Source organism: Zosterops lateralis, assembly GCF_965231275.1.
Source record: "Zosterops lateralis genome assembly, chromosome: 6".
Taxonomy (NCBI): Eukaryota; Metazoa; Chordata; class Aves; order Passeriformes; family Zosteropidae; genus Zosterops; species Zosterops lateralis.
In genome coordinates, this window is record NC_139761.1 from 3,810,304 (window position 1) to 3,953,411 (window position 143,108).

The 143,108-nt window shown below is 45.2% G+C and overlaps 1 protein-coding gene across 3 annotated transcripts; it reads left to right on the top strand.

Moving 5' to 3' along the window:
- The first annotated feature begins 25,764 nt into the window (after window positions 1-25,764).
- PELI2 (pellino E3 ubiquitin protein ligase family member 2) lies at window positions 25,765-90,578 on the top strand. 3 transcript variants are annotated; one of them, XM_083863727.1, is made up of 8 exons: window positions 25,765-25,897; window positions 48,952-49,081; window positions 62,180-62,242; window positions 67,239-67,316; window positions 79,242-79,343; window positions 84,266-84,463; window positions 84,761-84,949; window positions 87,768-90,578. In XM_083863727.1, exons 1-8 carry the CDS (start codon window positions 25,821-25,823, stop codon window positions 88,332-88,334), a joined length of 1,404 nt encoding a protein of 467 aa, XP_083719853.1. In that variant the 5' UTR covers window positions 25,765-25,820; the 3' UTR covers window positions 88,335-90,578. The 3 variants fall into 3 exon arrangements, with proteins under 3 accessions (XP_083719853.1, XP_083719854.1, XP_083719855.1); XM_083863728.1 differs by lacking the exon at window positions 62,180-62,242; XM_083863729.1 differs by lacking the exons at window positions 62,180-62,242; window positions 67,239-67,316 and having other exon boundaries at window positions 87,768-90,577.
- The last annotated feature ends 52,530 nt before the right edge of the window (window positions 90,579-143,108 follow it).

A 143,108-nucleotide genomic window follows, 5' to 3' on the forward strand; every position in this document is an offset into this window, starting at 1 on the left:
AGCTGTTGCTTTTGAGGGCTGAGCGTGGGGATTTGCTCTTCTCGTGGTGGCAGGGGATCAATCCTGATCCCAGAGCTGGCAGGGAGGGTCTGGATGCTGCTGCTCCCTCCCAGTGCATAACAAGGAGCCCAGGTAAGCTCGTTACAGGGGCTTATTCAGCAGATGGACGAGCTGTTGCCAGGTAGATCTTATTGCTCATTAATATGCCATTGGCCTCTTTTGTGTGCCCTGCTCACCTCTGGCTGTATCCTCGTCTGGTGCAGGGATTGTGTTTCCAGGCCAGGCTGTCCCTGGCATCCTGTTTCCATTGTTCCTTACCTTCACAGATGGAAATAACAGGTGAGGGACCTGCATATGGCCATACCCATTCCTGGGGCTTGAGAGATGTCCCGAATGCGGCACTGGGTCACAGTCCCAAGGCTATGGAGAAATGTTGCCCAAACCCTGGAAGTGTCCAAGGCCAGGTTGGATGGAGCTTGGAGCAGCCTGGGATAGTGGAAGGTGTCCCTGCCCATGACAGGGGGTGAAATGAGATCAGCTTTAAGGTCCCTTCCAATCCAAATCATTCTGTGAACTTATGATTTGACTGCAAGAGATAGCAAAGGTTTCTGTGTCTTCTCCAGCTGTGCTCTCCCAGTGTTACAAAAACCCCTGGGGAGGGTGTTTTTGAGCATGTTGGCATGAGGGACAGGTGGATGACACAAAACACCTCATCCTGCAGCCCAGCAGGGAGAGATTTGGGGCTGGGAACCTGCTGCATCCACTTGTGGCATCTATCAAAACTCCCCTTGAAAACCAAATCCTGGCAAAATCCCTCCTCCTGTGCCATTCTTTCCTAAGTGTTTGCCATCAGTACATTTGGTTCCTCATTTTCCCTGGTACTGAAATGAGAGATTTCATAATGATTCACACTGTGTTCTGCTGAGCAGCTTCAAGCAGCAACTGGGGAGTCTGTTAAACAGGCATCCAGCCCGGAATATTTTGTACACTATCTAAATGCAGTGCTGTAATTAAAAGACATGCTTGAAATAAATGACAGAGGGCTTAGGGTTTGTGGGGTTTTTTTCCCTTCCTTTTTTTTTTTTTCCCTTTCCCCAAGGGAGATAGGAAGGCGGGTGGAAGTTGCACTGAAGTAGCAAAAGGCACAACAAGCACATTTGAACAAATAATATCCAACAGCACGGGTCGACAGGATTTGCTTTCAAATGCTGCGTGTTCTGTTATCACCCAGGGAACTTTCTGTCTGATTAAAAATAATTATTGCTGGCATTAAATCTGCTCAGAATTACTCAGCGCAATCCGTCTCCTACCGCACGCCGCTACCATATGCCCGGTCTGTTGAGTGAAAAATGTCTCTTTTATTCGGGTAAATAATGCTTTGTAAATATTTAGAGACGAATGTTCTGGATCAGCGAGCGGCTATTTTTTTTTCCTTGATGATAAATATGTGCAAATGCGCTTGTTTTTTGGTGGAGGCTCTGTTTGAGGCAGGCATTATATGGGGTCAGATTAATCCCCATGTGGGTGGGCAGGGGTTGTGCCAGGATGATTTACCATGGGGGCAGCAGAAGGGTCACAGAGTCATGGAAGAGTTTGGGTTAAAGGCCATTTCCTTCCAAAATTACTGCAATGAGCAGAGTTACTTTCCCCTAGATGAGGTTGTTCCAAGCCGTGTTCAACCTGGCCTTGGACACTTCCAGGGATCCAGCACAGCCACAGCTTCTCTGAGTAACCTGTGCCAGGGCCTCACCACCCTCACAGCCAAGAATTCCTTCCTGATATCCCATCCATCTCTGCCCTCTGGTAGTTTGAAGCCATTCTCTGTATTCTGTTTCTCCATCTCTTGTCCCCAGTCCTTTTTCAGCTCTCCTGGAGCCCCTTTAGGCCCTGCAAGGGGCTCTGAGCTCTCCCTGGAGCCCTCCCTTCTCCATGTGAACACCCAGACTCTCCCAGCCTGGCCCCAGAGCAGAGGGGCACCAGCCCTTTGCCCTTCATGGCCTCCTCTGGATTGGCTCCAACAAGTCCATATCCTACTGTTGGGGGTCCCAGATCTGGATGCAGCACTGCAGGTGGTGTCTCATGAGAATGAAATAGAGGGGGAAGAATCCCCTCCCTCGCCTGCTGCCTGAGCTGCTTTAGATGCAGGCCAGGACACGTTTGGCTTTCTGGGCTGCCAGTGCACATTGCCAGGTGATGTCCAGCCTTTCCTCCACCAGCACCCCAAATCTTTCTTGGCACAGCTGCTTTCAATCCCTTCAATCCCCAGCTTGTAACACTAAGGGTTGCCTCAATCCAGGTGTGAAACCTTGTGCTTGGTCATTTCTGCTGCTGAGCCAGTGGGAAGAAAACTTTAAAAGATTTAAAAATCTATTAAGATATCTGCAATGCCTTCCAGCCAAACATAGTTGCAGGTACCTGGATTTTGGGCAAATGCCATGGATTTCCGTCCTTCCTGCTGCTGAAGTCCCAGGAGGATCCATGGGACATGGGCAAAGATACAAGAGCTGGATCCCACATTGTGTCTGGATCTGACCCTGCTCCCCAATATGCCTGGAAGAAGGGTTTTTTTAAGAAATGGGACACATGAACCTCTTGGCATGCCCAGACTCCTGCCTGGTGCTGACACAGGCTCGTGGGACTGGATGGGATCATGGGTTATAGCTCCTGGAGCCGTGTGATGGCAGTGGAGCTGACACTTTGCATCTTTCCCCTTTTACACTTCAAAAGTGCTGCAGGGAAAATGCTCATCTCAGTGCCAAAAAACGTATTTGCTGAGCACATACAACCTCCAGGACAGCTGCTCTAGCTGGGTCCTGGTGATTCATGGAAAGGGAACACGGCTATTGGAGGGTGCAGGAATATTTAAAGCAATGCAATTTTCACATGTTTTGTCCAGAGGCGTTAAACGAGATGAAATCTCTCCCACAGGTGAGATAACGGGCTCTGTGAGAGGTGAGAGTTCAGCCAGACACATCCTTCCACTCCCAAAACGCCTCCCAGGGAGTGGAGGTGTTGGAAGGGCACTTCAGAAGATGAATTTCTTTCCCTCAGGATATGCACAGGAAGAGGGATGCAAATCCCAGGCCTCTAAGTCTGCCACCTCTGTCACCTCTTTGTCACCTCTTTCTCCCAGGCAAATTCCAAGTGGCCGGAGGAGATCCTGGCTCCTGCTGCTGGCCTCAGTGAACACCCTCTGGATGTATTTGCTCTGTATCCCATTAAAACAAGGAGGCAAACAACGGGCACTAATGAATTCCTTCGTTTATGATGACAATACGTTTTTGAGCCCTTCTATTGATTTGCCGAGCAAGCTGATAAAAAGAGCAAACCTTGCAGTATTTACCGCCCTGAGCCCAAGTGTGATGTCTGAATCAACAGAGCCTGTTTGCTTTTCAAAATTCAAATGAGGGCAAAAAATAATCTCCTTTTCAGGAGGCCGGCGCGCCCCTGCAGGAGGAGGTTTTGCCAAACTCACTCAAAGAGATGTCACAGCTTGAGGGCAGCCTGAAGGGCCTGGTTGGTGTAAGTGGGATTTCCCTGATCTTTGGGGTCTGTGCTGATGAACACAGGGGCAGATGCTGGGTCAGGCTGTGCAAACTGGAAACCAGAGCAAAAAAAGCTTTTGACAGTCAGCTGAGTCATCAGCTCCACGTGGTTAATTAGGCATAGTTCCTAATCAAAGTCATTATTTACCTTGGAAAGCAGGAGAGTGGGCTGCTCCAGCCTTTGCTGAGAGCAGGGCTGGGCTTTGATGTGTTTTCTGGGGAGGACAGTGGGAAATGGAGGCACATGGCTCCTTTAGGTGTATGAAGACAAGAAAAAAAAACATGAAATGAAGAAATTGGAGTGACTCAGTGTTGCCTCTGGTGCTCTGGGTTTCTTCCACTTCTCCCGTGTTCAGTGGGAGCTGCAGGATGGAGAGGGATGAGCAGTGTGAGCCCAGCTGACCATAGGCTGGACCAAAACCACCCTGCTCAGATTAACTACAAAAGAAAAACAAACAAAAAAATCCCAAACAGGACTGAAGAATTTCCTTTCTCTCTCTGGAATACTGGAGACCACAGGCCATGCTTCTGCCCCTGTGCTCACCCTGAGAGCAGATGGAGCAAACCCATCCTCTGCTTTCCACACCAAAATGCAGCAGCATGCTCGAGCCTTGACCAAAGAGACCATTACAAAGGCAAGTCAAAGCCTTGATTTAAACCAGCTTGTTCAAATATTTTCATGCTCCCTGTGGTTGGATTCCAGACTTTTACTCCCTTATTACTTTAGCCTGGAAAAAAAAGGGAGAAAAGAAAAGCCTGATTCAGTGACGAGGGCACGGAGCTGCTGAGCACAGGGTGCTACAGTTTCCCCAGGAATTCTTGCAGGTCTCAGAATGCCCTGCAGTAAATACAAACAACCAAAGATTGCTAAAGATTGAGGGCAATAGTTTTGTCCATCTTAACAAGTTATGGGAGAGTGAAGTTTGGGAGATGTTCCATGGACACTATTAACTGTTGTGGTTATTAATGAATATCCTGGGCTTTAGGCAGCATCAAATTGGTTTTGTTCAGGATCCTGAAGGGACTTTGGGTTTCCTGGACACCCCATGGATAGGGGCTGTGAGGACTCTTCCCGTGTTTTTTGTTCCTGTGAAGTGGCAGCTGTGGGAGGGCAGGGAAGGCTCTGGGGCTGTGCTGGCTCCATCAGTGACTCCAGCTTCACTCACAAATTATTTATGGTCATTACTGACTTCCCATTTTTGATGTCATGGAGATGCTCCACAAGCAAAATCTTCCCAGTGAGCTCATCTTGATGTCCAGTCTCATATATATATATATATATATATATATATATATATATATATATATATATATATTTTTTTTTTTTTTTTTTTTTTTTTTTTTTTTTTTTTGCAAGCAGGAATGTGCTTGCAGGATCCCCTTCAGAAGCCACAAACTTTGACATCCAGGGGGGGCACTAGAAGGTCTCCCCCATACCCTACATGTGACAGAAACCTCTGTCCTTGTTCCCTTTGTTGGAGAGTTTAGGCCTGGGAAGCCCCTCATGGCCACAAATCATCTCTCCAAGGCCATAGAGTAGGCACAGGGTCCACAGGTTTTTGTTTTTGTTTTTGTTTTTTTTTCAGAAGACAATTTTTAGGAGGAAGGAAGCAGCTGATGGTGGCGTGTGCTCTTCCCAAACAAAGATAAAGAAGGGTGCTCCAAATAACTCTGTTCATGCTGGCAGGGGGTATTTTTAACCAGCAACATGACACAAAAATAACACAGACGGCTGGAAAAAAAAAAAAAAAAAAAAAAAAAAAAAGGAAGGGCTGCTTTGCTGGGAGAGGAGTTTGTTCTGTTTGATGGGGAAGGCAAGAAATATTTATTTTACAGCTCTCTCCCAGCTCCCCATCAGCCGTGCCATTCCATTCCCAGGAGGTGTTACCCATGGTGTTTGCATGGACATGGGGGATGATTTTAAATGGCTGCTATAAAGTAATAAAGGTTGAAAGGCCAGGCTTGGGTATAAACAGCCCCCAGGAGGCTGTTCTTACACCCTGGCCATGCCCTGAACCAAGAAAGAACCAGTCAACTTTATGGGCTCCTTTCCTCCAGAGACACTCTGGCCATCTGGGTGTTCTGGTTAACTCTGTCAAAAGGCAGAAAATACAGCTCTGACTCAGTGCCTAACCAAGAAATGACCTTTTCCCAACACTCCTGCCTGCAGCCTTCCTTCCCCACTGTGCTGCAGAGCCAAGGCTCCCCTGGACCGTGCTGGGAGCAGGGCTGAGCCTGCCCATGGCAGGAGGAGAGCTCTGGCATGTCCTTTAAGGTGTCTGGGGTTTTCTAGCTCTGATAAGAGCCTCCAATGGCTTTGGGGCAATTTTTGTACATGCTTGACAGCTTTTGTGTTTTTGGTATTTTTTTTTTTCCCTTAGTAAAGAGCAGGAAATGAGCTGGGGTAAGGATGGGATGTGCAGGGTGTGGGGGAAGTTTTGGAAAGAGGTTCAGACCCCAGGGCTATGAGAGACATACCGAGACTGCCGGGGATGTTGATATCCAGGTGGGAAGAGCGGGACTATCCCCTTGCAGGTACACGCCCACACACGCAGAGGGGAAATTAAGGTTCTCTGGTGCTTGTCAGAGCATCGTTTGGGGAGAGCCGGCAGGACAAGGAGCGGCTGTGGAGGAAAATCACACTCTGTGCTCAAGGAGCAGCCCCAAGGCTCCGGTGCCTCCAGCTCCTCTCTCCGCAGTGCCTGATGTGAGTCAGTCCTTCCCCTCCGGGATGAGTAATGGAGCCGGGATAACCTTTAACGTGTCCTGGGGACTCTCCCAGCTCCTCGTTTTATTAGCAGGGATCAGGATGGAGTAAAAGCACAGGGCTGTGAAATGTGGAGGTGTCTGCTGGGGGTTCCAAGGAGAAGAGCCCCCAAGAAATGCACTCAGTTCCTACAGCAGCATCCACATTTTCTGGGGAGGGAGCCCTGTAACTCACCTTTCCCCAAACTGCAGCAACCCCCAGTAAATCTCATTTGTGTTTTAAGGCTTAAAAGCCCCAGTGGCTCCAGCTGCAGCACCTGGAGGGAGCCTCTGCCCAGCTGATCCTTGTGGTGCCGGGGCTGTGCCTGGAATGGGGTGTCTGGCCCTGGAGCAACCCAAAGGCAGCAGAAATTCAGTCAGAGTGAGGACCAAAAGGCTCCTTTCTGGCTCAAAACTGGCCCCTTCCTTTTCTCAGTGCTTTGCAGGACAAGGTGATTGCATAGAAACACAGAATCATTTAGGTTGGAAAAGACCCTTAAGGTCAATCCATCCAATTGTTCACCCAGCCCTGCCAATCCCACCACTCACCCATGACCCCAAGTGCCACGTTTCTGCCTCCATTTATTTGTACAATGGCTTGGAGAGGTGAGTCCTGGCCAATGAATGGGATATTTTTTTACCTTCTGGGGTGCAAATAATGACCTCAAGCATGATGGGCTGAGTCTGGTGGGTGCTGAAATTTCCATAAATAAGTCCTTTACTGTGGGAGAGGGGAGTGTCATACCAAGCCCTCTCCTCTTCAGGCTTCCAACTAAATTTTGATTTTTAGGGTTGTCCTGTGCCAGGAGCTGGACTTGATGATCCTTATGAGTCCCTTCCAGCTGAGGATATTCTGGGGATTCTGTGATAAAGAATCTCTTCCCCATAACCAGTGTGCCAGAATTGCACTCGGGTCGGTGAATCAGAGGCGAGCAATTTATGTCAAGATTTCCTCTCTCTTGCAAATTATAAGGTACTATATTGTCATTATAGGATTATGATTATGTCTAATAAGCAGGAATTTGGGGTGCTGGCAGCTCTTTAGACTTCACTGCAGTGATTTCTTTGCCTGTCCCGAGGCAAAGGCAGGCGGCAGAGTCACGTGGATGGGGAGGGCTCTGTGGTGGCCCAAAATGAGGTGGGGTTTGGGAGGTCAGGATGAAAGGGACCATTGTGGGGTCCTGTCTCCTGCCCAGCACATGAAGAGCCTGGTGTTCAGCAGGGCTCATCATGTGTCAGCCCTGAGCACAGTCGCTGACCTTTGATTTTGGGACTGAGGGGTTTGTTTGATCCTGGGGGTGATGCTCAGCCCATCGAACAGCCCAGGGATGCTTCAGGCTTTTGAAGTCGTGGAGTTTGGGAGAAGTGTGTGACCATCAAGGCAGCACAAGGCCCGAGTCAGGGGAGGTTTAGGTTGGAAATGAGGAAAAGATTCTTCATCCAGAGTGTGGTTGAAAACAAGAACAGGCTCCCCATGGCAGAGGTTTTGGCATGAAGCCTTTCAGAGTTCTAGAAGTGTTTGGACACTTCTCTCAGACACACGGTGTGACTTTTCGGATTATCCTGTGCACACCCAGCAGCTGGACTTGGTGATCCTTGTGGGTCCTTTCCAACTCAGGATATTCCATGATTCTATGATTCTGTATGTTAGAGAAGCCTTTTGGGCACCTGAGCTAATTCAGTTCCTCCACTACCTGCAAAATAGTCCTGCATGGGGTATTTAATTGTATTATTAATTTCTCATAGGTACTGAGCAGTTTCAAAAGAGGAAGTCTCAAAACACCAATGTCAAATTAAAAAAAAAAAAAGTAAAAAGTTGAATGCTTTCTGTGATTTGCTGATCTTTCCAGTGTCAGCCTTAAGATTTTGGGGGCCTTGGCGTAGACTTTAATAATTGCAGTGGGTAAGACTGGATTTAAAGGGCTATTATTGGTATATTAAATCTCTGGTATTTAGTTATGTGTCATTTGTATGAAAATTGAAGCCACCTTCTCCCTCAGATCTCCTGCTAATAGTGTTGTTTTAATTTAGGCTTGTTAATGGGCCGTGTAATTTAAGGACAAACCCCTGTCTTTGAAGCATTCCCAATCACTTCAAGTCCCTCATCAGCACTCAGGACCTTCCTGCCTTTGCAGAAGGAGGCAGATGGAAAACACAGGGGCCTCCAGAGGCAAACTACAGGTGGATATCTCCACCTCCAGGAAAGGGTTTTATGCACATGTATGTGTGAGTACCCAGGATAGCAGAGATCTGTTCTTGCCCCATCCCTGGAAGTGTCCGAGGCCAGGTTGGACAGGGCTTGGAGCAACCTGGGCTAGTAGAAGGTGTCCCTGCTCTTGGCAGGAGGTTGGAATGAGATAGGCTTTAAATTCCCTTCCAATCCAAACCACCCTGTGATCCTATGAAGACACAGAATGTCTTTGGGAAGGTCTGTGCTCTTGTTGGAACAGCTCCCAAACCCCACAGTGCTGGGATGAATTGTTGGGGCAAAGGATCCAGGTAGTCATGCCCAGCTCAGCAGCTGATGCTCCAGCTGGGAATTCTTCTCCAAGATTTCATCTCCTGGGCTTTTCCTTTCACTGCCTCCCTGGGAGTCTGCTAGACTTCTTCAGCACCAGGAGGAGGAGATGGAGGAAGGCTGTCACACACCACTTGCTCTTCTGAGGATTTTACCCATGTCTTCTCCTGATCTTCTCACCACATCCTTCTCCTCTGCAGAAGGGTCTCATGTTCCGTGCTGCTGTCTGATCCCATTTCCCCACCACAGCCCCTGAAAAGGAGGCTCCACATCTCCTGTGGCTTTAATTCATCCTCTTCTCACCGTGCGAGACACGAGAGCACCATTAAACACATGAACATATGTCTGATAATTTAGGGTCCAGCTTGGGAACTCCTTGCCTTCTGGATGCTGCTAAGTGGTTCTGCAAGTGAAATAAATATCATCCCTTCAGGATTCCAGCTGATGGCTTTATTTGAGATGTATTTCCCAAAGGGAAAACGTAGAATCTACACTTTAATTCATCGCTGGTACCTGTTCCTCCTGAAAAATGTTGCTGGACTGAGTCACGAGGAGAAGGAATGTGTCTAGGTGCAGAGTCAGTTGCCACCACCTGGGATTTATGCCATGGAAAACACCATTCCATCAGGATGTAGCTGCCATGGGCACCTCATCAGCATGATGGGAAGTTCCATTTATCCTGTTGTGTGGATGCAGAATGGGCACCTCCTCGATAAATCCAGTGCCAATGCCTCACTGGAGAATTTCCTGCCTGTGGTGGTAGGAGGAATCTCATTAACACCAACTTCAGATGGGCCCAGCCCTGCCAGCCAGAAGACAAATGCAGCAGTGCCATCATCATCTATCAAATGGAGAATGACCTTTGCTATCCATTAGGATGAAATGAAAAGCTTTGGGCTTTAACTTGGTTAAAATGCACATGGCTGTCTTTTTAGATCCTGGAGCCCAGCACATTGCTGAGATTAATCAAATTGTGCATTTTGCAAGTGCTTAAGCAGTATTGTTATGTAACTCCATCTCTGTGTGGCTTCAAGACAGAAAGCAGAATAATTACACTGAGCCTGGCTGTGGAAACATCCTGCTGTGGTCAACAGCTGAGGAGGAAGGAGGGGGTTTGGAGCCAAGTGCCAACCTCATGTTCTTAAATGTTGAATTCAGCTTTTCTTCTGGTCACAATTAAATATGTGGACCTGTAAGGCTGTGTGTGTGCCCAGCAGGGCTCAGCTAAGGGACATGGGTGCATCTTATGGTCTATCCTAAATTTCCCCACAGAAAGTGGGTGTAGGAGTGGGTTTTTCTGGTATTTCACTTTGAAAAATGCTGATGAGCCAAGGAAATGTAACCTCGCTGAAAAGAGGGAGAAGAGAGCATTACTCTGCTGGCATTGGCCATCAGAGAGGGACCTCCCTATGTGTGTCTTCCCTTCCCTTTCTCCCCTCAAGCTCTTTCCTGCTTTTCTCCTGGTCACAATGAAGCCCATCTCCATCCTGGTGCTGCGTGGACTGATAATTTGGGACCATCTGTGGCATGGGCAACTCCTGGTGCTCCCATAGCAAAGATGAATCTATTTTTCTGTATAACCTCTTGAGTATTTCTATTTTCTTGGCAACTCTTGGCATAAGGTGCAGACAATTCTGCCAAGCCATGCAGGCAAGGCAGTCAGAGGGTGACTGATACCTTCTTGTCTTCACCTGAGAGCTGCACCCAACTCTGCATCCCTGGATTTTCAACCATTGCTGTTCCATGGGAGGTCTCATCCTGCTGTACAGCCAAATCCCACTCCCTGCTGACTTGAGCAAAAGCAGGAAACGCTTGGAGCAAACAAAACAAACCCCAAAAGTCTGTGCAGCTGTGTGAATTAGGTTGGATGGAATTAGTCTGAGGTGTCACTTTACAGTCCCTGGTTAGAAAAAACTGCTGTGTTTATAGGTTGTAACCCCACCTGTATTTATTTCAGTGTCAGTCTAAGCAGATGCTTTATTTAAGCCTATAAATTTTTTTTTTTTTTTTTGCCTGCTTAAAGTATCTGCTTATTTACAAACAGAAATAAAATCCAGTTTAGAGGATATGATGTAACAGGGTCTTAAATTGAAATAACGACAAGCTTTGAGTTCCAGCTGGTGTAGCTCAGTTGGCAGATAAGACCATAATACTACTGCATATAGACAAGCCTGGAAGCAAACTACATATTCTTGTAGCTTCAGTGCAAAAGGCAAGAAAAAATGATGATGAGGAGAGCTGGAGTCTTGTAAATCACTGAAGCACCATCGGCTGATCTGACAGGAGCTGATACCTCAGTGGAAATCAATCCCTTAATGGACAGTTTCCCTTGTCTGTTCCTGGAGTTGATGCAAGTCTCTGGGAGGATCTAAAATGATTAGCTGGAAATAGCTCCTTGTTTGAGCAGGGTGTTTGGGAAGTGTCTCTTTAACTCAAGTTGTGTGAACTTTCAGCCTGATGGTGACATCAGGTAAATCACATCTAATGTGGGCTCCATCCTGGATTTCTGTTATACCAAATCTGGAGGAATTTCCTCATGGAATGGGTTATTAAACATTGGAATGGAGTGCCTGGGGCAGTGGTGGAGATGTCCAAGGAACTCCTGGACATGGCACTCAGTGCTCTGGTCTGGGTGACAAGGTGGTGACAGTCACAGCTTGGACTCGATGACTTCAGAGGTCTTTTCCAACCTAAACATTTCTGTGATATAGGATGTGCTATTTATGTCTGAGTGCTGGTAATAAACAAGTTTGCATCACTCAGTCACAAACCCATATGCAAAAGCCATTTCCAGTGTGGCCTGTGAATACCTGGAGGAGCTGCGTGGCACCGGATCCACGTCCTGCTCGGACCCTGCTCTCCCCTGGGAATGCCTCTGCTCTGAGAAACTGAGCTAGGAGCCTTGAATGGGAACCAGTGACTAAATATTAACACAGAAAAAAACAAAGACCCCATTTAGATGTAAATAGAATTGAGGGGGGGAAGTGGGGCAGAAGAAGGAAGGAAACAGAAATACATAAAATAGGAGTTACAAGCAGAATTATTTCTTTGCAGATTCCGTTTTCCAGACTTCCCTTGCTGAGTTGTCAGCAACACTCCACATATTTGTGCAGCCCAATAGCTGCGAGGCACGAGCACATTCTCCAGGAATGGGGGGTGGAATTGGATGATCCTTAAGGTCTCTTCCAACCCAAACCATTCCATAATCACAGATCTGAGCATGGACATCAGCACTGGGCTGCTCCTGAGTTAGAGCAACAGGAAGATGTAGCAGGAAAACCCTGCAAATCGAACAGAGTGGTTTCCTCTCTGCCAGTAACACAAGATGCACCTTGCTGGGAAGTGTCAACACTTCAGCTTTTCCAAAACAGGGTCTGTCAGACCTCTCTGCACGAACGCTAATTGCTTTTAGTGCTGTGGCTGCTCAGCTCAGCAGACAGACCCAGGTGCCTCTGGCCCTGTCTCAGCTGCTCTGTGATCAGCCTGTCCTTGAAAAGCAGGTTGTCCATTGGTGCCACCCATCTGCCTTCCTTTGGGTGGGGAGCTGTCACCCCTGGGTTGGCAGAGTTTGCAGAGCTCCAGGAAAGGCTGCAGCAAGCTGGAGATCAGATCTGAAAAGGCAGAGCTCATTTGTCTCCCTGAGCAGCAGAATGAGTGCTCAGGGTGTGCAAAATGAGGTTAAAACAATGTAATATATATTGTTCCAGCTTTTTTTCCCCTCTCTTCTGTTGGTGTCACTGGCAGTAACTGACCAAGATGGAGAGGAGATCTGGGAGAGAAGAGAATTTGTGTGCTGAAGGTCAACGTTTTTTCTGACCTCCAATGGGAAAATAAAGAGCAAAAATTCAAACCTCTGCCACAAAACCCCAAGCCCACTAAATTTACACCTCTAAAAGGGGTTTCTCCACTGCTGCTCACATCAGTCCAAGTGTTGGCATCACACCTGTGCTTGCCCAGCTGGCTTGGCTGCAGGTGTGAGGAGTTATCTGTGTCCTACCCTTGACAGGCAGAAACACCCCCTTTTTCTACCTTATTTTTTCCACTTACTGGGAAAATGGGGGCAAATCCAAGAGTCTGTCATCCAGGTGCATGGGATTCAGCAGCTGCTCCACACTGGGGGCACCAACAAAGGATGTTCAAGAGCTCTGCCAAAGGACCCTGCTCTGTCAGGGCTCCCAGCAAACCTTGTTTATTCCCAATGTGAATTTTTCCTGCGGATGAAGAGCACATTATCCTTGGAGACACAACCCAGAGCTGTGCTTGCAAATTGAAATCCTGGGCCCTGCATGTTTCCTGGGAAGCATCAGATCAGTGGTGAACACTCACAGCACGCTGCCCTTCACAGGGCCACGTCTGCAGGGGCTTTGCTGCTTGCAAGGGTCTCCTGCTCCACAGTGGGGGAAAGCGTGGTTTTCCTCTGTTGGTTTGTTTTTTTTTTTTGGTGTGTTTTTTTTTTTTTTTTTTTTTGGTTTTTTTTTTTTTTTTTTTTTTTGGGGTGAAAAGCTTTACAGGCTGGGATTTGGAAGCATTCCCAGTTTTTGCAAATAAAACTGTGAGTCTGTCTGAGAGCGTTGGAAGAGGAATCTCAGGAACGTGGGAGCGTTCTCCCTGGAGCCGCTCTGGAGTTTCTCCTCCTGTTGCTTCAAAATATTCCTAAGGCGGTGGTTGTTCTGCACATCTCCAGGTGCTGGAAACAAAGGAGAAGTGAGACCTTACAGCAAGTTTGTTTGGCAAAAAATACAGATCAAAATTAAAAGCAGGATTTTCCCCTGCAGTTACAGAACCAAAAGAAGGAAATATCAAACTCCGATTGTGCATGAGTGAGGACGATGATGGAACAAATTCCCTGGAGAAACCGTGAATGCTTCAACTTTGGAAGTGTTCCAGGCCAGGTTGGAAGGGGTTTGGAGTGACCTGGGATAGCAGAAGGTGTCCCTGCCCATGGCAGGGGGTGGAATGAGCTGATCTTTAATGTCCTTTCCAGCACAAACCATTCTGTGACTGACAAAATATCAGCAGTGGTCCCTGCGTCGGTGACTGCACTTTGTGAAAGACCCTCAGCACATCATTTTATCCCACTTTTCGTGTCCCCACACAATGTCAGGACAGCTAAACAGCTTCCAGACTTGGATGGGACTTGAGGAAGCCAAGAGACATCCAAGGGGCTGAGATAAAAGGCTGCAGTTGTCTCTTAAGTTGTATTAAAACAAGAGACATTCTTTGCTTGTTGTTCCCCATCCGCACAAAGGATATGATGACTAAACATAAAATTTTATGGAACAAAAGCTCACGGGCATTTTATTCGCTTTTCTGTGACTTAGGAGTCATGGACAGTTCAGGAATGTGATGAACCCTGAGAAGAAGTTTTATCTTCTTAAACCAAGGACTGGAGCCGCGCAGCACCACCGACGGGATAATCTATTTCCTCCAGGCTGCTGCCTTAAAAATGTCAAAAAGTTAAAGGGATTTGAGTAAAAATAGAAAACGACATCCTGGATGATGGGGGAAGGCTTTGTGTCTGATGGGAAGCCAGGGAAGGCAGGAAGTCACCAGGCAAAGCCCAGCATTATCAGAGAGGGTGGCTTGCAGGGGGACCCGCGGCTTGGGATGGGAGGAGGGAGAACAAACCTCGTGGGAAGTTAAAAATCCAACCTGGGGAGGAAATGTTGGGGTTTCTGCTTGTTCTTGCTCCCCTGCCATGTGCATGGGGCCAAAATGAGACAGGTGATAGGGCTGGGTTGGCTCTTGGGGGGATGAAATATCTTCTGCTTCCCACGGCAGCATCAGCGTGAATAGAAAACTCTGGGATTTATTGCCCAAAGGCCATCCCAGCAAACAGGAGCCCTTGGAATTTCCATTAGAGCAGCAATGGATGGGCAATGCCAGTGATCCTGGGATGGAGATGTGGAGTCATGGAGAGCTGAGGGGGTGGCCTGTTTCCAGGGCTTGGTGCTGAAATGTCATCTTGGTATAATTGAGTGAAGAAGACTCAGCCTGTCCTCTAACAGCAAATTAAACACAACTTTGTGGGTTTGGTGGTTTGCTGCCAAGTGCCAATACAGCTCCATGTTAATGGCTTATGACAGGATTATTCTTCCTGTTTTTGGCAGGAAGCAGCTCTTTGGCCTTAATCCTGCTTGTGGCTGAGGGAAGAAACCCAGTGTATCCCACATATTTACCAATGGTGTAACTCCCAAATACTGCTTAAATCCCAAATTTTCAGAGAGAAGCGGAGCAGAATGACGCTGCATCAATCCAAAAGTGCTGCCAGGAGGCAGGGAGAGGTGAGAACCCTTCATGCATATCCCAGGGTGAAGCTCAGTCTACCCCATGAACAGGAATTGCCCTGTGCAACTGTGAACATCCATCCTCTCTCTATAAATATAATGTATAAACATCACAATAAATATAAAAAGATACAATATTTTATATAGATATAAAAATATGATATGTAAAAATACATGTGTGAGGTTGTTAGATCAACCACTTCTAAAAAGTGTTTAATACCAGTAGTGAGCTCAAGATTTAAATGCCTGGAATGGGGTAAAACCCCCAAACAATAGGGTTGGAAATGGGAAAGCAAAACGGATTTGCAGCGGTAGGTTTAGGAGGGCAAAGTACTCAGCACACAACCAGGTCAAAACCTCTTTGGAGGGCATCTGGATGAAGGCTCCCACAGCATTAATCCTTTTTAAAATTCACAGACTCCAGCCAGTGACCTCAGTGGTCAAAGAGAATCTATTTAAGTGAAAATCTCCAAATTACACACCCAGCATCCCACCCTTCCCTGTGCTTGCAGTGATGAGAGACCAGAGAGGCTTCAAGGGATTTGATTTTGGGAAAAGCTGAGTTGTCAGCACAGGCAGCTGAGCTTCACAGAACTGAACTGGCAGCATCACTGGAAATAAAAGCAGAGGGTTTTTTGGTTGTTGTTCTTTTTTTTTCTTTTCCTCCAAGAGAGAATTTTCAAAATTTCTCTGTGATTGTTAAAGTTTTGGCTGGGTCAGTGAGGATTTGCTGGTGTGGGCAGCAGGGCTGGGCTGCACTGGAGGCTGCTGGACTGGTCAGTGCTGGGGCTGGGCCTGGGGGCAGGACAAAGATATGTGTGTGCAAACCACCAAAACCTCCAGGAAAAACGAGGACAGGCTTAGAATTTTTATAAGGAGGTCAGCACAGCCGTGGCTTTGTGCTTCCCACAGACCTGCAGACAATGTCCCTTCTCACTGTTACACATTTGCAAAGAGGAGGAGGGGAAAGAATAAAAGTCAAACTTTGTCTCCTTGGCCTTGCCCGTGCCAGCCGTGCCCTGTGGGCACAGGGGAGGTGACAGGGTGGCTGGGGTGGAGGTGACACCGAGCTGCCATCGCTGCATCCCATCAGCAAGGCACAGAGATTATGCAAATTTTGGGAGGTAGGAATGTTTATCTTCACACTGGAAACTGTGTGGAGTAACCAGGAGTCAAAGCAGGAATAGCTAACTACAGGGGGAGAAAAAAAAACAAAACAAAACAAACAAAACGAACAAAAAATCAAACCAGAAAAACCCCAACAAAACAAACAACAATAAAACACAAAAAAAGGAAACAACAACAACAAAAAAGCAAACCAAAAAAAGAACCCCAGGACACTTCAGTCTGCTTCAAAGTTCTCATGTAGCAGAAAACAGAGACATCTGCACTTTTTCTGTGCTTCCTTATCTTCCCCAAAACAGAGGAGCATTTACCCACACGCACACAACATTTGTGAGAGGATCCAGGCTCAGACACGCTGAAATATTTAAATGTAGCACCATGCTCAGGCAGTGACCTTTGCATAATTAGCAGCTCTTTCTCTTTCTGATCATGGAAATGGCCTGTGACTTCTGCCTTTGTGTCGCCTGCTATAGTCTCCATATGCTCCATTTGCATCCCGGAATTATCGATCTCGCTGCGTCTCAAATGTAAAGATTTATAAGCAGCCGTGGCAGGGTTGGGGATCCCAGGTGGGGAGGTCGAGGTCACCGAGGCTTTGGCTGCTGCAGATGGGATGAGCAGAGGGTTTGGCTCTCTAAGGCCTCTCTAATGAGTTGCAGGTTGGGTCAGTCCTTGGATGAGGAGGTTTCCTATGGCTCTGTTCCCACCTCTTCCCCAAAATCAGGCGAACAAAACACGAAATAAATAAAATGGTGCATAAAATGAATCTCGTGAAATGGAAACTTTTGGGGCAAGGCCAGGTTGGACAGGGCTTGGAGCAACCTGGTCTAGTGGAAGGTGTCCCTGCTCATGGCACAAGATGGGCTTTAAGGTCCCTTCCAACTCAAGCCATTCCACAACCCTGTGATTCTCCCACCACCAGATTTGGATTTATAAGGTTGCTTTTGCTTTCTTGGATTTCACTGAAACATCTGACCCGAGGACTCCTTCCCTCCAGAAGGCAGATGGTGATTTTTATTAGCAAGTGGTTTCCTGTTCTTTTGATTCCTTCCATAATGTATTTTCTGTTGCTGGGGTTGGATGTACTCTCTGTATATGATTGCTAACCCTCAGCAATGAATTCATGTTGATTTTCTTTCAGCTCAAAGACTTTCCTCATTCATCTTCCATCTCTTAATGGCAACAGCAGGTATGTGTGCGCTCTTTTTGTACCAAAAAAAAAATGTATCACACACTTTTCACAGATTATTCTGGGGTTTCCATAAAAAAAATCTTCCACTCTTTAACAGAGCTGGTAAATCTCAGCCACGCGAGTGCCAAAAGTCGAGGAGCTCTCAGCTTCTCCCATGATAACTCAGCTCCATTGTTAAGGAAAGGCATTATCTGATGAGATATGAGGCACCTCCATCTCCTAACGATCCCAGGAGTGATCAGGAGCCCACCAGGATTGTGTTTCTCAGCCATTACCCGACGGCTGTGCAGCACCGGTCCCAGCCATCCATCTCCTAAAGAGCCCATGGTGAAGACAACTCCGCCAGAATCCCTGACAGCAGCGAGCCTTTCAGCTTGTAAAGATAATGACTTACTAATTACCCGGACGGAGGAGATGTGACCATCTATAACCTCGCAATGCAAGCTCCTGCAGGATTTTGGGGAGCTGTGGCCACACGTTGATTTCACAGGATGCTGCAGGATCCCACCGCTCCCACCGCATCCTCCCGACATCTGCACGGGTGGTGGTCGCTGCTCTTCGGTGCTGCGTTTATTATTTTTTTTTCTTCCTGTTTTCCATCCCCTCTTGCTCAGGTTTCAAGGATTTTGGGGAGCTGCAGCAGCCTTTTTTTTCCCTTTTTTTTTTTTTTTTTTCCCTCCTTCCTGAGTTTATGCACTGGCTGGCTGAAGGCAGCCTGGAAGGCTGCCAGGGGCACCTGGCAATGCACTCACAGTAAATTACAGCAGTGAAAAGAATGTCAGCTGCTGAGAGGGAGTTATGAGGCTTCGCTGGTGTGTACACTGTGGAGGCCAAATGCTGCTTTTATGACATATTCAGGGATGACCTGGCATCTCTTTATCCTAACGAGATGTAGAGGAGGAAATGATGAATTGCCAGGTCTTGCTGCCCACGAAGACAGAACTCCCCAGTTGTTGTTAACCACAGAATGGATTGGAAGGGACCATTAAAACTCATTTTATCTAAGCCACCTGTGGTAAGGAGTGACATCTTCAACAGGAGCTGAGAGCCCTGTCCAGCCTCTGCCTTGAATGTTTTCAGTGGTGGTCACCCACCACCTCTTTGGTCAACATATTCATCATAAAACCTTCCTCAAAGAACACAAGGTCCTACAGCCCTTTCTGTCCCACCAAGTCCCAGAGTGTTTTCCTTCTCTTACAAAATCAGTGCAGCAAAGATTGCCAAAGATTGCAGTGATGAGGAATTTGGGGAGACAAAGGGATGGGCTCCCATGGCCTCAGTGCTTTTGGCTGAATCTTGCTTGGGAACAGCCTGGGCTGGATCACCCTGGAGATGTGGAGGAGGTTTCTGTAACCTGCTGATTATCTTCTGGCTGAATGGGAGCCAGGGGAATGTTTCTAATATGCAATAATTTCTAAAATGCATTTCATTTTCCATAGCAGAAAAATGTGAAAGTGATGTTTGATTTTAAAGTGTCTTTGTGGGTGTTCACGCCTTGCTGGTGGGTGAGGTATTTTGGCACCTGCAGACTGGAGAAGTTTTGGGTCTGAGGTTCATGGTGCTGGTACTGATGGCTCCCATCATCCCAAAACTCCTCGAGCATCCCCTGAAAAGTGGATTTATTGCCTGATGAAAATTGGTGGTGTGATACCAGCAGCTAGAAGGGGTTTTCAGTGCAACTGGATGACAAACCCTGACCAAGGCAGCCTTTCACACCAGGGCCAGGCTGAGACCACAGATCTGTGCTTTGCCAGAGCTCCTCTCCTACCTCATATCCTGCAGTGATTTGGGTGTTCTCATTATATCTGACTGGGGGAAGCCTGGCTGATTTATGGGATGGCTGAATTTCTCTTTGTGGATGGGGACTCAGCCATCTGCTTGGAACCTGCTCCCCTGGGGGATGGGGGCCATCACTGCCAGGGATGGCTCCTGCAGGAGGACGATGAAATCTAAGCCCAGGGATCCAAATTCACCAGCTTTGTGTGCTGGGATAAAGACCAGAGTAGAAGAATTTCTCCTAAATTAGGTACAAGTAAATTATAGGGAAACTATGCCCATCTTTTGCATCCCACCACTGTGTTTATGTCAGCTTTGCAATGGAGCCAAAATCTAAAAGGAAAAAGGGGTGATACCTTGAAGAGCAAAAGTCCATTCCCAAAACAGCAACTGGGACAGGATAGAGGGATGTGGTGATTGGAGAGGGGATTTGGCTCTGGGCTGCAAGGTCCTCAGCAGGAGTTGGAGCTGTGGCTGGACCTGAATCCTCCTGGGAAAAGTGGTAACACCGAGATTTGGGATGCCAGTGTTCTGATTTCGGCAGACACAGACAAAAAGTGTTTATTTTTATTCCCCCTTAGATAACACAAGTCCTTCAGGAACTGAGCTGCAGAGTGAGAGCACAGTGCTGGTGCTCCAGGAAAGGGGGTGGGCTGTGGGGCACAGGAAAAGGGACTCAGAACATCCCTCTGGAATAACCCACATTGCTGTAAAAGATGTACAGAACCAGCTGGGCACATTTTGTGTTTTAGATTTAGATCATTCTCTTCCAAGAGAAGGACCTGTAACACCTGGAGATGCCTTTCTGGAATGACAATAGCTCAATTACAGCCAGCCATTAGACAGATATGGCTAAGGTCATCTTGTATCTACTTTACTTGGACATTTTCTTGCTGGGTCCTTCTAGAACTCCTTGCAGTCAGCTTAAAATTTTTTTGGCTTGTCAGCAAACTTTCCTATTAGAAGTCAGCAGCCTGGCCAGAGCCCCACGATACCACAAAATCCCAGCAATAACCTCTCCCCACTGTGAAAATGAAAACTGATTTCCAGCCTTTGGTTCCTCTTGTCTCAGCTGCTAATCCATGCAGCCCTTCCTTTATCTCATGCAACTTTTATCTCTTTGACAGCTCTCGTGGTGCCAAAGCTTTGCTGAACCCCAGGTATGTGATACACATGCAATCACCTCCTCCAGGATATTCATTGACTGCTTTAAGGGGTGTGAATGCGTTATAAACTTTGACTTCTTTCTGCAAAAGCTTCCTATTGCCCTTTCCCTGGTGTATCAGATTTTCCCAGTGCATCCCAGGTATCCATATTTACCTGAAATTCATTGTATTTTTATTTGTGTAGTGCAGCTCAGACTTTGACTCTTAAAGTTTAAGTTCTTAAACTTAAAGAACTTGGCAAGTTTGTTATTTCTCATCCTGCAGACTAATTTTTACATTAAGTTTGGGAAATGCTACACTAATTTTGGGACAAACTTGGCAACCACTACACAAGTGAAATCCTTCACAGAACTGAACAAATGCAAATATACAATGATATAGTTATATAGTGTTTTATAGAATATGGTTATGCAAATACAATTATTAATATAATTGTATTTGAGTCTCTTTCCAAGTCTTGGGCTAGTGATGTTTCACTCTGGAAAGTCACTCCTCTGTCAGTTTACCTTTCTATTCCAAAATCTTCTTGGTGACACTTAAATTTAAGAAGCTCATCAGAGCCACTGCAGGAAAGGAGGGTTTCTCTGTGGGAGTCTCATGGGGAGCTCATTTACTCGACCCACCAGTGTTTTATTTCACCCCAAACTTCTCACTTTCCCTGCTCGCTGGTCCCACTGAGTCCCTGGTTGACTTTCTGTCTCTGCTGTGTTTTTATGAGCATTTTTATGCCTCTGGTGAACTGCTTTGAAATATCTTCTCCATTTGCCTCGCTGTGGTTTTATATTTGCTGGTGTTGGTGCTGTATTCCATTTCCCTCATTTCTGACAGCTATCTTTTTTGTTCCTAATAGCCTTCCCCACTCTGTGCTACTTAACCTCTTTGCTTTTAAAAATTCCTTTAGGTCTTTATTAGGGAGTGTTACATATTAAGCTGGAGCCTTTACCATATCTTTAAGCTGCTGCCAGGATATTTGAAAGTGTTTTATCCTTTTAGCTCTTCTATTTATTTTTTAATGCAATTCTCCTCTCTAAATTTTAGTTGGTACTATGAATCAAGACCATTACATGCTGTGGTGGAAAATTAAGACAATAGGAGAGATTCTCAAATGGAGTAAAGAAAAGGAAATCTGTTTCAGCCTGACCTAAGTTAGTCCCTGAAATATGGACTGAGAGGCTCCCCCAAACATGCTTATCTCGGTATTGCATCATTATGAGCAATCACATCTTATTTTTTCCTGTAATTTATTTATCACATCCACTTTTAAAACACCTGCTGCTCTTTCTTCTGCTATTTCTACTTGGTGGCTGTTCAAGAGCCTCACTCACCTGCCAGCTGGAGACTTTCCAGCCTGAAAGGTATCACCCACCCAGGTGATCCTAACCTTAGAGCTGAGAGCGTTTCTCTCCTTTCCTGGAGTTTATTCCCCTCTCTGGAGCACCAAATCCAGGCTGCTGCAACCCCAAAATTTAATTTTCCCAGCCTCAACCATCCCCACTGATGGCTGAACATAAACCTGATCCCAGTCCTGGAAACCTCTTTATGAACAGCAACAATTCAAGATTTGGAATGGAAACCTTTATCCCTATTTATGCTCCAGTCACGAGTGCCATGAGTTCCATGTGCAGAGTGAGCTGCAGGTGTGATTCAGGGGCTATTTAGATTCACAAGATCATGGAATGGTTTGGATTGGAAGGGATCTTAAAGCTCATCCCATTCCAACCCCCTGCCATGGCAGGAACACCTTCCACTATCCCAGGCTGCTCCAACCTGGCCTTGGACACTTCCAGGGATCCAGCACAGCCACAGCTTCTCTGGGCAACCTGTGCCAGGGCCTCCCCACCCTCACAGGGAAGAATTTTTTCCCAATATCCCACCTAAATCTCCCGTCTTTCACTCTAAAAACCTCTTTCAATACTTTTGAAGCCCATTCCCTAAGCCCCGACTCATAAAAGCACTGAAGCACACTCAGAGTCCAGCACATCTGGAAGTACTTTGCCGAATTAGAGCATTATTAATCTTCCTGCATTTAAAACAACTTTTTATTACATTTTAAAAATAAATGGGCATGTACTATTTCTTCATATTTGGGATTTTATTTTTTTTTTTCAAGCAGTGATTTTTTAATGCTCGCCTGGCTTGGCTGGATATTCCTCCATCCAGCCAAGCAGCTGCTCGTGCTAAACCTGGGAGCAAAATCCCTCTTTCAGTGTTGTTGCAGCCTAGAAGGAGCTCCAAGTTATCCGTGACTCCCACTTTCAGTGGAAAACCACCAAACCTCCCTTCAGTGCCCTGAAAAGCCACCCAGAGACATCCCAAATCCAAAAAGGAAGGATGTTTTGAGCTGAAATTAGCAGAGTGCAGCTGTGGGTCTATTTCTCAATTATTTCAATGGGTTTGGGGGAAAATGCCAGCCAAGTGTTGTTTGTCCCAGTTGCAAAAGGAATTTTTTTGGAGCTGGGATTTGGGGTCTGTGTGGGACAGGGAGGTGTGTAAAGTGTGGCAGAGCTGCTGCCTCCTCCTGGCTCTGCTTCATCAGCCAAAAAGTAGAAATTTTAAAAATTAAATAATTCTAAGCAGTTTTCCGGTGCTGGCAGCTATTGGTCTTTGGGAATTGAAATGAAAAAAACCCTAAAATCTGGCAAAAAAAGACTCAGCAGCCTTCAGAACACCTTGTGGGGCTGGGGCTGATTTTCCCTCAGCTTAAAACACCTCGTGGGAAGAATGAAGAGATTGGACATGGACAAATGAAGGGAAAAAAAATGGATCAGCCCAAGCTCAGGGTTTATATCCCAGTCTCTCACCACAGGTACGTGGCAGGTGAGTGCCCCTCACCCCAGCACAGCTCATCCACCTCCTACAAACACCACAGATGTAAATATTCCCCTGATTCCACTGGGATCTTTTGTTTTTCCTGCACATTCGTTTTTCAGCAATGCCAGGAAGAGCATTTTTGTGTCAGTGCAGGCAGGAATGGGATGAGGCTGCCGGGGTAACTCTTCTCCATCTTTGCTTTTTCAGCTCCTAAAAAATCCTTTTTACTTTTAGTGTTTTCCCTACATATTTTTTGTAATTAATATATTTTTTTCAGTAGTGCAAACCAGTCATGGAGTGGGAGTCACTTCTGTGTTTAATGACAGCAAAGTGCTGGGAAAAACACCTGCAGGTTTGGGAAAAGGGTGCAGAGCTGCCCGACTCCCCATTGCTTTCCAAAAAGAGCCGTGTTAGGAAATGAGGAAGAGGAAAAGAGGGGCAAAATCAGACCACCAAGGTCCATCCTCATCCCTCCATCCCCAGGTGGGAGCAGTAAAAGCTGCTCTAAGTCCACACACGACACTGATTGGTGGAAGCCCATCCAAGCTGAGCTGCTGGGGAGCATTTTTTGGAAGAATTTTGGAGTTTGTTAATGCCATGTGAAAGCCAGGCTGCTGCTTTCAGCGGGGGAAATGCAGAAATTGAAGAGGATGCAGCCAGGAGCTTTGTTTTCCACTGTTTTTGGGAATGTATTTGTTCCCTTTGACAGTGACTTACGGCCCGGCTTTCTTTTCTATTTTGTTCGAGCAATAAAGAAGATAAATCTGTAATAATTCAGCTCCCTGTCTTCAATATAAAATCTTGTCTTCTTCACACGGCCCCTGGGAAGATCTCCATTTTGCAGCCCTTCGAGATTGGTTGTGTTTTTCCATCTCACCTCTTCACCAGAACGACAGAAAAATAATATTACCACCTAAAATTAATAGCTAAATACAACTCCTGGCAGAGGGAAAGCTTTGAGCAGGAGGAGCTGGAACCTGAGTGTGACTGTGCCAGTCCCAAGGATGGTCCTCAGGGAAGGTGGATGCTCCCATTTTGTCTTTGATAATGGGCTGGAAGGTTTAAGTATCAGTGTCCTGAGTTGTAGTGTAGGATGTACAAAAAGTGTTTATTCTATCACCATCTTCATGAACTGTTAAACCAGGTGGGGCAGTGTTTTCCCAGGCCCCTCCTTTGGGCTCTTCTGCTCATGGCCCATCAATGCCTTGCCCAGGACTCACAGGGAACTCCCTCCAGGAGTTATCTCTGTTTAATGGGCCATCAAGGAGCCACTGCACGACTCCTCATCCCATTGGGAGATGCTCCCAATGCCCAGGGGGAGGAGCCAAGCATTCCCACCTGGAGAGAATCTGGGATTTGGGACAGGACAAGCAGCCCTGAGCCACTGGATTCCCAGAGGAGCAGAGCTCCCAGACCTTTCTGTGGGATCACTGCTTCAGGAAGAGCCCCTCACCTGGACTGCTTCCACCACCCTGCTCAGGTTGTATTCTGACTCTGTCAGTGCTCTTTTGTGTTATTGCATTTATTTTATTTTATTTTACTTTTTTTACCTTTCTTCTTATTAAATTGTATTTCTGACTTGGAGCCTCTTACTCATTTTGCTTTCAAACCACGACAATCAGCTAATGAGAATTTCTATCCTGAACACGGATTAACATCAAGCCAATCTTTGTTGGCTTTGGGCTTTAGTCAGGTGGGGAGGACAAAGGAGGAGATAAGGGGATGGTGGTGGGGGAGACACCAAGGCAGAAAAAAAAATTCCTTGGAAGTCGTAAATGGATTGAGTTGAGAAGGACCTGAAAGGCCAGTAAAGAACAAAGGGGGTTCGGGAATTTCTGTCCCCTCAGAGGAAGACAGTGGACACAAGAGGCTGGAATTTTGGCTCCACGGCTCCTGCCACCTCCAGGGATGGGAGACAGGCCATGGGACCGGAGAGCACCATGAGGGCACAGACTGATGGTGACCCCATGGAGGGTGCAGGGGGCGGGGGGTGGCCGAGCCCTCCCTGTGGGGCAGGAGGTGACCCGGGGCCTCCCCACAGACCTCCACAGCCCCGGGGAGCTGATCCCGGACCCCCATCCCAGACAAGAGGTGACGTGGCCCTGCAGTGACCCGAACCTGGGGCAGCTGTGGCCCCGTGGATCCGGACACACCCCACAGAGGTGATGTGGAACCCCGGCTGAGGTGACCCACAGCCCCCCGAGGTGACCCACAGCCCCCCGAGGTGACCCCGAGCCGCGGCCGCCAGTGCGCGGCCCCTTTAAGAGCGGCCGGGTCCCCTTTACTCTATGTTTACATAACACGGCCGGGCCGTACCACTGCCGCCCGCGCCGGGGGGGGGGCGCGCCGCGCGGGAATGGGCGGAACCAACCCACGCCCAGCCCCGCCCCGCCCGCCGGCAGTTAATGGGCGCGGGGAGGGCGGGGCCACTCTCAGCCTCGCGGGGGGGGGACAGCGCCGGTTCGCTCCTCCTTCCCCCCCACCGCGGCGGGTTGGTCCGTTCCCCCCCGAGGCTCCGCCCCCCGCCCCCCCCGCGGTGTAGTGGCCGTTGCCGGGGGCCGGCGGCGCAGAGCGGAGCGGAGCCCGCTCGGGACGCGCCCCCGCGGCGGCGGCGGCTGGGACGGGGGCGGCCGGTGCTACCACAGCGGCGGCCTCATGTTTTCCCCTAGCCAGGAGGAGCTGTGCGCGCTGAACAAGGAGCCCGTCAAGTACGGGGAGCTGGTGGTGCTGGGGTAAGCGCTGGGCAGGGGCTCTGGAGAGCGGAGCGGGGCTGGGGAGGGAGAAGCGCAGTGATCCCGGGAGCGGCGGGGGCTGCCCCGCTCGCAGCCTCCAGTTCAGCCTCGGCCCCGTCCCCGCTGTGCTCGGAGGTGGAGGGGGCGCGTGGCGCTTCCCGCCTTCCCGCCGGCCGAGAGCGCGGCGCGGCCGCTGGAGTGGGGGGGATCCCGGTGCCTGAGGGATCCACGGAGGGGAGGGGAGGTCCCGGTGTGCCCGAGAGGAGCAGGGAAGGATGGATGGGATGGAATGGGGGGGTCTCGTTGCCTGAGGGGAGCAGGGCGGGATGGATCGGGGTGGGCAGGAGTGAGCGGGGGAAGGTCCCGGCGCCTGACGGGGCGCGCGGCGCGGCCGTTGCGGGTCCCGGGGCCGGGGGGGGAGCGGGGCGGGAGGGAGCGGGGCCTGCTGCCCCAGAGGAGCCGGGATGGATGGATGGATGGATGGATACATGGATACATGGATGGATGGAGGTCCCGCCGCCGGAGGGGCCCTTGCGGCGCGGCCCTTGCGGGGTCCCGCTGCCGGACGGACAGACGGACAGACAGAGTGGGGTCTGGCCTCTCTCAGGCACGGAGATCGCGGCGGGTCTGGGGAAAAAAACTTCTTTGGGGGCCGGGGGTTACGGGGGGTTATTATGGCACACAACCCCCCCCGGATCCCCGCTGCGGGCCCCGCCGGCTCCGGGAGACGCGTCCTCCTTGCCGATGGCAGGGGGAGAGAGATGCCTTCGGAACGAGGAGGGGGGGTGAAGCACTTATATTCAGATTCGTCCTGGAAATGTTTATTTTCTCGGCTTGATATGGATCTTAAAGTAATCCGCTTGGCATTACGCTGCTGCCCTGCTGTTAAAGCCCGCAGCCGCTCTGCTGAGCGCCGCGGAAACAGAAGAGGGAGAAGCGTCTAAAGCCGCTCTTGCTGAGAGCCCTCGCCGACCTCGGGAGAGATGCTTAATTTCGGTAGTTTAATACCTGGTAACGTGTGGTTAATGGGGTGATTTTTCAGTGCCGAACACAACAGAGTCAGGCGAGAAGCAGCACAGTCACAGCCTCTCCCCCCCGCTCCAGAATCTGGTACATATTTGCTGCAAGGTCGTAGAAAAACCCTGTTGTGGTTTCTTGAAAAAAAAATATTTTTTTTTGGTCCTTTCCTAAAGAGCCGCCTTCACCTTTGCAGAAGAACTGTTTGAACAAGGTGCTCACATCCAATAGTGCATCTTTTTTTTTCCTTAAGGGATGCTCAATGTTTCCTGTCACGAGGCTGGGTCAAGATGCAGTTTTACCGTGGAATAGAACACAGCTGCTTGTCACGAACGTTGTGGCGTAGCTGGCACTTGAAATCCTTGAATTTAAGTCCCTCGATTTGTGAGAAATACCCATAATCACGCTGAATTTAATAAAGAAACATTCTTACTGTTTTCAGGGTGAGCTCAGCCGTGCAACACTGTCTCTGACAATAAAGTCGTAGTATAATGCAGAATCTTTAATTAAATTAGAGTGCATAAATTGATGTTGTGCTGCAGAGGCTCTTTGTGCACAGCTGGAAGCGTTTTCCTTTCTGTTGCTTTACTATTTTTAGCAGCAGTTGAAAGTGCAAGAAGTATGAAATGTTTTGGCTCTGATCTTAACCTGGCAAAGTCTGGTGCGCTTTGCCTTTAATATGGGGACTCATTGATCTCGGCTTATCGGTTCTGCTGGGCTCTTGATCTTCACCGTGTGTGTGTGTTGAAACATGCCAATAAAATCTAAATAAAACGTACACGGCTGAGTTTAGGTCCTGTTTGAGCTTCAGCTGTTCTCTAAAACTCCTGAGGTTGCATCTTAGGTATGAGATGTAGTGGAAATGCCAGGAGATGCTGTCCCTGCAGTGCAGCCAGGGACAAGGAGTCTGAGCACAGGAGCTGAGTGTCTGTGGCTGCTCTCAGACAATGGGGCATTGCCTGTCCCTGCTCACACTGTGTGGTGTAGGGGTAGGTAGGTGTGATGGAAGCAGTCCAAGAAATCTCATGACTTCAGTATCTGTAGTTTTAAATTTTTTAGGCTGATTGTGATTGTTGTTTCAAGACCCATTTGTCACTTCAGGAGTTCGTTGCTGCGTGTCCTGTCAGAGGCGTCTCAAATGTTGTTTGTAATGCCACAAATAATGCAAACGTCCCTCTCTTCTCTTTGGTGACTCAACGTTTGTGACTAGGAACTCTTGGAACAGCTTAAGCTGTTCAATATGCTAAAAAAACCCGCTTAGTACCTGTTTGGTATGAAAATCTTGTAATCTGGAGTTTCATTTAAATAAGACAATGTAAATCTGTTCTCCTCCCTGTAGTGAAACTGAGACCTGGGGAGCAGCAGAAGCGTAGTGTTGCAGCTCCTGTTACAACTGCCTGATTAAAATTGATAGCACAGCCTCGCAGCTAGATTAAAAAAAAAAAAAAAAGGAAGAAAAAGCTGTTTTGAGACACTGTGTGGGTTGTTTTTTTTTTTTTTTTTTTTTTTTTTTTTTTTTTAAAAAAAAGCCTTGATTGTGATGTTGATGAATAACTTGTGTCTTGAACTGTGAGACTTTTAAATTAGGTGGTGAAAAGGATGATGAACAAAGGAATTGGCATACCTGGCAAACTGCTGAGCTCCTGTTTTTTTAAGATGACAAAACTTTCCCTTTATCTTTTTGATTTCACTCTGCCTTAGCATTATTAAAGTGGGGTTGCTGTACCTTGACCTTTAAATCGAGGGAAAGGTGGGGTTTGTTTTTTTTTTTTTTGGCAGGAGGTGGCTCTTCCAGCAGGGCACGTTCCTTTTTTGTGTGGCAATAGTTGTGATTGTTCAGTCTGAGCCTTAAGTGTGTGTGAGCCCCAGTAAATCCCGAGGCGTTTGGTGTCGGTCGGTGCAGCAAACACAATTTCTAATAACACTGTGCAGCGTCTGTGCTGGCAGTGATGTGGCAGCGTGTGTTTGGTTAAGGTTTTGCCGAGGTTTACATAATCAATGTTGTAGTGAATAGAAACAGTTTATGTAAATCGAGCCAGACAGGTCAAGATGGCTGGTAAAGAAGAGATCATCTGCTTTATTGTGGATCTGCTTGTGTACATCTGCTCGTAGCATCATCTGCTCACAAAAGGCTCTGGATTTCTTGGTGAAGCAGAAAACATTCATATTCTAATTCTTTTTGAAGGAAAAAAAAAAAAAAAAAACCAACAAGAAAGCAGCTTTGTTTGAAGTCCTGTCAAAGTAATGGCTCATTATATATTTCTTGGAACTGTGTGGGGCTGGAGGGATTTCAGGAGATGCTGAATGCAGTACCAAGTACCTGAATAGTGTCAGGGTGTTTATTACTGCCTTTGTCAGTAGCTTTTGTTTGACTTACCTGGTGTCTTGTTAATGTTTCGAGGTGCATATCCCAGCCCCTTTGTCCCCTAACTTTGAATTGTGCCCTGAAGACTTTATTCCAGTATAAATTACTCTGCTGGAGGCGTGAAGGAGCTGATCCCTGGGGTGACTGCAGGGGGGGACTGTCACTGAGGGCAGTGTCAGTGGCCTTAAATGTCCTTTGGGACTGCAGGGTGGGGATGGGCAGCTGTGACCTCTCAGGAAAGTCACTTGATTAAAATGTGGTAAATTGAAGGAGGAACAGCAGAGAGACACGAACTGTAGTCAGTGGCTGAGTTGTGGAGCAGTGAAAGATTTGTACCTGACATTAAATGTGGATTTTGGACGTGGTTTCTGGTAGTTGTGTGCGTGTAAATGGAATATTCCTTATTAAGCAAAGGCTTTCTGGGTGTTTGCTATTTCTTAGCAAGGAGGTGCAGCCTGATGCATCCTCAGCTGAGGAAAACTTTGTTGTACAGACTTTGCAGTATCTAATGCATTTATTTAATTTAACCAGGCAAAACTCTAAGGGCTGTCCCTCAGTGTTGTTACAGTAGTCACTTTGAAATTGCTGTCAACATTTTATGGGTAACTTTTCCATAAAAATAATTGAATTGGTTAATTTGGAGGCTTCAGTGCTGAAGGAAGCCACTGTGAGTTGTTATGTGAGCATTGTTTAATGTGGACTCTTGGGTCTCCTTGAATAAACAGGCTGCAGTTTTCCTTAAATTTAACATTTTGAGAAAGTAGAATAAAAGAATAAGGTCTTGGAGTAACCTGGTCTAGTGGAAGATGCCCCTACCCATAGCAGGGGGTTGGAACTGAATGGTCTTTAAGGTCTCTTCCAACCCAAACCATTCCAGGATTCTGCAAAAATTCTCGTGTTTACAGTCATACATTTTCTGGTAATTTTTCAGAAGATCTTCTCGTTGATGGGCCACTTTATACTTGAAGCAAGTTTAGATCTGAAACAGTCTTTTTGTGTTAATCTGAAGGGACATGCATTTTTTAATTCCTATTTTTCATACTAGCTTTTTCTGACTGATCAAAGTTCCCACTGGCACCACCTCCTTGCAGGGTAAATAAAGTTTGAGTGTCTTCTGCTTATAAACACATTTCCATTTTTTAACTTAACCTGTCTGCATTTCTATTTTTTTTTAGCTTACCTGTCTGGCTTTTCACATAACTCTTGTTCATCTCTTGCTGTGCAGTTCAGGAAGAAGCCAGTGCAGGTTCCCAGTGGTGTTGACAAATGCAGATGCAGCGTGAGATCTCTGCTTGTCCTTGAGTTCTGTTTGCTTCTGTGCATGGACTGAAGGAGGAGGGAGAGTCCTCCTGCCTGTGGAATTAAACTGGGGACTTAGTTTGCACATAGATGGATTTGCTGTCTGATACCAGCCTGAGGCTTGGTTTAATGACTTGGTGATTTTCTGCACTATCTGCTGTAGATATATTGGTGGAACTGCTTAGGTGACTCGAGTTCTGCTTTTAAGCCTTATTTGAAAATGTACTTTAGGTTTCATTTAAAGGAGTGACTGTAGCACATAATGGGAGCCAGCAGTTAAATGTGTTCAAGGTCATGATTCTCTGAGAATCATTGGCTCCAGCAGTCATAGCTGCAAGGCTGCTGTTCTGGGGAAACCGATTTTGGGGTGGTTTTTTATATTGCCAGTGGCTTCTTGGAGACCTTTATGTCTTGTGCTGAGTTTATGGTGGATCTTATATGTGCATATTGCAAATGTGATCAGGGTCAGTGACCAGAACTTGCAGTGCAATTAATAAAACACCAGAATTGTGTCTGAATAGAACATTAACTGCAGTGTAGGAAAACAGTGGAAAGGATTATATCTGAGGAAAGGTCTGTGGATTTTTTTTTTTTTTTTTGAAAGCTTGTGTGTGGCTGGAGAGAGCAAACGTTTTGCTTCATTTAAGCTAAGAAAGAAAACATACTTGAGTTGGTTTTGTGCAGTTATCCTATTCCTTGGAGTACTTTTGACTTTCTCAGAGTGCAGATTTGTATCCAGCTGTAGGCTTTATTCACAACATCTCAGTACCAGTGTAAAATCAGAGAGCAGAAACGTCAGACTCTAAAATCTATGTTTATTGAAGCAAATCACAGCATCAAACGTCTGCATGTTTAATGTTTGTTATAAAAAGGAAACTGAGTGCATTCTGGAAGTTAAACTAATCCCCTTGGTGTGTACAGGCAGGAGGTCACACATGGGGAAGTGAAAGACTCAGGATTTTTTCCTTAAAATATGGAAAACAGTCTACTCTGAATAAACAAGTCTGGGAAATGTAGGACTTTGCCTTTGATGCACTTCTTGAGTAGAACCAAGTAGCTGTTCCTCTTCAGTCCTGGCAGAATCAGGGATGAATAGTTTTCCATTTTCAGCTGAAATTTGTAAATGGGTAAATACTGCAGCAGTCCACTTGGTTCTACTTTAAAATATGCATATAAACCAAGAAATTACTTTCTAGGCTGTTAAGGTTTGTTTTTTGTTGCTGAAAGCAGTATCTTTCTTCTGCTATTTCATGTTCCTTCTTAAAAGCAGGCTGTTCTTTGACTGTGATTACATGGTTGCCTGAGAACAGATTTTTCATGAGAAGTCAGGAACTTTTTATTATCCAGTTCAAGCTGAAATTATGGCTGGTTTATACTTAGAGAACTAATGCTGCTCTCTGACTTGCTCAGTAGTGACAGAAGGTATAAACTTGATACTTGAAGATAACAACCTTCTTCTTCTGTACCCTAATGAGGTGTGTGAGCAAGTACTGAGCCTGTGCCTTGCTCTAGGTGGGGTTTGTTGGTTCAGAGTGCCAGCAGAGAAGTTTTACAGCTGTTTGCAAAGTCCTGCAGGAGTGTTGTGTTTCCTGTTGGTATTGTCTGCTCAGCCTTTGGTTCTCAGTTTGTCCTGAGCTTGGGACTGGTGTGGCTGTGGAACCTTCCAAAGATGACTCCTCTGGAGTTAAGTTGCAGTTTTAATGCTTCTTGTGGTGTCACCTCAGCTGTGTCTGGTTATTCTGCACTGTCATACTTGTGGCTTATTTGTCCTGTGGTCAGCAAGGCAAGTGAAGCAGAGGAGGATTTGGTCTAAGCTCCCAGCTTGAAGCAGGATCTCGAGCTGGTTTCCAGTGTACTTTGTGCTCTCAAATCCTTTTTTGCCTTTGCTGTTTGATACCCTAAATCTCATCTGTGTTGAGGATGCTTTTTCTTTTATCAACAGAAATCCTTATGTTTATTCTCGCTCTGTCCCAAGGTCACCACTGGAAGCTTGCATGTGACTTGTCACGAGTTTAGACCTTGAGGGACAGGAATGAGGATGCTGGCATAGAGACTGTGCCTGCTTCCAGAGGCTTCTGAGGCAAAGCTGCTCATTTGGTTTGTTTCATAAAGACATCACCAAATGGTGCCCTTGCATTTTTCACTTCACCTGTGTAGACCAATATGTCGAGGGGGTCCTGCCTTTCCTTTAGAGGGCTTGTTTCCCTCTTGATAAGATGCAGTTCAGAATTTTATGGCTCCATTATCTTTGCATTTTAGTTGTTTTTAGGCGTCTCCTGGTGTAGCTTTATGCAGGTTAGTCCTGGGTCTTGAGTTCACAGTGACATCTCTGTACTTTGGGGGACCAATTTGTGACTTGTCTGACAAACTGTAAGTAACATCTGGGATTAGACTGCTTTAATCCTATTACTTGCTAGCCTGGAATAGTCTTGGTGCTCGTGTTAAGCAAAGAGTACAGTCGAGAGCAGTGGGGGTTCCAAAGCAGAGATTAGTGAGCTCTGAGGGCAGGAGCAGGGCTGTCCCAGCCCCTGGGCTGTGCTGCAGCCCCGAGCACCCTCTGCACCAGCAGCTGTGCCCTCTCTGTGCTCACTGCTCTGTCTGACCTTGTAACGTGACCTCCTGTGCAAATACTCTCCCTGGGTCCCTGCAGTGTTGATGAGTGAATAATGATTTAAAACCAAACAAAGAGCAGGGGAGGACAGCAGGCAGCAAACTGTCTGGAGGGTTTTCTTACAGTCTGAGTAAGGCATCGTGGTGCTGGGAATGCAGCACTAAGAGTAACCTGTCCTTGGTTAGTCTAGGATTAAACATCTCTCCTGCCCTTCCCACAAACAGCACTTGTTGGCTTGAGTTAGAAGATCTTAGGATTCAGGAAGATAGTCCTTGTAGGAAAGCCCTGTACAGTGAAACTTCAGCAGTTTAAAATATTTGGTGTTTGAAGACTTGTCACTGAGGGGCCCTGTGGCAGGAGGATGCAGCATTTTATTGTGATGGGGTTATGAGTGATGTGTGAACAAGGCGACACTGGACTCGCGTTGTCTTCATCAAGACAATGCTTCTGCAGTTACTCGTTGTGATTAGTATAACCTCTGTTCCTAAAAATAGCAAGTATCAGCTGTTTGGCAATGAAGTTTCACTCAGTTCTTCATATTCCAGCCTTGGAAGTCCTCGTGTGAGGTCACTGGGAAGCACAGGCACAGCTGGGCAGTGCAGCAGTTATTGGCTCATGGAGAAGAGAGAGTAATTCAGCTAAAAGCTTTCCTCTGTTTCACAACAGAAATGTCATCTGGAGGGAGCACATTATGGGCAGCAGTTGTGAAAATGGATACAGGCAATGTCTGCAAAGCTGAAGAGTTTGTTGTGTTAAAAGCAAAGTGGTTTGGAGATGAGCTCTGTTTGATGAGGAATGATATGAAGGTGCTGATAAACTGAAGGACCTGTTCAGGCATTCTGCTTTCAACAGCAGTTTCTTTCTGTTCAAAAGAAGGAAAGCAAGCCAACTAGCTATGTTTTGTGCTTCTGGAAGTGATTTACTTCAGGTCATTTAACAGCATAATTTTTAATATTGCACACTGACCTCACTGTAGGTACAACTCGTGTTTCAGGGAGGATGGAGTAGATGTGGGCTGTACCTAATCTGAATAGCACAAGGCTTCCTTTTCTAGGAAATTTACACAAAGGCCACACCTGCCCTCGCTGAATGTCTGTCAATAAAGACCTGGTGTTCTTCTGTCATATTTATTGCTCATATTAACTATGATATAGCTGCATTGCTGTGGAGCAACTAATTGTATTTACCAGAGGTGCTGGCAGGCAGCTGCACAGTGAGTCAAGTGCTGTGTAAAATGTCTAATAAAATGTTCTGCTGCCTCCCCGAAGTAGTGGGGACGGGCAAGAAAAGTTAGGAAGGAGAAGGCCAAGAAGCATTGTAGTCATCTCGTTGAATACTGTAATGTTAACTGACCCCTTTTGTTGCAAAATTTTTTTTCTTTTCTCTTTACATTCAAGGAATCGAGGGCAAAAAGTTATCAGTCCTTCTTTTTGAGGAACGCTTTTAAACTTTTTTTAAGCACTTAGAAATGTAATGATGTGTTTAGTGGGGTTTCAAATTACTCAGAAATGTGTGCTGTCTTTAATTTAGAATCCAGTTCATAAGCTGTTATGAAACAATTTTATTTTTCAAACTGGCTGGCTTTAGTAATGCCTCAACAAACAGGTTGGCTTTACACTTCTAAGGTGTATCCTCTTAAGGCACGGAAATGTCATGGGTGAGGACAGAGTGGGACTGACTGAGAAGACAATTAGTCACTGTATGAAGCTAAACAAATTGAAGTGAATAAAACTTTAAATCTCTGCTTGCCTGTTATAAATAAACTTGAAACCAAATGTGCAAACCCTGGAGCACGTGCCCCTAGGAAGAGTGAAAGAACTGTTTAGTCTGGACACAGAAGTTAATGGGCTGAAACTTTGATATAAGCACAGCTGTATTTCTTCATGTGCAGCAGCATGAATTCATTTTGATTGTTGGTGTCTGATTTAGTGCTGGTGGAGGCACAGCCTTTGAAACAGGAGTAGTGTGTGTGTGTGTGTCCTCCTTTCACAGGAGGGGCTGTGCTGGTGAAAGATAGCGAGGGCTGCGTGGTCCCTGCTGCCCAGCACATCCTGTGCCAGGGTTCAGCACCTCACAGATTGACTGTGTTTTTTATGGAACATTGGCTAATATACCAAAATGTTGCTGTACTTTCAACTTGCCTTTCTCCTAGTGTGTGTTTGACCTCTGAGAGCAAATAGCTGTGCAGCTCAATACTTGGATTCAAAATCATTTCGGTGTTGAAGAAGAATCTTTCAGATTTGATAGGATTCATTACCTTGTGCCTTGTGCCCTAACCTTCCTGCTAACATACCTGCAATACTTGCTTTGAATTGCATTCTGAGTGTTAAAATTTGCTGGAGTAGTTTCTCAGTGCATTAGGGAGTGAGTTTTGATTCATGAGTTTGGTGTGTGGCTTTCTGTGCTGGGCAGTGGGCAGAAGTCCCGTTCCAGAACCTCGTGTGTGATGGGAGAGGTGGCAGTGCCCTGCTGCAGGTCTGCAGTACAGAGAAACTCTTCATAAGTGTTTCCTCATCTGACTCTGCCAGAAGATTTAATTAATTAAAAGTGGGCTGTCAGTACCTTGGTGGCTTTTGCCAAAAAACTACCGGCAAATTAAGCAAATGGAATGATTTGGTGTTGGGGCAGATCTATGAGGAGGCAGGTGTTGGTTCAAATGAGCAGCTGAGTAACTTTTCATCAGAGCAAAAACTGGAGAAGGAAGTTTGGCAACAGCCAAGTGGTCAAACCTTGCGTGGTTTTTTACTCCACCTTTGTTTTAGGCTGGGCTTCACTGGAAGAATGAAAAGAATGAGAGATGCCTCATGACACCTCTGGTGATGCAGCAGCCCTTGGGATGGCGCTGACATTGTGGGAGGTTGTAGGATCTCCCTCCATGGGCAGTGGCCGTGGAAGCTGCAGTGCTTTGGTCTTACTGACTGTGCTCAGATCTGTTCCCCAGGTGAGATGCCTTGTTCAAGGTGCCAGGGTAGAGACTGTAAGCTGCTTGTTTGGTTTTAGGGATGTGCACTGTGAATTTTTTTCCCTGTAATTTCCACAGATGTTTTCTTAATACCCAAATGTTCTTTTCTACCCTTTTTGGTCATGAGTCCCTGGACTCATTTAAAAGACTTTGATGGAGCTTTCCCAAAATCTCTAGATATGTTCCTTTTGCCTATGTAAGATAACTAAGCTGGGTTTTTTCCAGTATTCTCACAGTCTGCTTGCTGTCAGAGCAAAAGGGCTTTAACTTTTGACTTGGGTTTGGTGCCTTTTTCCATGTTTGAGCACAAAGTGCTGGAGCTCCATTGATTGCTTAGCTGTGCCTTATCTCTGGTTGTGCAATCCCCCTTCCAGCTGCAGAACTGGAGTGCCATATATCCAGTTTTATTGCAAGTTTGGAGTTTCCAGCGTGCAGAGACTGGTGTTACCCAGCAAATAGCTGTCCATGTAAGGATGCAGGAGGACTACAGCAAGTACAGTTCCCTCTGTAAGCAAAGCCAGGGTTTAAGTGATTAACTGGGTCTAAGTCAAGCTCTGTGTACCCCCTCCTAGTTTATTATGTGCACTGTGGCTTCAAACTCAGCTCAGGAATTGGCCTCTGATCACATACGGCTGGTTTGCATCTTCAACTCTTTGGAGGAGACTGGTTTATGTTACGGCTTTACCTACTGGAAATCTCTTGGTGTAGAGAGAACAATGGTGAAATGATATTTTGTCAAAGGGTAAGCAGACTCTTGAGGCAAAAGTGATTTGCTCTTTCACCTCTGGGCATTCTGTAGCCAGTGCAGGGTGGGAAGGAAGGAACTGGATTTGGGGTTGGCTGGGGTCCAGTTGCAGACTCTATTCAGATCCAAGCCAGAAGGAGTATGGGCTTATTTGTAAGTTTTGGGCAGAGATGACAGTTGAGAAAAAGCAGCTGTCTCACTTTTGTGAACGGATGAAATTAGTTATGAATGTGTCTGGTGGTAAAAGTGGGATGCTTTGTGCTGTGCAGAGATTGAGAAATGCATTAAAGATCAGTTTGTCATGCCTAAGTCAGGAGACTAAAAGACTTAGCTGAGTTAAACTAAAAGAGATAAGAATGTATAGTGCTCTTTAATATCCAGAAAATAAGTGTATTCATTTGTAAAAACAACTCATTTATTGTATCCACGAGTACAAAGGAATGTTCTCCCACCTCCTGCACATTCTTACTTGTGTATGAACTGAGTGGAGCTTGTGTAAGTGAATGTGAGTCATTTTCTTCCTGCTTCTCTTCCTAGACTTTACTCTGTATTTGGAGAAAGATGGAGTTTATTTGATGTACAAACCTATGCAGTGTGATTTGTCAAAAATTTGTCAAAATTTAAAAAATGTGGTATAGCAAGCAGAATTTGACAGTACCTTTTAGTTTCCTTATTTGTTGTTTGTTTTGGAAGAACAGAACCCAGATGATGACTGTTCAGATGGGCAGTTTGTCTTGGAATAAACAAATCCTGGTTAAAATCTGGAGAAGTTCTAACCAGGTGCTTGTTTCACAGTGATGGTTATAACTGCTTGTAGCCTCTAGAACTGCTGGTGTTTGTGGTGTGGGATAAGCTGTTTAAGGATCTGCTGTTAGGACAGAGCAAACAGTTAGTTTTGAGATGGTGATGATGCCACAGCTGGAGTGAAGCAGTTTTCTTGCAGGAGGACACTGAATCCTCAGCTCTGCTGGCACCACTGGCTCCCTGTCCCAGTCATTTTCCATCTGCCTCTGGTGAATACGCCGTGATTTACTGAGAGATGTAGTGACAGCTGAGGTTGTAGTCTGTAACTGGAAATGAAGGATGTCACTGAACTGATTTTATTCCACAGCTTCCCGATGCTGTTTGAGCTCTGGTGAGGAGAAGGCTGGAAGATGAATGAGATTCCCACCCCCCTCCTTGTTAGACATCAGGGAATCCATGTGGCTGACTCTCACCTCTGAGAAAAAGCTTCAATTGGAGCTGTCACCTCAGTAGACAAAGAAGGAATCCAACTGCAAGACATGTACCCAGAGGAAATCATGCTTTGCTGGTTCCCTGGCTTATGAAACTCCTTGTTTTTTCATTGTTCTCCTTGTCACTACCAGTGCTTCACCTCTGCTGCCTGCAGTGGTAATAACAGTGTTGGGATATCGAGTTTGAGTCAGTGGGAATGGACACGAATGTTCTGCTTCCCCAAGTAACTGAGGGGTGGATGTAGGAGAAGTTTGGGTGTGGAAGAGAAAAACTCTGAATTTTGTCTTTTCTTGGAAAAACAGCTGTTTGGAGTAATTTTAAACACAACCTCAAACTGCTTTGAGAGTTGTCAACAATGTCTCATGTAGTTTAGCAGCCTCATATTTTGTCTCATGTATGAGCTCAGTTCAGAGCTAAGAATAGTATTCTGTGTTACTCAAACATTTAAATTTTCTGGATGTGGAAAGTCTCATTTTCTTAGTGGTTGTGAAACAGCAGAGTGGAGGATTTTTGTCCTTGGCTAAAACTCTGAAAGGAAAAACTTGGGATTTGTCCAGACATGAATGGCTCTCCTGTAGATTTCAGCCTTGTTCCTTTATAATGGGCAGTTCCAGGGGATTTGCTTCTGAGTCTTACAAAGATACTGAAACAAACTGATGGGCTGTGAGTATTTCTGGATGTCATTCTTATCTTCTGCTCCCCCTCAAGGTGGTGCAGCCAGAGAGATTTCTACAAATGCTCTTTTTTGATAGGGCTGTAGGAGGAAAGGAAAACAGTTGTGGGAGACCCTTAGAGATATTCCTATGGGTATAATGCCAAAGAATTGACAGAGTAGCAAGGGAAGGTGTGGTTTATGTTCTGAAATGCACATGCAGCACCTTTAGCTGGGCAGGGGAGCACAGGAACGAATTTGGTACCTTCAAAACCCTCATGAAAACGAGATAGTACAGACATAATCTGAGTCTTGCACATCCCCATGCGCTGCAGTGGCTGCAGAGCTCTTTAGCTTTGTACCACTCCCCTCTTCAGCTGGAAACAGTGCAGCACTGCCAAGGTGCCCTTATGGAGAGTGATGTCAGGTATAAAAACTTGAGGGCAGCAGGGAATCTCTCGAGCCAGGCAGCTGTAATCAATTACTTGATTTCTGTGTGTCTGAACCAGCTCCTGCAGTCATGCTTTGCTGGGCAGTGCACTTCCAATTTCAGTCTTGGGCTCATGAGCTTTATTTCCACAGCTGAATTTCCATTTGGCTTGCAAAAGCTACTTCTGAGTCCTGTAATGCTGTTTGATATTATGGCCTGTACTTGGAGAAACACTGCTTTAAACAGATCCTCTGTTTTCTTGGTCTGGTTTGCCCCATAGGGCATTCTTGCCTTTAAAATCAAAGGAGTCTGGAGCAATAGAGGGAAACATATGGAGTGGCTTGTTTTCTTGAAAGTCGGTGAACAAAAATAGTAATAGTACTCTGTCTGTCTTTGTGGGTGTTGGCAGAGAAAAAGAGCTGGATTTCCAAAGGAAAAAAAAAAAAAAAGAGGTAGAACTATCTATGGTTTTAAACTTATTTTTCTGTTCTACAAACCATTGTGCCACTTGTGCACATTACTAAATGTCTGTTGGAATGAAACTTCAGCTTGCAGAGCGTAACCAGAAGTAGGCAGGCTCGGAATAGCCCTGCCAATGAGCTGAGTGAGATTTTTTGCTCAAGGAAACTTCTCTGCTGTAGAGCCTTCAGTGTGGCTTGAGAGTTTCAGAGCTTGCATCTGTGTATAAACACAGCCTTGTGTGGTTGTCTTGCATAAAACTGTTCAGTGAGGAGGAGATGCTTTCCCATCTGCAGAGCCCAGCAGTGCAAGATCTCCTGTTCAGGCACTGCTACATGCTCTGGAGTGAGATTGTTCAGAGATCAGACTCCCTGAGCATTTGGATGTGAAAAAAAAACATTAGGAATTCATCACTTCTGTTGCTTTGATTTGTTCTTAGTAAGTGGTGTTTTCTGAGGCCTGTGAAAGGTCAATGTTTATTTTATGGAGCGTTTTGGGGAGCCTCTCAAGGGAAGCAAAATCTCAAAATTCTGTTGGTCAAAGTATGAAACTGAAAGACTTTTCTGTCACCAAGGTGTACACAGATCAGAATTCATTCTGCTGATCAGCAGTAAACACTTAATGGCTTTGCAGAAATCTTTTCCTGCCTAGAGATGTCTGATTAACTTTGTTATAGATTATGATAAAAGCAAACACCCAAGGTTGCTGTGAATTACTAAGCTGTCAGTGTGTTTTAAGTCTGAAGAAGATATATTGAAGTCTAGCTCTCTGCACTGCTGCACTGGTAATTTCTGGTTTATTAAGACTTTTTAAAAACCCCCACAGTTACAGCAGTGCTGTGATGCCCCTGTATTTACGGTCCACACACAGATCCAGTAGGTCTCAGGTAGTTCTTTCAGGCTGAGTATGAAGAATAATTTATCCTGTGTGGATTTTAGGGCACATAACACACTCGGTAACCAAGAACAGGCAGAAAGGTAATTCTGTGCTTTTTCTCTTTACTTACCACTCTAAATGTGCCAGGAGCAGGCAGTGCAGTAGATTATCTTCCTTTGACAGCTTGTGCCAAGGAGCAGTTGATATAATGCAGGATCAGTGATATTAAGGAAGCTGCTGTGTTCAGAGGCAGCAAGACTTGCAAGTGCTACAAATAAGGAAACCCAATTCTTTATTTTCTTTTTCTGAGGCAAATATTTGGGATTGTGTTCAGCAGTTGGGGTTGAACTGGGAGCTGTTGCATTTGTAAGGGTGTCTTTTTCCCTGGGAAACGAAAAGGAATGTTAAAATTGATAGAATTAGACTTGGATGTTGCAGCTCAGAATGCAGTAGTTGAGTGCCTCACTTTCTATTCAGTGCACTGCTGGTGAGATCACCTATATTCACAAAATGGATGCAAATTTTATCTCCTCCTCTGTGCTAAATGGCACTGAAACCGACCTAAGAAGATTCTTGTCATGCTTGAGTGTTTGAAAAAGCTGTAACAGACATCCTGGAACTTCTTCCACTGTCTGTGAAATCACAAAAATGACATTGCCACTGCTTGTATTTGGAGGTGAACTGAAGTTATAAGAAAGCTATCACCTTTTCTTATGGAAATGTGAACTATCAAATAGTCCTTGATAGGGCTTTAGGGAAAGCACTTGATTTCTTAGGAAATGACTGTTGGGACTGTGCTTTTTATTTTCAATGGCTCAAATGGTCCTTTGAGTGAAATGTAGTTTCTCCGTAATGTTTAATGTAGCGCAGTTTCAGCTGTAACATTGGTGTTATTGCTGTTCATTCCTCAGGCTAAAATTTGAGCACTTTGGTTTTGCACCTTTGAGCTTGTGGGAAGTACAAATAGTTTGGGAGAATGTTCAGAATGTCAGGGGCAGGTGAGTTTTGAGGTCTCTTGTCCCCTTGCATGCTCTATGAAGTCTGATTTGTCTCAATTTTGAGACTTGCAGCCTTTTCCTTGATCTGATATTTAAAAGCAGTTTGTAAATAGTTTCCAAACAAAGCTGTGTGGTTCCTGAGCCTCTGGTGGTGTGGATCAACACTTTTCCTCCTTCCCTTCTTTCCTCCTGTGCTCCAAACCCCAGCTGTGTGTAGTGCTTTGCTTTGAAAGGGATTTTGTGGGGTTTTTTTCTGACTTGTTTTGAATGCAGTGGAAGTCAGATCTCGCTTTCTGCTGTGTCTGTGTGTATTTAACCAAACTCCATCTCAAACAATTCCAGTGGCATTTGGTAGATTATAGATCCCTCTCAGATGAGCAGCATTTCCTCCGTGCTATGAGAGGTTTAGGGTTGGAAAGAGGATTCTCTGAACACGGTGCTTTGCCCACCTCTTGTGCTCTTGAGCTGGAATAAAAGGCATGCTTTGAAATGAACCTGATTAGTTTATACCCTGTATTTTGCTGTGCACTAACAGTGCTGGTTTTCTGCAGCCGTGAATGGTTTTAGCTGACAGCTTTGGAGATGGGCTTAAAGCACTGAATAAAATTGCCTCCTTGTTAAAATGAATGCTGGGGGGAGCAGTAAAATGTTGGAAATAAGGATTGTTAAGGAAATCATTATGTGAAAGAAGAGGTTTCCTTACCCTTTGCTTTCTGGAAGGGAAACCTCTTGCATTCTAATGCTCTACTGGCATATTACTTTCACTGGAATTGCTATAATAATATCTTAATTTTTTTTTTTTTGTTTTTGTTTTGTTTTGTTTTGTTTTTGTTAAAGTTGCTACCTTTCTTTTCCCCTGATCATATCGTGGTTATGGATGACTTCAGTGTTTTATGTTGTGAGACTCAGGTCATCCCTGCCCAGAGAGTTTTTAGCTATGAAGTTGTTTGGAGCTGTCAGGTCATTTGACTGCTTTAATTGAAGCTTATCCTGATGCTCCAGCAGGCTGCATCAGCATATTCCTTGGGTTCTTCCAGAGTGTCAGCTTTTAATCAAACTCTTGTGCTACTCACACAGCTGTCTTTGATTTCACAAAAAACAAAAGCAGCGTTATTTTCCAGAAAAAATAATCTGGGACAAATAACAAACCACTCGCTAAGAAAAATCAAGGAGAGTAATAAGAATTTTCTGCAGAAAGTTTCTCCCAGGCCAGAAGAAACACCAGCTCTTTTGTATTCCTGACTGGATCTCCCTGGTCTTGTGTGCCAAGTAGCTGCTGTAGTAAAGCCCTGACTCCTGTGCCCCTCACTTGGGGACTTTGGCTTCTGCTACTTCTGTATTTTCTTACTCCAGAATTTCTTCCTTTTCCCTTCAGTGAGGAGAAGACTATCAAAATAGCAAAGAGTTTTGGAAATCTTGGAGGAAGCTGGATGTGTGATGTTAAATAAAGCTTATTAAAAGCAACTCTTACCCAATCCATTTGGTATTTGCAAGCCAAGAGCATCCTTTAACGTTTTGTGTAGAGTGAAGTTAACACAGCTCAGGTGTGTTTTCCCGCATTACGTAAGTTAAACATACATGAGGATTAGTCAGCTGTATTTTCTGTAAATATTCTTCCTGAAACAAACTTGATTTTTTTATTACTTTTATGTTACAGCTGTTGTAATAATAGCAGGGTTGTCCTGCTGGTGCTGGAAGGGGATGTATGGGGCGGAATAATTAAAGTAATATGAGTTAAGCTGATCTGGAGGGTACCAGATTCTTTCATCTCTTGGTGGGTGGAGGTGTGGAGGAACAGGAGGAGGCCACAGCAGCCAGGAATAGCCTTTCCCCTCCCCAAACCAGAAGAGTGACCAGTTCTGTTCCAGAACATCAGGGAATAATTAAGGTCACCCTGGAGAACCTCAGCTACTGCACATGTGACTGTTGTGGTGTTTCCAGCAGATAAGGTTCTACTTAATTTGTGTATACCCTGGGAAGGAGGAAAGTAGGTTCTGGCTTATCAGATCTGCAGTAGGTGCCTCTGAAAGCTTTTTTTTTTTTCATGGTGTACATAACCTTTTACTGACTGCTCAGCTAATCCGTGGGGCTGGGTGGGTGGATGTGAACATAAAAGCTCTGTGAGTGTGGTGTGAGGCTTTGAGGCCAGCTCACTGCTGGGTTCCTGGTGGTAGGAGCAACTTTTGAAAGGTAGCTAAAAAAAAAAAAAAAGTAATTAAAAGTAATTCCTAATTGTGACCCAGTGATGCAAATCAGCCTTTTCTCTGAAAAATGTGGGGTCATGGCACAGATCAGGGCAGGCTGCATTTCACTGAATCGCTGCAGCCTCTTTGAAGGCTCCAGGACAGTACAGGGAGCAGTAAACAAAGCAAGGAGTAATAAAATTGGTGCTGGGGAGGAGGAGAAGGCTTGTGGTGAACACACAGGGCTAATCACTGTGCAAACAAGTGTTCCAAAAGTGCTGGAGAAGGGAATGCTTCCTGGAGTGTTCTGTGATAGTAAAATGACTTCACAAATGCAAGTTGTAAGAACAAACACTTGTCTCAGAAGCCAAAAAAAAAAAATTCAACCAACAAACAACCCCAAACTGATTATAGCCACAATTAATAACTCCACCATACCTTTCTTAGGGATAATCAAGTTCACAGATGCAAAAACATTGCTTTTAATTGGGTAAAGAGATGAGATTATTTGGGACTTTGGAACTCGCTGGTTTGGATTTTCTTGCTCTGCAGGAAGACTGGCTTGGTTAAGCTGCACGACTGGTAGTGATTAGGAGGCATTTCTGCCTATGGAGGTGTCTTAGCCAGCAGAGTCTGAGGTGGGACTGTGTCTTTTCATTCAGGACTTCCTCCCAGGTTGCATAAAGCAAAAGTCTTGGATCAGTGGCTTTTTGTTAATCAAAGGATGGAAGCCCTTTGGTTATCCATGAGTTGGTCATTGCTGTAGCCTTTCTACTTAATACTACTTCAGTTTTGCTGTTGTAACTACTTAAAGCATTTTCCTTCAGAAAGAAATCAAAATCCGATGGGAATTAATCTTGTAGCACGTGAGCCTGCCGTGAGAAGGAAGAGAGAACAGGTTGTTTAAGCTCTTTGGTGGATTTGGCAGGAAATGCAGGAGACTTGCTTGACCTGGATCTCCTTTGCCATGTGCATGGGGGGAAGTTTTAACTCTAAAGAGGTTAAAACACAGTGGAGAGGTTTGGATCTTCCAGAGGTGTTATGGATTGACTGGTTCAAACCTTTGAGTTGGGGATGGGGCAGGCGACTCTCCCAGCTCTGTTTTCTGTCGTGTGTGGTCAGAAAGCAGCTGTACCTTTTTTCCAGAGGTGCATTGATGCAGTGGGGACAGGGAACCTTTTGGTCAGTCAATGCTTGAGTGGCTGGAGATGAGGGCAACAAGGATAAAACAGTGTCCTCCTTCCAGCCTCCAAGGAACTTCAGCATTACAGATGTTTGTTGCAGTCCTGGGCTGTTAAGGAGCAATTCTGTGTTCACTGCCAACAGGAATGGGATTAGCAATACCTCTGGTGGTGGAGGCTGCTTCTGGGACAGATATTGATGGCTGCAATCAGCTGGAGACAAGCTGAGACCTAAATTCATCTTGAGTGAATATCTGTGACACTGATACAGCAGCAGAGAACACAGTTCAAAGGAGGCAATGAACCAGGAGTGTCCTGTTGGTACAGAAGGACTCCTTAGCTGTGCTTTTGCTATTTGGCAACTCTTCCCCATGAGATTAAGTTTGAGAATAACTTCACTGTTCTGTTTCACTGAAATTCTCAGATAACTGGCAGACAGCAACTGCTTGTTTTCTGAAGCTGTGATGCAGAAAAATGTGTTGGAAATAATGCTTGCCTTTTTGAAAAGGAAATCCTTAGCCATTCTCTTGCTGAAATATTGCTAGATACAAAATGAATTGTTGAGGCTGATACAAGGGAAGAGGGTGTAAAGACTATGAAGTACTGGCAGTGATATCATATAAAGGGAGACACAAATATGCTTATTTTGTTGTCAGCTTTGTGTATGTTGAAGCTTTCTGTTTGTGTTTTGCTATAAATATATGACTTTTTCTCTTTCAATATGTGTCCAAGGGAGGGAGTACTGGATATTTCAGCAGCAGAAGGTTTTCCAGTTAGTCAGGACTTGAGTGTGGAGCAGTGAAAAGCTCTGGGACTGGGTGTTTCAAAGGTCAATAATGTCTCTTTAGCCTTCATGTGTGGTGGATGTCAAGATAGCTGTAGACTCACACCAAGGGGATCTCCCCTGCTCTCTGCTGTTTCCCATGTTGCTGATATAACTGTTCCTGTGGCTTTGCAGTGGGCTGGAGAGTGAGGAATGTGGTTTTAAAACTGAACTTTAAGCATAAATCTAGTTTTTGTTTCCCCTTCACGTGAACCAAGGAGAGAAGTAGTGGGAGCGGATTAACAGACGAAAGGTGAGGCTGCTGCTTTTGGCAGCACTGTGGGAACACACTGGTCCAGGGATGGTGAAAATACAGTGTAAGCACAGACTGAATTTTGCAATGTGTGGTGTATGTACTACAGGATTCAACCAAATACGGGATCAGAATGTACTTACAGGAGAAGATGTACTCAAGTCTGATTTCACTTCTTCAGCTTTATTGTTTAGTGAGCAGAGATGTGCTGTTTGACTCACTAAAGCTATGGAAACAACTGAACTCTGCAGCATCTCATGTGTTTATAGCCAAGTCTGTCATTTGGGATGGTTTTCATCCAAAAACAATGTGCTATGCTGTAGATCTGTTAGTAATAGACAATGAAAGCAAAGTAAAATTACTCCTTTTTGTCTGGGAGAAAAATATTACCTGTGAAAATCGGGAGTTGTTCAGTTTTAATCTTTTGGGATGTAGTTTGCATAGGTATGCAGAAGTATTTAAGTTTCTGATGGCTTGTATTTTGATAGCATTGTAAAAAAAATTAGCTACATACAGCACCTTCAATGTGAGCTAGTAGATGCCTTAATTCTAAGGATGACTTCTTTGAGCTGAAATCAAATTTTCCAAGGTGCAGGTCAAGATTTAGAGCTCTTGTTCCAAGTAACAGAACTGTCATTTACTCCTTGCTGCTGTCTAGGCTGGGCTTCAAAAAAAAAAACAAAAAACACCAAAATAAACATAAACCAAAAAAGCTTGTGTAACAAGCCTTCTGACAGACAGTTCAAAGCTCGTTGCTGATCTCTGAAGTAGACAAGTCCTTGTAGTAGTACGAGTAGTACAAGACTTGTAGAAAGGAGGAACTTGCCACAGTGGACTGTGGGAGAAGAGCATGTGTGGTCTTGCTCTCCAGACAGCCCTGAATCCAGGCAGAGGAGAGGCTTTCATTACCCAGCCCAGCCATGGGAAAAGCTTAATTGGAGTTTGCAGCTCATTGTATACCAAACTCCCCAAGTGTTTGATGTAAATCTGTAGGAAACTGGCTTTGATAATTATGGTGCCCATAGCCCATGCCAGCACCACTCCCTTATTTGCAAGGAATGGTGCTATCAACTGAGATAATTATCCCAGGAGGTTTCATGATGCAGCTTGTCCCAGTGCTGCTGTCACTGAGGAGCATTTGCAGAAAGTACAGGACTGCTCCTTCCACGGGTGTTTGTGTGATGAACATCTGGAGAACTTCCAAAGTGCCCCATGGGTCTGTGTGTGTGGGCAGGGTGCTCTCAGAAATGATTCTTCTGTCACTGTGAAATTGATTTTTTTTTCCTGGTTTATTAGTTGGAAACAATATTTGTTCCAGGCTTTTTGGTTGATATGAAGGAGACTTCCAGCTGCAGGTTCTTTTGATAGTACTGACCTTCTTGTGAAGGAAGAAGTTGTGTGCTAATGTGCTGGTCCCTAAGCTGGTCCTGGAGCTATTGGCAGAGTGCAGAGGAGAAGGGAAATGGCTCCTGCTTGTGGAGTGGCTTTGTGTTTGGTGATGGGGAATTTGTGTCCTCAGTCCTTCTTCCATCTGTGATTCCATCCTGTTGCTGCTCAGAGGGTGCCACGTGTTGCTCTCCCAGCACTGCTCAGTGCAAGAGCTGAGAGCGATGGAGAGGAGAGGGCAGGGCAGGGTTTTTTTTATAGTTCCTCTTGCCTGTGCCTGGAAAAGCTGCCCCAGCAAGGTGTGGGCAGCTATTCCTCCTCCTGGGTGCTGAACCCAGCTGTGTCCTGTGGGACAGCTCCTGTCGGGAGGGCAGAGACAGCCCAGGCTGTGGGGCTGCTGCCTCAGGAGCAGAGCAGGGCAGGGAGGGTGGGAGGGAGCAATCCTGCCAGGCTGGGTCACTGGGCATATGGAGCTGGTTCAGGGGATGGGAAGCAAAGGTGTGGCTGCAGTGCCATGGGGAGAGTTGGTTTGTGGGGAACAGCCTGAGAGGCCCAGCTGTCGTGGTTTGAAAGCAAAACGAGTGAGAGGCTCTAAGTCAGAAATACAGTTTAATAAGAAGAAAGGTAAAAAGGTAAAATAAAACAAAATAAATGCAGTAATACAAAAGACCACTGAGGATCAGGAGTGGAGGTGTCAGTAAAGCCCTGAAAGCTCTTCCAGCTGAGAGTTGGCAGGAATGATGGTGAAAAGCCTCTACCTGACCTAAATCTTGGGGGTGAGATGATAGTGAATTCCCTGCTTGTGCACTGCCAAGAAATTTCCAGTTGATCCCTTCCCTGGGGAAGGAGCTCTGTCCCCTTGAGGCTTCAGACTTCTCTGAATAATTAATCCATTGGGTCTGTGTCCTCAGGGAGAGATGAAAGAACTGTGGAGGGCTCATGTGTTACACCTGATAAAGAAAGTCATTAGTGAGGCTTCAGATAGTCACATAAATTAAAAACACTTGCATCTTCTCTCCTTAATAATAGATGAAGCCTTTAGGATTAAAGTTTTTATAAAATGGGGGGGACACAACTAGCAAGGCATTCTGTGTGACTAGAATGCCTTCTCATAGTTCTACTTGCCCCTAAATTACTTTGGTTTTCCATATTTCCCCTGTTCTCCTCCATTCCTGCATGACACGTGGGCAGATGAATTGTAGGGTAAAAACATTTTAGAGCTCCTCATGTTCTGAAGTGAAAGTGAAGTTGTAGAGTTTGTTCTTCCAAAGTCCTTTGAGTCTAGAGGTGAAGAAGTGTTTCTGTGGCTGAAAAACTGAGTATTTAATTTGTAGTTAATTACCTTTTTAATGAGAATAAAACTTCAGCCATTGGCAGGTAAAGAATGTTTGAATGCTCAATTCAGGAAGCAAAACTTAGCCTGAAATACTTTTTTTAAATTTTTATTTTTATTGTTTCACACCATGCATTTGATGATACCAGAATATTGTGGCCAAATGACCTCTCTCTCTCTCTCCCCCCTTTGCTGTATTCCAAACTGGTGGTGTTTTATGCTAAACTTTTCCCCTTTATTTCCAGGTATAATGGATCCCTCCCTAATGGTGACCGGGGCCGCAGGAAAAGCAGATTTGCCCTTTATAAACGATCCAAGGCCAGTGGAGTTAAACCCAGCACTGTTCACGTCATCTCCACCCCTCAAGCATCAAAGGTATGTGACACTGGGCAAATCCTGGGTTTTGATGGTCCTGAGTGGAGAATAACTCAGGTATTGCTGCTGGTTTACCTTGCTGCCAGTTCATTCTGTGCTTGTAGGATGCTTTTGTTTAATGAAGAGGCTGCAGTGGATTTGCTTTCTGGGGTCTGTAGCTGTAATCCAGTTACTTGTTTAAAATAGTCTGTAAACTCAGGTATGAGATAACCTGCCCTTTCTGCCCCTGTTCAGACAGCTGGCTGTCAGTGCTGACTGTTTTATCTGAGCCATAGAGGGGATAAAAACACAAAAAGTATTTTAATTTCTTTCTCAACTAGAGTGATATTTTTTTCCTCTTCAGGAAGATAACTGACATGCTATAAAAAATGTTCTGATCCCTTTGGGCCTTTGATTTTTCTCGCTAATATGGAAAATGTACAAATTTTTACCTGAAGTTTAGTGTGGGTGAAGGAGGAAAAGCAGCAAAGTTAATGTATTAACATAGTAACATATTAATGTATAGGAGTGTCCAGGTTGGAATTCTGGTGGTGGATTCTATTTCAGGATGCAAAAGGTCTTCCAATCTCTCTTCTCAAAGCCTTTTTCTTAGAAGCAAGAAGTGAGCAGAGTTTATGCTGAACTGGAGGGGGAGTTGAGTGGTGGCACTGACACAAGAGGATGATTTGTATGAAATGTACCTCACTGAAATATCTCTTGGGACAGAGAGAGAGAATTTACACCGTGCTCAGAAATGTGTTGTCTGACTTGGACCAAGAGAGGAATGTTGTTTAATACATTGTATGGGATTTTTTTTCTTTTCTGGTACACACCATACACAGTATATGCCCAAACTTATCAAAATACACAATATCAGAGCTTGTTCTCTTTGAACATTGTGTAGGGCTTGCTTGCTGCAGATAAATGTGGAGCCTTTTGGATTAAAAGTTACAGTAAATATTTTTCAGTGCTTCTGTTATCAAAATAAAAGCTTTTGTGAGTTAAATCTTCCTGATGAAATCAACTTTCAGAACAGACCTGTAGTACATGTTGGTAATTCTGGTTTGCTGCTTAAAATGCAACAAATGGGGAAAAAAATGTGTTTTACATAGTGAATGAAAATATGCACATGTTCTCACTGGATGATCTTAAGCATTTAAACTACAGATAGTATTTCAGCATTTGAGTTGTAAAATATTTAAACACCTGGCAGACACCACAAGGAATCTGGTTAATGTTCATCTGTGGTGTTATTGTAGTGCAGATAAAATATGTGAGCTGTACAAATTAGTGCCCTTATAAAGATAGCAGAGGATCTGGGACATTAAAGCCTTTCCTCTGAGCCGAGGATTTGGGTAGATGTGTCAAGCTGGATGTGTTTTGCACTTTCTCTGAACCCTTAGGAAAGAGCTTTTGTGTATTTGTGCTGCTGTCTGGGGCAGGGCTGGTGGATGTGTGCCAGAACAGTGGTGCAGTGGCTCTCTGAGTGCTCTTTCCATGCACAGGAAGGACACTTACATTTTAGAGATGCTGTCAGCAGCTTTTCTCACATCTTAGGCACCAGAGCTTGAATTGTTTTACTGAGAATGGTTTCTGCCTGTGACTTGTGTAAATGACTGAAGAAACATGGGCTAATAAAGAGCAAACTGCCTAGTTCTTAGAAAATAATGGGCAACTTGACCTCAGAAGTTTAGTTGTGCTCTCAGTCTTTCAGTCTTGTATTTAAGAAAGATAAGGCAGCAGAAACCTGAGCTACATAGGATATTAACAAATTTCCTCCCTTCACATCCTTCATTTTAACTTTTCAGGTACCAATTTTCTGTTTTGCTCTTCTTGTCTGTCACTGTAAACTGAATCTGTAAGTAAAAAGACAAGTGTTGTGAGTCCTGATGGTTTTTGGGTGGTGGATTTAGCAGAGGTGGGAGAAGCCCTGGCTGCCTGCATTGGTTTTGTCTCTGACAAACAGAGGCTTGAATAAGGTGCATGGCTGGTTTTGTGCTGATTGCATTAATGCAGCAGCTCAAGAACTGTAGCTGTCACCAATTTCAAGTTGGTGTGGCAGGCTGAGCACTGCAATAGATGGTGAGAGGATGCTTGTCATGTTCCATTGTCCCTGCTGTGCAGGTGTCAAGGACAGCTGGAGTAGCAATGGCTTCAGTAGTAAATTTAGCTGAGCTAATTGCATATGAATCACTGCCTTTTGTTTTTTCCACTAAGCGCTTGTTTTTTGCCACTCTGCCTTCTGAGGTGCTGAAGAAAATTCAGAAATGTTTGGCCTTCTGTTGGTATGTGGGTGTATTTGGGGGAAAAGCAGTGCATAGGGTAGTAAGGCTCAGGTTTTTTCAGAGTTGTTGTCATTGTTAAAATACAGAGGCATTTCTTCAACATTGTGCACTGGACTTTAAAACCTATTTTATTAACTCTGTGCTCTTAGGCACCATTCAGTAAATTTTGTGGTGTCCCCTATTTGACAAAAATCAGATCATTGGAAATGGACTTTTCCCAGCATTGTCAAAATTGGTTTTACTGTAAGAAGGAGCTTAAAACTCTTCTGCTGTCCTAAGCTTGTCTGTGTGGACATGTCTGGGGTAGGGTTTGGGGAATTGGGGACTGTGTGTCTTTGTGAACTGAGTATGGATCTTTCTCAAGATTTTAATAATCCCCTTTGCTGAATTAGAGGGTTTCTTTCAAAATCTTCACATCACAGGAGAGGCCATTCCTTGCCTCTTGACCTGGGTCTCATGATGAAGACAAAGGTTTATCAGTCATGATAACAGAATTTGTGAAAACCTTCCTCTGACTACCAGAGGTCTAAGTTTGCTGTTGGCTCATCAGAGCATAGTTAGGGTTGGTGATTTTTATTTTCAAGCTACTGGAGCTGTTTAACAAAGTCAGTTAACATCAGTTGTAATGTTTATTTCATTTAGTTGAGTTGTGTTAACTGTTGTTTTCATACACAATATTTAATGCTGTGAAACTCCAGTCAGTGTCTGCTGGTGTCTGAAATAATTAGAGGGTTTACTTGGGCAGAAATTTTCCAGTAAGTGCTGAACTTCAGGTGAGAGTGGGATAAAAGGTTGTCTTTAGAATAATCACCTGGGAATGATGGGATGCTGAATTGGACTTCAATGGATTTGGGGAGGAATAGGGAAGGTTTTCATAAGATTTTTTGTGGGTTTTTTTGTATTTTGGGGGTTTGTGACTTTTTTTTGGTTGGAGATAATTTGAGTCTAACAGGGAAAGAGGTGTCTGACTGGAAACAGAACTGGCTTAATGTCATTGTGGAATAATATTTGAGGACAGTATGTTTTTCTTACAGATCTTAAGCAGATCAATAATATGCTGTTGAAATAAAACTGTATGATCCCAATTCCTACAAAACATGGATGTTCCTGTTCCAGTCCACATCCAGTCTCTTGATTCAGTGGATCACTAGGTTAACACTTTGCCCTGGCACAGATGAATCTTCACTCCTCATTGCTCCTCTCCATGACCATCCCTGGCTTCTTGCTGGATGTTGTTAGTTGGGATTCTTTTTGTGGAACAGTGGCAGAGAATTCCCTCAGTCCCATATGAGAGGGGTGCTGGCATTATTAACACTGAGATTAGAGAATCTTGGAATCCCCCATGACTTTGGCTCTGCTAACATTTGGATTTCTCTATTGGCTTCTGAGGCTTCAGAATTATTTCCATGGGTATGAAGTTTAGAGAAATGAAAAAGGGGCTTCATGTACATTTGAATTACTTGAAGTATGGCATTAGGAAGCAGGAATGGTTGACAGTAGCCCTCCAGGATTCTTTACTCTGGAAACATGACTGAATTCCCTCGTTACAGTGTGGATGGTAATTGAGACTTTCCAAAGTATCAAGTCAGTGGGCAAGAGAAAATAACTGCTGAGCACTGGAAGTATTCCTTTTTAACAAGGGAATGTTGTGCTTTGCTAAGTGATTGCATGTGTAACAGTGACTCCAGAAAAGATTTTTAAATGCCTTTTGGGTTGCTGAAGACTTGAAAAACCACACCTCTAATACCTTTTTATGGTGGTGTGTCTTGGTATTTATTATGTCTGTCTTTCTTAGGATCAAAGTTTCCCTTTGGTAACCTGTGGTAGATAAAGGCAACCTATTTTCTCCCCTATGAAATTACCATTTCAAGCTGACTGAGGAAGATCTCTCTGACTTCCAAGTCCAATTACCTGCCGAGTTGGCTTCTGCTTGGTGCTATCACAACAGCAGCTTGGATAGTCACTGGCTGGGTTCCTGCAGCTCTAATCAAGTTTCCTGCTGCTGCTGGAGGAGAGCAGAACGCAGCCATACGAATAATTATTAGGTCGGGGAGAGAGCTGCGATTTGTGCTTTGAGTGACGAGAGAAAATGAAAGTATAGGATTCTTGTGATGAGTTATCTGCTGTAGATATTGCATCTGCTTTGACGTACTTTGAATTTGGGAGGAAAAAGGCCACAAATCCTTTTGGCACTGACAGCTTTTTGGTGTTTGTTCTGAATGAGAGCTATAGAGCTCAGCTGCTGTCAGGAGGATGCTGTGTCTGTCAGTGGCTTCTCTCTTTCCTGTTGGGCTTATTTATGGTCTAATCAGTTCATGGAGCACTAATTTGTTCTGAAGTAACTTAATCGTGTAGGTGTCTCGAGAGCCCCGGCTTGTGCAGAGGCAGCTTTTTCTTGGCTCATCAGACTGAGTCTGCCTGAATAATAGTTTCTTTGGTGTAATGTCCTTTTCTTCTATTAAATGAGCATCATCTTAACGTGCTGACTCCCTAGCCCTGTGCCCTTGCAAAGAGCAGGGAATGGTTAGGCAGGAGAAAGGAGAAAATGGTTACACCAATTTCACTGGTGGGTCTGAATAAATAACAACCCTTACTTGGTTTGAGACCCTCCCTCTTGAGCTTTTGGGTCCTATTGAGCAGAATGCATGTCAAAGGTTTTGGAAAATCATTTTATAGTGTTTTCTAACAAAACCCAGATGTGTAGTGAAGGAAGGGGAATTAAAAATTGCTGAGGTCTACAACAATTATTTTTTTATGACTTAACGTTGCTTTTTGTTTTCCTGCTCTCCCTTTAGAGGATTAAAAAAAAGATCAAAAAATGCTTTCCTTGTAAACTCTCTTTAAACTACATCTGCTCTAAATCAATATTTTAGAGCAGATTCTACTTGAATGTGGTGCCCTTTGAAAGCAGAGGAAGATGCAGTGATCACCAGGCCTGGTGTCAAGAAACTTGGGAACATTTCATTTCCCCGTACGCTTCCCCTTGGCTTCCCACAGGGAGCCAGGCTGTGGGAGCTCTGCTGTGCAGGATCTGTCACTTTGCAGCTTCCTTGACCATGTCAGAAATAACCTGGGGGGGAGGTTTGGGCTTGTGATAATGCAGAACCAGGGAAAGGAGAGGTTGTATCTCAGCTGAGGTTTAAATGCTGCAGTGGAAGGTCAGGCACTGCAAATCTTGCTGCCCATCGCAGAACATCCTCGGAATTTTATTTTTTTTTTGTGCCACGGGAAAAGCAATGAGTAGGATTTCTACTGGAGATGGCAGAGCCACTTGTTTCACTGGAAGATGAAAATTTCACAGCTTGAGCTTAATGCAGCATGACTTGTTTGAAACTGTCTTGTTCCAGTTTGACTGGTTCCCCTGTGCTTCCCCACTGTTCCCCAGAATTTAGAGTGGAAATTTTGGACCACCTGCTGTAGTGGTGAAGCTCTGTCCTGTTCTATATTTATTCTGTTAGGACTCTGAATTGGCTGGAATGAATGTGGTCTTAGAAGTGCATGTCTCCTGAGAGCTAGGCTGCTCTGAGCTTCCTAAAAATCAGGAAAACTCCTCAATCTGGTTTTAGATCAAATGAAGCTGATGAGTTGAGCACAGTATTTCTGCCTGTGTGGTGGTACTACTGCCTTTGGAGCTTGTTTGGGATAACTCACCCTGCAAGTTGGCGGTACTGAGGGAGATTCTCTGTAGAGTATTGAAGTGCTGTGGTGTTCCAGGTGTTTGGGCTGTGCTGGAGCACAGTTGGGAACAACCTGATGACTGCAGGGGCTTGTGTACAAATATTAGAGCCTGGGACTGTCAGCATCTGAAATATGGGAATCCCTCTGCTCTATATAGATTGTTTCTGCTCAAAAGAAATTGCCATGGCTAGGGGAACGTGGCAGCTGGTGATGGATATTCTTTTCCTGTAATCTTGAACTAATGTCCAAAAGAAATTGTCTTAAATGGATGGAACGTTGTGTTTTGGAAGAGTCAAGTAGTGTGTACTCAGTCAGAGAGTGTGGAATTGCTCTCCTGGAACAGGGGAGTTGGAACTGCATCAAAGAGGAGATGAGACTTCTCTCTGCTCCAAGGTTTTGTTGAGGGGGGCAGTTATTTTGAAAACACAGAAAGCAATTGAAGCATCGTGGGCCAACAGTAACTTTTCAAAGAAACAAACAGCTGCTACTCCTGTTTTACAAATTAGAAAATACTTGTTTTCCAGAGTGCTTAGAGATTTTGTTGGTGGAAAGAACAAAATGTAAATATTTCTCTTTTTGGGAGTCTCTTATGACTCCATCTGTAAAATGAGCAATGTTATCTGTTTGCCAAGGGAAGAACTAAGAGGGGTGACTCTCTTGTGACATTCACAGATTCCTCTTTCCACTCTGTAGGTCTCTTGTCTGAGACATGTTTATGCTTTCTTTAAATGTGGATTTACTTTGTTTTGAGATCCTGCTGGTTTGCTCCTATTCACCACCAAAGACCTCAGAAATATTTTAGGAGAAAACAGGGAGTATTTATCCTGATAATCTCCTTTGAAGGGATGTATCCCCAGCAAAGTGCTTGTGGTGATGCTTCATTGGCTGGATGCTCTGAGCTCTTCAGCTCTGCATGCAGAGATTCTCTGGCAGTCATAAAGCAATTCAGAATTCTTCAGCACTGTGGCTTTGCTTCTACAAGATCATTATAATTTTTTTTTAATCATCCCTGAGGTGTCCTTCCACGAAAACAAACGAGTCCAGCCACTGGACCTACATCAGTGACTGTGTTCTGTACAGACTTGCCTTGAAATTCTGCATGTCTCTTGTCCACAGTGATCCTGCCAGTTCTTCAGGAAGTTCTGGACTCTGCAGATGCCTGCTGTGAGATAATGTTTGTGGTTATCTATACTTTGGCCTTCTAATTTCAGTAGCAGCAGATGCCTATCACTTTGACTTGAGGAAGCTCATTAGAGGCCCAGCACTGCCAGCTTGCTCTGTTGTTCAGTGCTCTCTTCCCCCAGCTCTGAGGGATCTCTGTTCCACTGAGCTCACCACAGCCAGGGAATGATGAATGCTTTTTTCTCTGCTTGTTGATACCAGCAGGCAGAGAGGGATATCACTCCCTGCCCACCTGAGAAACTCTGGCCTCTGAAATTTGTAATCCTGAGCACTGAGCTCAGAATTGCAAATTTCCTGGGAATCACTCTGGGGACTGTGGTGTGAGAACAAGGCCAGTGTCTGAGCAAGGATCTGTCTCAGACTGGGGTCATCCTGAACTGTTGCACTCATCCTTGGATGTTGACAACAACTACCACTTTTGTGGTCCCAGAGATTTTCCTGGGAACCTCTCCTGGTGTGTAAGTTTAAGATACTCAGAGACACTTCTCTTTCTCTTTTGCCCTAACCCAGGATAAGAAAAGGGGAAGCAAGTAAATGTTTGATTTCTGTGTATTTAGTTTTCTTTCATGAAGCTCATGTGGCCAAAGAAACTCTGCTCCAGGTCCTGTAGATGCTCAAGTGTGTTTCTCCTCCCAGACTTCACAACTGATTGAAGGTTTAGATGACAAACCATCCCAGTTCGCAGCTTGGATAACTCTTGTGTCTAAAACAATTCTGTTCAGCATTGGTTAGGGGTATTCTTGACTAGGGGAATCTGAAAACTATATGGAACTTCCCTGATGAGATAAACCACATTACTTGCAATGCAAATTTCTGGGTTTTATTGCTAACCTCAAATGCCAGAGAAGTTTAACTGAAGAGATGCTTTGTTTTGTAGTATCAGATGACCTCTGAAAATCAGGACTTTGTGGAACCAGAACATGCACATTTACACCTTGGATGAGCAGGGAATTTCTGAACCTGCAACAGCTTCTTGTTCTCCAGCTCTTTGGGAAATTCTGTGGAAGCTGTTTTTTGGGTACTGAGTTACAGCCTCTGAGAATCAGAGCTTCTGTTCCCTTCCCCAGACAGTGCTCGTCCTACCAGTGCTGTTGTTGAAGCTTTATTTCAGCTGAATGAGTCCAGAATTCTAGAAGAGGTAATTAAAGAGATCATATGGTTCAGAGAAAGCTGAGGGAGAGGTGCTTCTTTGTACTTGAGGTTTTTAGAGAGTTTGTGAGTGTTATTAAAGCAAAATGTCTTCTGTACTGCAGAAATACAAAGAAACTGGTGTGAATGATCAAAAAACCCTTCAGCAGTGATGGGCTGATTTCTGTAGTTTGTGCCTTTGAGGCACTGGACTTTATACATACAGGCCTTACTAGTTTAGGGTTTTCTGCAGAGGTTTGGAGGGAATGTTGAATAGGACAGTGAGAGCAAATGCACAAATGTTGTAAGGGGATCTGAAAGAAATTTTGGGGAGGCTTTGTGGATTCCTTTTGCCTCATAGCCTTCCTCTAATGGCATTTACCATTATAAACTTTGGACAATAGGCTACAGTGTAAAATATGCAGAAGTTTTTCCTCCTCCCTGTTATCTCTACATTTGCATTTGGTTTTCCACACTTCTGTCTCTTCTTCAGCCCAGCGAAGAATCTTCCACTGCTGGAGGTCAGGAATGAGGCAGTGCCTTGGTGGTCCAGGTGGGAGGCAGGGAGGGACAAAGCTGACCTTGCTTCAGCCTTGGGCAGCTGCTCCCAGTTTGTTCCCAAAGAAAAGCTGGCCTTGGAAAGCTGGATTGCGAAACTTGGAAAAGCACATAAAGTGTTCTCCCTAACTGAGCCCTCCTCCTCCTCCTCCAAGCTTTCCCAAATCTTTGTTTGGTGTTTTGTCACAAAAATTGACTCTGTTGCTACTCGAGTGTAATAAATAAACTGCAGAAGTCAAAACAAAATGTTTGCAGTTTTGCTGGAGAGACAGCCTATGCTGAATGTCTTAAAATATGCCTGTGTTATGATCTTGCCTGTTACTGGGAACTCTCTAACTCTCGTTTCCTTGGTTAAAAATACCTTGGTTATTTAATGTTGTCTCTTGGTATCTTTGCACCATAGTAGCAAATGCTGCTGGGGTTGAAAGTGTCACTGTGCCATTATGTGATGCATATAAAAACAAGGCTGTTTCTGAGGAACCTTTTTTTTCATCTCCAGATGAAGATGTACTTGCTAAATGCAGAGGTAGGGCTCTGATTTTTCTCTGACTGCTGAGAAATTCTGTGTAGAAGCCCTCTGATTAAAATAGAGCCATAATGGTAAATAAAAATCTCTATGTGCATACCAAATACAGCCTTACAAGGGAGAACACCATCATCCAGTGTGGCACTGTGAATTCACTGAGGTTTTTCCAGGCTGAAGTAGTAATTGATTTTTACTTGGTGGCGCTGAGTTACCTCATTTACCCTTAAAAGCACTAAATGACTTTGAAAAAGGAGTATGGAGGCACCTTCCTCAGTCAAAGGCTTTGATGGCTTCAGATACATCTGTGGAAAGGAGAATATTTTGAAATTTAACAACTGATACTTCTGCCTCAGGTTGGACTGGGGCTGCACAAGTGCTGAGAGGTGATAGTTGCCTCAACAAGTGGATGTGAGAGTGTCCATGGAGCTGTAATCCATCCTGATCCAGTGTTTACCAGGTGGTGTTGGCTGCAGCATGGATGGTGGAGCAGTAATGTGAACTGGATGATCTCTGATACCCCAAGAGTCTTGCTCCCAGCTCAGGAGTAAGTCCTGCCTAGATTTGTTCTGAATGAGGCACTTTGCATCAGGTAAAACCCCACAACGATGCTCAAGGAACAGCAATGCAGACAATCCTTCCTGAAAGCAATGTCAGGGTCATGGAGGCTGAGATGGAGCCTGTGCTGGAGCATTTGCTCTGTGGGAAGATGCTGAAGGCAGGGCTGAGCAGGGTCAGAGGAGTCTCAGCTGAGCAGCACGTGCTGGTTTAGAGCACAAGGATTTGCTCAAGGCTCCAGCGGCTCAGATGTGTCCACAAGGTCATACCAATTTTGGTATCTTAGTTGCTGATACAACCCGGGCTGAAGGTCACTCCAGAAGGAACTGTAGCCAGTTTGTGTTCATGGGATGTTTGACAACTTGGGAGCCTCATGTCATCCATTGTCCTTCAGTCATTTTGCTGCCAAAGCCTTGAGTGTCTGCAGAGTCATTTTCTGAACTCCTGCCAAGATTCTTTGTTTTGAAGTCAAGGAAGCTGTCTTCAAGGAAATGTCATATCCAGAATCATTTGTTAATTGTGCACAAATGGTGCTGCACAGGCTGTCTTCTAGCAGTACTTTCCCAGCTTTCACTTGCCCACTTGTGAAATGTGCTGTTAGCACCAGTAGAAGTTCATAAATCTCAGATATAATCTGTGTATTTAATCAGCCTGTCCAGTGTTCCAGGATTATCTCAGCCTTGTGTATCTCAGGCTTGATTAACAGGAAGGAGAGAGCACTTAGGACACTTGTTACAGGTACATGATGTCTCCTTGTTATCACTTATATAACTTTTTCTTTCCTGTTGTGTATCAATGTGTATTTGAAGAACAGTGAAGATAAAAAAGTAGATTTTCTTCAAAACAGAAATCCTCCTCATTCAAAAGTTATGTACTCATGGTCTCAAGACTGGTGAATGCTTGCACATTTATTTGCAATGACGGTTTGCTGTTTATGTACTTTCTTTATTTTGTTTTTCTTTTCCTTTGTTTGTTTGTTTATGCATTGATCTAGAGACCCTGTTCCTCTTATTACTGAAATAGATGAGCAGTGTTAAAGAAGACATACAAACTCTTGGGAGGGGGAATGCAATTTACAATTATAATTCTTTCTCACAGAGCTTTCACTCCTTTTAAATCTATTTATTTAGTGCCTGCTAACTATACCCATGATGATGATGATGATTGAATTGTTTTTTCATGCTGGCTCGTGGAGACTTGAAGTGGATTAAGATTCTCCTTTGGAATTCACTGAGATAACTTTGTCAACAGCAAGAAATTGCACGCAAAGTGAAAAGGCCATGAATGTGCTGAATGTTTTGGCATCATCAGTGCTGTATTAATCTAATTTCTGATTGTGCCTCGCTGTACTAGATCTCTGTAGAAGTTTCTTATACCCAGAGTATGTTTGGTTCTACGTTGGGGGAAAACACCTTGCCTTGAAAATAGGGGTTGTGGTTATATGAAAGTGCTTTTGGCAGAAACTGAGATTAATACCTGTCTGAGGCAGGTTGTGTCTCCTTGTCAAGTGGCAATGGGTTGGTTGTCTGTGTAAACAGTGAGATTTGCTCTCTGATGTGGTGTTCTTACTGCAGAAGTGTTGGGCTGGGACTTAATTCCAACTTCACCAGGATTTTAAAGCATCAAAAATTGGGACTGAAGGGGTTGAATTGAACTCTTTGATAATTGACATACAGAATCTGGCTGTGATGTAGTTGTGGAAGGGTGTCGAGTATGAACTTTTTATGAGAGGATGACATTTACTGTGGAAATAAACTGATACAGAAGCTTGTGCTTTGTCTTCTTCCCCTTATACATCACCTCCTGTGTGTCTTATAAATGCAGACTTAATACAGAGTGTAAAGAAGAAATTGATTTCATGAACTGGTTTGTAAACCTGGGTTAAAGTCCTGCTGTTATTTTCCTTCCCATCAAACCTCCTCTCTCCTATTTCTTGCCACTGAAGTGTCCTGTGCTGCTCCTCTGCTCTTTTTGCCTGGGAAGTGAGGGACACCAGGAGTCTACACGTTGGTTTTTGCTTTTTCTGGTTGGTCTAGCAGTGAGATGCCTTTGAGCTTTTTAGGAAAACACAGCTGAACATTTTCTTTTTGGAAAGAAAAATGTTAAAACTGTACTCATGGGGCTTTAAAAGAGAATTTTCCTTCTCGTTTTGCATTTAATATATAAAACATGTATACACTGTGCTTAGCACTCACTACTGGTGTAGAGCCTTGCTCCTACTGGAATACACATAAAGTAAAAACAGTCTGGTATGTTCAGGAACTGTGAGATTTGATGTGTCCCAGTTTTCATTTGTAACAATCACACTTGCCCCGTGCTGGTTTGTCACTCCATGTTGGTAATAGTCTGATTTTATTTCTTGGGCTGGTTAAATGAGAACCTTGTTTTTGCCACAGTGAGTTTCTTTGCTGGTCTCTGAACACAGATTGCAGCAGTGCACTGATGGAATGGAGGGGATGCATTGACAGGATATTCCATATATTGTTATATCCAGAAAAGATTTTTAATAATCTAAAAATGTAGAGCTACAAATTCATCTCTTCATCATTTGTTTTAAATGCCTGTGTTCATGAAAGTCGTTCAGAGCCCTGATGGTTCTGGCTTGAGTCCTAAAATCTTCATTGACTCCTAGGTTTGAATTCTCATGAATAAACAGATCTTAACTTTGTAAAGCAGGAAATGGTGGGTTTTTGTTGCATTGCTGTTTGTTCAGGTTTCTGTGAGGGGAAATCCTGGCCTAAGAGACATGATTCTGTAATTAGAGTATTAGTTACACCTCTTTCAGCTTTACTGAAAATCAGTACTTTTCACGCTTTCCTAAGTGAGATGCACAGAGACAAGCACTAAAAATTACACCTTACACATCAAACTCTTCCGCTGTCTTGGTATTTTCCTTGGTGCTGAGGCCTTTTGCTGCTGAAGGGAAAAGTGTAGGATACATACTGTTCTTTCCTAGCTTTCATTCCCTCAAAACTATTATTATTTTCCTTGGAAGCCAGTCTGAGCACAAAGTGTCAGTCATGGATCTGCGTGTCTGGTGGCACAACACTGATGTGTCATCTCCCAGTGTCACAAATAAAACGAATCTTTCCAGGTCAGCATAGAATTTCAGCTCATTTCTCCCGGAGTGTTTGCATTGGAGAAGCCTCATAGTAACAACTCAGCTTTTTTTTTATTATTATTATTTTTTTTTTTCTTTTCCTTCAGGAGGAATGTCAGCCTTTTGTTGTTACAACTCCAGAGCATTGTTCTTTTCCGAGTGCCTTCCCCGTAAGTGCCGCGTGGGTTTTTTTTTTTTTTGTTGTTTGTTTTTATTCTCACTAAAAATAAAAATCTTGAATTAATTTGCGAAACAGTGTTTGAACTTCCTACCAGAAGTTTAGTCAGGTTGATGTGCAGTGAGACAAAGCTGCAATTATCTCTGTCTTTGTAATCCCGAGGGGCTTCATTACAGCGGCTCCTCTCTCCCCGCTGCCGTGTCCCAGCAAGGTGAAGTTCAGGATTCAACAGACACAACAAATTATTATTTTCTGTGTCTGTGTAGCGTTTCATCCCTGCTGATGGAACATTTAACTAGGGGTTTGTTTTGGGTTTTTTCTTTTTTTTATTGCTGTTGTTGTAGTAACAAGAGAATCTGTGCAGGTTCAGACCAACCTTGTAATATCGAACCCGACTTGTTTGATAGTGATGTGGCAAAAGTATCGACAGTTCTGCTGCATCAGCTCCTCCACTGCTCTCAGCCAAAGACAGGGACACTTCCACAGCCCCAAAACGGCTTTAAACTGCTCCAGTTCTAATATTGCTTAATGCAATTTGACAGGCACGTAATGCTCTAACTCCTAAAGCCTCACGCTCTAACAACAATTTCATGATGGACTAGTGTGGGTTTAAGGAGGCTTTCCTGAAGTCTTAGATTTGCTGAGCCAACCCCCAGGGCAAGTACTTAATGCTTCAGACCCTCCAGACTGTTAGTTACACTTCAGAGTAATATTCCCTTCTTCAGGTAGTGCTTTGTCTTTTCATAACACTTAAACTTCCTTTAATTTGAAAATTTTAGCTATCAAAGCTGAGGCTTGAGTGGCAGCACAAAACTAATGAGGATACATTTGGTTACAGACACAAAAACATACATTTATACTTCTCCACTGCAGAAAATGGCCTCTGTTGCCCACCTGTTGTTTCAAGACCCTTTAAATAATTTTTAAACAAATAAATGCTCTTTTTTTTGCTTAAATGTTTAAGTAGGACATAGTTCTTTTTTCATAGTGATATCTTTGCCAGCATTTAAGTATTGAGTGCAAGTCAGGAGAACTGAATAGGTTATTCATGCATTTATAACTCCTTGTTAAGGGAATGTCTATAATATTTTGAAAAGAATGTACTTAAGTAGCTACCTGCAATTCACAGTGCTCTGTGCCTGGAAAGTGAGCTTTAGCCATTGTTCAATATTTATTTTTAGAAGTTGTGGTAATGTGGAGAGAGGTATAATCAAAATATTTTACTTTAAAAGGGTATGTCAATATATAGATTTGGCAGGATGCAAATCTTGGCTTTCTCAGATGCCCTCAGCAAGGAGAGGGGGAAACAAGACCAGTGAGAATTAAATGCTCTGGTGTTGTGCATTATTTTGCTGCATTTCAATGGGAGATGGATTTTATGTGAGGGATGACCCCAACCTTCTGCAGGTGGGGTTTGTCATTGGGGTTGAAGACAAGGTAGAGTACCCAGGTGAAGGGTCTGTGGTCAGTGTAGTGAGCAGCAAATGGGAGAGAAATTCATTTAGCTGATTCTAGTCCCAAGAATTCCTTACTTGCCTACATAATAATGTGAGGAATCTGACATTTCTGTGACTTGCTGAGTGTAAATGAGATGTTGGGATAATAAAAGACACTTTGAGAAAGTGGACGAGGACACAGTAATGAGGAATTCTAAATGATTTATCCTCATGTTCATGAGGGAGGGATCAGTTCCTCATCCATTTGGGTTAGATTGGATCCCTTTTGTGTAATGAGTTTGCTGGGAGCAGGAGAGAGAGCCTGGCTGTGCCTTTCCCAAAGGAAGGTGGGCATGGCAAAGCCTGCACTGCACCTCCCTGCTGCCTTTTCATCCCTCTGCACACTTTTATTCTCTATATTTGGGGAAAACAGCAGGGATCTGTTCACTGCAGGGTTATAAGGTGAGTCCTGGTTTATTGAGGACTTCCTAGAAATACCATTTTCTAAATGAGTGTGTTCCCAAGGATCCTAAGTGGCTAAAGAGAGAGGAAGAGAGCACCTGCTGGCTCAGTAATTGATTGCTGGAGTGAGAACAGTGGGGAATTCCTGAAAAGCTTTAATGGTCCTCTAAGAGCTGGAAAAGGGATAAGGAGGGACCAGAAACATGTGCAGGATGGGAATAAGGCACCACTGAACATTGGTATGAAAAGTCAAAAAGAGAGAAATGGAAAGGAGCTTTAGGTGATATTATCTTCACTGTTATCAGCTGGCTATTAATTAATTTAAATCCCAGTAAATTATTTGTGAAATGGAAATTCCTGAGCTGGTTACTAATGGGATTCCATAGTAGTAAGCAATTTTCCAGCATTAAATGCATCACATGAAAGAAAACCTTTGAAAAACAAACAAAGAATAGCAAACTCCATAAATTTCATTGGACAAAATCAGTATCAGTTCAAGTGTCAGAAGTGTAAATAAAACAAAACAGCTGCATGGAGTTGTCTGGATGTCTTGGTGATAAAGGTTTCTAAAAAAAACCACATTAGTTTAAATTAACTATAACCAAAATACTAGCAAAGTGAAATATTTGGAGGATTTCAGTAAGGCCTGTAGCTGTTGCAGCAGGGACTGTGCCTTGGAAACAAGAATTGTCTCCAGTTGGTAAAAATGTAATGGATTTCTGGACCGAGATGAGCAGGGAATTGTGGAATTGAGCAGCCTGTGTTGATGAGGCTGCTTTATCCAATACAGATCTGCTGTCAAGTGTTCAGAAAGATTCTGAAATGCTGGAGAGGATTCAAACAGGAGTAGCAGAAGTGATTTGAAGGAGGGAATGGAGAGACTTTGCCTGGTATAGCAGCAAATGAAAACTGGCAGCTTAAATGAGCTGTTCCACAAGTTACTCACCACAACTACCCAGGAAACCCTGGCAGAAAGTGCCTCACCAATTTGATTCTGAACACCAGCAACTGCCTAGGAATTTTTACATGCTGCTGTATGAAAACTGATTGCTTTCAGGAAATCTGGCTTGCTTTTAATTTGGTATATTGTACATTTCATTGATGAAATCAAATTAGCATAAAGCATATTTTAGTCAAATGTGATGCACTTAAACCAATATGGGAGGACAACAGGATGACTTTGGAAAAGAGCTGGTTTGGGGGAAATTTAACCTGATTAAGTAATTCTGTTTTAAAATCTAAATTGTAAGAGAGAAAATAATTAGCGTGCAGAAGTATTTGGTTATTCTGAAGCAGGTGTTCACTGTTGTCTTTAGGGTCTGAGTGCAGGGTGAGGTGAGTTGTATCCCAGTAGCTGCAGGGTTTTGAAAATGATGGAAAATGTTCCTGTGTGTTGTAGCAGTCACTGTGTGCAGTGTGTGGCTGTTGTAAAAACAAATTAGGGCTGTTTGTGAGTAAATACCAAAATGGAGCTGCTTTTTTTTTTTTTTGTGTAGAAAATTATGATGCTTTTAGTGAAAGTCTCTGTGTACATAATGTGGGGGGGAAAAACAGACCTGGGAAGCATTAGTGTGGGAAGATTAAAGGAGGATCCCATCTTTAGAGCCCATATGTGATTTGGAGCTCCAGCTCTGTCTGCAGAGACATCAGGGTGCAGGGAAAGGGGATGAGAGCCCTGAGCCTTGATGGATGCAGGGAAAACCCTCACAGCTCTCAGAGCCTTTTGTTCCTGGTGCTTCATTAGGCAAAGCAGATGTGAGATTTAAGGGATTACTTGCTACTCTTACAGAGGCTCAACAACAAAATCCAATACCAAAAGGCCTCAGACTCGAGTTTATATTTCATCTGGGGAATTGTAAATTTGGAATGAAACTGTATAAAGTGTAAAATGTAGTTTATAATCAACCACAAATTTCGGTTTATGGCTTGTGTGCCATCATTTTAAATCTTTGTTATCCACACTCCCTGACCTGACTTCACAGTCAGAGGGCAAATCTCCTGAGTGCAAATAATTTTACATCAGTTGCCACATACAGAAATGAAAAGGTCAAAATGAGATACTGTGATAAAAGGTGTTCTGAATTACCTATTACCTGTAATAGCTGTATTAATAATAATGGTAGAGGTTGAGAGAGCAGGATGGGTTAATGTAGCTGAATAAAACACCTTTTAGGTGGGAAATATTTTCTGCACATTACCTTGGTTGTTAAAGAATACATGCCATTATCCCAGAGATTTAATAAAACATTGGAGGGTCAATGCAAAAATGAATGTTTTGATAGGACAAGATAGACTGAGACAGTTGGAAGTCGTGCTGCAGGTGAGGAGTGCATTCACTTATTGAGTCACTCCAACCTTCCCTTTCTTTTCCTTTCCTTCAATGTTTATAGAACCCAGGAGAGGTTTGGCTGCAGTTTTCTGAAAGGAATTCTTTAAGTAAAGCCAACTCTTTGTGTACAATTTGTATGTAAAAAGAATTTTTGTGTTGGCACTGCACTCTGTGGTCTGCATTTCTTCACCATTGCTGTGCTATTAAGTTCTTGTTTTTAAGGATCAGTGAATCTGTACCAGCTTGCTGGGTGGTTGTTAGAAAAAATGGGGTGTTTTTTTCAGTTATAATTATATTAAATGGGAATTTGAATATACTCTTCATTTATATTGACTTTGAAGAGATTATCTTTTTGGATTTCCATTTATTATATTTGCTCTAAAAATATGTAAGCTCTTAATTTATTTTTTTTTAATCTGGCATTTGATCTGGATTGCCGTTTTCATCTGTTGTCTTTAATTAGGCTTCCTGCTGGGTTTTGTAGCTTTACAGTCCATACCTTGTGAAAGAATCAATTGATTTCAGTGCAGATTCCCACGGTTACTATTCTTAAATTGCTTTCTTAGCTCAGCAGAGTGTGGTGGCAGAGTTCTTGCAATTTGATCTTCATAGCCACTGCTGTTTATATTTAAAAAAAAAAAAAAAAAAAAGACTACTCATGATTTTTCTACAGCCTGCATTAGATGATTTGATAATTTATTTGTAGGCAGTGTTTGCTCCAAGGAGTCACTAGAGCTGCTTCTTAATTCACTCACCCACAGCTGACTTCACTGCCAGTTACAGAGTGTCTTGGAGCTTCCTCTGGACACCAGCCAAGTATTCCAGAAGTGCGCAGGAATGTGAGTAACATTGCACCCAAAACTTGGGGTTTCAGTGGTTTTAATTCTATATATAGAGATGCATATTATATATCATGTGTAGAATGACTCATGTAACAACTGTCATTGGATATTTAGTCAAGAGGATGTAAAGGGCAGCAGGTAAGTCTTGGAGGTAAAAGTTGATGCAGAGGAAAAGGGCAGGTAAGTCTGGAGATGAAGGTAGGTGCAGAGGAAAGGGACAGTGGAAATGATTTAGATAATTCTGGGATTTATGGGACAGCTCTCTGGAAAGTCAAAATGGGGTTTTCGGCAAAGGGTTGCAGAAGGGAAACTTTTTTTCTTCTTATCTCCAGCATAAAAATGATGGGTGAGTAAGCAGTGATCTGTTGAGCTGTGTGTGAAATGTGTAATGGTTGTTCCAAGTCCTGCTCTCAGTAAACCTGTAAAATTGTGGGTAGTGGAGTGGTTTGGAACATGTCAAATACTGCTCTTAAAGCTCTCAGAGATATGTCTGTGAATTTATGATTTTTTTCTTAAATTAAGCAATAATACTGAACAACACATTTATCACTTTTATTATTATGGACAGCCTGATAGTGCTTTGTGCTAAATACCCTTCACTGTCATGAGATTGGGATTCAAAGCTGTGCCAGGAGAAGAATCAACACACCAAAGATTTGCCTCCCTGTGGAAACCTAGCTTAAACAACAGATTTAAGAAATCAAGTAGTTTAAGACACCAGATTAAAATCGTGCCTTAAATCAGTTAATACTGGGAAACACAATTAATTTTTATGTAAAGAACTTCTACCCGGGCATGCTGAGGGGGGAAAAAAGGGTCCTCGAAGTGCTTTTTACTATATGCAATTTCATAAACCTGTTCCCCACATAAATGTGGGCTGCTTTATCCTAGGAAGCACTGCATATTCTATAACCCTAATTAAAACTCTGCCTTATTTGCACAGTGGGCCTGCTAAGTGCATTGTGTCATTATTTAAGACTGTTACTCAGTGTTTGTTTCATTCAATATAAAGCCCCCAATCCCACCTACCACTTGGGTATTGTGTTTCTCATAGAAATAGTGACATATCCCATAATTTTGCTCCTGCAACTCTATTCTTGTGCTCTACCTCTTTATTTTTAAATTAAAACATAAAGAATAAAATAATTTTAAATATTATAATCTTTCTGTCTCTGTGTGTGTGTTCAGATAATTTTACTAAAGGTACATCTGGGGGAAAAAAGTGTTAATATGGGATGGAGTTGAGCAGAGCTTCTGAGACAGCCTGTTTTGGAGAGGGGCAAAGCAGGTCATATCAGTGGTAAAATCATGTTGTGTGAAGTGCAGAGCTTCTGATGAGCTGTTCTCTTATCTGACATTACATATGAATAGAAAGCAAGCTGCCTGTAAAGCTTGCTTTAAATTTTAATAAACTGCAGAAAAGATAAGTGGTAATTTCCTGATGTGGATGCATCTAGTACAGCCTGCTAAACCCAAATTCCAGGATCATAAATTTTAAAACAAATCTTTGTGGCTTGAATTTTTAAGCTGGCATGATAGATTCAAATTTTAGGGAAATAAATTTGCCTTCCTCTCCTCTGTCTGTATCAATCTTACTGACAAACGACAGAAGATTCGAATTTGAGAACACAATGAAAATAACAGGAACAGAGAGCAATAGAGGCGACTAATCCTCTAATTACTTTCTCTGAACACTGGGAATTGGGCTGCAGAATATCCTTCAGTACAATCTAGAGTAAGCTAAATTTATTCCATTCCAAAGCTGTAAAGGGAGGGATTTTGCTACCGACTCAGAATAGTAATGGGCTGTGGTGGTCTTTATCTGATGGCAGCCAAGCAGATGTGGCTGCTCTGTCAAACGCCTGTCGACAGATTGGAATTTTCCTGGCTCTTAATTGCCCTGTGCTGGCCCTTTCACACCCTGGGGTTTGAAATGTAACTAAACAATTCCGTGATTTTTATAAATAATGGGGCAGAGCCCTCTGTCTGGGCATGGGGGCTGAGGATGTGGCACATTTACAACAGTGACTGTTTGTGTTGGACTCTCCTATAAAAGTTCTCTTTGGCTCCACATTGATATCAAAGCTGTTTAGTGGCAGACATGACCTGTATTTTGGCTCAAGTGCTCTCAGCCAGTTCTTTTGTGCTTGCTTTGCTCAGTAGTGTGCTGTTGATATTGAAATTTTCCCCAGCTCCTTTTTCCACACTGAAGTTCAGTAAATACACAAAAATGCTGGAGTTAAATGTGTGGCTTTGAGCTGAACCTCCCTGTACTGGTGTTGATTGTATTTTGTGAACCTGACTGATATCTTGGACACTGAAAGTTCTGGAGTAACAACCCAGGGACAAAACATTCTGGGATAAATGAATCCTAAATTTGGTTGTAAGCACTTTGTTGTGCTTCTGGTGAGTGGCTGAGAATGGGATTTGCTTTCTCACTGTCTTTCTCAATTTGCAAGATGGAGAGGCAGTACTGGTCCCACATCCTCCCAGAGCTGTGACACCTCCTGGCTGCAGAGATGCTCTTTTTTTTTTTTTTTTTTTTTTTTCTCTCCCTTGGATAATTTAGAAAGGTTTGGGAATCAGGGCCAGCCTTGTTTTCGGTTTTGCACAGATTCAGAGACAGCACCAGAGGGGTTTACAGTCACTTATGTTTTGAAATGAGCTTGGCAGCTGCACATGTGGAGAGAGAGAGGAAAGCTCTTTGCTTCCCACTTGTTAGCAGCTTGATTTTTCAACTCCTGTGCAGCACGTAAATCAGGATTTAATTCTGACTGTCGTTTAATGTATTATCTTGTTGACTTAAATCACTTAAGTAGCTCAGTTAAACACAGTTCAGAGCGTGTGTGTGTGTGTTTTAAATACACTAAGTTGTGTAAGGAATGTGAGTAAGCTCTGAACTTTGTCCAGGAAGATGCTTGGTCGTGTGTATAAATGAGAACTGGAAAGGTTACAAACACTGTGTTCACTGTGCACTTGTAGGGCTAAAGAAACCCAAAGTGATATTTTTCCACATGCAAGATGTGGGCTATTAACTTGTGTTAGTGAACTGAGAGGAGGCAGATCCTACAGATTTACCTGTCTTGTGCCTTCTGCCTCAGAAATCTCTTGCAGTAAGGATGCTCTGCTTGAAACTCTGTATGTGGGCTTAACATACTTTTGCCAAGAGCTACTGTCAAGTTTGCCCAACTTGGTTCAAGCACCAGTTGAACTCTTCTAGAGGATTTTTTTTATTATTGAAAGTCTCCACGGAGTAAATTGCCACAAAGTCCAGATTGCCATGGCTTGTTACAGTTCCTGTAGCAATCCCAGACCAGTAAAAAAGGACCTGATTGATTTTGTGTTTGTTCTGTCAGAGTGCCTTCTATCAGGACAATATTCCATAGTGTGATTTCTAGAAAGCAGCTTCTGTCCCCTGATGGGCTCTATAAAATGTAACTGTTTTCTAGAAGCACTGAGTGGCTTTTTGGCAAGAAGAATTTGCCTTTTTTTTTCCCCCTCTCGAGAGAGTTTTGTGCAGCTGCTTAACAGGTCTGTTAAGGTAACTGTCTGGAGAGTCTTTGGCTGTCTTAATGTAAAACTGACTCGTGTCAGATGCGGTTTCTGGGAGCTGTGGAATGATCTGCAGCTTCTCCTGGTGTTATTATGTCTCTACTTTGGCAGGCAGGCCCAGCTTGGTGCTCAGGGGTGCTTTGATTCACAGAACCATTCACTGCTGATGAGCTGAGTGTACAAATCTTTCAGGCTGTGTATTGATAGAGGCCCTTGAGGGGACATTATCACTATATTTTGTTTTTGTCTGGCTTTTAGTTAAAGATTCTAATTTGTGGCTATTTTGTGTGCTTGGCATACCCAAATACATGAGTGTAGCCAGGCATCTGCTGCTTTTGTTCCTGATGTGTATAAATGAATTGTAGACTGTTGGCACCAGAGTGTTCAGTTACAAACACTGTTGCATCCTTCTCTAATTACTGATATTTTTGTGGGTGTGTCAAGAGTTTTGGGGATGTGATCCAGCTGCAGTGACAGAATCATGTTTATGCCTTCATGTTTCAATCTGTAGGCTTCTAGTCTTCCTGGAGAAATCCTAGTCTTAGGGAATTAATGCCAGAAGTTTTGGGGTCAGAAGTTTTGCTTTCCAGAAGGTCACACATGATGGAAAGTCTCACTGGTGTTCAAAAAATGATCTTAATAATTTGATTGTAATCTGTATTGACAGGAATATGAAAATGTAACCTGTAATACAATAGGGGATCCCCATATAGTCTGTAGTGATCAGTTAAGACAATGAAAAGAAAATCCCTGCTGGAGTAAATAAGTAGTGGGGACGTTTTTAAAAGTATGGATAATTTATTGTTGACTGCAAATATTAAAGCAAAACTTCCAAAAATATGCATGTGGCAGTCTGATAGAACAACATTTAAGGTCTCGTTTCAAACAGGTGAAATTCTGCATAGGAAGTGATAAACAGAGATGTCTCCTGAGGTTCTCAGGAGGTGAAATGTGTCCTCAACACAGGATTCCCAGCAGGCAGCTCTAAAGCAGCTGTGATGGAAAGTGTCACAGCACTGTGCAGGCTCTGACGTGTCCAGAGGAGCATTCTGGATTTTGGGAAGGATGTGATTTATGCTTTGGGTAGTTGATGCATCTGACACTGCTGCAGCTTGGTGTGATGCCTCTGAGCTGGCTCTGGGTCTGGTTTCTTTGGGGGAGGAAATTCAGCAGACTGACTAAAGAAGGAAAAACAGATAATTTCAAAGATGGATGATAGATCACTCGTAATATAATGTTACTGACCATGGACAGGAGAAAATGGAAGGAGAGAAAAAAGATCTTAAGGGCTGGAAAAGTGAAAAGGTGAGAATGGGAGGAAAATGATTCATAGGTTGGTTCTGTGAAGTTTTGGTTCACAACCACCAAAAGTTGGTGATTTACAAAGCAACTCCTGAGCTACTGTGTCATAAAGTCGGTGTGTGTTGGTAGAAACTTTGAGCTGCTTTTACTTATTAAGGGGAACAACTGGGCTTGCAGAGCTGGTCAGGAACCCTAGGAATGAGGTGGGACTCTGGTCTGGTCAGTGGCTGCAAAGATGATGGTTTGGACCCCTAACTTGAATCTGTGCAATTTCACCAACACCCCCTGTGCATTTTGAAGATGTTTTGAATACTCCCTTTGGTTTGAGGAGTAACCTACTCCACATTCTTCTGAAAAGCAGAGTGCAGCCAAGTGTCTTATCAGCCCTGACATAGCTTTACAGTAGCTTATCTAGGAAAACTTTTACCTTTCTGCCTCCTTCCTTCCTTGCTTGCACTACCCACCAGAGAATCAGGGAATGGCAGGTTTTAATGCTGCCCCTCTAGAGAGGGTGCTGTGTGTGGCATTGGCTGGCTGTCTAAAACAACACAGATTTCAGCAAATGCAGAAAATGGTTTAACATCTGCCTGTTGAGTTGATAAATGGTGAAGTGCTCGAGTGGCAACACACAGCCCCACATGTGCACTCGGAGCAGATGGCTTTGATGTGTGCTCAGACAAATGTGCTGTCCCTTCTGCCCCCTCCAACCTCAGCAGGAAAAGGGTGCATAAAACAAACCTGGGAGTGCTTCAAAAGCCGCAGAAACGTGAAGTGTAAATAAACCCCACTGTGCTGACTTTGTTCCTGTGTAGTCACTGAGCGCTGAGTTTTGGGGAGGTGATGTGCATTCAGTAAATTGAAATCAGGGGTGGGTGACCTGTTATTTGCATGCTTCAACTCGTTCATTGTGACAGGGGTTGCCGACAGTGACACACGTAGGTCCTTTCAAAGTGACAAAATTTAATTTCTTTATGGTGCTACGTTTCCTTCCCTACATGCAGTTACTGGCCCTTGGTCTTTTTTTGGCTGTTTCCTAACACTCATTTCGTTGTCAAGAGAATATTGACAGCTGAAATATTAAGAGACAGACAAGGTGTTAACATTGGTATTTCAAAAATGACTGCAATAGATGTTGTTGCAGCTGCAATGTTTAGACGGAAAGGGAAAATCCTGGAAGAATGGGCTTGTGTGGAGCTGTGCAGGAAGCAGATGCAGAGTTAAAAGAGCTGGGCCAGTGGTTCTGGTTGATAGAGATATTTCAGCCTCTTCTACACCACATGAAACCCTTAAGTTTTCCATAATAGTGTGTCTTTCTTTGCAGAAGGCTATAGGAAAATTACAGTACATCTATAATAGCTGTATCAGTAGGCAGAGGTCAGTGTAAATTTATTGAAATGCTGTGTTAGAGAAGCAATAATTCTGGGCAATTACTTTTAGGTTTGAGACGGAGTAAAATGGCAAACAGTCTTTAGCTAATGTTCTGTGAATTGGCATTTGTCTTAATCCTCTGGGAAACTTCCCAAGTGGTGGACACACTTTTCTGATGTGGGCAGAATATCAGTGGCTCATGCTCATAAGCTTTTATTACGTTTTCTTACGATAACTCAGAGTCTGCTGGCTCTGGCAGTCAATCTGTCCAAAAATCCAGTGGAAATGGGATGTGTTCTTTGCTTTTGAAGGCTTCCTTCCTTGCTGGCTAAAGCTCCCTTTTAAGTTGCAAGATCTTTTGTCTGACATCCCTGAGTGTTTCTTGTGTTCTCTTTTTATGAAAGCAATGGAAGGCCGGCAGCCAAGTCTGAAAGCATTTAACTCATGAAGGCTCTGCTGTCATTAATTTTAAACACGTCACCGCGGTGTCGGTCAGCTCGACTACCAACAAAGAAAACTAAAGTGTTCCCATAAATCATTTTATTGTCCTAATCCAACCTAATTAACTAAACTAAAACTCCTGTTCTGATGAAGCAGCCCTTCCTGTGAGACATCTGCCTCTTTCTTAATGGATTTTAGCTTTTATTTCTGCTGCAGTGCACAGCAGTTGGTGACCGTAATAACGTTAAGTCCCTCTTGCCATCTTTGGGGAGCTCACCTGGCACAAGGGAATGGTTAATTTTAAATTTCAAAATGCAGACATAGATATTTTTTCTTTTTCATTACTTGGAAATATGGTTTGCAAGCCAGGAGGAAGCAATAAAATCTCTATTTCTAGAAGTGGATTAGACTTGTTCCCTGCAAGCTTTGCAAGCAGCAGCCTAAAGGCTCTGAGAATTTTGGGATCTGCTTCTGTAGCTCATTGACACGCTCCTGACACGGAAGGTTTGACTTAATAGTGTTAAGTTGATGTAATCGTGCCGTGAGCTCCTGACCTGTTCTTGAACTCTGGGGCTGGAGGTGACTGAGGGGAAGGAGCAGCACTGTCAGTGTTTGCACTGTCAATGTGCAGGGGTTTGCTGTGCCACACCAGGATGTGATCCTGGATAGGGAACATCTGGCTGAGCACAGATGTCAATTCAATGCTGGAGAAAAAGGTGGAAGTTCTCACCAAAAGAGCCATTTCTGCTCTTGGGGATAATCTCCTGGAGATTTGTTAAGTTTTTCTGTATCTTTGCTAAAAAAATGCAGAACACTACGATACACTAGTTTTAAATATAACTCTTATATATTCCTACTCCCTTTATCTACGAGGTGACTTTACATGGGGTGAGGGGATTCTATTTTCTCACTCTTTGAAATGATGATAAAACTGATAGCATCCACCTTTCCAGGGGAGTGAGTGGAGAGCAAAGAATTCAGATGGACTGAGATATTCCAGGGGCTGGCAGAGTTGCAGTGTTGCTGCTGGGAAAGCAGACTCTGTTTGATCTCTATTTGATCTTGGCTCCTCTGAGACCTGACAGATTTGTAAGTCATAGCCTTTAGCTGCTGCTTTGATTGTGAGGGCAAAGTGCTGGAACGAGGTTTTGTTCTCAAAACGGAGAGAGAAAGGAGCAAGAATGAAAAAGTGTGTGTAAGGAGGCAGGGGAAAAACCAAGGCCAAATGTAATTCCAGCCAGCAGGAAGGATGTAACTGGAAACTTGAGCTACTAGCAAAGTTGAAAAACGAAAAATAAATTTTAAAAAAGGAACATTCGCTTGGGCCATGTTATTGTGAGGTCATGAGCCTTCTCCTTTTAGTCTCTGTTAAAATCAGGCAGTTTTGATCCAAAATCATCAGAACACAAATCTTGAGGTTGTGGGGGGAGCTGTGGGGTTTGCCTGGAGCAATAGGGAGGAATCTTCCTGCTCCCCTTAAGAGCAGGCTCAGCATACAGAGAGGCTTGGAGCCTCCATCTGGGAAACCCATGGAGATGGATGGATTGCTGTGCAAACACCAGCCCTGTCCTGGAAAAGTGCTGGGCAAATCTGTCTCTTTTTATATCACATAGAATATAACACTCAGGGTTCCCTTACTGCTCTTGTTTGGGATTTGGACTTGTAAAAATCCCTCAGCCCCACTGTGGACATAGTCACTGGCAGTGGAATTATTCTGGAAAAATCTCATGCAATGTTGTTTATTCCCCTTATTCCTCCACATGGTTTTTGTCTGTTCATCTTCACTTTGCTCTCTGTTTCAAAGGGAGTTACTTGAACTCAGCACCTTGGGACAGTTAAAGGTATAAAACCAACTGTTGTGTTCAGGCAGCTGAATTCACCCAGCCTGTGTTTCCCCACCAACATTCCTGGTGGACAAGAGGTGGGATGTGCTGTGAACAGCCTGGAGCCTCATGGATTGGCTTGGTAGGCTCAGCCTGTGGATGTTGGCAAGGTTTTTCCAACATTTGTATCTGTTGGACACTAATTCAGCATGGATTTTTTTTTTCCTGTTCAATTGATGATTTTCATTCAATTTTAAGAATCTGAAAAATAGGAATAAACAGCTCAAAGTAACCACAAGGAAGAGTAAAGGAGCCCAAAATGCTGAAAGGCCTGAAGGAAGATTTCTCTTCCATGATTACTCAGGTGAAACCACAACCCTGGGACTTACAGTTGAATTTGATGGTCTTTTAAAGGTGTTTTAAAACGAAAATGATTCTACATTTCCACTCACTCAAAAGCTTAGTGGATTCTAAAAACAAGCTTTGAAAATACCCAATATTGCTCTGGTGGATCTTGGCAGCCTTGGAGTGGAGGTGAAGAGACAGAGGTAGAGTTTATTGCCATGTTCTTGTTCTTCCTTTTCCTGTTTCCTGCCTGGAAGGTGGACAGGGTGTTATCCAGCCTGAAGCTCTGAATTTGTCTGCTGGAACTTGTGAAGCTGCTGTAATTCTTGTGGGAGTCAGGGCTTTTCTCACAACTTCAGTTGCTGTACCAGGGCAATTATGTGACAGCATCAAGGGGTTTTGAGGAGGGAATCCTGCTGACAACAAAAACAGTCTGGAAATATGAATGCTAAGAGCAGTAAAAAGGCAAACTCAGTATCTTGGTTGCAAAAAAACCAGATTTGTGCAATCAATCTCCAGACTCTCTTGGGACTTGTAGTCCTGTGGTTCTGTATTTTGTCAAGCAGTCAAAAAAATCCTTCATGATTTTGTCTGTGTCTGCATTCCACTCAAAATAGTGTTTTATTAGGAGTCTTAACTTCCACTGTTTTGTGTAGGTCCTAAAATGTTACTTGTCACTTTTTTTTTGACTTCGAAGTGGCCAATTGCTATGAGACCAGCACTTAAAATACCTGTAAAGTGTCTGAATTGGAGTAACTGCTGGTGTTGAGCAGGCTGTGAAAGCACACAAGTTTCTCATAATGTTCTTGGTTTTTTCCAAAAATGATTACACAATTCCAGGAAACTAAATGTAGCGTTTCTTCAGTGAAAATAACTGGGTATAAATAGTGGAGAACAAAGAGGAGGGGAAGTAGATGAAGAAGAAAAGTTGGGAGGGGAGAGGAGCACACACAGAAAAGAAGATTATGTCCTACCCTGGAATTTCAGAGGACACACTGACCCTGGTCAGTATTATTAATATATCTAAGCCCTGAGCTCTGTAGGCGTAGGCCATGACCTTACTCAGTAATTCAGGAAGTCCTTGTGTTTCCCTCTGTGTTTTTTCCATCAGACCTTAAAACTTTCAACTTGGGTTCTCACCAAAGCCTCCATGTGGTCCAGAACCTTGTCTGACACGAGAATGAGCTTTTGGGGCACAGGTCCCTGCCAGGGAATTTTCCCTGGGTGCTGCACAGAGTGGCTGGAGGTGCAGAGAGGAATTATCACATTTACAGTCTCTCCTCTGCTAAGTTCCAGCTGCAGCAGAGTTTTGTGGAAATGAGTGAAATCTTGTTTATGAAAGTTATTGCTTTCTGATGTTTGAAATGGTGATATCTGATAATAGGAGTATGAACTGATTATTGTTATGTTAAGCTTAAAATTTAAGGTGTAAGGGTCTCCTGTTTTATCACTTTCTTTTATGTCCTAGGAAGACCTGTGACCTGCCCAGGGTTTGAGCTCCCTTTCTTAGTTGTCAAACAGGCACAGAGGAAAAGCTTCTGAGACCACAGCTCAGTGTCCTGGCAGGTCACAGAGTGTTAATGATTTAATCCAAACTGCATCTTGGTGCCGTTTCTTCTTGCAACTGTGTGCCACTGTAGTGGTTACTACAAAACACAGATTATTTATAATCTGGGAAATTCAGAATCTGGCTATTACTGATTACCAAGTGTGTTTACATCACTTTTCAGCAATTACAATTCCTAGACTTTGTTGTTGTGTTTTGTTAAAAGATTTATTGCAGAGAAGAAGTGCTGGGAAATGTCCTCTTGCCTAATCATAGAATGGTTTGGTGGGAAGGGACCTTAAACATAATTCACTTCCACCCCTCTGCCATTGGCAAGGACATTTTCCACTAGACCAGGTGCTAGAGCTTCCAGCAAGAGAGGCACGTTATAAAAGCATTGTCTGGTTGTAAATGCATGAGGTTTGCAAAAAAACAATTCCTCCATTACGTGTTTTCAATAATTCTGTGTCAAATACTCTTGCTAACCCTTAGTAGGCTTTTAGTATGCACATAGATGTTTTTAATACCTCCAGCATTCAGAGGGGCTTTTAATGATTTGTTCAATAATTGATGGAGCTTTGGCATAATTTAGGCTTTTGTGAGAGATGGCAGGAAGATGTGTAGAATATATTTAGTTGTTTAGTTTAATCATCCCTATCTGTGAATTCTTTAGGTGCAAAGCGGAAGGAAGGAATGGAACAAGTGAGAGAAACCTCTTGGAGAAAATTATCCCCTTAACTGAAAACTAGAGAAAGCCTTAATTAACCTATTAATTCATTGCTTAAGTGTCTGCAAAGTGTTTTCTGAGCAGTAACAGCCATTGCCTTCCAGAATTGTGTGTGGTTATGTGGACCTTTATATTTACATCTATTTCCCTTTTAGGCAATAGATTCAGTTTCTCAGCTCATTTCCCTCAGTCTTGGTGAGATAAAGCAGAAGACAGGATCTGTCCTCTTCTTGTCTTCTTTTAAATACTGCAATTCTGTTTAATCTTTGATGCTAAATCCTTATCTATAGACACCAGTCTGCTTTGACAGGTGGTAAGAAGTACCTTTTAATGAGGAAAACCACACTGAAAATGTTTGGATTTTGTCACCAGTTATATAAAATTGCTGGGCTCTTGCTGATAGAACCAGAGATTTGCTTAACCTGGAGGGCTGCCTTTTAACTGGAAATCAGTTCTGTTGCTCACTTATTTTGAAAACAAAGAAGCCAAAACTCCCTCAACTCCAAGTCTTTGCTCAGGTACAAGTTGCTGCAAGGATTAGGAATTGAATATCATTTCAGAGAAAAAAGGTGTTTGGAGTCTAAACTGTAAAAAGGGTAAGTATTGGGTACTTCTGAACTAGAAACAAACAAGTGCAGGTTGGGATTTTCCATTAAAAACAAACAAAAGAAATCCTATTGTATGTGTTTACCCAACCTTGTAATAACATGTTACGATACACTGCTTTTCCTGATCATAGCAAAGGTATTTATGTAGCAAAATGAATTTGATTACATTATTTTTGTGTGTAATAGACATCTTTTTTTTTTATCCACCAGGCAATCAGCTCAAAAGGTCACCACAGTATCTCTTACACATTATCCAGGAGCCAGACAGTTATAGTGGAATATATTCATGACAAAGATACAGACATGTTTCAGGTAAGACTCTAAAATACTTGGATTTTTTTAAAGCAACATGAGAAACCCCAGTTCTGTGTTATCCTCTGGATATTCTCAGTGACCTGTGGGATTTCCACAGTCTGACCCAGCTGCATTAAAATGGGAGCACTTTGAAATTTTGCATAATTCTGCTCTTTGCAAACCCACACCAGCATCTGTTAATATTCTTACTGACTTACTCCTGGAACTGTGCTCTGCCTTTTCTCCAAAGACAAACAGTGCTGAGGAGAAATGTGTGCTCTGTTTGGATTCAAGAATGAGCACAGAATTACACCCACCACCCTCCAGATAATCACATAGCTGGAGTAAAGAGGAAGTGGAAAGAGTGGGATGTGGGATGGGGAAGGAGGAAGGTAAAAGGAGCTGGGCAGTAGGGGAGACAAACCAGTGGTAAATGATAAACTGTTCCTGAGGGCTGTGCACATCTCTCAGGTGCTGTAGGGGACTGGGCTGAGTTTCTCTAAGCTCCCATCTATTGTCCACCACATGCTCAGTGTCCCCTGTCTGCATTTGTGTTTCTCTGCATCATTTTAACATCATGGTAACCTGAGTGATTTTCTTGTGCCGTGGTTATTTTTATGTATAATAAGAGGGAGCAGAAATTCTGTGCAAACTTAGAATTCAAACTTGGGGAACCTAAACATGCCAAACAACCTTTTTCATTCTAGACTAGTCAAGTCTGTGTTTGATCTCTAATTAGAGCATCTCACCAGGAATTGTTGTCCCTCCTCATTCAGCTTTTCATATTTAGAAGGGTCAGCAGTTGAGTGCTGTTGACAGAGAGGAAATAACTCTTTGGAGATGTTGTTGCTTCTCTTTACTTCTGTGTTTTGCTCTATATTAAATTTTCCCAGTGTGGCTGAAACTATTGGGTCCAAATAGGAATTGATTAAAACCCGGTCTTATTCATTTGCTGCAGAATGAAGGATTGAACAGCCAGGGTGAACTGAAATAGGTTTTTCTCTGTTGGCTAGTGAAAGAAAAATGTAACCCATCCATTTGGGTTACTGTGTGATGCTTGTTTAGCTCTTGAGTAGCTACAGTAAATTTTTTTCCTGTATATAAATTTTGAAAAGCCATTTTTGAAAGCTGGATTTTTCCCCCTTCTTGAGTACAGTAAAAAATGAATAAAGAGTTGCCGAACAGCTGTTTTTTCTAGACATGCTATATAGGCATTTATTGCATGATATCCTAGTGGTGGGTACAGCTTTTCTGGGGGAGATAAGACACCATTTCAGTCTTGGGATGTGTGGGGGGTCCTGCTGTGACTTGATCTCAGTGTGAACCTGTGCTGTGTCCTGGTTCAGGTTTCTCTGGCTGTTTTCTGAGGATTTCATTCCATGCATTGCCCTGCAGGGGCTGATGGCTGGGGAGAGGGGAAACAGGAGTGGTCTGATGGACTGTGGCAATAATTCCCCACTGAAGCAATGCCAGAGCAGTTGAAGAGGTTTCCATTATTTATATGAGCCATTAGATTTTAACTGTTCTCATGAATCTGTTGGAGAAAAGTGACTGGAGGATGTTTAGTGCAGCCCTGTGGTAGATGATGACAAAATTCTCACGTCTGTTGATCCACAGAGTAGAATTTCATCGTGGTCAGGCATCACTTGGTCAGACAAACCTTGGAGTTTGATGTTTTCTTTTCAGATTTGTATTCTTGGCTTGTGTAGGATGTGGAAGTTGAAGAGGGAAGGATAATTCTTGGACCACAGGATTATCCTGAGCCTTGAGGCCCCACTTTGACTGCAATGTAACATGTATTATCCTAGGCAAAACACTCAGCTCTTTGTTCTTTATTCCCACTGTGGTTCTTGAGCTGTTGTTCTGCTGTATTGTTTGTAGTTTTGTTTTTGGGGTTTTTAAAATATAACTGTATTATCAAATCTGTGTGGAAATGCTGCTGTGCACAACTTTGCTATGCAAGACCTTTGTCTTGGTGACATCCAGGTCAGATTTCTTCATTTAATTACAAAAAGAATGTACAAATGTGTTCCTCTGGCATCTCCCAGACTCTGTATGCTTCAGCATCCATGTGCTGCTATAAATGAAGATTTTCTTCAGAGTTTAACCATTCTGTTGATGATGCATTAGGTGAAGTTGAACCTGTTCCTTTACAGTTTGATGGGGTGAGAATGGGTTGATTATATCTGTTCATGCCACCACAAAGAACCAAAATGTGCAGCTCCTACCCTAAATAACTACAAGTTTATACAAGAAGCAGGTACATTCAATACAAAGCATTGATTTTTTTTCTGAAGAACGGCCCTTCAGAAGATGCAGAATCCAATTCCCGCTCTCAACCAGAGTGAAATTCTGTTGAAGCCCAAGAACCTGGAGCTGTTAAATTGTGTGCTGGCAGGCTTTGCCTTGTCAGGAGCAGTGTTTTACTGACAGCAGACAGCAGCAAACCCAGGGACTGCCTGCCTCTCACACAGCTTTTAACAATCTCCTGCAGAGGACACAAACTCACTGCCTCTGCAGCACCTGGCACATTGATGGATTCTTGTTGGACATATGATTGACTTAACAAGAAGAGTCCCAAAAATCAGCCTGAAGTTTGCTGGAAAGAGGAAAGTCATCTGTGCTGTGGAGGAAAACGGGAGAAAAATGAGTAATGAAGTGTGTAAAGAGCAGCTCTGAGTAATGGACTCTGTCTGTAGTGACTGTAGTCTGACTGCAGCAGCAGCAGAGTTAAAAGTTTTGTGGGGTGGATGTTGATAGCATTGAGTTTTTCATTTATTCCTTAGGAACTTGCTTTTCAGGTAATCTCAAACCCAAATTCTTGATTTAATACAGAGCTTGAGAATGTTGCCAGATTTTGGAGGTCACTTCTTCAAATAAATTCAAATGCTGAAAAGCAGCACAGGACATGAGACTGATCCTCTAGAAGGCTTTCTCAGCTGGAAAAGGGAAGAAAACCAAATATTTAAAATATTTGATTTTTGCATAGACATATTTGTGACACAAATGAGATAAGTACTTAAGTGTTTATATAAAATACTACTTATCATTCTAGAGATTTAAAAAAGCACATAGATGCATTGTTTATAGATCTTAATGGTTATATCCAAACAAATTTGGATTTCATGGTGAATGATTAGTGTGATGTAAGAGAGGCTGGGAGCACACACTTGTGTGCTTTGTCATCCTTTAAGGAAAAATGAGGCAATTTTTTCTCTAATTGCATCTAAAAGCTTTGAGAGAATGATCTATTTCAGAGACTGCAAGAGGCAGAAACTTGTTATGAACAAATTAATTTCATATTTGTTATTGATTATCCTTTAAGAGACTCCACGCACAGATAAAGAATAGTCAAAAGTTATTCATGAGGTTCCTGCTGCTGCTGCTCAGTGCTGACTCTTAGCAGGAATTGCTTTGGATGGGAAATAGAAACCTGGTAGAAATAATACTGTAAAAGGAAGAAGAATATTGCTTTGTAAGATTTAGCTTCAAGTTGTCAAGTTCTATAAATCAGAAATATCCCATATTAAATAGTTTCTAAACTCTGTCTCCTGGGTATTCTAGTAGACACTTTCTGTGAGAAACTGAAATGTACACTTTTGATTAGGCCTTGTTGAGTATTTCCTGTGCAGGGAGCTCATCCCATTTTCTGCTTGTGCTGAGCCCTGTGATATGGAGGCAGTAACTGGATGTGTCATTGGAGACATGAATTTTGACATGTGTTAGAGTGAAACCCTGCAAAGCAGAGCTTGGAGCAGCAGAGAGAAGTACAGGAGAGATCCCTGCACTATTTCTATCAATCCAATTCTGACAAGGCTTGGGTGTGGATAATATTAATTTCCTTGACTCTTGAACAGTGTTTCTTAAAGGAGGTTTAGTTTGCAGAGATGTTTGTTAATGATAGAACCACACATTGCTCCCCATAGCTGCTCTCAAGAGCAAGATCTGAGCAGAATGGAACTTCTTGGGGGACAATGAGATCATGTTTAGTGAGGAGGTTATTTAATATCAATGTAGATACCTGATGCTGAAGGTAGTTTCATGTGAAGAGTATTCCTAATTCTGTTTGATCATAAGGTGTCTGTAAAATTAATATTCTGTTCCACTTCTTGTTCCTCAGCTCCACTTTCCCAGTTAAGCTGAAAGTTGGTGTAACATTAATTTGCCTGTAGAAATATTGATAAAGCCTCACTGTCTGTCTGGCAGTCAGATCCTTCCATCCATGCAGTCATGAAGTTTTCTGTCCCAGATGTTTCCAGATTTAGAATTAAAAATTTTAGCTGACAAGATAAAAAAATCTTCCTGTCTACTGATAAGTGTGTTTCATTTCTGCTCAACTCAAGAAAATTATTTAATTGTGTTAGTCATGCATGTGCATGATTAGGAATAAATTTCATCACATGGTGGAGTTTTGCCTGAAAACTCTTCTTTGTGGGACTACAAATCGTGAAAACATGAAGGTGGGTAGCTCTTTGTTACGACATATCAGAATAACCAAGTTTTTAAAAAAAGTCCTTTATATTCATAGCAAATGTATTTGGAACTGCAAAATGTGAATAAAACTCGTCAATCTGAGCTAGGTTTTTCTTAGCTGACAGAATGTAGTGGCAAGTAATTTGCTGTGGTTGGATGAGGAAATAGCAAGGTGATAATACCTTTTTTTGGTGGCAATACTCTTATCAAACAGATCAGCTCTGTTGATTTATTTCCAGCAAGCATGAACATCCCTTGAGGTAAGCGAAAATTTGTCATTCCATGTGCGTGATGTATTCCTGCCTAGGACAAATGTGGAAATGCAGGTTAGTCTCTGCTTGGATCTTGCCATCCAAAAATTCAGTAGACAGAAGTATTAACCTGGCAAAACTGTATCCTCAGTGCTTCATTATTTCTGTAGGTATTTCTAGTTATACCATTATCTTAATTTTTATTTTTTTTTACAGGTTGGGAGGTCTACAGAAAGCCCCATAGACTTTGTAGTAACAGATACTATTTCAGGAAATCAAAATAATGATGAAGCTCAGATTACCCAGAGCACCATCTCCCGATTTGCCTGTAGGATTGTTTGTGACAGGAACCCACCATACACGGCAAGGATCTTTGCAGCTGGATTTGACTCGTCTAAAAATATATTTCTTGGTGTAAGTACTGCTAATTATGATAATACGAACAAGCTCTGTTTTATATTGTTACTTTCAAGCCCCCAAATCTCCTTGTATTGGTTGATAACTTGTACTGTCATTACATTTTTATTACTCCAATGCACCAGCTGCAGTGTTAAGTAGAAGCTGCAGTTTTATGTTGCCTGAGTTATCACCAGCACAGACTCATGGTCATAATTGCCTTTAACAACAAAGCTGCACTTTAGTAACTGTTAGTGGATTTCCTTTAGGTTGGTTTGATGTGTTTCTGATGGTCACTGTGACTGTCACACGTAGGAAAAAGCGGCCAAATGGAAAAACCCCGATGGCCACATGGACGGACTGACAACCAACGGGGTGCTGGTGATGCATCCCAAAGGAGGCTTCACAGAGGAGTCCAAGCCCGGGGTGTGGCGGGAGATCTCCGTCTGTGGGGACGTGTACACGCTCCGGGAGACCAGGTCTGCCCAGCAGAGGGGCAAACTGGTAAGTGGGAGGCAACTCAAATTAATCAAAGGGTCCTTGTTTTCTTGGCTTTGAATACAGGCATGTTGTAGCAGCCCTCTTATTAGAGGGTAAAAATGAGCTGAGGCACAGACTTCTTGTTAAACACAGCATGAAAAGGGTCCTGGTTTATTCCTTTTCACAGCTTTGCCATCTGAACTCCAACTATTTGCTGACTCTGGCTGAAGCAAGCTCTTGCTGTAGCTTTCCCCTGCAGCCTCTGACTGCTGGTTATTTCCTCCTAAACTCTTGACTGCAGGGATCAGTGTGCAGCCTCTGACAGCAGGCTTTTACCCAGCTAGACTGTGACTGCAGGGACTGGTGTGCAGCCTCTGACTGCAGGCTTTTACCCAGCCAGACTGTGACTGCAGGGATTAGTTTGCAGACTCTGACTGCAGGCTTTTACCTGGCTAGACTGTGATTGTAGGTTCCAGCAACAAGCTCCCACTGCAGACCCAGGTAGACCTCACAGCAGTGATTCTCTCTCCCCAGGATCTTGCTTCATCAGTCTCTCCTTCATGCTCAACTCACCCCTTCTTTTATCTCACTCATCCTTATTGGATATAGCTGTTACTCCTCAGGGACAAGGCTGTATTGTCCCTGTTATTTATTAGCTGTTATTTATTGTCCCTGTTATTTGTTAGGGGTGAGGTCACCTGTATTCTCTTCTCCTACAGAGGCAGGTACAGGGTGACCGTCCCTGAGTAGTGGGCACTGCAAGCATCTAAATCTGTGTTAAGCAGATTTTGCACTGCTGTTCTGTTACTGATTGTATGGGAGAACACTCATAACTTTCTGCTAATTCCACTTTCCCAACTGAAATAGCAGAGAGTGTAAAAGCTAAATAAACTCTGCTCTGGAATCCCCATCTCTGAAATGTTCTCCTGGGACATGGGGATGTCTGGAAGTTGCTGCACGGGGAGCTGTCTTTTGGAGTACTGCCAGAAGAGTCCACTTTAGTGCAAAAGCAGTTTGGGTAAGGCAGCTTCTGTTTGATTTGTCTGCCACTGGGAAGATCAGAAGTGCCCTGGAAGTATATTCCTGTTTTCTCCTGTGAGGCAGGACGGGCTTTGCCTTTCCCAGAAGTGGGAGATTTCAGCTGCCAGGGACCTGTGACACATAAAACCAGGAGAGAAGTCAATGAACTGACTTTGCAACTCTGCCACTGGCTTTGCAGAAAACTGACTGCTGAAAGAGTTAGGGAAATGGGGTTGGGCTGTTCTGCTTTCAGCAGACACCCTGCAGGACATAAATTGCTTTGTCACACTGATGGTGGCAGGCACATGTTGCCTGGGGACCTGGACAGATGATGTGGCAATTGCAGCCTTTGTACGTGGTTAGCAAAACACCTTTTTAGTGCTGCTAAAGAGAGGCACAGCAAAACAAATGAATCCCCCTCCCTGCATCCAAAATGACTTGAATTCTCATTTAAATAAAATTGCATGGCACACTGGTATTGATGTGATCAGTATTCGTTGATTGGGTTCATAAAACCAAATGCAGGCTGTATAATGAACTGAACATGTTGCATATGAGGGAGCTTTTTGCTTTGCTGTTTGTGAAGGAATTATGTGAAAAGAACATCAGATCAAGGCTTCTCTCATCTCTACTTGAACCACTGCGTTTTTCTGCTGGAATTTTACTTTGCACTGGTGACCTCTTGTCTGTAGTCTGTATTGTACCACTGAGGTGTTTTGTGCAAGGATGATCCACAGTTAATCTGTGAATTTAAACTGGATTAAAATGTAAATGCTAAATTGGTTGTCATTCATAGTATTCTTAGGCAGATGTGATGATTTCATGTGACCTACTTAATGTATTTGTTTTTGTGTGACTATTTGTTCTGCATTAGTGGTATTTTCTGCATACTTTCTGTGCAAAAATCCAGGCAGTAGTTCTGTTTTTCTCTTTAATTTTATAAAGAGCCTTTTTAATATATGTTCATCATTAATGAACTGATAGCAAAAGCATGGGTTGCTTATATGTTAGTGACATTAAAATAAAGAATATTTCACTCAAGTACAATGTGCGTTTGGCATAATCCCTTGAAAATGTTTTAAGTACCTGCTTTTAATCAGAGAGACGCCTTTAGGCAGTGCACACTGGGGCTGTGTTTGCTTGGAATACCTCATTAAATAAAAGGCCTAATGAGTGGGGTGGGTAATTGTTTGTAAGCTGAGCCTGTGTGGCTTCAAATTTGTCACCTGAGAAATTCAGCTGGTAATTTTGTCTGCTGCAGTGCTGAGCCATGCAGGTACCTGTGCTACTGCTGAGGCTCACTCTGGGACCTCATGCTTCTGCCACAACCCCAGAAAAAATAGTATCTGAGAGGCAGGACAGCTGGCCTGTCCTGGGTAGCAGTTTTTAGTCCAAAAAGGATCTTTTTTTTTTAACTGTTTGAGCAGCTTCTGTCAGTCTATGTGGGCAGAGGATTCCAGAAGAGAATCTGCTAATGCAACCCTCAGGGAATGGCACGTCTTTTCTTCAGTCTATCAGGACTTACTGAAATACGACAAAGGCACAGAGAATCAATATTGGAGGAAAAAAATGCATGCTCAGGGGCCCAAAGACTGTATAATAATTCGTATTGCAGCTGCAAATGCAAATCCCCTGTACAAGCACAGAATAAGAGCCCAGGGCTCGTTATAATCCTAGATCTAGGTTAGGAGGTGAGGTGGATTCAGGACAACAATAAGACGAAATTAAGTAGCATCTCTGGAGGTTAAATACTGAGAAAGGCGCCGTGGTGTCTGTAACAGCTCTGAGGCTAAACATCCTCCCCTTTTGTCCCTTCCACCAGGTGGAAAACGAGACCAACATCCTGCAGGACGGCTCCCTGATCGACCTGTGCGGGGCCACGCTGCTGTGGCGGACAGCGGACGGACTCCTGCACACGCCGACACAGAAACACATCGAGGCGCTGCGGCAGGAGATCAACGCCGCCCGGCCCCAGTGCCCCGTGGGCTTGAACACCTTGGCCTTCCCCAGCATCAACCGCAAGGACGTGGTGGAGGAGAAGCAGCCTTGGGCTTACCTCAGCTGCGGCCACGTGCATGGCTACCACAACTGGGGCCACCGCAGCGACACGGAGGCCAACGAGCGCGAGTGCCCCATGTGCAGAACCGTTGGCCCCTACGTGCCCCTGTGGCTGGGCTGCGAGGCCGGGTTTTACGTGGACGCCGGGCCCCCCACGCACGCCTTCAGCCCCTGCGGACACGTGTGCTCTGAGAAATCAGCCAAGTACTGGTCCCAGATCCCGCTGCCCCACGGGACTCACGCCTTCCACCCCGCCTGCCCGTTCTGCGCCACGCAGCTCTCCGGGGAGCACAACTGCGTCAAGCTCATCTTTCAGGGCCCCATCGACTGAGAGGAAACGGCTTTTGGCAAACGACCACAATAAAAAGTTTTCCTTTGACGGTTTTACTGTGAAGATTTTTTGCCACTAATTCTTAGGTTTTACTCTTTTTTTATAATGTTGTTAATAAAGGAGGGGGGGATGCGGTAGGGGTGGGGATGTTGGGGGAAAAGCGATGAGGAAAACGGAGGGACCGTGTGGTGGAATTGGGATACATTGATACCTGGAACTTGACAGATATCAGTGGTGTTGCATGCTCTGAAAGCAGCATATTCATGGAGTCTTCTTGGTCAAATTGTAGTATATTTGTAATCTTTTTATTAGTACCCTTGGATCAGAAAAAAGGTGTCTTAAATGATTTTTTTAAGCTAAGATTTTTTAATGGAAAGGTTTTTTCTTCTAAACTTTGACAAGCCTTTAAAACCTATTTTTCAAATCTAGAAGGAACATACAGAATGTAACTGTCTTTAATTTGCAATATAATTTAACTTGAATAGTTTCTCAAGGAGCAAATACAGAATGTGTGGACAACCATAGGTGAATGTTCACTAGAGATAATTGGATATGTAAGAGAAAAATTAGCTGCCTAAAGTGTAGAGGATAAAAGCTATTAAAATATCTATTATGGTATAACACAGCTGGCCAAAAAGGCATCAAAGATTACTTGAAACTGAGGAAATCCTGTTTGCATTGATTTCCTTTCAGTGTAATAGATATCCACTGGCTATTAGGTATGGGAGATGGCTGATTATTTTCTTTTTTTTTTCCATTTAACCTGCATCTGGTGAAACCACTTTACTCTTTCATACTTAACTCTGGGGTTTAAGCTGATGTGCTGTGTATGTCTAGTCTGGCCTTTTCATTTCTGCTTTGCTTGCCCTCAGTGCTCCTTACCCAGGACCTTTGGGTGAGTGGAGGCCACAGATTCCCAAAATCTTTTGGGTTGGAAGGGACCTTAAAAAGCTCATCAGTTCCACCATCCCGGGGTGCTCCAAGCCCTGTCCAGAGTGGCCTGGGACACTTCCAGGGATCCAGGGGCAGCCACAGCTTCCCTGGGCACCCTGATGGAGCCAGAGACGTGTCCAGGCTGTACTGCAGTGATGAAGGGGTGGTGCCACAGCATGACATGAGGTTTAGGTACAGCTGGTACAGAATTTATTTACATAAACCTGAGTTCAGGAAAGCACTTGGTCTGTGTTTAAATACGAGCCCACGGCTGGGACTGTTTTTAGATTCTCAAGAGCTTCAGTGCATTGCGGTTATTTGCTGTTATGTTTTTGAAATAAAAAAAAAGGCAATTTTAAAATAAATTATTTTTTAAACTCACTTTAAAGCATTTTCACTAGAAGGGGAGAGCGTCATTTCTGGTTCAGCTGAGCGTTTTTGTTCACTTTTCAACTTGCTGCCATCTGTCACCTTTTCTTTTGCATATTGAGTTGTGTTTGTATCTCTTTTTTTTCCCCCCAAATGTTTGCAAATCAAACAACATTCAAATGTAATCAAATACATGCACCAGGGTGGTACATCTGAAGTGGATCACTTGAAATTCGTGACTTTTTAAGAGAGCTGATAAATGTTTACTATGGAAATAATTAAATCAGAATTTCATATGAGGTGTACCCTGCCCACTGTTAGACTAATTTCATGCAGAATGATAACTCTTTGATTTGTGGGGGTTTTTTTTCTTTATGCTTTCTGTACTCTTGGTATCTGAGGTATCAATCTATCCAGGTTTAAAAAAAAAATTGGGAGAAATTTATAACATCTCTAGATGAAATTGATCATTCAAGCTCAGTTCTGTCTAATCAGCTACAGCTTTTTGCTATATTTGTGCCCTTTGTATAAATATATAATTTATATGATTTTAATATATTCTGTATATATATATACTTGAATTGGCCTGTTCATATTTTGGTTGTAAAATTGTTTTATAGTTAACCTTATAAACATTTTACATGTCCCTTGCCAATGGTGATGGGATGGACTTTGTCTGCTGCTGTTTTTAATATAATTTTGCTGTATACATGTTCAGCATTTTAATAATTTGAAAATAGCTTTACTTTCCTTTTTATGCTTTTGCTGGTTAAAAAAATATAACTCTGCAGCTTTTTCTTTTTCTAAAATCTCCAAACTGTACAGTTTTTGTTCCTCTCAGTGATTTGAAACAGGATAAACCTTGTTAACCTACAACTCTATGCTTCTTCCTAGTGCCTTTTCAAAGAGATCCTCTTGTGATTCCATATTCCAAGTCCTTACTCCCACAGGGCAGCCTTGTGGCTCATCTCCACGGGGAGTGACAGCCCAGCCAGATGTGGAAAAAACACCTTTGGCCTTCAATTCCAGACGTGGAGGTGCCTCTTCCTCGCTCCTTAAGCCCGCACAGGTTCCTCAGGTCCCACAGTGCAGCATCATTCCTGGTTAGCAGATACCTCATCTGGGAGAGGTGGCCTCACTCCTCCCCTCCCTGCCTGGAAATCCTCACCTGCTCCCTGGGCTCTGGAAATCCTCACCTGCTCCCTGGGCTCTGGAGATCTTCACCTTCTCCTCGCAAGAGATGCTCCGGACACTCCTGCAGGAGCCGCTCCTGGCTGGATTCAAGCCCTGCAGCTCTGCCAGTCCTGGCTCTGCTGGCAGCCCTGAGGCTGAGCTGAGCAGGGTCTGCTCATGGTGGGGTCTCCTCTGAGCTCCCATGGATTGGAAACACCCCAGTTCCAGGCACCCACCTCCCTTCCCCAGCTGCTTTCCTCCTTCCCTTCACCGGTGCAGTTTAATTGCTGCTTCAGGGCTTCAGCTCCTTCCTGCTCCCTGTGGAAAGTGAATGTACAGTGTTGGAAGAATCCTCACAGCATCAGGCTTGGTGTGTTTGGCTTGTGTGAAGCAGAACACTGGATAATGGTTTGTATCCAAGGGAAGTGTCTGTTTGAAGCTGTTTAAACAAGATTTTATTTTTCCTTTTTGCTGTCGGCAGTTCTGTATAACACAAGGAATATTGCAGGAAGGAAAAGGCTGGAAGTGACCACGGGAGCTCATCTGGTCCCACCTCTCTGCTCAAGAGGGGCCCATCCTGGAGCACAGGGCACAGGATTGTGTCCAGACAGCTCTGGAATGTCCCCAGTGAGGGAGACTCCACACCATCTCTGGCCTCTCTGTTCAGAGCTGGGTCACTGCCCAGGGAAATTCTTCCTCATGTTCAGGTAGAACTTTGGGCATCAGTTCCTCATGTCCCACAAAGCAGAGCCTGGTCCATCCTCTTGGAACCCCTCTTTAGATATTTATACACATTGATGAGGTTCCCTCTATTGTCTTCTTGGGGCTGAACGTGCCCAGCTTCTTCAGCCTTTCCTCCTGAGAGAGGCTCCACTCCCTTCATCCTCCAGGGAGGATTTGCCCTCTGCTGTTCCTGCTCCAGCATCTCCTGTCCCTCCTGTCCTGAGGAGCCCAGAACTGGGTACAGCACTCTGGGTGTGCCTCAGCAGGGCTGAGCACAGGGGCAAGATTCTTTTCTGGGAAGCAATTTTCCAAGGTTTGTGTGGAATTCAGGGACTTTGCTGTTCAAATCCAGGGTCAGTCCTGCAGAGTTGGGTTTGCTGGGGAGGCAGAAGAGTTTGTTACATGTTTTTCCTCAGACCCTGCTCTGCTGTTCTGCTCTGGTGAAATGAAGAAGCATTCACCTCTTAGCCCTCACTTTCCCTCAGCTCCAGAAACCTCTCCTCTGCTCTGGTACCTTGATAGGAAAAAGGAGTTTGTGGATAAATAAAACTGGAGTCAGTAAACTTGAGAACCACCCTCAGCTTTATTCATTATTTCAGTGTTAGGATGTTCCTTACATCCCATTTCCAATGCTGGCAACGTATTCCATAAGGATTTTTTTATCACCTGTTACTGTTGATTCTATTTGAATGCCTCAAAAACAGCTTTGACTGCATAACTTAGAGCTAAAAGTATTTTTCTAGTCTGGGTTTGTTGTTTTTTGTTTTTTTAAGATTATATATGTCATACCCATGCACTCTGGAGCTGGAACACTTCATTTTTCTCTTGGCAGCTTTCTGGGAGAGTACGGAAGTCTAAATAAAATGAGTGCTGAGTGCTGTTCTTACTGGGAATTGTTGTCCAGTTGTACAGGAGAGTTCACCCAAGATGGTAATTTTACTCATTAATTTTTTTCAAATGTGGTAATTTTGTGCATCAAGGTACAGTCTTAGTACTGTACAGGCTGAGTAATGAAAGAAGAATCTTTTTTTCCATTGTGAGGGTGGGAATGGGGATCAGAGGAGATGAAAGCCATGGTTGAGTTGGTTAGGGGCAGATCCACCTTTAAAGCCAAGGAACTGCTTGGAAATGTGACTGGAGCTGTTCATCCATGGCTTGAAAAGGATTCTCCTCCTTGCTGAGATTGTTAGGAAGTTCTGGGATGTCGTGGAAAGCCTGTGACCTTCCCAGTGAGACACTCCTTGGTGTTTTAATGGCACTTCTGGAATTTGAGGGTTTGGCTTCAGAGCCTGAGCGAGGAGCCAGAGATACTGAGTGTGTCATAGTGAGGAACTGCAATGGAACTGTGAACTCAACTTAATTATATTTTAGTGCTCACACCATCAAAGAAGTCTGGTTTTGCTGTGGTTACTCTACTTTCAGTGCTCTTGCAGTAGCTGGTGACTTCCTTGCCATTTTTTCGTTCTTCTGGAAGCAAAAGGAAACTTCTCCAAGTCCGTCATGTCTCTGTTCCTCCATCCCACAATCTTGACACTTTCCTGGGGTTGGAGAACCATTGGTAGGGACCCAGCTGTGGTGAGGACTGGCAGGCATTTAAATCCATTTTTAGCCTGGTAAGAAACCTGACCTGGCTCTTCCTCCTCATTTCCTCAGTTTTTCACCCTCCTGTGAGTCCTTGGCTCCTCATTTCCCATTTAGCCATGCAGCTGCAGTACACAGATAGAAGGAAAGGTGCACAGCTTGGAAGGAAAACACAACCTTGGGATTGCAGTGTCTTTTTACAGATTTTTTTCATCATTCTGGGTTTTCTAAGCACCCATCACAAGTCTGCACACTCAGTGTTGTGAGGTAAAGGGACAGACTGAGAAGGTAAGGCTGGTTTGGGGGGGTGGGGGTGGACAGGGCGTCACGGTGGCTGTGCAGATTGTGTCCCACTGAGTGACGTGGACCCTGGATCTTGGAGAGCAGTGGAGTGACCCTGGACAGGCAGTAAAGGTGGAGCTTTACTGTCTGTGCTGCTCAGTTTTCATTCATTGGCAACAGAACAAAAATAGGAGCTGCTTGGACACTCAAACACCAGAAAAAACCCCAATGTCTGTCCACATTCCTTCATTGGGGGCATATTTATACCTTCCTGGTGGGCAAGCCAGTCTCCAAGTCAGCTGAAGTCCCTCCTGCTGCTGTCCTGGGGATTAGGGATGGGAATGGATTAGATCCACCATGGGGAACCCTTGGAAGGCAGCACAGGGGTAGGAAAAGCCTCTCCCACAGCGAGCCCTGTGTGATGGAGGGTTGTTGTTTACCTTAAAACAGTGTGAGCAGCTGTTCAACTTCTGGGTATATTTGTAAAATTGGTCTCTTTTTTTTATACGCCGTGTGAAATGGACTGGAATGATTTTCTTTTGCTGTTGTACCTGTGGAAGTACAAGCCATTTTACAGGAAAAAAATTATAAAATTAATTAAAATATTATCTCAATATTGTCACTGACTCCTTCAGTTTATTTTACCTCCTGGTTGGTTGTCAGAGCCTGACTTTAATTTGCAAAAAAAACATATAAACAACTTCAAAAGTAAACTGTTTCTTTTACTTTTTTTATCCCCTTGCTCCTCAGCAAACAAAACTCGAAGCCTTTGATTGAGGATTCTTAAATATTGGAGGTAGTGGAGCATGTTCAGGTGTGAGTGCCTTGGAATTTCAGTGAATTCCCTTCCCTGATTTTTAAATGGAACTGTTTGTTTTCAGTGCCAGCTGCCTTCTTGCAGTGTTAACGTAATTGCTAAATAAAAGCAATTTCCAGGAATAATATGCTTTGTGACTCTTAAAATTAATTTCCATAATGGGAATTCAGTGGATTGTTTTCCATCTGTGTATTCTGTATCCCTTTCTTTGCAGGTGGTCCCTGTGAGTACAGGAGCTTCATTTTTTTTAAAAAAGGAGCTAAAATGAATTGTCAGCTTTTTTTTTGGGACTTGGAAAAGAAAGTAAGTGTTGGCATGAGCTCAGGGAAGGGAAATAAGTGTTTTCTAGATGTGGTCATCTGCCAGCTGGCTCTTGTGCTTCCATGGAAGTCAAGAGTGTTAAATCCTTTCCAGGGAAGATGCTCCTGGGTGAGCAGGAAGCTTTGGGTTGTTTGGGTGTAACTCTGCCCACCTCCCAACAGAGGAGTGAACCCTTTTTCTTGTGGGATTGCTCAGTCCAGCTTCACTCCAGGACATTAAATGCACTCCTCGTGGCACAGATGTGGATTCCTGGCCAGGAATTCTGTGCTTGGAGAAAGGCAGAGCACAGGGGAGCAGAGACAGGCAAGGCCCTGCTGCTTTGAAAGGGTTGAAGGCTGTGGGTTGGGGGTTGGAATGAGATGACCTTTATGCTCCTTTCCAACCCAAATCATCCCAGATTCCAAGGCAGCCTGGGAGCAGTTCTGCTGGGAACCTGGGTGAGGGAGAAATTTCTGCTGCTCCTCAGAGGAGAAGACCCTCAAGGCAGGAATAAAGGCTGAGAGGGAGGAACAAGGAGAGTTCAGAGCTGAGCTGCTGCTGCTGTAGCCCAGCCTGGGGAGAGGGCTTAGGGAATCATCTCATCCCACCATCTCAGGTTGCTCCAAGCTCTGTCCAACCTGGGCTTGGACACTTCCAGGGATCCAGGGGCAGCCACAGCTTCTCTGGGCACCCTGTGCCAGGGCTTCACCACTCTCATGGAGAATTCATTCCCAATATCCCACCTAACCCTGCCCTCTGGCAGTGGGAAGCCATTCCCTGTGTCCTGTCCCTCCATCCCTTGTCCCCAGTCCCTCTCCAGCTCTCCTGGAGCCCCTTTAAGCCCTGGAAGGGGCTCTGAGGTTTTCCTGGAGCCTTCTCCTCTCCAGGTGAACATTCCCAGCTCTCCCAGCCTGGCTCCAGAGCAGCAGAAGTGTCCCAGCTCATATCCTAAAGCAATTGTCAGGACTGACCCTGTGTGATCTTGTTATGCAGACTGTGTGGATTCTGTATCAATTCTGTCACAGGTTTGTTTTTTTAATTGAAACCTTCAGCTCTCAGCCTATTCTCCATTCGTTTCATGCATGACCACAGGACCAAACATCATCTTAATGATCCCATTCCCTTGCTGCTTTTCTCCTCATCCCTCCACCTCCCTGATTAAAGGCGTTGTGGTCTTTTCTTTTCACTTCTCTCTGAAGGGAGCATCAATTCCTCTCTGTGTTCCCTGGCTGTAAAATTTCACTACTTACTCACTGCAGCTTGTGCTGCTGGGAAATCATCCTTGTGAGAGGTTTCCAGGGCGTCTGTGACTCCTGCTTTTCTTTGCCTTTCAAGGCATGGCTCTATGGATGCATGTTTTTAGGTGGAATTCAAGAAATCTCTTTCATGTAAAAACTGAGGCAGACAGAAGTTTTGACAGAGGAGTCTGAGCCTGATAGTTCCTTTCTTTTCCACTCGCTGAAAACTCCTGTCTGAAGACAAGCTCGAGATGAGAAAAGACTTCAGAGCAGAAAGGAATTCAGTAGAACCCCAGTTACAACAGGGCTTAAAATCCTAGGTGTGCCTGTAAATAAAGAAATAATTATAGATGCAGAGAAATAAATTTTGGGGAGTATTTGCCTTAAATTCTGTATTTTTAAAGGAAACTGCAAGGCCTGGCCTTTGAACTGAGCCAAAATCTGCTGATTCTGGTAGGGATTGTCCTCTGCAAGGACAGAAGGGGGACAGAAAGGGAGCCAGGGACCAGAACTGGGATGTGCTGCTGCCCATGCTGGTGGGTTTCTGGTGTCCCTGCCAGGCTGCTGGGATCCAGCTGTGGCTCTGCACACAGCTGGATGAGCAGGGACAGCCCCAGGGGGGACAGGATTTGAGCAAAGGCCACAAATCCAGCTCAGCTGGGCAGGGAAGGCAGGGAGCAACATCTGGCACATCTTGGGTTTGTGGAACATCCCCTCCCCTCTTTATTTCTCCCTGATTAAATGGAAGTGAGGAGCCAGGGAAGGGCTGGAGGGAAGGGAGAATGGGCCAGAGGAATTCCCCTGATGAGAGGGTCCAGATGAGGATTAGGCTGAGCTTTGTCCTGTACACAGGGAGTCTGTTTTGGCTTTAGATGTGGTTTGGCAAACCTGTGAGTGGGCCTGGAGGAACCATGGAGTGGTTTGGGTTGGAAGGAACCTCAAGGATAATCTCATTCCAACCCCTGCCATGGGCAGGGACACCTCTCACTATCCCAGGTCGCTCCAAGCCCTGTCCAACCTGGCCTTGGACACTTCCAGGGATCCAGGGGCAGCCACAGCTTCTCTGGGCTGTGCCCATGTTCCCCCACAAACACAGCCCAGCCACTGTCAGCCTTCTTTCCCTTGAGCAGGATGAGGTCCTCATGGTCCTTTCCATGGTGGAATCTCTAAGGTTGGAAAACACCTTTAAGAGCAGTGAGTGTAAGGATTTTGCAGCTCTGCTTTCCAATGTCAGAGCTTTTCAATTCAAAATCCTCCTGGAATTCCTCTCTGGAGTTCCCTGCTGTTGGTAGAGCTGAGCATTAGCTCATGAAGAAGGAGAGTTTTGGTGTTTGGTGCTTATTCCTGCACATCCTCCCTGTGGAACCAGTTATTTCTGCATTTTTTTATCCTTTCAGCTGAGTCCTGCACAAATACCTGTGGTTTTCCACCTGGGACAGACACCTGGTGGGAAACAACCTGGGTCATTCCTTTGGCCTTATTCGACCCTGGATCCACACTAAACCATCTTTCTGCTTTTCCAGAACTTCCCTGTTATCCACAATTAATCAGATGGCATTAACAGCACTGTGTTGGCTCTTCTTGGAGGTTTCACACTCTGCACTCAACATTTGCTTTTCACTTTCCTCTTTTTCTCCTTTTTCTTTCCCTTTTTCTTCCCCTTTCATTTTTTCTTTTCCTTTTTTCCTTCTTATTTTTCTTCTATTCATTTTTCTTCTTTTCCTTTTCCTTTTCCTTTTTTCTTCTTCTTTTTCTCCTTCTTTTTCTTCTTCTCCTTTTTTCTTTTTTTCTCCTTCTCCTTTTTTTATTTTTCTTCTTCTTTTTCTTCTTCTTTTTCTTCTTCTTTTTCTTCTTCTTTTTTCTTTTTGCTTCTTCTCCTTTTTTTCCTTTTTTTCTTCTTCTTTTTCTTCTTCTTTTTCTTCTTCTTTTTTCTTTTTGCTTCTTCTCCTTTTTTTCCTTTTTTTCTTCTTCTTTTTCTTCTTCTCCTTTCCCCCTTTTTTCTTCTTCTTTTTCTTCTCCTTTTCCTTCTTTTCTTCCTTTTCCACCTTTTCCTTCTTTTCCTTTCCCTTTTTTCTTTTTTTTCTTCTTCTTTTCCTCATTTCCCTCTTCCTTTTCCTCTTCCTGTTCCTTTCCCTTTTTCCCCAGTGACAACATCAAACCCTGTACTCCAGGATTTACAAGGTAAATCCTCTCCTTGGAGAATCCACCTGCAGCTGTCAAAGTAGTGTAGCTAATCATGGGGTGGAAAATTTTGTAGTGTTGGGGTTCTTAGAATGGGGGTGAATGGGGAACAAAATGGAGATTTTAGGGCGGTGCCCTGGGTTCTGCTTCTTCTCCCTTGGCCTCCATCTCCTGCAGTGACAGGGGCACAAAGTAGCTTAAGAGGATTGGGTCAAAGTAGAAATGACCCTTTTAGTAGAGGTGATAGGCATTGACATGGATTTGTAAACAATAAATTTGTGATTTTCTGTATAAGAGGGCAGTCACCTCCCATCGAGGAGGGACTCACCTCATGTCCCAGCCACTGTTCAGATCTTGGCTGGGCACAGAGAAAATTATGAGATAAGAAATAATAAACAACATGAGAAACCTTGAAAAACAAGACCTTGAAGACTCCTCTTCTTTCTTGTGACGTGGCTCAGGGGCTTTCAGAGGGCAGAGGACTCTCAACCACCTGAATCTCAGGTGATGTCGTGGTTTGAAAGCAAAACGAGTGAGAGGCTCCAAGTGAGAAATAATAAGAATAAAATAAAATAAAATAAAATAAAATAAAATAAATGCAATAACAAAAAGGACCACTGACAGAGTCAGAATACAACCTGAGCAGGGTGGTGGAAGCAGTCCAGGTGAGGGGCTCTTCCTGAAGCAGTGATCCCACAGAAAGGTCTGGGAGCTCTGCTCCCCTGGGAATCCAGTGGGTCAGGGCTGCTTGTCCTGTCCCAAATCCCAGATTCTCTCCAGGTGGGAATGCTTGGCTCCTCCCCCTGGGCAGAGCATCTCCCAATGGGATGAGGAGTCGTGCAGTGGGTCCTTGATGGCCCATTAAACAGAGAGAGCTCCTGGAGGGAGTTCCCTGTGAGTCCTGGGCAAGGCATTGATGGGCCATGAGCAGAAGAGCCCAAAGGAGGGGCCTGGGAAAACACTGCCCCACCTGGTTCCAACAGCTCATGGAGATGGTGATAGAACAAACACTTTGTGTACATCCTACACTGCAACCCAAGACAGGTGAGCAAAACACCTGGGAGGGTGGGAGGGTGGCAGGGTTGCACTGCTGAGTTCCCTGGGATTTCTCAGGGATTTGTGGGGATTTCCTGTAATTCCCTCAGCAAAGGGAGCAGCAATCAGAGCAGTTTTCTTCATCCCAGGTGGAGGATGCTGCTGGCGGGCATGGGGGTTCTCCCTGTCCCTTTATCCAATTCCTGGCATATTCATTCATTCCTGGTTCGTTTCACACACATCCCTGTCACTCCCAGGAGCTTTTTTTTTTTTTTTCCCTAGGATTTTACCTGCAGGTTTATGGCCAGCTCCTGATTTTCTGGCAAATTGAAATCTGTCAGAACAAAAAAGAACTTGGCACACGCCTCACCTTGGTCCCTGTCCCTTCTCTTAGCACAGGATATGAATCCCCAAAACACCCTGGATTCCAGACAGGATTTTGGTTTTGGGGTTGATTCCTGGAGATCTCCATCAGCTGTTGTGGCATCATCCTGATTTTTTCTCCCTCTCCTCTCTGCTTTGTTTTAAGGATTAACATCTAGAGCTGTGTGAATGTATCAGAATTGCAGCTATCTTTTATTTTCCATTTTTTAAAGACCACAGGGTTGCAGGGGGAAACACAACCCCAAAGAGAACGCACATCAAAAGAAAGCCAAATATAGAACATAAAAAAAAAATTAAGACAATTTTGAATAATAGCAATGTATGAGTGAGGGGTTTTTTTTAAAAAAAATCTGCCGACTTTGAAGGCAGTTTCATGACTTATGAATATTTAGAGCTGACAGTCCTGGATACAGGCTTTTCCTTGAGCTTATTTGGGAAAGTGGTGCTAAACTCCAGTGAGCGATTGAGCTCAAAGCAGCTCAGGGTGTCAGAGCTGTGTGAACTCAGTTCCTTTAGTTTTGGGGAGGGGGGGGGGGGTTAAAGGGAGGGTGATGTTTGACTATTCCATGGAATGCTTTGGGTTGGAAAAGACCTTAAAGATCATCCAATTCCACTGTCCCAGGTTTCTCCAAGCCCCATCCAAGCTGGCCTTGAGCACTCCAAGGATGAGACATCCACAACTTCCCTGGGCAACCAGAGGCTCTGAGGTTGTAGGAATCAGCCCACCCCAGGAAACCTGCTCCTCTGAGCATTCTGGACTATGGTCCTGAGCTTGGGAAGAGGACTGGGGGCTGGTTTAGCCTCCTGCACCCTTAGGAGACCCACCTGGTCTTCCTAGAATGCTGTGAGATGTGAGGAAATAGAAATTTGGGGTTCATTTCCCCTTTGGAACATGAGGGAATCAGAATCCCAGAATGGTTTGGGTTGGAAGAGACCCTAAAGCTCATCCTGTTCCAAGGGCAGGGACACCTTCCACCATCCCAGGGTGCTCAAACCCAAAAATAATGATGGAGAGTTTTTCCTGGTGCCTTTTGCAGGAGAAAAAGTGGAGCTGAGCAAACAATGAGCCAAAGGTGCAGCTCGAGGCCTTGCTGTTGGTTTTGTGATAAAGGTCCTGGGGTGCTCAATTCCCAAGGAAATGCTGCTGTAATAAAGTGATTACACGTTTTTCCAGATGTGTTTAGGGTTAGGAGGCTAAGAGGAAATTCCTAGCTGAATTCCTGGCTGTGGGATAATGCTCTTTCCATGATCCTCCCTGCCAAGAATCACTTAATTATGAGTAATTAAAAATAAATATATAAATAAAATAACCGAACTTATAGCGGGGCTTTGGTTTGGCTCAAAAATGCTGAGGGATTTGGGGACAGGAAAATGGAACAAGGGAATAAAAAACAAACAAAAAAAATAATGAACTGAGTGACCTTTTGTGCAGATGGGACAGAGCAAAGAGGAAGGGAAAAGGGATGTGGGGGAGAGAAGGGATCTCCTTATCAGGGCAGGGATTTTGGCTGCAGGCAGAGTGTCCTGAGCCCATTCTGGAGCCAGGGATGCTCTTTGGTTCCCTAATAAAACCCACAGCTCCTTCTTGCCAGAAGAGTTGCTAATTCTGTCATTTCCCTCTTTATCCTCCCTGCCAGGCAAAAAAAAAAAAAAAAAAAAAAAAAAAAAAAAAAAAAAAAAAAAAAAAAAAAAAATTATATATATGTATATATGTGTGTGTGTGTGTGTGTGTTTTCTGCAGAGATTTGGGATGGCTGGGATAGACCTGGGGCTGTTGGCTCAGTGCTGTGTGTAAATATTCAGCTTTCCCAGGAAAACCTGATGAGTTTGGACAGGAGCTGGCTCTCAGATGAGGTGAAAAAATCTGAGCCCTGGAGCATTTGTGGTCAAAAATCTGAGGGGATTAATTGAATTTTCCCTTCTTTGCCAGTGATTTGATGGTGGACCCTCCAAAACGCAACACTTAGAGCAGTGAAATGATCCCAGCATGAAACTTTATCCCTGAGAAATCAAAAGTTTTGCTCAAGCCTCATCTCATAGAAAACAGCAGAGGGAAATTTTGAGATTTACAACCCCTCAGCTGTGCCCTGCCAAGGAAATCTTGGGGAGTTTGAAAAGTGGGGTTGAAAATTCCCTTTGCTAATTGTTTGCCCTGGAGATGATGGGCGTCAGATGGTTTTTGGGGTTTTTTTTAAGTGCTTCAAAACCACACAAAGATCTGGAGCTGTTGCACACCTGTGCTGGGTTTTGGGGATGGATTCCCTTATATTCCCTCATCCCTGGGTCTTTAGTGGAGCATAAACCAAAGTGGGATCTCCCTGTGGTCCATCCATGTTATCCTGGAACTCAGAGACCCCTGTGGCACCAAGGGAGGGTTGGCACAGGGACATTTAACCCTGCCAGGGCTGTGGGTTTAAGCTCCTGGCAATAATTTCTCCGGATTTTTCTCAGGGTGGGTGCCCAGAGCCCTGAGCACGGGTGGGTTTGTACCTGGAGGAGCTGGATGTGTTTCAGTGAGTGGATATTGTGCACATCAAAACCCACTGAGGGCAAACTCCTGGGCTGAGGGCTTTGGAAACATTCTTGGCTTCGTGGCAGAAGGGGAGGGAGCTGGAAGTGATGGAGGGAAAATATGATGTTGATGGGAAAAGGGTGGGGGAGGATGGAAAAGGAGGGACATTGAGGTTATGATAACCACGAGGGCAATAAAACAAGTGTGAGGCTGGGAGGGAGCCTGGGGCTGTGATCTCCTGCCCCAGGTGCTGATGCATCCATCTGGCTCTGTGCCCTGGATTCTGGCCAGCCAAGGGGAAAGGTGGGCAGGGGGCAAGAAAAAAAAAAAAAAAAAAAAAAAAAAAAGCAAAAAAAAAAAAAAAAAAAAGCGCTTTTTTTATTTGCCAATTGCATCTCTCCAAACTCAGGGTTGGGTTTGGGTTGGAAGGGACCTTAAAATTCATCAAATTCCACCCCCTGCCATGGGCAGGGACACCTCCCACTATCCCAGGTTGCTCCAAGCCTTGTCCAGCCTGGCCTTGGACACTTCCAGGGATCCAGGGGCAGCCACAGCTTCTCTGGGCACCCTGTGCCAGGGCTCCCCACCCTCACAAGGAACAATTCTTGTGGTCCATGCAAAGTACTTACTGTTCCCATCCAATTTAAATTTGGGCAGAGGTGGGATTGCAAAGCAGCCAGGCTGGGATGGACAGGGATTACTGGGTGAGGCAGATGTGCCTGGCACTGAGGGGACAGTGCACCCACCTTTGTTTGGTCAGAGGTTGAACTCTTTGATCTTTTCCAACCTCAGTGACCCAGTGATCCTGCGAAATGTGGGTGGGATGCCCAGATCCAGGGGCAGGACAGAACCAAATGCCTCCTCTGTGATCAGAGCAGATGCCAAGGCAGAGGAATGTGGGGAAAGTTTGGTGTCCTGGCTGCAGTTTGTCCCAACAGCCAGGAACATCCTCCCAGAGCCTGATCCATTCTCTGGGATGGCTGGGAACAGCAGACTGTATCCAAACTCCCTTTTAAAAACCCTTTTAAACCTTTTGCAAAAAGCCTGGGAGTTTTGACAACACTCTCCTGGTGTAAAAAAGCCCCAGCAAGTGTCTGGAGCAGCCGTGGCTGTGATGTGGAGCTGCCTGGGAGGGAGCCAGGGGCACAGGGATGCCGGAGGAATAACAAGGACTCGGCGGCTGCAGGGGACGGGACAATTTATTTCTGCAGGGCAGTAAAACCTTCTCTGTGCCAGGCTCTGGCAGGAGCTGAGGCTCTGATTTCCTCCTTCCTCATCTCCAGGTGCAGTTTTTGCCATGGATTCAGCCCTGTGAACATCCCTGACATCCCCTCCTCGAGGTGATGCTCTCCAGGACCTGGCTGGTTTTGGGGAGCTGTGGAAAAAGAGAATTTCCCCACAGGGAGCTCCACTGGTGTTTAATCCCTCCCACCTCCACCTAAATCATGGAGGAAGGGTTTATACGTGGCTGTTGCAGAGAGGGATGAGGGAATTTATCGTGCTCTGAGTGCTGCCAGGGAATATTCAGGCAGGGCTGTGAGCAGGGAAGGATTTCTGGATTTATGGGAGAGGGAGGACAAATGCAAGGCAGGAGCCAGCTGGGGATATTCCTGGATGAAGCAGTTTAACCTGCAGCACTGAAGGGACTTTAAAGATCATTCAATTCCACCATCCCAGGTTGCTCCAAGCCCCATCCAAGCTGGCCTTGAACACTTCCAAGGATGAGACATCCACAACTTCCCTGGGCAACCTGTGCCAGGCCCTCACCTGTGAGGCTTTCAGGGCTGGTGCAGGGGCACAGGGATGTTCAGACACCCCCTTCCCTCCTGGGGCCAGGGAAGGCACATCCAAGGGAAAAGCAAAATTTTCTGATGCCAGACAGCTGCACTGGGAAGGAGGGGAGAGATGAACAGGACGTTTGGGGTGGGATTTGATGCTCAGCACCCCAGGAGCTGCATCCCAACCCCGAGCAAGGCTGGCTGGAGGTGCAGGACAGGAGCAGAGGATTTCCCTCCAGCCATCCCAGGCCCTTGGGCAGCACTGGCAGAGCTCTGGTTGCTCGGCTCTGCCCCCTTAAACCAAAGCAGCCCATTTGTGATCCCAGCTGGGTTTTTGCAGGTGGGGAGAGAGGCTGAGCTTACCTCAAGTGCAACAGATGCTGTTCTCTGCCAGGATTCACCTTTTCCCTGAACACACTGAAATCCTGCTGTGCTGCTTTTAGTGCTTTTTAATGCTGCTGCTCCCCTGCAGCAAGCCCAGCTCTGCACCTTGTCCCCAAACTCTGCCCACCAGTCCTGCACCCAGGTCCTGCCATCCTGATTCTCCATTTTAATCTCAGTATCTTTGAGTCTTCACTGGCTTTGAAATGTTTTTTTTTTTTTTTAATTCTTTCTCTGTCACACTTCGTGCTACCATCAGCTTCCTGACACAGGGGTTTTATTGGAATAAAAGCAGATTTTTATCTCCCAAGCCTGTTTATTAAACTCTCCCCCTTCTTTCAAATCAGGTTTAATCAACTCACAATATTGGACACAGTAAAATTGGATTTTTGAGAGCCCAATAAAGTTGTGCCACTGCTCTGTGCTCAGATTTCATCACCTCATGCTGGCAGCCACCAGGAACAGCCCAGGAGAAACTCATCTGCTGGGAGCAGCAAGCTGCTAAAAATGGATGGAGCCTCTCCCGAAGAAATATTGACTATTAGTATTCTTATTAACACTCTGCTGTCAGAAATGACCGGTGCTAATAAATATGGCTGTGTCTTTTCATCCCCCTGCCCATTCATCACTGTCTGCCTGAGCTTCCCTCAGTGCCCAACTGCTCCTCACTGTGGCCCCTCACCTGGCCCCTTCTCTCTGCCCTAAAGGAGCTGTTTGCCCTCATGTTGTGTCCTTTATTATTATTATTGCTATTGCTGTTATTAATTTTTTTTTGGGGGGGTGAGTAGGAAGAGACCTTAAAGCTCATCTCATTCCACCCCCTGCCATGGGCAGGGACACCTTTTCACTATCTCAGGTTGCTCCAAGCCCTGTCCAGCCTGGCCTGGGACACTTCCAAAGAAGCAGAAGTTCCTGATAATAAAACATAATTATAATTATTATTACTATTATTATTGTTGTTGTTATTATTATTATTTTATTATTTGAATTGGAAGAGACCTTAAAGCCCATCTCATTCCCTGGCCATGGTAGGGACACCTTCCACTGTCCCAGATTGTTCCATCCAACCTGGCCTTGGACTCTTCCAAAAATGAGGCAGCCACAACTTCTGTGGGAAACCTGTGCCAGGGCCTCCCCACCCTCACAGGGAGAATTCCTTTCCAATCTCTCATCCATCCCTGCTCTCTGGCAGTTTGCAGCCATTCCCTCTTGTTCTTTCACTCCATCCCTTATCCAAAATCCCTCCCCAGCTCTCTCCAGGAGCCCCTGGAGTGGAGGATGCAGATCCTGATATTCACCTGTGGATCCCAAAATCCCCACAAGAGCTTTTGTGAGTCTGTGCCTGTGGAACCAAAGCTTTGGGGGTTTTGGGCTGGGAGTTCAGCATCACCTTTGTGCATTTAGCTGTGGGGTTATTGCAGCCCCATCCCAACATCCTGAGGTTGCTGTGGCCAACAGGACCAGCTTGGAAGGGACTTTGCTGCTCTGAAGGAATTAAATATTCACTGAGCAGTGAGTGAGTGTCTCTGCTGCTGAAAAGCAGTGTTTTAATGGCTGGGAATCTCTGGTGACTGGAAACTTTGGGGTAAAAAATGCAATAAGGCAAAACAGGTTGTTTTGGTGGCCTTTGGGATGGGATGGGCAGAGCACAGCAGCACTTGACCCTCCTGTGGTCCCAACCTAGCAGGAACACTTTCATTTTTAATTAAACTAAAACACTAAAGCCCGTCTTTAAAATATGTTTGAAATGGCTGCATCATAAATTAAGGTCAAAATACAATTTCTAAATTCTCAAGCTATGATGCAGAATTTGCTTTATTGATTTTCTGTGTGATTTGTGGGAGCTCCCATCATTGTTTTGACAGTTTTATCCTGGAGTAATAGACTTCCTTTTGGATAATTACAGTTCCTACATTAAATTTCAATCTTCTGTCGGGACTTTGATAATCACACTTAGATTATGTTTCTTTCTTTACTTGTACATACTCAATAAACTTTGGGAAACAGCACTAATTGTTTTAAAACTGGAATTTCAGAGCTTACAGAGGTGAGTTCAAGGGTTAATAATGCAAAAAAACCCCTTTAATCTTCAACACTGGTGGCAACACTCATTTTATAAGCAGTGAACATCTATTTTAGGGAAAGAAAAAGCCAAATAGGTGACGTTGGTCCATCACAGAAGATATTTAAAGCTGATAAATTGCACATGTCCCATTTCAATGTGTCTTGTCCCAGCTCACAGAGGATCCTCAGGGGATGCCAGTGAAAATGCCACCACTTTCCCTCTCCCAGCCCAGCACTGTGGGTGTTTGAGACTGTTAATTAGCCTTTCCCAGAGTATGAAAACAGATTCTCCCTCCAGAGCAAGCGCAGGAAGGTGTTTTACAGCTGCTGCTGCAGCCGTGTCAGGGATATCTCTCCATCTCCAGCCTGCAGTGATCTCTCCCTCCGGCGCCCGGTCATTAAAAGGAAATTAATTTCACCAGGCACTGACGTAAGTAAACTCTCTGATTCCTGCTCTGCTATGACTGTTAACCAGCTAGATCTCACTTTAATAGCTTATTTAAAGCACTGGGCTCCTGACAGGCCGGGTGATGGATGGAGCTGTCAGCGCTCGCTCCGTTTGGAGAGGAGAGGGAACATCTCTTCAACCACGAGCTCTATAAATCAAAAGGATGAAAAGCAGCCAGTGCATTTTCCTGCAGGACAGGAGAGTCCTTCTCCCTGCAGAGTGTAACAGGCACTAAATTGAGGCTGGGTTTATCAGGTCTGGAAGCCCTTTGGACAGTTGCTGGAATGGGAGGGAAAGGGCACCTTCCCCCAAAGCTGGACCTTGGGGACCCTGACCACGGTCACCAGCAGCCCTTTCATGGCAATTCCAGTGTCACTGCTCATGGAAACAGGGAATCGATGCTTTTCTCTGTGTGGTCCATCCTGCCTGTGATCCCTGCAGGTTTGGCAACACTAGAACTACCAATCTCATGCCCAAAGCTTTGCACGGGCAGTTGGTTCTGCCCCTCGTTCAGCCCATGGAGAGCTCGAGCAGAAAACAAACTCTTGGGTTTTTCCTGCCACAAAACCACCACCATATGGCACCAGGTTGAGCAAAATTGGATCACCACCCCTGGAGGGATTTAAAGCCTTGTGGATGTGGCACCTGGGAACATGGGTTAGGGGTGGGAATGGTTGGACTCAATCTCACAGGTATTTTCCAACCTCAGTGATTCCAATACACCAAATATTCACAGGACAGACCATTACTCCTCCAGGTCCTGCCAGGTTTGAGTCCCTGCTAGCACTGCAGCCTTTCCCCCCCCATTTTTTTCCAGGCTGCCTTTCCCAGAGAGCTGCTGGATGGGAGCAGGAGCCACCCCCACCCCCCTGCAGATGAGTTCCTGGCAGCGCCTCAGTTTTGTTTAATATTGAAAGCCGTGGCTCTGACCTAGATTGGAGCTCTTCAGGGGAAGGCTGTCGGTGGGCTGGGGAGCAGGAGGCAGGGCCTGTGCCTTGCCATGGAATGCTGCTGCTGCTGCTGCTGCTGCTGTGATAAAATAATCATTTAGGGATGGGAATTAACCCACTTAATCAGCAGCGCTCTGGGATTGCTCCGGGTGAGTGCTCAGAGGTGACTCCAGGTGCACAGACCCTGCTGGGCCCTGCTGCTCCTGGGGCTGCTCCCACCCTTGCCTCACTTCCAGGATTGCAAAATGTTTGAGCCTTCCTTTTTTCTTCTTTTCCTTTTCTCCTTTCCATTCTTCTTTCCCTTCTCCTTCTCCTTTTCTCCCCTTCTCATTTTCTCCCCTTCTCTTTTGCATCTTTTCTCCTTCTCCTCCTTTCCCTTCTCCTTATCTTTACCCTCCTCCTTCTTATTTTCCCTTTTCCCAATTTTTCTCTCCCATTTTCCCCTTTCTGTTGCTTTGCTGGGGCTCCCCCTTAGCAGCCCCCAGCTCCTTTGGGATCACCTGCCCTGCCACACCAGGAAAGCAGAGGGGTCCTTTAGACTATTTTTTTTAGAAAGCACACCCAAGGAGCTTCTTTTTAGGTCAGAAGATGCATTTTTAAACACTTCCCATCACATCCCAGTCATCACAGAGAGGTTTGTGTTTGACATAGAAACCCTGGGATGCTCCCACAACTCCTCCAGGCTCGTCCTAAATCCCTTGGTCCTTCCCTTTTTGGAAGGAGGAGGCATTTTGTGTCACAGCAGTGGCAGATTGTGGCTCCCTGTTTGTCGAGTCCAAGGGTTTCACAGCCGAGCTGTCGAAGGAAAAGGGAAAAACTGGTGAGCCACATAATTAGTTTTTGATTCAGTGATTAATATCACTTGCAAACAGGTAATCACAGCCCAAGCAGGCTCTTCCATGATGTTCTTCCTAATGAACCAGCGTGGCTGGCTGGTTCTGTGTCTTTTAATGGGAATACAAACACCAGGAGTTGCTGCTGGAATAAAAAGAGGATGGAACAGGGAAAGCAAAGCTCTTCCTTTGGGATCAGAGACCCCCTGATATCCCCCAGCAGCTCTTGGCCTCTGCCTCATCCTAATGCCTTGGGAAGGCTGACCTGGAACAGAGACATGGACAGAACTGGAGAATAAAGAGGGTATTTATTGAAAGGCCTTTAGGATACACCTTGGGCAGGACAGAGCCTGGCCAGGGCTACACCCAAGGTGGACCCAAAATGGTCACAAAATGGATGACCAGTCAATGAGGTCTTACACTTTTATAAGATTTGGTCCATTTGCATATTGGGGTTTAATTGTCCAATTACAGCTACAGGTTGTGAAGTCCCATCCTTCTTCAATCCACTGTTGTTTATGCTTTTGGTTCTGAAATTTATACCTGTTGTCCTTGATCTTCAGCAGGAAAAGGATTTGGTTTGTCTCCCTGTTCTGTGAAAGGAGCTGACTGACACTGAATGTGAGCTCAGAACTGCACCCCTGGGCAGCACAGAATCTGAAACCAATGAAAGTTCAAACTTAAGGCATCAATCTGACACCATCCCCTTGCCAGTCCCCAGCCCAGCTCCTTTCCCTTCACCATCTGGCAGTGACAGTGGCCCTGCCACCTTCCCTGTCCTCTGAGAATTCCCTGTGCTTTCCCCTGGCAGTGGAATCCTGTCTGCTGCTGGGACCAGGGGCTGGAATTTCAGAGCTGGGCTGGGCTGGTGGCGGGTGTGGGACTGTGGTGGTTCCGTGATCTTGTCATGCAACAATCCTGGAGCTGCAGAGCCCCGAGCTGGGGCCTGCCTTTATTTAAATGTGATTTAACTCTGGCAGCTCTGGCTGCTCTGGATTTTGCAGGCAGGCGGTGTGGTCATGATAATTTGGGGGGATGTTGTTTTGGGGCTGAGCTCGGTGTGAGGAGGAGCCCAGGCTCAGCTCCAGAGCATTCCCAGCTGGGATGGAGGATGCTGCACCTCAGGGATCCCCATCCCAGCAGCTGCAGCTTCCCCTTTTTGTCTTTCCCTGTCTTTTTCCTTCCAGGTGAGTTCTTCAGGAGAGGCTGAAGAGCTGCCTCTTCCCTTGGATATTTTGGGTTTTCAGGGACAGGCTGTGCCTCTCTTTTCCCCCCTGTCTGTGGATCCCTGGGGTCAGAGCTCAGGGAAGGAAGGGATGCAGATTGTCCCCATTGCTGCCACATCCAGGCACTTCTTGGGCAATTTAAAAATAGCAGCACCAACAGGGATCTGTCTGTACTGAGCCCGGAGGGGAAGGAGCCTGATGAGCTCATGGATCTCCTCCTTTTCCTGAGAGTGACCAGGGAAGGGGATGGAGGAGGTGGGAATGTGCAGGGGGAAATCGGGGAGCAGCCAGGAGGGGACACCCCCAGACACATCGGTGTCTTCATGTTTTTTGTCCCCAAAACGCCCTTGGAGGGTGGTTTTGGGCCGGTTTTGGAGCTGATGGATGAGCAGGAGCCTTGCAGGTGCGTCACCGTGATGGATGGCGGGGACACGGGGACACGGGGACAAGGGTGACAAGAGCTGGAACTGGCAAGCTGTGGCTGCTCAGTGCCAGCCTCCCATGTGTGCTGAGTCCTGTGTCCCACCCTGTGTCCCACCTCTGTGTCCCCAAGGTCCCTGCGGGGTAAGGGACCAACTCTGGGCGTTTTGAAGCTCCTGGGAAAAGCATCTTAGTCTTCCTTCCCAAAATTTTGCAGCCTGCCCTCTCTGGTCCAAACGAAGCCTCCCAAAGGATGGGAGTGAGTGGGGAAGGGGGTGAGGGATACAGGCATTCCCTCCCTGGCTGTGGATGGAATATGCATGGATTAAGGGTGGCTGGTGGGAACCAGACCCGGGAGCAGCAGCACTGCTGGGAAGCTCCTGGGATTCAGCAAATCTTGTCTCCCAATGGCCGGGGAGGGCCTGGCCACGCTTTAAAAAACGTGATTTATGCTCTAATCGCTCTTGCAGCTTCATTATTCCCAGCATTAGCGTGTCTGAGCCACTGGCCTTATTTGTTAATGTACTGCAGGCGGCGGCAGATGCGCCGCTCCTCATCTGTGACCCCATCAGCTCCCTGAATCATCTACTCCCATTTCCATTCCCCTGTCATTGATTTATTAATGATGTCTTACTTAGCTGGGGCTCCTCTGGCCCAGCCCCCAGAGAGATGCTGGAGGAGACTTCTCCCCCTGCCCAAATATCCCGTTTTTCAAACCATTTTCACCCTCATCATTCCAGAGATCACATGCTTTAATCATTCACTTGTACACCTTGTGGGTGATTTGCCTGCTGAGACATCAGCATCCCCTTTTTTTTCAGGGTACCCCATCCTCCAGGGATGCATTTGGGAAGGAGAGTCCATCCAGGACTCCATCCAGGAGCTCCACAGGATGCAGAGGACAGATGTCCAGGCTGAGAAAATTGACTGGTTTTCTTGCTTTTCTCTGCTCTCTTGGCTGGTCCACCCTGGAATAATCCCAGGGGCAAATTTTGTGCAAGAAGCTCAGTTCCCTCCTTACTTTGAAAATCTGGTGAGGATTTGGATCAAACTGTGGGGAGATTCTGTGGATTTCCTTGGTCAGGCACATCCTTTCCACACTGTTTGACCTGGGCCACGATGGATTCATCAGAAATCATTCATTTTCTGCATCCTGTTCTGAAAAAATACCTTCATTCCCACACTTGTCTTAAGAGTGAGCCTTGAGCAGCTTTGCCTTTGCCTTGCAAGGGGATTTTCCTCCTCCTCTGATCCAGTGATGGATCTCCTGGACAAGCCACAGAGCAGAGGGAGCTGCAGGGACTTGGGAAGAAGCTGTGGCAGGCTCTGTCCCATGGGATGTCTGTCCCAGGCTTTTGGCATCTCTCAACCTTTTGGCTCCTGAGCCTTTTTTTTTTTTTCCTCCTGGCATCCCACTTTGAGCTGTCCAGAGCAAACTCAGCTTCTCCTCATTGAAAAACATCTTTTCCCTGAGCAGTTCTGACCTAACCTAACACCTCCAGGGCTCTCCAGGAACCAAATTCTGCCACAAAACACACACAGACCCACTGGATCTAGGGAAGGTCATTCCAAGTTTATCCACAGACCCTCTGTGATTAAAGGGTCTGTGAATAAAGGGTCTTTGGGCTGTTACTCACTGGCCCTAAAGCATCATCCCTTGCTCCTACAATTTGCTCCCACATTTCCTGCTGGGAATTACTGCCTGTTTCCAGCTGCTCACCTTGGGGAGCTTTCTTTGCTCCTGGGGGTATTTGAGGGATTTATGGTGTTGGTCCCTGAGCCTCAGACCTCGCTGCTCCCTCTGATCCTCACTTTGATTCCCAGCCTGGATAACTCCTTGGCTCTTTGCAGGGTGGTTGGCTCATGACACAGGATCCCAGCCTTTGCTGGATGGTTTAGCCTGCTTAATTTATTTGAAATAAAGTTTCCTGGGTGGGTTTTTTTTTGGTTTTGTTTTTTTTTTTTTTTTTTTTTTTTTTTTTTTTTTTTTTTTGTTTTCCTTTGCATCCTTCCCTCATGACGAATTTTAGGTGCTGATAAGGGACTTGCCAGCCTGGAGCCATCAGGTGTGTGTTACACTATTGGCACTGCAGACAAGCCCTTGCTGGGTTATAAATGTAAGTACCTTTCCTAATCAATAAATCAACGTTCATGCTGGTTTAAATTACCCACAATGAGGCAAAGGAATCTTCTGGGCAATTCTTTTTCTTTCTGGTTAATTCACTTACACTTGTCTGTGTAAAATTCAGATTTGCTGGGGGACAGATCCTCACCTCAGTGCCCTGGATTTTCACCAGTGTCATTTCCAAACACTTGCTCTGATTCAGAGTCATAGAATCTTTTTTATTTTTTTTTAACCTTTTCCTCTCTTTTTCCCCAATACATGTTTGTATATTTATATATCTATACATTTATATATTTATATACTTATATATAATGTATTTATATATTCATATAAAATTATATATTTATATGGCTCTATATTTATGTATTTATATAAAATTTACTTTATATAAATAAATATTAAAAATATTTAAAATATTATTTTATTTTATTTTATTTTATTTTATTTTATTTTAATTTTATTCCCCTTGCTCCCAGCATCCTAACCTCTCTGTGTACAGCCTCGGGGAAAATCCAGGCAGTGATTGGGCTTGGGCTGCCCTCTCTTGGCACTGCTGAACGTTGCACAGAGCAAAATCCACAGCGCAGGGGAAAAAAAAAATAAATAAAAATCCACATTTCTCGACAGCATCTTCCTCTCTACAGCTCCCTGCTGGAGAAGGGCAAGTTTGAAGCTCTTCCACCTCCTCCTTTCATTGCACCGTGGGCAAGTTCCCTGTTTTAAGGTCAGGGACCACATTGTGACTCTGTGCACATCTGTCTGCCAACTTCCTTAATGAACCTTTTCAATCTCGCTTTTGGCCCGGCAGCAGCTCTGAAACGGCCCTTGGGGGAGTAATTAAAGATTTTTTTTTAATTTTTTTTTTTCCCCAACATTTGTGCCTGTGACCTCCCCCTGCTGCTGGAAGTGTCCGCGGTGATAAAACATGAAATCTCCCCGGGCCAGGAGGGCAGCTTGGCACAGAATCACAGAATCACAGAATGTGCAGGTTGGAAGAGACCTTCAAGATCATCGAGCCCAACCCAGCCCTAACACCTCAACTGGATCATGGCATCAAGTGCCACATCCAGTTTCCTTTTAAACACGTCCAGGGATGGTGACTCCACCACCTCCCCGGGCAGACTATTCCAGTGTTTAATCACTCTTTCTGTGAAAAACTTCTTCCTAATATCCAACTTATATTTCCCTTGATGCAGCCTGAGACTGTGTCCTGTCCTTCTGTCAGTGGCTGCCTGGAGAAAGAGACAAACCCCCAGCTGTCTAAAACCCCCCTTCAGGAAGTTGTAGAGAGTGATCAAGTCACCTCTGAGTCTCCTTTTCTCCAGGCTGAGCAACCCCAGCTCCCTCAGTTGTTCCTCATCTGGCTTGTTTTCCAATCCCTTCACCAGCTTTGTAGCCCTTCTCTGGACACGTTCAAGCATCTCAACGTCCTTCCTAAACTCTTCTTCCTGCCTCTCTCTCCTCCTTGGCAGGTTGGCTGCACAATCTCATCAGCCAGATGGGGAAAGGGCACAGCACAAGGTTATAAGCAAACTCTTCTCTCTCCCTCTCTTTCTTTTTATTTTTTTTTTTTTAAATATAAATTTGGTTAGTATTGATCTGGCTGAGTTCTCTGCAGTCTGGTGGCTTTTCCTTCTGTGAGGTGCAGTGTTGGATGGGGGGCACCTGGCCTGGGACAGGGCAGCTTCCCAGCTTTGGAGGCTGGGTCAGCTCATCTATGGGGTTTTTTCTGCCATATCTCCAGTTTTGTGGTGTTTTTATTTATTTTTTTATTTTTATTTTTAGAAATTTTTTTAGGGTTTTTTGGTGGTTTTAAATGTTTTTGTTTTGGTTTTTTTTTTAATTGTTGTTTTTTTGGGAGGGGTGTGGGGGAGGTTGTTTGTTTGGGTTTTTTTTGGTTTCTGTTTTGTTGTTGTTGTTGTTGTTGTATTTTGGGGATTTTTTTTTGTTGTTGTCTTTTTTAGGTGAGAGGGGCGTGCATTTGCAGAAAAGAACTTTGAAAGGTGTCCTTGTGCCCATGGCAGGGGAGCTGGAACCAGATAGTTTTTAAGGTCCCTTCCAACTCAAACCACCATTCTGGGATTCTCTGATGGTAATACAGCAGATTCCGAGGCTCAGCATCTTTCCTTTGGCTCTTGGAGCAAAACCAGCTCAGAAAAAAATAAATAAATAAATGTGATTTTTCTTTTGCTAAAGCAAAGACTTTCTAGATTCGCTTTCATCCAGGGCTTGAACCTGCTGCTCCCTGCAGGAATTTGGGTGTGCCGGGTGTTTGCAGAGGTGGGACCAGGAAAAATAAAACTGAAAAGTCCCGTCATCTCCCTGTGAGCTCTTTTGGGAAGAGCCGTGTGGTTTCCAGGCACTCCTATCTCTGAGGGGCCAAAGGACACGCTGCTCCCTGTCCCTGTGTTTGTCACACAGACCTGATAAAATGGCCCGTGGCTGCTCATTTCCCTGCTGGGTTTTTCTTCTGGGGCCCTTATCAGGATGGCAGATAAGATAATGTGAGGCTGAGAGAGTGGCTGTGTCAGATAAAATAAAATAAAATCCTGTGCTCTGCAGGTCCCCTCCCGCATCCATCAGTTTGCTGCAGCAACAGCCCAGACGCCTTTTTCCCATCTCCAGATTTTTTATCAAGTAAAGATCTGCTCCTGATGGGCACAAAAACAGAGAGCTGGGGGTGAAAACATGGCTTTTTGTGAAAATACCCTGTCCTGGGTTGTAGTGTAGGATGTACACAAAGTATTTATTCCATCACCATCTCCATGAACTGTTGGAACCAGGTGGGGCAGTGTTTTCCCAGGCCCCTCCTTTGGGCTCTTCTGCTCATGGCCCATCAATGCCTTGCCCAGGACTCACAGGGAACTCCCTCCAGGAGCTCTCTCTGTTTAATGGGCCATCAAGGAGCCACTGCATGACTCCTCATCCCATTGGGAGATGCTCCCAATGCCCAGGGGGAGGAGCCAAGCATTCCCACCTGGAGAGAATCTGGGATTTGGGACAGGACAAACAGCCCTGACCCACTGGATTCCCAGAGGAGCAGAGCTCCCAGACCTTTCTGTGGGATCACTGCTTCAGGAAGAGCCCCTCACCTGGACTGCTCCCACCACCCTGCTCAGGTTGTATTCTAACTCAGTCAGTGGTCTTTTGTATTATTTATTTTATTTTATTTTATTTTACCTTTTTACCTTTTTACCTTTTTTCTTATTAAATTGTATTTCTGACTTGGAGCCTCTCACTCATTTTGCTTTCAAACCACGACATACCCATCCCAGAGCTGCTCTCTGGCTCCTGCCCGAGGCTTTGGGGCTGAGATTCCTTGGCTGGGATTGCAGTGCAGCTCCGAGCCAGCTCCCAGCACTGGGATCAGGGATCCTCATGGAGCAGGGGCTGTACATCCTGCTGCCACCCCGAGCTGCTGGTCATGTCACCCCTGCCACACCTGGACATGGGGAAAAGAAGGACCCCCAGCATCTCCTGAAGCTGAAAAAGCCGAGGGGATTTCTTAGCTCAGGCCTGGGACTCCTCAGCACATTCCTTTGTTGGCTGGTTGGCCCATGGGAATTCCCTGCTTTGCTCCACCATCGTCCTGGACACCCTGGGCCAACTCTCCATCACCCTTTCAGTGAAGAAATTTTCTCTCATATCCAACCTAAACCTCCCCTGGTACAACTTGGGGCAGTTTCTCCTTGTCCTGTCCCTGTTCCCTGGGAGAAGAGCCCGATTCCCCCCAGCTGTCCCCTCCTGTCAGGGAGTTGTGCAGAGCCACAAGGACCCCCTGAGCCTCCTTTTCTCCAGGCTGAGCCCCTTTCCAGCTCCCTCAGCCTCTCCTGGTGCTCCAGACCCTTCCCCAGCTCCATTCCCTTCCCTGGACACCCTGCACCCCTCCATGTCCTTGCTGTGAGTTCCCCAAAACTGCCCAAAACATCACAGGGGACAATCCCTGCCCTGCTCCCTCTGGGGACAATCCCTGCCCTTCTCCCTCTGCCCTGCAGCGCTGACCAGGCTCCTCCATCCCTGAGCGCTGCTGCCATCTAATGCCCAAGGCCGGCACCCCGCGGGAAAAAAATTAATTTAGGAGCTGAGACAAGCAGAACGAGCCTCCTTCTTCCATTGATGTTGTTTGTGCAGGTAAATGATGCTCCTTTCCCAAGTACCAACCCCATGGATGGCTGCGAGTGGTGGGAGCAGGGGTGCAGGGTAGCCTGGAGTGGTTTTAGTTGGTGATTTTTTGGCTGAGAGCAGCTAAAAATTGCAGGAAAAATATTCTCCAGCTCACCACAGTCAGGATTTCAGTCCTGCTGGGGTTGCTCCCCTCCCTGGCCTTTTTCTGCCAGAGAGGGAGAGATGATTTCTTGGGTAAAATGATATAAAATCCTAGAATGATTTGGGTGGGAAGGGATCTTAAGGAAGACATCATTCCAACCTCCTGCCATGGGCTGGGTTGGAGAGCTGTGCATGGAGGAGGGAGATCTGGGTGTGGAGAAGGGAGTTTTTTTTTCAAGTCAGAGCTCCCTTAATCTCTGTATCTGAGTAGTGTTACTGCCTGTGATTATTTTTATTTATTTATTACTCATTGAAGAGCTTGGGGCAGGTTCCTTCCATTGCATCACTTCTGCAAAAGTGGTGGTTTTTTTTTTTTTTTTTTTTTTTTTTTTTTTTTTTTTTTTTTTTTTTTTATTCACTGTCACCACTCCCCAAAATGAGGTGAGTGGATAGGAAATGGATTAAAAACCTGCTCTTGTCCTTCCAAAAGAAACCCTCAGAGTGGGGTCTGACCTTCCAAGGGATTTTTCCAATGATTTCACATTTCCATAAAGGATGCAGAGGGCATGGGGGTCTGCATGCTGGACACAAATAAACACAGAATTTGGAGGTGACAAGATTCCTTTTGGAAAGGTGCTGCTCACCTGGGAGGTGAGGAGAGCAGGGATGAAGGCTGCTGGTACATCTGGGGCTGATGAGCCATGGGCTCATGGGGATTCACCCAAGGAACTTTCAATGACCATGCCCAAAACCAAGGCTGCATTTCCTTTAGTGGCCTTAAAGGATTTTACCTGTAGGCAGGTTTGTGGTGTTCCTGCTGGGAGTTCCTGGGCATTGTCCCAGCCAGCTGACCCCAAAATCATGCAAAAATCCTGCCATTGGGCATTGAAACAGTTTGTGGCCTCCAGGCTTACTCCCAGGTAGGAGAAAAGCTTTTTTTTTCCTTTATTTTTTCCTTCACCACTCTAAAGCCCTCCTCTGCACAGACTTTTGCTGATCACAGGACATCATCCACCATTTCTGAAACTTCCCTTTGTACCTCCTGCCAGGATTTTTTTTTTTAATCTTTGCCCATTGCTTTGGATGAGCCTAACATAAAAAAGAGGCTTTCTCCAAAGCTTGACGAGCAGATATTTATATATAAATATAAATATATTTATATATTATGTATATTTTTTGGATGAAGCTCATTGTGAAGGAATGTCCTCCTCCCTGAGGACACCATGGTTTCTGCAGCAAAAGGGACCTTTGAGAGGGGTCAGCAGTGTCTGGATGGAGCTGTGGGGATCAGACTGTGACTCTCAGTGCCCTGGTGCTCCCCAGGGCCTGGCCAAGGCTCCCTGGTGCCCTGTCCCCTCCCAGCAGGTGCTGCCCAAAGCCATGGCTGTGTGCAGAGGGATTAGGTAACACCAGCTCTGTGTGTTTGGGGTCTGAGTGCTCCTTTCAATTTAGCTTAACTCGGTGAGGAATTGACTTAAACTAGATTGATATAAGCCACTCTTAAAAGATTTAAGCCCCATCGTAAGAGGATGTGCTCATGGGTTTACACTGTATTAACCCAGGCTTTTAAATAACAGCTCCAGGCTAGGTCTATACTTGGTTTCTGTACCAAATTATTGCAGCTCTGGCCTGCCTGGTGTTTTAATTGAATCGGTGAGAAACGTTCATGTGGATTCACTCACACTGGTGGTGAGTCGTCTTGCAGTCCCAGATAGGTCTGGGAGTCATCCAGCTCTCCCAGGAGTGGGAATGAGGAGGGCTGTGTGCTCAGAGGGAAGAGGGTCTGTCAGTTCAGGTGGTGCTTAAAGTACTTTAATCGGAAGGGAGAAGAAAGGAACAAAAATTTCAATTTAAAAAAAAATAAATTAGTAATCTTCTTCACTTTTTCCTGTGGTCAGCAGCCTCTGAAAAGGAGGGAGGATGGAGATATCCTGATTTATGGGGCGCTTGGCTGGGATGGGGCAGCAATTCCTCTTTGGGGGATGGCTTCCCCACAGTCTCCAGTTCTAAACCCAGCGATTTTTGGCCAACACTTGGTGTTGAACACAGTGCCCGTGGCTGTGCCAGCACCTCACCCTGCTCACAGCTCTTCCACACCAGGGGAAAAGCTGCAAAACCAGCAAGTTTTGGCTAATCCCTCTCCTAGCACGGTGCATCCCTCACACGAACACGCCGCTGCTCTCTAAAACAGTATTAATAATTCTCCCTTTATTTCTCACTCAAACACTCTTGGAAGGATCATCCAATTTAAATCACAGCTTCTCCAGCTAGAGCGTGTCACCACGAGAGGGCAATAAATCATCTAATTACAGTGATGGAGCCGCTGTCCTTTCAACAAAGCCACCCATGATGAACTTAAATGGATTTTAAACATTAATATAATAGGCGTTTAGTAAAGAATGGGAAGGAAAAAGAACATTTTCAACAAGCCAGCAGGTTCCCCTGAATGTATTTGGGATGCGGGGCTTGGATTGGCCGCCAGAGCCATCCTGATGTGCGGCGCGACGCTGGAATTAAAACCGGGCAAGGGAGTCCTGCCTCTTTGAGATGCTAATTCAGGTAAAAGCTCATTTTGAGGAGTGCAGACGTACTGACCCTAATGATTCGGAGCTATTTGGAGAGCTAATGGAGGGTTACTAATTTCAAAGCATATCAATCTCATAAAAAAGTGAAAGGAGATGGTTCCTTCCTTGGCTGTCCTGGGGGATGTCTGGGGGCTCCCTGGCCCCTTCCTGAGCCCTCCTCTGGCTCCACAGGCCAAAATGCTCTGCTATACCCACTGCTAAGGCTTGGAAGCCAAGGAAAAGCCACTTTATCCCCCAGGCTGATGCTGTCAGGAATGGGAACTCTAATCCTGGTCCTCTGACCATGGGGAGTACTTTTTGCTGTAAAATGGTCCCACTCTTTGCTTTATCCTCCAGAGTGAGGTGGCAGGATCTTGGTGGATGTTTTGCGGCCCTGGAGCAGAGAGTTTCCACCTCCTTTGGGATGTGTTTTTGTGGTGACCTTGGCTGGTTTCTGGCTGGGAGCTGCTTGAAGGGACAAGGGTTGGAGATGTCACTGAATCAGCCAGATCTTGTCATGGGATTCATCAGTCTCCTCAATGTCCTCCTGTTCCGACTCTTCCCAGTTTCCACATGCCACGAGGGCATCAACCCATAAGGCAGGAGCAGAAATCTGCCAGAAACAGCCATTCAAGAAAGTGTGGAAGATTTAAGGGGCTGAAATACAAGATGTTGCTGGTGTATTTGGGTCATTTAATTCCTTTTATTTGACTTTCCATGCTTGCATGGATGAGACACCAATCTGATGCACCTGTGACTCTTGGGGATGGGGAGAGACCAGAGTTTTTCTGCAGGAATCCAAAATAGACCTGGATGAACCAAGGTCAGAAATAAGCACCTGCAAGTTCTCAAAGCTTTGGGTACATTTAGGAGAGCAAAATTAGGCACACGAGTATGAAATAGAGAAGAGATGGGAAAGCAGCAGCACTGGGGATTGAGTTGTAAAGGCAGAACAAACCACAGCCTCAGGCTGATGGGACAGCAAAGAAAAACTTATTTGGGGTGTTTATTATAAAGAAAGTCACATGTGAGACCTGGCAGGGAGTGGTCCTGCCTTGTGTGCTCCTACCAGGCATGACGGAAGCCTGAGCCCAGCCCAGGGCTTCAAAACCTTGGGAGCAACTTGTAGGGAGTCCAGAGGGAAGGACAGAAGGGCAGCTGAGCCTTAGCTGGTGAGGGAAGATGGGCCAGGAGCCTCCTGGAGTAGGATTTGGCTCTCCTGTTACTTGGGGAAAAGTCAAAGCTGCACTCAAGGGAAAAGTGTTTTGAGTTGGAAGAGCAATGACACAACGAGGGGACCACGTGCAGCCTCTGCCTTGGAGCTTTCCAGAGCTCCTGGGCAGGGATTGGGTCATTCAAATCTTCACTTCATGGCCACCAGGAGCAAAACAAGACTGGAGGGAATGCTACCAGCTCCATCCTGGTGCCAGAGCTGGGGAGGATTGGGAAATGCTCCCTGTGATCCCCTCTGGAGCTCTCGTGGAGCTCATTGTGTGCCTGAGCCCTGGGGCTCTGCACAGGGCTGGTGGTTGGCCTTAAACCATGAGAACCAGCAGTGAAGCCAATGTAAATCTGTTAACAGGACCCACAGCACAGCCAGTGCCTCAGTGCTGCAGGAGAAACTGCCAGCAGGAGAAGGCTTTGGGACAGAATATTCCTGCCCTAAGGAGTTACAGGAAGGCCATGCTAAAGGTTGTCTTGGAAAAATAAGATGACAAGAACTGAGGATCATCACTTCCCACAGCAAGTCCTAATGTAAAGGTTTAAGGAGCTGAAGGTTATGGGTTCATACACAGATTTATCCTCTGTGCTGATATCCATCCATCATGGAAGTCGTGGCCACCATGGGGATCACCTGGATCCTCCTGGAAGAATTTTTCAGCCTCTTCCAATGGGATGGAGGAGAACAAGGCAGTTCAGGTGTGGTTTGCAGCAGTCCTGGGTGGATATTTCCCTGCATTTCCCCTGGACCAGCACTGGGAAGGCTGCAGAGGCACGTTCAGCCCTGAACAGAGCATGAAACAAGGGAAGAGAACATGGAGACACAGAGCCCAGCCAAGTTCTGCACTGATTTTCATAACTAATAAAGATCCGGGTATGAATATGAGATTGAAAGGCCTCAAAGCTGATTAAATCTGTTTGATATTTGTGGGTTTCCTCCCCCTCCCCTCCCCTTTGTTAAAGGACAGTCTCCTCCTTCAAAGTGAGTGATGGTCTAAAGTCGTAATGCCGATTATTGCTGAGATTCTCACACAAATGCGGTGGGGAGAAAGGGAGGGGGGGAAGAATAAAAATCCCTGTAGGGTAGTTTAAAGTCGGCGTGAGTAGTGTGTAATCTACCCAACAGGATTGATCCAGGTCAGGCATTAAAGGCTAAAATGGATTAAACAAAAGACATTCCCCTTGTAACAAGAAGGAAAAAACTTCAAAGGTGGGATTTGTTCTTGTTATGACAAAGGAAGTGGATTTACCAAGTGCCTGGGGGCACACACCCCTCCGCGGCTTTCAATTTGCTCGAGTTGCTCTGAAGGAACAGGACAAAATGCGTGGGGGGTTTTTCGCCCAGCTCCTCGGGGCCCTCCCTGGGTTAAGAGGATCGGCTTGGCATCGCTTTTTCTTGTTTTGTTTTGTTCGCTCTTTAGGGGGGGAAAAGAAGAAAAAAAAAAAAGGAAGGAAAAAAAGAGGAAGGGCGAGGCAGGAGCGACAAAAGGAGGGAGAAAAGGGAGAGTTGTGTCAGAGGAGAGATGTGGTGGGTGAGGGTGGTGGGGACAGGTGGGACAAGTGTAGGCAGGGGTGAGATGGGATGGGAAATGGGAGTTTTAAAGCAAAGAATTACCAGGTTGTCCCAGACAGGGGTGAAGGGCTGGAATAAAGGGCTGGACCTGTTTTAAGTATCAACCACCCTCTGCACAAAGATGCCTTTTCCCTTCTCATCCTCTCTGGTCACACCATGGCCAAAGTTGGTGCTGGTTGTCCATGACCAGTGGAAATCCAGTTCTGCATGGACCTTGAGGGAAGGGAACAGGACCTTCAGGCCAACGAATCTCACCAGGCCAACAAATCTCACCAGGCCAACAAATCTCACCAGGTCTCCAGGTGAGCGTTACAGCCACTTGTTCTTACAAGATTTGCACCCTGCAGGGGCCGGGGGTTGATTATTCTTTACTTTTCTTGTTCTTGAACCCACTCCAGGGCGAAGCTAATTCTCCTCCCTGGCTGGGGAAAAGCACTGTGGCAGTAGGCATGGTGACAGCAGGGCATGGTGACAGCAGGACATGGTGACAGCAGGGCATGGTGGCAGCAGGACATGGTGACAGCAGGACATGGTGGCAATCACTCATGGCTGCAGTGAGTCCTTCTGCCTGCAATAACATTCCCTCCATCTCCCCCAGGTCCTGCCACCACTGCAGGGGACACACTGTGACACCAAACACCTGCAGAGAGAGACCACAACACTCCAAATCTTTCCCAGCATGGTGCTTCCACAAAGCCTGGAATGTTCCTTGGTGCACCCAAATTTGGAGCATCTCAAGCTGGGCTGGACAGGGCTGTTGGGTGATCCTGCCAAGGTGCTGGATGGTGGGAACATGGTGGCTTCCACTCTAATTGCTTGAATTCAAACTGTAGCTTCTTTGGAACCAAACCTGTGTCATTTTGAAGTATTTCTTGAAGGGAGCAAGCCCCATGGTCTAATCTGTGTGATCACAGATGAGTTAAGTTGAATGTGCCTGTGTATGGGTACAAGTTTTCCATACTAAAGCCAGGTAAATTCTGTCAGGAAGTGGATCCTCGCTCTGGTGCAGCACAGGATTGTTGCATTTCTATCTAATTACCCAGGTAATGCAATTAGAAAATCGGGTCTAAGCTGACATCAAGAGGAGAGGTCCCCAGGTTTGCACAGCAACAGGACTATGGTGATTAAATGTGCCACACTCAATTATTGACACCTGAAAGCGTCTTTAAGAAACTCCATCTCCACCCACGTTGTCTGTGATAACCAACAGATCTGAGCTGCAACTCACTGCTTTGTGGACAGAGAAGGACTTTATGAGGGCCTGGAGTGACAGGACAAGGGGGAATGGATGTAAACAGACAGAGGGAAGGGTTAGATGGGATATTGGGAATAAATTGTTCCCTGTGAGGGTGGTGCAGCCCTCCCTGGAATTGTCCAAGGACAGGGCTTGGAGCAACCTGGGGCGGTGGAAGGTGTCCCTGCCCATGGCAGGAGGTGGGAACAAGAGGAGCTTTAAGGCCCATCCCAAACCATTCTGGGATCCTGTGAAGATGAGCTCCTTCTCCCAGGGTGTCTGGGACTCATCTCTTCAGGTCCTTCTGCTTCTTCCTCAGGAGACCTTTCCAGGAAGAGAGTGTGAGGACAGGGATCACCTCTAGCTGGGAAGGACACTGGAGGACAGATGGGAATAAACAGCAAATAAAGGTGCTCACAGTTACCCAGAGCCCCTTTCCCTTTTCTGCAGCACAGAGCATGACCAAATCCCTTTAAACACAAGAGTAAATGGCTCCTGCTGAGGTGAGGAGAAATGATGGAGCTGTGGGTCTCCTCACCTCAGGAATCCAGGCAGGTCCAAGGGACCACCCCGGGCTGGAAACAGTGGCCTGGCAGAGCAGTGGAGGTGAAGAAAAAGTGTGAAGACACCACTTCATGCTAAACTTCTGCTGATTGCCCAGAGAGCTGAGTTGGTCCAGGTCACTCTGTGCCTCAGTTTCTCCCCTCTAAAACAGGGGTGCTGCCACACAGTCCTTCCTGCCTTGTCCATGGAGAGGACAAGACCCTCTATGGCCCTTTAACATCCCCCCACACCATCTCTCTGCAATACTTTATACCTTGGGGTCCTTTTAGGGGTCTCAATTTTATATTGAGATCCTGGAAGCCTTTTCACACCAAATCACAGAATCACTTATGTTAGAAAAGGCCTCCAATATTGTCAAGTCCAACTTTGGACTGATCACCTTGTCAACCAGACCACTGAGTGCCATGTCCAGTCTTTTCTGGAACACTTCCAGGGATGGTGACTCCTGGCCAGCCCATTCCAATGTCTGACCACCCTTTCCATGAAGAAATTCCTCCTAATGTCCAACCTGAACCTTCCCTGGTGCAACTTGGGGCCATTTGCTCCCATTCTGCCACTGGGAGAAAAGCCTGGGAGCAAAGCCTGACCCCCACCAGGCTGTACCTCCTGTCAGGGAATTGTGGAGAACAAAAAGGTCCCCCCTGAGCCTCCTTTTCTCCAGGGTGAGCCCCTTTCCAGCTTCCTCAGCTGCTCCTCACTGTCCTTTCTCTCCAATTTTGCATCTCATGGTAGGGCTGTGGGCATGTGGTCAACCCCATAAGCCCCAAACATCTTCCAGGTGGTCTCTCCTCACTCCCAGCTTACTCCAGGCTTTGAAAATCCCCTCTGCCTAAGCCACACCATTGCACAACCCCTTTCTTTGCATTATCCCAGCACCTACCAATGCACTGGGGCCAGCACACAGCATCCCAGCCCCCGAGGGCTGGCAGCTCCTCCATCCTCTGCAGCTCTCCCACCTCCTGCTCCTTTGCAGGATTCTCAGAAATCCCGCTGGGTTTTGTTTGGGTTTTTGCAAACACCCTCTTGCCTGGGTTTTCTCTTTCACCTCCCTATTTTCCACTCCCTTGGAAGGGGCTGGTGCTCCCCACGAGCTTGGCAGGCTCTGAAAGGGATAGGAGTGAGTTTTCTGTCTCTGCAGGTGAGCTTTCTGCGCTAGGATCAGCAAGGAGCCCTCACACACGGGGAAAACGTTCGCCTGATTACGCTCTGCCAGCGCCAAAGCTCTTGTTGGCACCGGGTCCTCAGTGCAGTCAGCTTGAAAATGGGGGAAAAACCACAAAAAACGAGCAAAGCGAAGGAGTTCGTAGGATGGGGCAGTGGGGGAAGACAAGAGGTGGTGCTAAAAGAGCAGCAAGACAGGGATGCTGGGCACCACGGGGCAGAGGATGTGGGGATAATTCCCCATGGCAGGAGTGTGCCATCTGTAAAAATCCATTTGGGCTGTTTTTTTTTTTGTAGGAAGCGAGGTGGTAAAACTACATTCGGCAGCGAATAATTTAAATATTGCCAGTCACGTCACATTGTGGTTGTTTGGAAATAATTATATCCATATCACAGACAGTAAATAATAGATGTGCTTTCACTAACATTTTATTCATGTTCTGTTTTAATATGGCAAACTTAGAAGTAATTTAATCTCCCAGTAAATTGAACTGGTAGGGGGTTCTTCACACAGAAGATTGCAAGTTATTAATTCCAGGCAGTCTTCATCTTGTACAATTAGTCACTGTTTGCAGCTGGAAATGTTTTATTAATTTTCCATAGCAGTTGATTTTCCACAGTTTTCTCAGTTTAAATTAAGCAGTAAGAGCCGCTGTTTCTTCTTAAATAAATTTCCTTTCCACAAAAATACATGCCTCTGGCTATGTCAATTTTCCCGTTTGATTAAAGTGCCAGCAGGCAATTAATAACTTAATGCATTTTAAAGTACTTTTGGAAAAGTAATTTGAATAGCCAAACTTGTATATTTGAATTGATTGTTGCAGAAGATTTAACACACATTCTTAAATCACAGAACCTTGTAAAGGACAAATGAAGAGTTGCAGAAGGAGCAGCCACCATCCAACACCGTCTCCTAAAAACCAGAGGGATCTTCTAAGGCTCCTTCTCTTCTGGGATTGTCACCCAGATTGTGGTTCTGAGTGAGGGGTTGGGGCCTGGTTCATTGGAGGCTTCCAAGAAAAGGGATTTGCTGCATTGGCTGAAGTTGTTGGGGATGAGGTCCTTGGGAAGCCCTGAGTGAAGAACCTGCTCTGGTAAATAATTGTCCCTTCTCCACTGAGACATTCCCAGCCCCCACAGAGGCTCCCCTGGCAGCAGGAATCTGCTCTCAGGTGGGCCCCAGAGGGTCCCTGTGATGATCCAGACCTAATTTCATTGCACATCCACTGCAGAATCACAGAATTGTTTCAGCTGGAAAGGAACTTCAGCATCACCTGATTCCAAACACTTCCATGTGGGGGGACACCTTCTACTAGATGAGGTTGATCCAAGCCCCATCCAACCTGGCCTGGAATTCACTTTGAGGGATGGGGCATCCACAGCTTCTCTGGGCAACCTGTGCCAGGGCCTCATCACCCCCACATGGAAAAAAATTCTTCCCAATATCCCATTTAAACCTACTCTCTTTTAGTTTGATGCTAAAGCTAAACACCCCCTTGTCTTGTCATTTCATGCTCTTGAAAAAGTCCCTCTCCATCTCTCTTGAAGGCTCTCTTCAGGCACTGGAAGGCTGCAACTATGTCACACCAAAGCCTTCTTCTTTCCAGGCTGAGAATTCCCAATTCTACCAGCCTTTAACCATCAAGAATTTCATCACAACCAATCTAAACCTGCCTTCTGCCAATTTAAAACCATTCCCCCTTGTCCTCTCCCTATCTGCTCGTGTAAAAAGTCATTCTCCATGTTCATCTCCAAGCCCATGGTTATATCCATGCCCTTTCCCATGTCTATCCAGGGCCAGGCTCAGCAGGAGCAGCTCAGCACAAGCCTCTCCCGTGATTCCAACCCTTTCCTTGCAGAGAAACAGGGACCTCAAAAGGCCACCTCACCCCTGCCTGACTCTCAGGTGGGATCAGCAACTTCCAGGCTGGAGAAATATTTGTCCAATTGGCCCATGAGACCCCACCACCTCCCCTGGGCACCCAGCCAGGCTTTGCTGCCCTTCCAAGGGCTCTCTCAGGGTTGTAGCTCCCTTTGGATGAGTTTTCCTGGGAAGCTGTGTGCAGCTGAGGCCGGGTGTGCTGAGGTCACGGCGAGTGGGGCATCTCTCCTCTCACACCTGACACCCTGATCCAGCAAAGCCCTTAAGAGCCCTCCTAAATACAACCAGATAAACACCCCCTTTGAGTCGGTGGCATTATTCCTCTGCTTGCCTTAAAGCAGGCGCTTAAGGACTTTGTTGGATTGGATTTGAAATGCTTTAGCCCTCGTCTTTATCTGCCTTAAAATCAATCTTGGAATCAGGGCTGTCTTGTATTTGTTACTCCTTTCAAGACATCAGCAATTCCAAGAACGTTTCCTCCTTTTTGCAGAAGTTGAGGAACACTGTGGCATCACCCAGCTGTGAGGAGCTGGGGGCACCATGAGAGATACCTGTGAATTTCATCTGGTGCATCCACAAACTGGAAAGAGATTATTTTTCTCTGTGCTGGGCTGACTTTTCTGACCATCTCAATGTAGACCTGGAGCCAAGTGTGGGGTGGCAGGAGGGGAAGGGGTGGGTGGTTCATGCTGTGGCTATCAGTGTTTCACACATCTGAGAGCACGGCGTGCCCCAGCTGAGAACTTCAATTCACTTAGAGCCAGATGAAATGGCAGCTGTGTTGGAGTGATAAAACAATAATAATCGTGATGAAATAATAGGATTAATGCCACCCAGTGCTGTTTAACCAAAAGGTCATTTTGACAGAGGTAACTTTTATCAGGAAGCATCAAAATATCAGATTTGTTTTTGATTTTTTCTGAAGACAAGGCACTGAGAAGACAAAGTGGGGATGTTGAACGTGCCAGGACTTTTCTGAGCTGTGGCATTTGGCTGGGAGCAGCTCCCAGTCTGCAAAGAGCAGGTTCTCAGCTCCAGGGACATCGTGGCCAAAGCTCTGCCATGACCAACACCAGGCTCTGTGTCCCAGCTGAAAAACTCACCCTCAAACCATATTCCTTTGGGTGAACTCTCAGGGGTTTTATTTTTTTCTAATTTCCTGAAACTGTGGGGTAGTTTTTGATTTCTCCACTAAAAACCAGCTACCTGCTTGTCTTGAAAACCCAATTCAGCATCACTCCAGCTCCCACCTGCCCCTGGTGACCTTTCTGGTCCCTGTGGGCAGCCTGGGCTCTCCAGGGACTGCTCAGGTTGTGCCAGCACTGACAGCTCTGCCTTTCCTCCCTGAATGGGTTTAGTGCCCATCCTAAGGATGATGGGGTTAAAATACACACAAATGAAAAAAGAAATAAAAGGTTGTAAAGCTCTGCTCCTTGCCTGGGGCTGTAGCAGAAGGAGAAAAGTTGATTGGGAGGAATAGGTCTTTAATTGTGTGTCTCCCTTGTACTGGTGGCTTTGTTGAATCTCTGCCTCTCTGCTTTTCCACCAAGCCTGGATTTGCCCAGTGAGTCCCATGTCCCTCCTGGAGGAGGGATCCTGCTGCCAGGGGACTGTGGGTTCTCCATCTGTCCTTGCAGTCCCATGGGCTGCACTTTTCCCCTCCTCTGAAGGCCAGGGTGGTGTCCTTGAACCTCCCTTGCCCCTCACTGCCATGGGCACCGTGTCCAGGGATGTCACCACTGGCTTCCCCACACCATGGGCAACCTGATGAGTTGAATGTGTCCCTGCCCATGGCAGGAGGGCTGGGCTGGATGATCTTTGAAGGCCCTTTCCAACCTAAGCTATTCTGTGATTCCACCACAGCTTGCACCCAGCCATGCTCTGTCAGCCTCAGGCTCCACATTTTTGGAAGTTCCTTGGCATCCCAGGACCAGAGTTGGGGGGCTGTCCCCTCCTTTCCTGCTCCACCTGCCACCTCCCTGCTGCTCAGGGTGGTTTGTATCTTTCTGGGTGTGCACCCTCCTGCAGAGCCCAGTTAGAACCTTTGTACCCCAGGGCGGAATTGCTTTATTTTTTACCTTTGGAAGAAAGAGGTGGTTTCCAGCAAAAGCCAAAAGTGGGTTTTCTCCTGGATTTGGCTGCTGAAGTGTGGAACTGTGTTGTTTCCATCCCAGGAGCTGCTCTCCCACCGCTCCCAGATCAAATGCAAACAGGAGCTGTGGGAGGCCAGCCCATCTCTAACTGCGTGAATCCATCTGAAGGGAAGAGACAAAATCCCCAAATCTCAAAATAATGAAAACAAAGATATCCAAGTAATAAAATCTGCGAGAAGCACAAAGACAACATAACTCAGATCTCAGCTGGCTCAAAGAAAGTGTCCATTAACAAGGGATTAGTGGGAGGGAAGTACACAACCAGTCAATAGGAAGTGAAAACACCACACAGTCACCCAATATCACAGCCCAGTGCAGGGTTAGGGTGAAGGATGGTAAAGTCAGAATAGCAGCTACTCCAGAAATCTATCAAATAATAATTAAAAAAAAAAAAGTGCTGCCAAACCTGCTTTTGTTGTGGAACCTGGTTCTTAAAAAACCTTGAAAAGCAGAGATTTTGCTTGTCTTGGGGCTATCTCCTCACAGATTTGGACCTTTGGGGTGCCTTCTTCACACAAACAGGCATAAAAAAATCAGTGAGATTGATTATGTTCTCCCCACTGCTGTTTTTCAGCAAGCCTGAAAGGGTCCCAAACTCTTCCATCCTGAAATTGCATTGTAATCACTTGTTTGAAAGGCACTGGTGGCTTGTGGAGTATTTCTTCAAAAGCAGGGCAGGAGCAAGTGCTGTGTAATTAGATATGCAGAGAGCGTAGCGTGTGTGGGTGATACATTCATTTGGAGTAATTCACACACTTGCACTTCCATCGTTATTTAGAGATTAAACCAGTTCAGCTCCTTAGTGCTCACGTCTGCCCAACACCCCCGTGGGTTGCAGGCACTGGAGTCCCTCCTGAAGCCACAAAAATATTAAACCCCACCCCAAAATGCTGCTCTGACACGAGTGTTCACAAGCAAAGCCTTATTTTAGTAACTCGTGGTTTTAGCTGCTCTGTGTCATCAGGAGGATGGGGGAGAGGTTGGGTGGGACCCAACACCCCTCCACGGTGATTCACAGCCCCCTGGGGGGGTCAGCCCAGCTGCATCGGAAACAGGGCCAGCTTCTAAATAGGGGCTTAATCTGAGTTAAAATTAAATGGGCTTAATCTGGGCTTAATCTGAAATAATACCTCCGGTGTTCTGGGTGGATCGGCGGGACCAGCCGCCGTCCTTCAGGAGCCCTGGGCACTGCTGCCAGGCTGGGACAGCAGCATCCTGCTGCCTCCTGGAATGATCCCTGGGGCTCTGTGACCACCAGCAGGAGTGGTGATCCCGCCCTCATCCTGACCACCCTCTGTAGACAGGAGACTTCTGAGCACAAGGCAGAAATCTGTTGGATTTGTAGGTTTGTGAATGCCCTGGAGTCAGTGGAACTCCTGAAGCAGTGCAGGTGCTGTTGGAGGTGGCATACACCTGTGGGCCAAGCACCTGGGAGTGGTATGTGCCGTCCAGGGTCCCCTCAAGGCAGTGGTGTTGTGGTTTGAAAGTAAAACGAGTGAGAGGCTCCAAGTCAGAAATACAATTTAATAAGAAGAAAGTTTAAAAGTTAGAATAAAATAAATGCAATAATACAAAAGACCACTGACAGAGTCAGAATACAACCTGAGCAGGGTGGTGGGAGCAGTCCAGGTGAGGGGCTCTTCCTGAAGCAGTGATCCCACAGAAAGGTCTGGGAGCTCTGATCCTCTGGGAATCCAGCGGGTCAGGGCTGCTTGTCCTGTCTCAAATCCCAGATTCTCTCCAGGTGGGAATGCTTGGCTCCTCCCCCTGGGCATTGGGAGCATCTCCCAATGGGATGAGGAGTCGTGCAGTGGCTCCTTGGTGGCCCATTAAACAGAGAGAGCTCCTGGAGGGAGTTCCCTGTGAGTCCTGGGCAAGGCATTGATGGGCCATGAGCAGAAGAGCCCAAAGGAGGGGCCTGGGAAAACACTGCCCCACCTGGTTTAACAGCTCATGAAGATGGTGATAGAATAAATACTTTGTGTACATCCTACACTGCAACCCAGGACAAGTGGTGACAGGGAAATGGAGCCCTGAGATGAAGGCTGTGAGTTAGCTGCCCTTGCTGCTGAGTGCTGGTGAAACCATTCACCTGAGCCTGGAAGAAAATGGAAAATGCAATGGGTACAACAGGGAGGATGGGAGGGAAGTGTGGCAGCCCTACGGGACAGAGTCACACTGGCAGCCCAAGCTCTGTAGGACCTTGGAGGGGCTCAGACACTTGCACTTCAAACATGAGCAAAAGCAGCAGAAGGTTGTTTCAGGAGCAGATGAGAGGCTCCCCCACCACCAAAGTCCATACATTCATAGGAGATCCTGAAGGGGTCCACAAGGATCATTGAGTCCCATTCCTGGCCCTGCACAGACACCCCAGCAATCCCATCTTGTCCCTGAGAACATTGTCCAAACACTCCTGGAGCTCTGGCAGCCTCAGGGCTGTGCCCATTCCCTGGGGAGCCTGGGCAGTACCCAGCACCCTCTGGGGGAAGAACCTTTTCCTGACACCCAACCTAAACCTCTCTGACTCAGCTTGGTGCCATTCCCGTGGCCAAAACTCAGTGAAAGCAAAAGAGGAGCTTTTAACTTCCTTATTGGAGCCAATGCACAGCTGAGCCCTTATCCACCCCAAAGCCACCAGAGCCATCAGCAGGTCCTGCTAAAGACCTTTCCCAGCTCTTCCAGCATCCCCCAGTAAGGGTTGGGTATGCACCCAGAGCCTTGCATGGCTTGCCAGAGGACCTGGGCACCTCCAGCTCAGATGTTTCTGCTCCCTGGGTTTGCAAACTTAAAGCAAAAGTGTTTTTCAGGACTTGTGCCTCGAATCCTGCTCCAGCCTGGTGGATTTAGGTGAGCATGGGTGGCATCATCTGACATCAACTGGCACCTCTGGCAACAACTCCTGGGTTGGGGGAGAAGTTTCACAGCTTTGCTTTTTGCCTGGCAATTGGCATGCAAATACCTGCTCCCCAGAAAATAATGTACACTGTCCCGAGGATTTATATGTTGCCAGCTGCAATTTATGAGATTCTGCAAGCTCTGCTGGTAGCTTCGTATACTGGAGGTTTCATTTTAGTGTCATCAGCCACAGATTATGACTGCAAGGGGTGCCTGTCTTTAATCTCATTTTTGAAGGAATAAATGTTATTAGTTTTGATGAATTAATGGTATTTAGGTGTGCAAGGTTAGCATGAATTAATGTCCACCTATTTCTGTTGTGTGGCTGACTATTGTAAAAGAACTCTGGTAAGCAATCTTTACACAGTCTCTTTTTTGTTCCCCCTCCCTTCATTCTTTTCTAATGCTCTTTTAGGAGCTTAAAAATAATGTTTGAGATTTCTTTTTTTCCTGTTTCTTTTTAAGTAAAAAGAAATATTGAAGATTTTCCCCTGGGTAGAGCTGACATTAACTTAGCCACTGCTGAGTCACGGAAGGCTAACAAGCATTCGGGAGCCCAACCAAAAGGCTCTGATTTATGGATGCTGCAGGGGGAGGAATAATTCATGGCATAGCTCAGCTTTTCTGGCGTTGCTGAGGGTTGTGGATTTACTGGCTGATGGAAGAGCACCAAGGGAGGAGTTGTAGGGACCCTGCCACCCCCAGAGTGGGTCACAGGAGTGCAGGGACACTGGGATCTGCTGCCACATGGAGCCAGGGATGACAATCCCCTTTATGAGCTGTTCACCTCCTGCTTAAACCATTTTGTTCTAATTTTATCTTAGAATCATTGAGTCACAGAATAGTGTGGGTTGGAAGGAACCCTAGAGACCATCCATTCCAAACCCCTGCCATGGGCAAGGACACTTTCCACTATCCCAGGTTGCTCCAAATCTTGTCCAACCTGGTCTGGAACACTTCCAGGGATCCAGGGGCAGCCACAGCTTCTCTGGGCAACCTGTGCCAGGGCCTCACCACCTTCACCCTCAGGCAAGAATTTTTTTCTCTATATGTAATCTAAATTCCCCTTTTTTTTTTCAGTTTAAACCCATTACATCCTTCTTAAACTTCCATGTTTTCCTCTGATCAGAATCAACCAGCCCTGATAATTACAAAGCCTCATTTCCCCTGGCTGATTCATGATCATTGTAACCTGGCTTATTTGGGGTCAATGCTGTCCATCAGAGCAAGGCAGGAGTGCTGCTTCTGCTTGTTTGAGATGATTCTCTGGAAGAACATCACTTTTATGGTGGGGGGAAAAAATATCAGTACATTACATATTCATGTCCAAATGGTTGTGACAAGTCATGTTTTGAATTTCTCGGTGTGGGCTGAGAAGGCTTGGTCTGAAATGGGTGGACAATGTGTTGAAGGTCCTCACTGCCACTCCATCCTTCCAAAGTAAGAACAGATGGATATATCTGGTTCTTTTCTTTGCCCACCCTGCAGAGAGCTTGGATGGGCATTTCAAAAGGTTCCTGGGGAAAAATTTACTGGTTTAATAACTTTGGCCTCTTAGAAGGGGGCTCAGCACAGAGGTTTCTGGTGGCAGCTTTGTACTTTTGAGTGCAAACAGCCTTTCTGAAAACAGGCAGCAATATTCACTTCCAAACCCTGAGGAATAATTCTACTGGAAAAATAATTTTCCAGAATAAAACAAACATTAAATTTGGTTCTGAATAGATGTGCCGTGAACACCTAGACCAGATATTTATTTATAGATCCCTGGCAATGTTCAAGGAAGGTTGGACAGGACTTGGAACAACCTGGTCTGGTGGAAGGTGTCCCTGCTCATGGCAGGGGGTTGGAACAAGATGAGCTTGAAGGTCCCTTCCAGCCCAAATAATTCTGTAATTTAGTGATTGCCAAGAGCCTGGGGACTGAGAACACTAAAAACACTGAGAACACTGAGATCATTAAAAAACCCGAGATTTCTCTGCCTTCCATTGGTCCCATCAACTGCGGACTCGCTCTGTTAAAAGATAATAAGATCTAAGATCTTGGCAGTATCATCTGGATGAAAGGAACGTTTAATTGAGGATTTTTTTTCCTTTCCTAATGAGGAGTCTCCAGGAGCAGGCAGGGAATGCCTGTACAGCTGGAAGGATCCAGGTTTTATCATGCTTGCCTTTACAAAATGCTGTGTTATGTGGTGACAGCTACAGAGCCTTCCCCAAAATTGGGTTTGTTACAGCGCATTTGCTGAAAAAAATTGAACACAAAAGATCTGAACCCCTTTACAAGGGAAGCACCTGTAGTATGTGATAGGCTTCTTTCTCCCATATAGGTATATTTAGGAATAACAAAAAGTCTGTGTAAAACTGCCTTGAGCTGTTCTTTAAGTTAATTATCACTTCTTTTGGTACCATGAATGGCTGTTCAATGACACTGTCAACGAGTGGAATGAACCAAATTACTTTAATTATGGAGTAATTGCACAGAGTGATGGTAATTAAATCTTGATCAGTTTAAGTGAGTGAATTAATTGCTCCAACTTGGAATGCACACCGCAGCAAGAGGAGTTGTTTTGTAGTTTAATTAACACCAACCACTAAATTCTTATCATATCTAAAATGCAGACAATTAATGAGTTTGATTCTACTCTCACCTTAATAGGAACTAGGACAGAATGCATGCTGAGAAAGGTAGTTGTGGTAGCAAAATGACAGAAAACTTAATATTCCTGTCAGTGGTGGAGATACATTAGCTATACTCTCTGCTTTGCCTTGCAGTAAAATGTGCAAATAGAAATATTTCTATGTAATTAGCTGCTGGCCCCATTTTGTTTCAATACTCACTGATCTGCCCAACAGAGGAGACATTGCCAAATTTGTTAATGTTTTCAACTTCAGCTGCCTGTGTTTCCAGGTGATTTTTAGCTCATTCTTACTGTGTTGTCCAGGGTGCTGCTCCCAGCCTGGATAAATGAGCTGCCCATTTTCCTTGTGCAAAGGTGCTGCCATAATTTTGGGTGTGTGATGGTCACACAGACCACTCCTTCATGCCATGTCCACCTTCTGCCTCACCTGACAGCCTCCCAAAAGTGACTCCTCTCATGGGAAGGTCTTGGCTTATTTTCCTTTCATTCCTGCCACGATAACATCTTCCTGAAGGGTCAGGGGACATAGAGGTTGTGGTGTTGACATGTTGACAAAAGGGAGGAAAGCAGGAAATGCAACCCACAAGTGCTTGCCATGCTGGTGACACTGCTTAAATCACACTTAAATATAAATAAGAAGGGAGTTCCCAGCAGATGATATGTCTGTGTGTTCAGAGTATTAACTTTTAGCTTAATCATGGAGATTAGAGGAGGGGAGAAACTCCCTGCACTGATACCAAATGAGGAATTTGGCTTAAAGGTGCTTTTAAATAGTAAAATATCTCTCCTGAACACCTGCCTGGGACACTTTCATGCAGACAGACAGACAGACAGACAGACAGACAGCTCCATCTCTCACTAACAGCAGGAGGAGGTGATAATTTACTCTGCTGAGAAGCTGGTGGAGGTGTGACCCTGAGCTGGAGCTCCCACTCATGAGGTCACAGCCACCACCACGCCACCAGGGCACTGATAGCAGCATCTTGGAGGACAGTGGCCACAGTGGGAATGCCATGGCTTCAGTGGCACCGAGGTTCTACAGGTGCCAAGTGTTTAATTGGAATTTGCACCCCTGAAATCACTGAATTTGACCAAACAGGGTAAATTTTCCAATGCAGAAAAGCTCTCAGCGGTGTGACCAGGGACACTGCCCAGCTGGCTGTGCCAGAGCAGCTGCCTCTTCATTAGCTCTGGTTTCTGCTTCCTCTTTAATTGGTGCTCAGAGCCAGCACTGTCATGGATCTGCAACGCTGCTCTGCCCAAGGCCAGCTCTTGATCAGATTTTCCACATCTCATCCTGACTTTGGTCACATTCCCTCACTCCTTCCACATTCCCACTCGGCTCCATGTCTTGGACACAGGCACAGCTACAGGAGATAATTCCCTGCTGAGTAATATCTCCTCTGATTTGAATTGCTGTCAGTGGCAAAACACCATCTTTTGGAAGCGAAAGAAAGAACCTGCTGAATTAGAGGTATTTCTCCATCCATTTGCAAGATTTCATGGAGTTAATTTGAATGCATGGCTCCTGTGGCTACCATGACAAAATCAGAGCCTTAGAGATGGCCAAGGAATTCCCATTTGTAGGGATTTTTGATCCCCTGAGGCACGCTCAGCTTTGCTAAACACTCAAGCCACGTAAAGGGTTTAGATAGCAGTTCCCTCCTCCTCCAACACCATCAGGCTCACAAACTAATTTTCATTTATTTCAAAGCGTCTTCCTACTGTTTTCCCAAAATAACATGGCAGCACAATGTCTGGGGCTCACTACTCAGCATCCTACATTTTCTTTTTAATTTTCTTTTTCCTCTTCTTTCTTTGGTGACTTTGCTCGTGGACTGGTGCACGATGTTTGCTTGGGTTATGTCCTGAAGATATTTGAAGGCAAAAGGGTTTTTTCATTCTGAAAACTAAGCCTCTTGGGTGAAAGGCCCTGTTGTTTGATTTTTGTGGTGCTGGAGTAATTGGCCAAAGCACTTGCAGCAGCTCGAGGTTGCTGTGTTGAAAGCAGCATCACGACTTATGTCCATGCCAGGAAGGGCTGCCTAAACTGTGTGACGGGGTGGGAAATGCCAAATTACAGAGTCACAGCATTCCAGAATGGTTTGGGTTGGAAGGACCCTAAAAATCATCCAGTTCCACCTCCTGACATGGACAGGGACACCTTCTACTATCCCTGGTTGCTCCAAGCCCTGTCCCAGCTGGCCTGGAACCCCTTTAGGGATGGGGCAATCACTTTGTTTCACATTTCCCTCAAAGTGCAGGAAAATCAAAGTTTCGGCCCATATTCTGATCTATCCACCCTTTTCTCCACTCTTTCTTCTCTAGGCTTTACACAGCAGATTTAAGCCCTGAATGAAGGAGGCTGTGCAAGACTGTGCAAGCCTTTCATCCCCTTTGGGATCTTCGATCCACTTTGCCTTTCCCCACAAAGCACCACCTTCATTTTGGCACTGGAGAAGAGGCCACAAGACCATTCTATACAGACAGGGCCCTGTGCCACCCCCCAGCCACCTTTGGGTACTTGCCTGAAAGACCAAGCACGATATTTGCCTATGGAATGACAGGGAAAGAGAGGAATTGCTTGTTTTTACTCTAGGGAGGGTCTGGACCCACTTGGACCTGAATTCCTTCCAGGTGCACATGCCTATGGCATTCCTGCTACTCTCCCTACACCTCCTGCCTGGGGCTTGGATGGTGTCAACCCTCTCCAAAGCCACTGAGATAAGGATGACCAGGAGTGACTGGGGATAATGCAGTGGTGCCTTAAGTTTCAGCTTTCATGTTTTTCAGATTCTGTGCTGCATAGGGCTGTAGTTCTGAGCGTCATATTAAGTGTTAGTCAGCTCTCTTCACAGAGCAGGGAGACAAAACAAATCCTTTTCCTGCTGAAGACCCAAGGACAACTTTCAGGCCCAAAGCACAAACAATGGTGGACTGAAGGGAGGAACAAGAAGGATGAGATCTCACAACCTGAAGCTGTAATTGGACAATTAAACCCCAATATGAAAATAGACCAAAACTTATAAAAATGTAAGACTTCATGACCAGTCAGCCATTTTGTGACCATTTTGGGTCCACCTTGGGTGCAGCCCTGGTCAGGCTCTTGTCCTGCCCAAGGTGTATCTTGGAGGCCTTTCAATAAATACCCACTTTATTCTCCAGCTCTGCCCAGTCTCTGTTTCAGGTCAGCCTTCCCAAGGCATCAGCAGTGAGGGTGGAAAGGTTTGAACACCCCCCACTCCCTGTCCCCTCAGCAATCCATCCCTCCTGCAGGACCCTCCTGGCTATCAGGAGCGGCGTGGAAATTCTGCTAATCCCATGCAGCCGTGGAGAGCTTTTCTCCCATTTGCTGGATGTACGAAATCCATATGTCATCAATCTCTTTCTGGTGGCTGGAGCCTGCTCATGAAGCTTAAATCTCTGGCATGTGCCTGGGAGCACGAGGGCCAAGTCCTGGTGCCTGCCAGCGCAAGCTTCTGCCTCCCACTTCTCCTGCTGCCCTCTTGTCTCCCTCCCCTGGCAGCCAGCACCCCCTGCAGCGACTCTTGGATCCATTTTAGGGCAACCAAAGGGTTTCTCTGTAAAGCTCATGGTGGAGCAGCCCAGATGTGCTGTTGGAGCAAGGAGGAGGCAGAGCAGGGCAGCTGGCTGAGTGCTTTTCCCCCGGGAGGGCATCACCAGTGCTCCAAAATCTTCTTCCCAAACCACCTGCCAGCCCTCAAGCTGCCAAAAAAGCAATAAATGAAGTGCAGCAGGGTCAGCTGCCTGGCCTCCACCAGCACTGGGGAGCTGAGGTTGCTTTAAAATGACGGCATTGCCAAATTTGGGGGCAAAAAATCAGCCCTTTTGTCGATATTGTCTTTGCTTCAGCGTCCGGCTTGGGCTTTCCAAATTCCTCTCCAGAGGCTGGGCAAAGGAAATGGGCAAAGAGGGTTGGTCTGGGAAAAAACCCAGCCCTCCACAGTGGGAATGTGTGGCTGAGGAGGTCCTGCAGTTGTCAGGGAGGAGGTGACAGAGGTTGGGCACCCTGGAGAGGTGACAGACCTGCTGGTGGGGACCAGGGTGCCAGGAATGCTGCCCCACCAGAGCCAAGCTGCCCCTGAGCCCCAGCACTGGCCAGGCACAGAGCAGATGTGAGAGGATGGGGAATGCTGCCACAGAGAGGTGCACGAGAACAGGGAATAAGGCCCAGGAACAGCACAGGGATGGGATGAGGGGAGAATTCACATGGGGTCAGAGCCCTTCTCCCTTTATCTTTGGGAGATTTGGGTAGCTTACTTTATTTTAGTCCCTTGCAATACATTTATATAAAGCTGCTTTGGGCTGAGTGCTTCTTAGTGCTGGTCTCTGCTCTATTTAAACATAAATGTTTTAAAGTGCACGGCTAGGTTTTTAACAGGGAAAAAATTGCATGTGAATTACATTTATTTCTTGTTTACCCATACGGCTCCAGCCGACACTTATCGACAGATTAACTTTCACTAAACTTTCTGTGTAATATGTTTTAAAAACCCACTTCAAGTACAGATTCTATTAGTTCCTGACCTTATGTTTTAAGAGGAAGAAAGTGGCTTTACACCACATGAAATGTGTTAATGCATGGATAGAAGTCCTCTTATCCTCCTGCTTACATTAGGTCCAATCAGGAGAATGGATTACGTTTTTAATAATCTGACATTAGTATTAAAAGTAATATTTAAGGCATTAGGATCCATAACTGGTGCAGTGTGTTCAGAGCTTTCTCTTTGTGTGTGTGCGCACACGGCTGGGCTAAAACATATGTTTATGAAACAATGCATTAGCCCAAAACCTCCCCAAATATATGGGGATAAATTGGGGCAGCAGATTACTGCTGACATCACTTTTTCAATTAGAGGCGGAGGGAAGATTTGATGGCCATTTTAAAACTGATTATGGAGGGCAGGGATTAGAGGCTGTTAGGAACAGGAGGTCTTGCTCTCCTCTCAGCCTTGGCCTCCTGGAGCTCTGTGGACTTCAGGAATGGGTGCTGCTTTATGGGGTGGAATAAGGCCAGAGGCACTGGTGGCACTGGTTTTATGTACAGGTCATCTGTACGTGAGGCTGGACTTCTCTGCCTGTCTTAGTCCCTTGGAAACACTGCATAGGACAGGGGAAGAAATTTATGGGGAATTTATGGGAATTGCATGGGCAGGGGAAGAGTGTTTATGCCTAGAGTAAATGCTTTAGGGGAAAGGCAAGTCTTCCCCACTAGGAATTGGGATATGCCTGCTAGACTGGATCCCTTCTCTTTGTCTTTACTCATGGTTTGAAAGACATTTAAGTCATCTCAAGCCCTGTCCCCTGGAAAAGGCAAAAAACAGCTGGAAAAGAAACAAGAAACACCAAGAGGAGAAAATGGTGTGTGTGGCCATCACCACTCAGAGGAGTGGACTAGGATCTGCCATCCCAGCCAGATTTCTGCAGTGTTTAATTCCTTCCACTCAGAATCTCACTTCTAGGTGTAGTTTGTCTAATTGCAGCTTTTAGCACTTGAGCTTCGTCTGCTCAATTAATCATCCTTCCAGAGTCAGAAATCTTCTCCTCATGGGGCACTCAAAGCCCACGGCCACGTTACTGCCCACCCTCCTCTCTGCTAAGCTGTAGATTACTCAATGGAATTACAGAGGGGTTTTTTTGCACCCCTACTGGTGTTCACAGCAAATTTTAGACCTGGCCTATGTTTTAAGAATCCTCCTTGGGAAGCCTAACCTGAGCCTAATGCTCCCATCAGTGCTGGATACAGATATAACTCCACGACTGCTATTTCCTGTTGGCAAGGATTTGAGCTCAAAATGTTTCAGATTTCATTCCTCAGCTGCTGGGAGAGCATCCTCCCCTATTTTCACACACACACACCCCTTTCTCTCTCACAGCTCTTGGACAGCAGGAATTGCAGGGAGCCTTGGGCTCTTCTCCCTCGGATGGCAAACGAGGCTTTATCTCCCCAGCATATGTGCAGTAACTGTTGTTTGGTGGCAGAAGGGAAATCCACAAGCTATCCAGCCACTGCACCTGCCTGCTTGGACCAAATTCCCCTATTCCTGTTTGTTCACTGGAGTTAAGCAGGTCCTGGGCTGGGAGACCAGCTGGGAAATCCAGTGATTACAGGCACAAACAAATGAGCGAGGGGCGGGGATGGGCAGCCGCTCCTGTTTGACCACCACCGAGGGAATTTGGCAACTCACCATCCTGACTCTTTAGTTTAATTCCAGTCAGGGCAGAACTCGAGCGAGCCAAAGGAGGTGGGAGACAGGATATCCCCCACCCTCCAATCTGGACTGGTGACACGTTTTGACTGGGGGAACACAGCGGTTCGAGGCGGCCACTCTGGGGTCTGCAGACTGTCCTGGCTTCCCCCTGCTCTGCCACGGCCTTTTCTAGCTCTGAGGGGGTGTCTGAGCACAGCCTCTTTGTCTCCAGCTTCCAGACACAGCAGCTGTTTCAGGGGGCCCTCCTGGCAGCCTCTCACAAGGTGTGGTTTTGGCCAGCACAGGGGTAAGAAGTGCCAGGTGAAAGGATGGGTTATGCAGAGCTTGTGGTGTTTGAGTTGAAAACTTCCTTCCGCAAAAGTGCTGCAGAGCTGGGTCATTGTTGGGTATGTCAATATTCATGTCTAGTCACTGATTGGTTTGCTAGAACTTTCTTGGAAAAAATCACTTCCTTGCAAAACCAGCACAATAAGAGATGAGACCCCACAGATATCTTCATGCTTGGTGTCCCTCAGGGAATAACAGGAGCAACTCCTTGAGCTCAGCACTCAATGGATTTCATCCACGTGTAGAGAAATCAAATTAATTTTAAGGGTTTTTCTTCATTTTTGTGGTGTCCTTTCCAGCTGGTCAGCTACAGTGGACAAAAAACCAGCCCAGATAAACTAATATTTGTGAATACCAGTGGATATTATTCTGCAAAAGCTTTGTTTGGGAAGGTCAAGTTGGGTTGAAAACGAGCGAAAAAAATCCACAAGGTTCCTAAAAAACAGGGAAAAAGGCTGCAATTGCCAACCCTACTGCAGAAGAATTATCTGTGCTGATTAAGCTGTCCCTTGTTAGCTCACCAGGCTTATCAAGGCCCCAACCCTCAAGGCCTTTGACCCCAGCAGGGGATGATAGCACAGAACATTTGGACCACCTTGGGCCACCATGCACCCGTTTTGCCTTTTTTTTCCCTGCTAATATCATCTGTAAATATATGCACAGCTGACCCTGCTGGAGAGTCCCCTGTCCCCTGCAAGAGGCTTCAGCTCCCCTGCGCTTCCTTTTCGTGGTGTAAGTTCAGGCAGATTTGTGGAAAGCAGGAGATTTTGTTTGCGCCTAAATCTTTTTGTAGGATTTTCCTGAAAGGCGTTAATGCCATGGAAAAACATCAAGAGGAGAATTCTGCTCTGGGTTACACCAAAAGGGGAGTAAATCAGCTGAAGGCAGGGAGGGAAGCTGGATTTATCCCAGCGGAGGCAGAAGCAGAGCTCAGCCCCTTGCACTTTGCTATTTTCTGCACCAGCAGTTCTGGCCTTTGAAAAATGAGATGCATTTTTCTCATTGTGGCTTGAGTAGAGCCTGCAAATCCCAGATGACAGAAAGCAGAGGAAGAGAAGTCTGGGGCTCCTAAATTAGAAGCTGTGGCAACTTCAGGCACTGTCCTATAGAAGCTGCCCTTGGCTTTATGTTAAATGTTGTCTTCTTATGATTGTCAGGATTTGGTGTTAAAAAGATGATCAGGGAAGGCTCATTTTACCTCAAATCCATGATTGGACAGTACCAGATTGGAAGATTTGTCTCTTTATAGGATGGGATTTGGAACAACTTGGTCTACTGGCATGTCCCATGGTAGGGGGTGGAATGAGATGGGTTTTAAGGTCTCTTCCAACCCAAACCATTCCATGAAGATTTTGGGGTCCTTCCCACAACATCTCCCACAAGGCAACAGGTTTGGGCATGGACTTCCCCTGGAGTGCTCTGGCCACACGGGTGCTGAGCAACTGGTGATGTGAACGGGCAAGCCAAGTCTGGGAATACGCCAGGATTTAATCTGGATTTAATGTAATCCATTTAATCTGTTTCCTTGCCTGGCCTTCCACAGGAAATGGAGATGGAGCCAAAGTATCCTGATTCTGGTTTTGTGCTTCCTGACCTCTAAGGAGAACAACTGCAGGACCTGTGCAGACCTTGAAACAAGGAGATGGAGCATGTTCAGGAGATTGGCCTGGATGTGTGGAGGGCAAAATTCCACCTGAGCTCTGGGGATGCTGCTGAGGTGGGATGTGCTCCTGTCAGCCACCAGCATGCTGAAGGAAATGTGCCTGAGGTTTGGCTTGTTTTCTGAAGCTATGGAGAATCCCACTGTCCCAGCCTGGATTTTTTCTGAGGTTTATGCTTAAGTGGTTCAGCCATTATTGCAAGTGTAAGAGAAGAATATTGTGTTCTGCTCCAGTGTAATAAAAACACCAGATCTGTGACTGTCACCCACTAGGACAGGAAATAAGTGGGCTGAGCCAGAGATCAGCCTGGGAAAAGCAAACCAGGCCACCTCAGCTTAACTCAAAATCCCATCCATGGGTTCACCTCTGGACTCTCTCCCCTCCAAAACTTGGATTTATTACATTGGAGCTCTCCAGGTAATGTGAACTATCCACCAAATGGCACATCCTGCATGCTGGCACACCTCTGACAGAGGTCAGAGGGCCATCAGCAGGGCTGCCTGGATACAGGGAAATGGGAAGCCCAGAATCTCAGAATGGTTTGGGTTGGAAGGGACCTTAAAGCTCATCTCATTCCACCCCCTGCCATGGGCAGGGACAACTTCCACTATCCCAGGTTGCTCCAAGCCCTGTCCAGGCTGGCCTTGGA

Coding starts and splice junctions, on each gene's coding strand:
- PELI2 (XM_083863727.1), top strand. CDS start 25,821: ATGTTTTCCCCTAGCCAGGAGGAGCTGTGCGCGCTGAACAAGGAGCCC. Junction 67,317..79,241: donor TTCCAGAAGTGCGCAGGAAT/GTGAGTAACATT, acceptor TTTATCCACCAG/GCAATCAGCTCAAAAGGTCA. Junction 79,344..84,265: donor AAGATACAGACATGTTTCAG/GTAAGACTCTAA, acceptor TTTTTTTTACAG/GTTGGGAGGTCTACAGAAAG.